General features: G+C 45.1%; 2 protein-coding genes across 2 annotated transcripts; one reads left to right on the top strand and one right to left on the bottom strand.

Moving 5' to 3' along the window:
* The first annotated feature begins 10,696 nt into the window (after window positions 1-10,696).
* KIAA0895 (KIAA0895 ortholog) lies at window positions 10,697-40,799 on the top strand. Its single transcript, XM_030497730.1, has 7 exons — window positions 10,697-10,969; window positions 17,304-17,986; window positions 28,850-28,993; window positions 31,083-31,215; window positions 32,347-32,652; window positions 33,153-33,250; window positions 37,188-40,799. The coding sequence occupies exons 1-7, from the start codon at window positions 10,945-10,947 to the stop codon at window positions 37,347-37,349; spliced, it is 1,551 nt and encodes a 516-aa protein (XP_030353590.1). The 5' UTR covers window positions 10,697-10,944; the 3' UTR covers window positions 37,350-40,799.
* A 4,782-nt stretch (window positions 40,800-45,581) lies between these two features.
* On the bottom strand, window positions 45,582-101,774 carry EEPD1 (endonuclease/exonuclease/phosphatase family domain containing 1). Its single transcript, XM_030500541.1, has 7 exons — window positions 100,636-101,774; window positions 69,138-69,189; window positions 53,171-53,281; window positions 50,638-50,772; window positions 49,266-49,392; window positions 46,134-46,328; window positions 45,582-46,033 (listed from the first exon to the last, which is right to left on the bottom strand). Exons 1-7 carry the CDS (start codon window positions 101,487-101,489, stop codon window positions 45,834-45,836), a joined length of 1,674 nt encoding a protein of 557 aa, XP_030356401.1. The 5' UTR covers window positions 101,490-101,774; the 3' UTR covers window positions 45,582-45,833.
* Between the last annotated feature and the right edge of the window lie 11,689 nt (window positions 101,775-113,463).

Genomic DNA, 113,463 nt, shown 5'->3' with positions numbered 1-113,463 from the left:
CGCGCTGGCTTCATGTACCGCACCCCCGGGTCTGATCTGAGCCCTGCATGGAGGGAGTGCATCGTGCCATGGCGGCTGTGTCGCCTTCCCTTCCTCCTCGTCACCTCAGCGGGGCACAAGCTGTGGGTTCATGGGGTCACGGAACGGGTTGGGTTGGAAGGGACCTTCGGAGGTTATCAACAGGGACATCTTCATCTAGGTCAGGTTGACCAGGACCTCATCCAGCCTGGCCTTGGGTGTCTCCAGGAATGGGGCATCCACCACTTCCCTGGGCAACCTGCGCCAGTGTTTCACCACTCTCATTGTAAAGAATTATTTCCTCACATCCAGCCTGAATCTCCCTCTTTTAGTTTAAATCTATTACCCCTCATCCTGTCACAACAGCTTTTTTTAAACAGAAAACGAGGGGCTTTTACCTCCTTTACGAGCAAGTAGAGCATCACTGCCAGGGTGACCCCGTGGTTGCTCAGTAGCGGTGACACCTGAACCTGTTTCATTTGAAGCTTGATTTTTCAGCTAGCATTGACGGGAAAACATTATTTTAATGTTACTTTGTGAGTGGAGGGGATGCTTGTCCCAGTACAGTTGTGAAAGTCACAGAACCTCATGTCTTTTGCGTTTCTCCTTGCACTCCAGCCTGTGGTCTCATTAAACCTCTCCCACCATGCTGTTCCCTTCACCATTTCACCGACAGACCTTGCCTAATGTGCAAGTGTTAGGGATGCTGAATCGGCAGAGACTCCATCGGGTGCTCAGATCCAGTCCTGGCTATCCGGGCACCAAACTCCCTATAAATGTGCTGAACACAACTGCAAATACAGCTTAAGATGGTTTTGTCTCTGCTGTTCCCTCAGGAGGCCTGACTGCCCAAATGACAACCTTGTCAGATTTCCAGTCTACCCATACATATTGGCACCTCTTATACCTTTTTGCTCAGATGCAAATAGTGTTTGTTACCTTGCATGAATGCCCTTCTTCCCTACTGCTGTGCTCCTTGCCTCTTGGATTCTTTATAGGCAGCAGTCATTCCTTCTTCCAACCGCTACTTTGCCTTGATAAACCACTGTTTTCTAATCATTCCTCATTCGAAAGTCTTTCCAATGCCTTATTTGCTAACATGGCATCAGCATGCAGCAGAGTCTAAAAATATGATACCAACTAACGCTTTTCCAAAGAAATCTTCAAGGTTGGACACCCTGGCCAACAAATGTCAATGCGTTTTTCTCAGATAAACATGGGCTGGAGCAGCCTGAGATCCAGTATCAGAACTCACTTGCACACCCGACTGAAAATTGAGACTTACCAAATGGGACTTATCACTCATTTGTAATCTAAGAACCAGCCTACACAGTGGTAAGAAAGGATAGGCTTTGTTGTCTTCAAGAGAAATTAGGTATAGCTAACACAGGGAAATGACAGAAACATTCCTTTAATGGAGCAGAGAAATGATGCAGGCAAATACCAGAAGACTGAATAGCCAAAATTGAGCTCAGTCATCCACAGGAAATGGAGAATTCCCATTAAGTCTTTTCTTTCTCCTCTCATCCCAAAGAAAAGTAATGCACAATTTGAGCCCCTTAGGTATTACAGAATTATTGCAATTGAAACATGTTTTCTGCTTTATGTGTGGATCTATGAGATTTCTGCAGTGCAGGTCCAGCCATCATTGGTGCATCTCCAAACATGGCTCCATCCATGGCTCTCATCTTTCAAATGATAAAGCATAGCATACGACTTTGGACAAGGGCCTGTAGGGACAGGCCAAGGGGAATGGCTTTAACCTGCCAGAGGGGAGATGGAGAGGAGCTCTGAGGCAGAAGCTCTTCCCTGTGAGGGTGCTGAGGCGCTGGCACAGACTTTTCCCAGAGAAGCTGTGGCTGCCTCATCCCTGGCAGTGTTCAAGGCCAGGTTGGACACAGGGGCTTGGAGCAACCTGCTCTAGTGGAAGGTGTCCCTGCCCGTGGCAGGGGGTTGGAACTGGAAGAGCTTTAAGGTCCCTTCCAACCCAAACCAGTCTGGGATTCTATGATGCTCAGCCTGGGGAGCCAGCCAAAATGGTTATCCTTATTGCCCCAAAGAAAGCCAGTCCTTTTCAGGAATGGTGCTATGAAATGACTACAAGATCCATTGTCAGCAGAATGGTGGGGGGTACAGCCTGTAGCAATGGAATATCCAGTCAGGGTTCTTTTTCTTAATGAAAGTATTTGCAACTTATGCAAAAAAAAAAATAAAGAATCAGCTAATGTTTCACAATATGAAGGCATGAGGAAAAAGAGAGGGAAAGAAAGGAATGCCATGTTGAAACCAGCAGAACAATGAGCCGGCTCTGCCTGCGGAACAGCGTTGTATTTTATGCCAGCATTCAAAAATTAGGAATTACCCCCTTCACTGTCTCCTTACCCCATGTGATGTGGTTTAAGATTTCTTCTTGCCAGGGGTAACCTAATGAAAAGTAATCCCTTCTGGAACAATAAATAACACAATACAGACTACTTGGGGAATGGGTTTTGCTTGCTTGCAGTTTTCATGGGAATTGAGAGCATGGGCACAGAAGCCAGTCATTTGTCTTTTAACACAGCAAGAAAAATGTTTTTGCTTTCCCACATTTTCCTTCAACAGTTTTTGAAGCATATTGACTGTTTTCAGGGGTGTATTTTAATTTCCAGAAGGTTGTAGAAGTTTGCATCAGCACTTTAATGAGGATGGAGCAATTTTAACTAATAAGGAGAATACTAGCCAAAAGTTTTGTAGCTCCGTCTTCATTACGATACCAATACAATCACAAATGTAAAACACTGTAGGTGAAAATGCTGATTTCAGTGTATTCCACTGTATAGATCCGTTCTGGAATCCTCAGATCATATTTCCTAAAACTAACTTTCTGCTGAGAAATTGAGTTCATGATTCTGATTCCAAAGGAAAGATGAGCAAAATGCTTCCTTTGATTCACAGAAAAAGCTCAGTAATACACTCAGAAAATACACTCTTATGCTAATCACTTGCTTTCATGATTCTGATAGTCATTTCCACACTGGTAGTATGATTGCATAGGATGCCATAGAGAGGAGAAGCAAATGTATAGTCCAGGACACAATGTTGTGCATCATTATTTCTGGTCTATAGTCTCATTAGAATTAATTCTTCCCAGTGACTTCAGCCACAGGCTTTAACCCTGGGGAAGATGCAAACAGAGCTTCTTGAGGACTGTGCCACCAGCACAGACATCCCTTTCCCATAGCCCACCACCTTCTTGCCTCCAGTGAATCCTGGAGGAGGTATGGTGAAGGTGTGACTCTCTGTGTCTTGATGCCTAAGATGAAGCTGGGCTGTAAGAAACTCCCCTCTTCACAAGCCCCACACCAGGACCCCTGTGTAAGGGAATCCTGCACTACAGAAGAGCAGTAAGAATATAATATCCATCCTTTCCTCCTTGATTCTAACATGAAGACCAAATTGTGCCCCTGGATTGTCCTGAATATCCCATCATGCTAGAGACTTGGCCTGGGAAAAGGCAATTTCACCCCCAGACAATGAATAGAAGGGCTGGTCTATCTTATGGCAAAACACAGCAGTTTGGATTAATCTGTATTTTCTATTGCAAATACTACATAATCAGAAACATTTTGATGGACAGCATTTAGGATCTCTGTGCCAAACCAAAGCTGATTATACTGCTTTTGTCTGCTCCTATGATAATCACAGAGGCAACATAGGCTGACATTATCCAGTAAAGGAATATATTTATGTCAGGAATAAGACAGGTTTCATAAGTAATCCCAAGTGTGATGTGGATTTAAACTAGCATTGCTCAGAGCACAGGTCTCTCTTCTAAGAGCCCAACTAGGAAACTGATGACCAGCTCAACCAGGCTTAAAGAATGGAGCCACTACAAGTCTGACTTTCAGCTGGGACTGTGCTTCACTGCACCAAAAGGCTTCATGTATTACTCTACCTTGGTAAGTGTAGTTGGGGGGAAAATCCTTTAAACTGGACATTTGCTAGGGGAAAGTATGCTGTATTTTCAGAATGTACAGTCTGAGTTTCAAATAGTGTGAATTTTATTTGTTCCCTTGCTTTTCATTTGTTAAATAAGAGAGGTTCTCAAGAAAATGCTGGCTCGACGAAGACACCATTTATATGAAAGGTTGGAAAAGCACACTGTCATTTATATTTTAGACTAAATTGCTGTATGATGACATGGATGCATTAGTGTGAACTGTTGTCAGAGCTGAAATGCACCATCTCATATGAGGACTGACTGAGGGAATCAGGAATCAAAGCACACAACGGCGACAAAGAATGAAAAAAAAAGAAGGGAGGATAACAAAAGACAGAAGAGAAAATATATTAAAATGGAAAAAATACTGAAACAAGGAATGAGACAAAACTCATATTTCATTAACAAAAGACAGTTGTCAACTGGACTCAGTTTCTGGGTGGTTGAACTCTGCATTTTTACAAGGCTGTGGGAGTGAAGAAACATTTGCCTGTCATGCACGCTGAAAAGATTTACTGAGTTCATAGTTTTCTTAGTGTGATATTGCATTTGTATCACTAAATCACAGAAAGTTTCTCAGGACCTCTCATTTAGGTCTCCTGACTGATTTACACAAGAGATGGGGAATGAGACTTCCTTCTTTTGTGTCTCAGTTACAAAATACCCGCTGTTCTTTCTTATCCATACAGTGCAGCTGGACCATTTGCTGACAGAAAAAGTTCTGCAACGGAGCAAAGGGCCTGAGAGAACTTCAATGCCATTATGTTCATTTAGACCATGATGTTAATTTACAGTACCTGAGACTTGCAACTCTGCAGCATAATGCGCATGGATTAATCGCATCATTGCATCAGCAATTTCACCAGCCAAATTGCAGCACATTTTATATCCTTGAAATGATTTTCTGGCTGTTGGAAAAATGAGGAGATTGTTGAAAAAACATTTTTTTCACCAAAAAAGTGTTCTATCAGCTCTAGTTCCTTTGTGAAAGGATGCATTAAGCTGTAAGCTTCAAGCGGTGCTAATTTTCTGACCTCATTCTTGCCATCGTCTTCTCATATTTTAAATGATTAAATGAAACTATAGAACACACATAAAATAAATCATAAATCATGCATAAGAATGTTACCTACGATATTACCTTAAAGTTTTTAACACTAAAGTGGGTGCTCCAAGCATATCCTGTATGCTTTGGAAAGGAAAGACCTAAGTGTATGAAATGGGTTTTACATGAATCCATGACATTTTTTTCTTTACTTTCCATGTTATTCCTCTGAAAAAAAAATCCATACAGGAACATGAAATCTTTTCTGCAACAGTAGCATGTTTACACTAGAGGGTGCTAATTAGACAGGATTTGGGGCTTCTTAGTGTTTTGCTTTGGAAATCTTTTTTCAGTTTTTGGGGAAAAAAATGCACGTCTCAAATAAGCAGCAGTTGTTTTCAGAGGGAGAAATAATACTGAAATCGGAACAAACACAATTAAAATGTGACAGGGATGATATTTTCCGTACACGTACCCATGAGGGACACTGGCAGTATATACTTCAGTAGAGACGACATACATAATTACACTGAGGCTGTGTTAAGAGATGAGTTAAATATCCCTAATATTTCAGTCTGCTTTTGCTTTAAAATCTATAATGACATGGAAAATGGATTAACTAATGGAATTGAAAATAAGATCATGGCTGGTTGTTAATGTGAGGGACAGAAACATCCAATGGAATAAAACAACAGTCTATAGAAGCAGTCCGTAGCACAAATACACCATCACTGAATGTCTGGTGTGATATGGTGGAGGGTTGTCTCACCTTGCAATAAAGCATGAAAGAACATAAAGGGAATGGAAATGGCCAAGAGGTTATTTTAAGATGGTGTGTGCCCTGCACTGCCCCCCACTCAGAGACTCTGGAGCTCCATCTCTGGGACTCTACTAACACCCTGATAAAGTGGTACCCAGGGAATCTCCAAAACCAGACATGAGATGGAGGAGAGTGAAGTCTGAAAAGAACTCTGTCCTGGCTCATGCTTCTCCCAAGCTTGATCACTATTTCCATCAGTTGGATTTGTCACTGGTACCACTTGAAAGGTACATAGAGTAAATAAAATAGCCCCAGCTGTTTTATAGTCCCATCTAACCCCACAAACTTTGCAGGAACGTGCAAGGTAAAGCTAGGTAGCAGTGCCAGGCATGTACTTGGAAACTGGGAAGAGAGAGTGGGCTTACAACTTGGGTTCTGTTCCTCATCGAGTCCAGTGCTTCTCCTTGAAAACCCCTGTCTGCTCTGCAGGTCCTGTCCTAAGTGGGAGGATGTGGATGTTCTATGAAATGAAATGCTTTGATGAAGAAGTACATCATTGCTCTCTCCTTGATGGGACTTTGCCCACTGAGGTCAACTCTAGTGGGTCTCCCTGCTCCAAGCACTGGTGTTCTACCTGGTCCTGACATACCGGTGAGGCCTCTTTCTGCAAAGCACCATGTAGTCGTACCTACTACTGCACGGCTAGCTGCTAAGAGGATGTTTTGTGTTTCTTGGATATCCCCTCTTCATTTTCTGGGTCTGTTGTACAGCCTGGACCAGCAAAAAATAGGGGATCCGGTAGGCAGTGTGGAAGAGGAAGTGATAAGGAAATGAATGGCAATAATGAAAGGAACGCTGTGCTTTTCTCAAGTTAAGAAAAATGTGAAGACCCCACCTGATCAGCCAAAAATCAGCGATACGTTATTATGAAAACATTTGCTTTTCAACCAATATTACCCCAGCACCACAAAAGAGTTGACAGACTTCAAAAAGCCCAAAGATAAAGTATGAACATTTGTAAAAATCTCATTATCTGGGGACAGATTGTCGCTAGCCCTGTGCTGCCTGACGTGGCATTGTGTTGCCACAGCAAGGTGTCTGTGACTTATCTGCGGGGGTTTGCAGTTGGGCAGGCAGCCTCCTCCGCTCGGGCATCCTGCCAGTCCTGCCTGCCCCTGCCGAAGGCAACAGCCTGCCTTGCTCAGAGGGACCCCTGTAGTGACAAGGCATTGGTTAGAGGAGGAGAGGTCAATAGGATTATATGGGTCCATCAGTCCATGAGGAGGTGCATGCTTTACCATGACTAATGTATTTATACAAGCCAGTTCTCTGCCATAGAAAAGCAGCCTCTTCTTCTTAGTAGGTATAAGTGCATTTGTCAGTGTACAATAGACATCTCTGATTTTTTTCCCCATATATCGATGGACAACAATCAGCTACATTTGTAGGTTTGTATCACGAGGCTCTTGCATTGCTTTCACTTCTCTGAACTTTACTGCAAGGCTTGCCTGTGCTTTGTTTCCCCTTGTTGGGCTGGATTTACAGTATTGAGCATAAAGCAGGAACAAATTCAGTGGATAAATCAATCTGAATACTGGAGCTGTATCAAGTTGTGCTCTTCAAGGCATTTTAAAATAGCAGTCCCATTGAGTAAGACTATGAGCAAGCAGCTCCCACAAGCATGTGCTGCCTTTGCTGTGTACTAGAAACGTAGATCAGACAGCAATGTTAGACATCTCAGGGGTTTCTAGAAAGAACACGGCTGGAAGGATGGTCAGTTGGAGTCACTTGGTCAATGAAATTGTTTGGGCAGGAGATACGCAGCCAGCTAGGAGTCATTAAGTCAGGAAGGGGAGGCTAACCTTGCCACTCTGAAGGCCCTGAAGCTCTGCCAAATTATGCAGTTAGTTAAGGACTCTCATTCTCATCTTCTTGTCAGTACAGAGAAGCGGAAGAAAGATGTCGATGTGAATATGGGAGAGGAATGAAATAAAACTGGTATTAAAACAAGCGTGTGTATATATGTATACATGTATTTAAAACCCAAACGCACATATATATTTATATATGTGTGTTTGCTTGAATTTTGCAGTGTTAGCTTGTGACAGATGTAGAGATATATCACTGCTCTTCCAGACTGTACATGTTGCAGAGCTTATTGATGCTAATATTCCTATAAAGATACTCTTCTGCACGCAAGACATTGCAGTATTTTTGACTGGGTGAGTATGAAAGGCATGACCAGGTAAATATGAAATTATCTCTGGAAGTAATACTATGTTGAAGCTGAAGTACAAGATGCATGTCACGTTTATTTCTGTCTCCTAGCAATGGAAGCATGATACAAAGATATAGATCTATTTGTATTATGGAACTGTGGTGTTTAAGCTGTATTCCACAGTGTGGCTCTCCTAAACCTTGCCATTTGTCCCCATGTCCCCTCAGCTCACTGCAATGGATCTGTGCCAGCTGCACTGGTGGCCTCCAGGAATCTTTTCATGACAGAGTAGCTCATCTTTTTCCCACTGTCTGTCCAACAGACTTGCAAGCTAAGATGCCTTTGAGGTCAAAACTGCTAGATGTACATTAAATACATGTATAGAATTCTTGTCACATTGACATACTTCGTAATGTTTTTCTTGACTAAGCTTTCCACCTTATGCTTTTAATCAACAAACGTGACAAAGCTTGCCCAGAGCCAAAGCAGAAAACAGGGCCAGGTGGCCTTTTAGCATCCCTCCTCTGTGCCTTCTGCTACTGCCTTTGGCATCCTCCTGGTAGAGCCAGGAGGTAGCATGACCTAACAAAACCTTCAAGTCATTCTGCAAAGGAAAAATGCTAGTGGGAAAAGAAGATGAAAAGTGGAGGCAGCAGATTCAGTGGTGACTGAACGGAATGCACAAGCGCTCAGTGAAAAAGGTCTCACGGACACCAGGGAGAAGTAGGCAGGATATAAGAAATATGGGAGAGAAAGCACCCACTGGAGAGAGCAAGGAAAGGGAAGAGATGTATAAAATACACATCAAAAGCTGGAGTTACCGATTTCATTGCTATGGCTTCCAAGCGTAGATAAAGTTATCATATCCAAGAGGAGAATTTAGGCTCTGTACAGCAAAACCACTGCAGAGTTGTAGAAAAATGGTACATTGGCTTTACGATTTAGCAGCTATCGTTCATTTCTTCATCTGCTGTGCTGATTATTTGCAGTGCTTGAACTATTTTGGTTTGTTGGGGGTTTTTTTTGTGTGTGTGTAATTGGCACACATCACAAGCAAACTCTATCCCAGCAGTGATAGCTTTGTCTCTCTAAATTTAAAAGTGTTTGTTCAGCTCCTGCAATTGGAGATTTGGAGACAAGCCTGCGGGTTCCAGATTCTACGCTGTTAGCAAAGTACTTTAGAGGGTATTTTAGGTTAAACTGAGACATGTTGACAGAGCATATATCTTCTGTCTTCCTCAAAGAACTCAAGTTAAAAGGGATATCAAATTTGTCAGGTAGGTGGTAGAAGCGTGTTTCAGCACTAGGTCTTCATTAGCAGACTGAGAAAAATGACACCTCAGTCTTTTCATAACACACCTCAGTCTTAAGAGTGCCTGTCTTTGACTGTCTGTGAGGCAGTCATAAATGAAGTGAAAAGATGTACTTTAAAGCCTCTTTTTTTTGTTTTAGTTATTGCCTTTGAAGAGTGGTGTGAAAGCAGACAGAGCTCTGATCAGCGTCCGCTCACTGCCTATAAGGATCATGAAGTTCAGTAAACTTTTCCAGGTAGGACACAGAAAGGAGTACTCAGAAGTATCAGTGAGCTACGATCTGTGGAATTCCCATATCTGCTACATGATAATATGGCCAGATCTTATAGCTTACAGGATGATGTTATGGAGACAACGTATGTGTACAGTCCATTGCAAGTATGAATTTTTTGTACTGGGAGGTGGCAGACATTTAAGCTATTCAACCAGAGCAGCACACAACTCCCCAGCTCTCCTCTACCTGGCAGATCACTACATTCACACAATGTATGTCGAGCACTGTTGTGCTGTGAAGTCACTTCCAGTTAAATTGCTTTCTCTGTTAAGTGGTGACCATTCAGGAAAGTAAATGCATTAACAGACTAAAATGTATTCTTGCGTAGTATGACTTCAGCAATGTCCTTATGGCTGCATGAAGAGTACAGAATCTTCCTACACCATGCCTGCATTAACTGGTTACACAACTGTAACTGCTAAGACAGAATAACTCGTTCCTGTTTGATGTTCAACAGGCATTTTAAAACGTGCAGGTTACATTTCAAGGAAGGGTTTCACAAGCAAAGCAACAGATTGCACAATGAGTAGAGCAACAGAAGGCCACAGTGTAAAGTCTATCTTCTGCTTTAAATTCTATTTACTGCTTACCAGTGTATGACAACCTTCTTCATTAATAGAATCGGTTATTGCCCCAAACTGTTGCTCTGGTGCAATTCCTGCGTTCTCCTTAGCAAGAGACAACAGGCACAAACCCTGCTAAGCGCCCTTGTCCCATGCAGCCCTTTGTCTGCCAGCCTTAGGCTCAACAGATAATTACCAATCAGACCATTATCAATTGCAATGATGACAGTTGATATTTATCAATGCATTGCAGCGCAGTCACCGACTTTGATGCCAGTTGTGCCTGCTGGACTCGAAGGATGTTATCAATGTGGACCCGTGCATGTTATCAGTGTGGACCCGTGCATGTCGCGACCTATCACGCCGAGCCGTGCCGGTGACAGCGGGGCTTTTTGGGCTGGGTTCAGCTCGGCGCCGCTGTCCCCCCGCAGACACCGCCCGTCCCCTGCACTACAACTCCCAGGATGCAGCTCGGCCCCCGCCCTGCGCACAGCCCCGCTCGGCCGGCGCAGGGGATGCCGGGACTTGTAGTCTGCGTTCCTGGGCAGGCGCTCCGCTCCGCGCCCGCTGCTCCTGCCTGCGGGGCCGGGCCGGGGTCAGCCCCGTGTTGCGGCGGGGCCGAGCCGCCTTCGGTAGGGTGCGTCTTGCGCGGCTCGCTGGCTCTTTCCGCGCCTCCCCTCAGGGCTCCCCGCTCCTCCCCGCCCAGGAGGCGGGAGCCCGCCGCGCAGGGGGAAGGCAGCGGGGCAGAGCGGCGGCGCTGCCCGGCGGAGCACCATGCTGGAGTCCATCCGTGTCACCGGTGAGTGCCGTCCCCGGGGGCCCTCAGCCGGGCGGGGCGGGCACACCGGGGCGAAGGGCTTGCGGGCGGCGGGGCCGCGGCCCCTCAGGCGGGCAGCGTGCAGGTAGCTGGTCCCTCACGGAGCAAGGCTCACCCGAGGAGGCGCCGGGGGGGTCCGGGAGCGGAGGGAAGGCGCTTCGTACCTCCCTGCCCCGAGGGCAGACAGCACGGTAAGATAAGCACGGACCTGCGGGGTGACATCCGCCCGCCTGCTGCTCCGTGGGGCGAGGGGCAGGCGATGCGAATGAGGGTGCTCACAAAGCTGTTACCGGTTGCGTCGGGTGTCTTTCACACCTCTCTTCTCCTCGCCGTGTTTTCAGACAAGTTAACACGTCTTTATAGTATGTGTATAAAAAACTTGTATTGTGAATATATAGCAGTATCATGGATAACCTGCTCTAGGTGGCCCTGCCTTCACAGCGGGGATTGGACTAAATGATCTCCAAAGGTCCCTTCCAACCCTAATGATGCTGAGGGTCTGCATACATGGTGTGTAGGAAAACCTTCAATACAGTCACTGCTGCAAAGAGAATTTTTTCGCTCTGATCTTTTGTTTAAATTTAACATCATTTCCAAGCACAACTGCAGGCTGGGGGAGACTGGATTGAGAGCAGCCCTGAGAAGGTCTTGGGGGTGTTGGCTGATGAAAATCTCAACATGACCCGGCTTCAGTGTGCGCTTGAGCCTGGAAACCACCCACATCCCAGGCTGCAGCCCCAGCAGCATGAGCAGCAGGTCAGGGGAGGGGATTGTGCCCCTCTGCTGCGCTCTGGGGAGACCCCCCCTGCAGTCCTGATCCAGCTCTGGGGCAGCAGCACAAGAGGGACGTGGAGCTGCTGGAGCCAGGCTGAGAGAGCTGGGCTGGTTCAGCCTGGAGAAGAGAAGGCTCCTTGAGGGGAGACCTTAGAGCAGCTCCAGTGCCTAAAGGGGCTCCAGGAAACCTGGAGAGGGGCTTTGGACAAGGGCCTGTAGGGACAGGCCAAGAGGGATGGCTTTAACCTGCCAGAGGGGAGACTGAGAGGAGCTCTGAGGCAGAAGTTCTTCCCTGTGAGGGTGCTGAGGCGCTGGCACAGGGTGCCCAGAGAAGCTGTGGCTGCCCCATCCCTGGCAGTGTTCAAGGCCAGGTTGGACACAGGGGCTTGGAGCAACCTGCTCTAGTGGAAGGTGTCCCTGCCCGTGGCAGGGGCTGGAACTGGAGGAGCTTTGAGGTCCCTTCCAACCCAAACCAGCCTGTGATTCTATGATATTTGGGTGGGTGGGAGTATGTCTTAGGTTAAATGTTCAAGTTCCCAACATCCTGCAGGCTCTAGTTAACTAACATGCTTTAAAATAGAAAATAGTTCAGCACCAGTCTATATACAGGGGCTTACTGACTAATTCTACAGCTAAAACATATTCAGGCATTATGGATAGATAGGTCTTCTAGTGCTGTCAAATCAAGTTGCCTGACACCATCTGTTCAAAGCTTGAGTGTTTGTAAACCTTAAAGGTGTTTATAAACCTTAAAGGTGTTTATACTGGTGAGGAAATACATTACCAGATTCTGGTCAGATTCTGTTATGCCACAAACATAAGCCTGTGGTATTCGAGAGGCAGTGGAACATTACAGATTCATATACAACAAACTCTGTTGCCTGTTCTTTTCAAGCTATTCTTTCTACAGCCTTCTGCACCCACAAACCACACAGTGTAGAGCTTGTAACCTACAGGTAGTTGTTAATCTATCCATATTAGCTGAATATTGATAACTATTTCTTTGTAAATGTAATTGCGCAGTTGTGACGTGTCAGAGAAGGGATCTGGTCACATCCATAGATTTTCTGCTCTCCGTCTCAAACTTTGCTGTTATTACTTGCAGGCAGCCCTCATACATTATTTACATTTCTATCAATCTGAACATTCAAGTCAAGCTATTGGAAGCAGTTTCTAATTTTGAACAACAAGAAATTCAAGCGTAATGGTAGTGGTGAGCTGAAAACCAAAAGCAGTAGCTCAGACCATTACATTCCTAGGATAGCAGGAACTGCTCCGAGAACATCTTTGCTAGGCGCCTTAAGAACCATACCTGCAGTTTGGTAAGGATTTGTCCTTTTTGCATATCTAACCTGAGTGACTGCTGCTTGAAAACCACAGGAGCTCTCGACTTCTTTTAGAGCAAGGTTAGCTGGACTTAGGGAGATCTGTGCCCACAAATACCTATGATTAACCTCATTCCCCCTTCGGAACAGGTATTTAAGAAGCTACCAGTAGTGTAGAGGAAGATTTTTCTACAACACTCTCAAAATCTGGAAAAATCTTACATTGTGATTTTACCACAATACTATTACCATGATAAGATTAGCTCAGTTCATCAGTTTCCAAAGGATGGAAACAAATAATACAACCTAGCTCCTAAATAGAACATAAAATCCAACATTTTTCCTAATGATTTAACCTCTGACGAGATTAAGCAGTGTCTGTGATGCTGCAAGATTCAAAGTTAGTGTGACTGGGGTTCAACTTAGGCATGGAGAGTATTTCATTAGTGCAGAATCATCATGAGATTTGTGGTTCCCACATGTCCTCTGTTAGCAGTCTTCTCCAGCACTACCGTGACACTGGAATAGCTACATGTATATAAATGAAGTTACTTGTGGGGTAGCACAATCCAAACACAGTGGATCTGAAGAGGGGCAGAGTTCTGCTCTGGCCCAAGACAGACAAAGTTTCCATTGAACAGGACGGTTTTCTGCCTTTTGGTGCCTTAATGATGCCAAAAAGGGGACAGGCAGCTCTTCTGCCCCTCTTTCTTGCTTCCTCACATCATCACCTTCCACATTTCACTTAGTAATTCACCTGTCTCTAGGAGCTATGTTCTTATTACTGTGTTGTTGCAGCAAGGAACAAAATACCAATAAATGGAAGTATACATAATGGGAAATCTTTTGGGGAGAGACTATGCCTGTTTTGTAGAGAGTTTCTTTAACTGTTGAAGAATTTTGAGTGTTTGGAAGCAAGAGCAACGAAGAGAATCTTTGTACATACATGACATGTTTTGAGGGAGCTTCTCAAAGGTAACGGGAGGCTTGGGCATAGTTCTTTGACAGGTTGCTGCTGCAAAATCTGAAATACGTAAAGTCAGGAAGTTCAGATTTGTGGGTGAGATACAAAAGATACAACCTACATGATCTGTAGCATGATCTGCAGGATAGTGTTATGCCATAGTGTGGTGATTTTCATTTTCGTCCCTTTTACATGTAATCTGTTGACGTCTGTTCTGTGGTATCCAGATTTTACAAGATGGAAATCACCGCTAGCCAATCCGTGTAATTAATGTGAGTTGATAATCCATTCTCCAACTGGCTGCTTTATAGCAGGATGATACCTCTCAGTACATTTGGAAACACTGAAGCACGTTTTCAGAACAAAGGCTGTGTGGTGAATGGGGTTTATATTCAGAATACTAGACCTCTGTTTCAATAACCAGGCACTGCTGATCATTGGAAACTCTTGGATATAGTTTAGTGAGTTGAGTTTCCTGGAAGACAGTGTGGTTTTGGTTTGCTTGATGTGTCTGTTTAAAATGATAACTATCACAGATTAAACTAACGTACTGGAGAAAGAACTTTCAAATTTGCTGGTTTGCAACGTGATTTTGACATTGTCTCAAATGTTATTTTCTAGTTTATTTGGTAAAATAACGATGTGAACAGGACCAACCAAAAAATTGAGTTCTTCTTCTTTGGAAAGTGCAGTGCTATTTAATATAATCTTTCAAATCTGGTGGATTAGCATTGAGTCTGGGTTTCCAGCACAAATATGCATCAAACTGTATCCTTCTTTAGTCAGAAGGACATTAAGGACAGCCACGCTTAGTTTGGCAGCTGAAAAAACACTTTGCTATGAGATTGCACGTATAAAGTAACTACAGAATTGGGGACAACTATTTTTGATATCAGCCACGTGCACATGAAACCTGCCAGCGCGTGTTCAGCACTTGACGACCATTGGTGACACTGACAGGAGAATTAACATCACTGACTTGTGATGTTAAATCGCAAGAAATTATCTAGATATAAATGCATTTACTACTGGCCAAATATACTTCTTAGTTCTGAAAGCTTACTACCGTGAGATTTTGGTACTGGATCAACACAAGAGCTTAGGGGATGTTAAGGTAGTTTTGAGCTGTTTCTTTGAATTCTATTTTCTGTTTATCACTTCTTAGATACAAGTGTGGTATTAATTCAAATCATTCCCTGTGTAGTAGCAATTTAATTGATTAGTAGAGAAGGTGAAGTGCTGCCACTGCTAGCGTTACATTATTATCTTGCCTGATTTAAGAAGGAGCTGTAATTTCCTGCTTCAGTTTTGTCTACAGAAGCAGTCACATGCTCAGAAATTTAACATTTCTGTGTTCAGGCATTCTGGAAACCTTGCCTTTCATTTAGCCTTCTTAAAAGTAAGGGTTCTCATACTGTAATAATTGGTAGAGGTCTGAAGTCCATCTCAAATCCTTGCCAACAAATAACATGAGAGCAGTCGTCTTTTTCTGTTACCTCATTTTAGGGTAGTTCTTTTGATATTGTGATGGGAACTGTGGTTTCTTACCACGACAGCTCATGGTAAAGGAGGATAAGCCAGGTAGGCAGGTGGTCACGTATGTGGTGAGAATGATCTGACAGAAGTTGAATGGGAATGCCAAGGAGTACGCCAAGAATGGAAAGAGAACTCACAAACTTACTGTGGAACAAAACTGACCTTGCATAAGATGCATGTGCTTTAGTGAAAGAGAATAATCTAATGCTTCTATATCTCTCTTCCCAGTGGAGGAAACACCCAGGCTGCAGATTTCCCATCGTATGTCCATGCAAACAGGACCTCTGTCTTTTTGCTTTTCAGGACAGCATCTTCATGAGAACTGAGGAACACAGATGGACACAGAACTGACAGAGGTCCAACAGCGTGAAATACGTTGTCATGGTGCTTCTGTTGGGAGCAAAACCTAATTTTACTGGGAAAATTAAGCTGAAATTGTATTTTTTTTCCCCCCCTTGGAGGCATTAAATGATCTCTTGCTAATGTTCCATTCAGAGTGTAATTACTGTATGTAAAGTAATTACAGCTCAGCTATGTATAACTGTGGGCTGCAGCTCAAATCCCTTTTGCGGGCTGTGATCAGATTCTGGCCATATCTCCTGTTCTGCTAATCCTTTCATTTTAGGAGCACAAGACAGAAGCATTTCTCTGTGGCAGGATTTGTTTGTGCCCTTGCTTTCAGCTCACCTAATGTTCTAGGATGAACCGATTGCCGAGGGAAGCGATGGTTAGAACCAGTGAAGAGAGGTCACTTCTCTCTAACAAAGCAGCACAAATGTCAAGTACAGTTTTAATCCTCAATGGCTTTTCCATGCAGCTGCCCTGCACCAGGGACCTGTCTCCCCTGAAGGCTATGCCAGGGGTCAGAGCAAGAAAGGAGGATTCATTCATTAAATGAACCTTATTCTCTTCTTGTACTCAGTTTGGTTTACAGTGTTTCTTCTCAAGTGTTTTCTTAACTCCAGCTGTTATTTTAGAACAACATCGAATAGATGAAACAACAGCATTGTCTTAAGGATTCTGAGGAGTATGTTTGTAACTAGCTGATCTCTCTTCTCCCTCCTCTTTAAATACTCCTCACTGTCTGTATTAAGAAGGTGTACATGAAACTGAAGCCTTTTAAAGTTTTACTACTACTCGTATGGTGGTGTAAATCATTCACAGTGGCTCACCCATTCCTATGTTCTCATCCTTTCTGAGAGTAAATTCTGTGAATCAGATTTTGCAGATAAGCCCACTCCAGACTGCTTATATCACAGCACAGATCCCTGTGGGACTTCTCTGTAAACACTGCTCACATACTCCTATACAGTTTCCTATTTTTAAAGCTACTCTTTATCCATACACGAAGTCTTCCTTGCGTGGTAAAGCTCAAGCAAATTTTGCTCTAAACTGAAAATTGGTTAATGTAAGAGTAAATACTCCTAAAGTCCTGCACAGAGCCTTGTTTTAAACAAGTTTGTTCTCAGTTGCAAATAGCGCACTTGTGCGTGGAGATCCAAGCATAAAATACTTGTTTAGCTGGATCTTACAAATCCAAAAGTACACGTGCAATTCCCCCGTATGTCGAGAAGTTAAGATTAACTTGATGTGATTGCACTTAAGACAAGTCTTGTGTTTCATTTATGTTGCAGTTTCCAGTCCCTAAGATTAATATCGCTGCGTGGAACAGTCAAATTTGTCCTCAGCTTTGTTTTTTTTCCCCTCTTCAATGCAGAAAAACTTCACTGGCGTAAGACAGAGCTTTCTAAGAAGTCAGTCCTGAGACCAGAAGAACATAAGCTGAACATTAATAATGAAACCAGCCTCCTGCACCCACCTTCAGGGATCCTTAAGGACATTTTCACAACGGGAACGAGTAGCTACAATGTCCTTCTGCAGAGCAAAGAGGAGAAAAAACACCACACTCAGAAGCAATCGTCTGTTCACCACAAGAAACACAGAAAGACTACAAAGTGTTCTACCGCCTCGCGAAGCAGTGAGCATCGCCAAATCAAAGTCCCGCTGCCCCTGCTCAGCCCCGGATGGTACTGCTCAAACAGGCAGCCCTCCATCATCGTCACCAGCCCCATGTCTACCAGCGTGAAGTTCACCAACAGCGTTTCGGTTGCAGGGAGCAGCATAGGGCTGCCATCTCGACCCAAAAGTAGAACTAAGAGGCATTTGAATCTAACAAAGCCAAAGCAATCCCAGTCCTCAAAAAGCCGTGGAAAAGAAGGCGATGCCTCTGGCCGAAAACTCTGTTTACTGACTGCGATCAAGCCTTCCAACGTGGAGAAAGAGAAGATGAAGTTCTTCAAGTCAGATTTTACATACAATCCTCAATTTGAATATGAAAACCCTGCTCTGCCAAACGTGTTAGCGAAGCACAGCCATGCATCCGACAGATTCCTTAAGCAGGTATAGTTACTTTTTTAGCTCCTTTTTCACTGATGATTTTTTCCTGCACCTATTAAGGTGGTATTTGGCTTTGTTTGTAGTTTCTCCTTAACATCCTCCTCTACTGTTTGAAAAATGCGTCAAAGAATACAATAGTAGAACTGAAAGAAGATATTTTTGATTAAAAAAGCAAACCCTTCCTAATATTTACAGCATTCTCTAGGGTAAAGGCACAGTTCCTTTTGAATGAGTTTACATGAAACATGGTTTAAGGCAAGAAAGCTTTTTAAGCAATGAAGCAGAGTCCAATACAGGAAAAATACAATGCCTAAATAGGCTTTAATAAACAAAGGAGAAAACAGGCAGCGTAGAAATCCTGCCATCCTCTTGGTGACACAGGGATTGGGAGGGGATAGCAATAATTTGAGGTCATGGTTATTGGATAAGCATATGTTGATGTTGCTTGTTTTAATCAACTTTGAAAGGATATTTGCATATACATGAGGCTCAGTCAAGCAGCAGACAAATTCCATTCCAGAGAGGTAAAATTTACAAAGACATCTCTCCCCTCCCAGTAATATGCAGCCACACTGGTAGCATAGCTACAGACACTCCCGTTCTGTGTTACTGCCTTGGCTTCCTACCTGCCTTTGACTTACAAAACCCCCAAAACCAAGAACAAAACCTTGCTTTCAACTTTGACCTAAGTGACAAAACCCAATGCTTACCTATGTAATGACAGAAGCAGTCCTCCTGCTTTTGCCATTTTAAAATGGTTTATAAAGATCTGACTTACATCTGACAAGCTTTTCTAAATAGAGAATCTCATGTTTCAAGTGATTACTTGGGAAGAGATCCTGCTGTTCCACGAGTTTCACTTCTTTGTGATATGAATATTTCACTTAACCCCTCCCCAAAATGCCTGGTGAAAAAGATACATGAATTAAAGTACCATGGATTCTAATAACTAGCCCTTGACTTGTGAAGAGTCTCACTTTTTCAAGTCCAAGAACACATGTAGGTGTTACTACCCCTTGTACTGAAAGCCTTGGTCTGCTTTTTCGCTCAGTAGCTGGGTTTTCTTTAAGAGAATAGCTGTTCTGTACTTAAAATCAGCTTCCATATTTCTAAACAACCCACTAATCATACTGACACCAAATAAGACTACTCCTTGACTAGAGCTTTTTGACAAGTCTGCCTTTGATTTTGATAGCAGTATTAACAACATTAACCCTAGGTAACAGCAAATCAGCAATAACTAATTTGGCAAACTGAATTTAATACAAATTATCCCTTTCAGTATGAGGTAGCAGAGCCTTAAAAATTATTTCATGCATGATGATTTTATGGAATAGGTCTATCATCACTTTGCCCTTCTTCTAGTAATCGTCCCCCCCCCAATAGTGGATATTCTATTAATGAATGATTCCTCAGTATTATTCTGTTACTCTTTTTCCCTTTACATACAAAGCATGGGAAAATAAAGGCTTTATAACAACTATAAAAAGCAGTGAAGGATTTAATATTCAAGGAAGTATGATATTTATGAGACTTACTGTGGAGGATGTAAATTGTTTCATAAGATTCAGTTTAAGTTACAGAAGTTCTCAGCAAGAAAGGCATTTACTCAAAGTTCCTCTCCTAAAAATACTGAACAAGTAGTCATATAAATGGCCAAAAAAGCAACTTTAACACAGCCGCAAGCCCAGCAGGTGGCACTCTCTTTTTTATCTCCAACTAGCTTGAGAAATTCTAATCTCCGTGCAAATTTGAATTTCATTTCATGCATATTTCCTACCTAGAAAAAGCAGCATTCATTAACATTTTAACCAGCAAATACTGTATGAGCACGTGCATTTCCTCAGTGCACTCCTTTCCAACCCCAACCATTCTATGATTCTATGATTTTTCTTTTTCCATGTGGATTTTATTTGTCAGAAGAAAAATGTTGGTATCCTATAGGTAGTGAAAAGATAACTCTGGTTGTGAAAAACGTACTCACAGTATCGTGAGTTGAGTCTGCAGTAAAAGCATAACTATGTGCAGCCATCCTTCTCCCTGCAACAAGGACAAGTTCAATTTTGGGGTTTAGTGAAACACTGTTGGCTTTCATTTGTTGCTGTACTTATTTTAGGAAGCTTTGCTTTCCATGGACAGAAACAGAATGATTCCTGTTTTATAGGAACCTATGAAGGGTGCTTACAGCAGCTTAACGCTTGCTCTTCTATGCCTAATATCTCTGTAAACCCAGCTTTTTACTCACAGAACTCACCGGTTTTACAGGGGGCTTTTAGGATACCTCAGTGAAATGAGCTCAAAAGGTGACATTTCAGAGCTTTAGAGGATATTAAATAATTTCAGTAATACCCATATTCGTATCCCCAGCTATGCATAGCCCTCTAGGACATTAAAACAGATTGTGTTTTCTTCTTGCCCTTTGTGCATGTCTGTGGAATTGGTTAATACAGAATTATTGCAACATGTCTGGAAGATGAATCACACCCTGCCCCATTTATTTGTATTATTTTTTTTTAAGGCAAAGAACACTGTGGATTTGGAAACCAGTAACTCAGCAGTGCTGCAATGGGGAGCACACAGGCTTGTAAGCACCCACCCTACTGCCAGGCTTCTAGTCAGCTCAATGGTTTTAAACCTTGGGCACAGCCCAGCACCTTTATTGACTTTTCACAAGCATAGAGTAAACATTTTTTAATTGATCCATTTGAAATCAACATTTTAAATGTCTCTCTCCTCATGCGTTGTTCTGTTTCTTTGTTTCTCTCCACTTTGTCTTGTTTTCTTCATAATAAAGCTCTTTCTTGAGTCACACAAGATGTGCCTTTAGGGAAGAGGACTTATATGCAGACTTGCAGCTTTTCACATTGACTGACGTATCTAATATTACAGAAATTAATTCTCTTACTGCTGCGTTTCAAGGTCAAAGCAGCAACTGTGTGCTCTAAGTGCTATGAATGTTTTCTTGTTAGCGCTCCTTCTGTCTCAAACTACTTCACTGTTAAGTTTTCTTAATACTTAATAGTGTTAAGAAACACTCGAAGTGTTTGTTATTTTTTCCACAGATGGGAGAGGTGGCAATGCTTAGCTAGGAGTGATTGTCCCAATGTTTGCAGAGCAGATGACTTAACAGTTGCAATTTGCTTTAACCAGAAGCAGCAGGAGAAGCTGCAACTTGAAGTAACCTGGGTGTTAACACCTCTTTCTTTGAATTCTGCATGAAGGCAAGAAATACATTTTTATATACATAGGTATTTAGAAAGGAAAAAAAGCATCATTTTGTTGATTAATCCCCCTGTGGAAGAGTTGTATATCCTTCCCCCTTGTACTCGTAAAAATATAGTAGCTTTGAGTTTATAAATAAATCAGTTGTGTCTTATTGCAAGTGTTTGTATTACACACCTTTTAACTCTCAATACAAGTAGCCTACAATTAGCAAATTTATCAGATGTTGGAAAAATAATTAGGTGGGGCTGGAAGGCTGAACAACATGACTTTCAACACTGAGTAATCCTTTGCGACATCCAGGTAATGTCACAGCTTTGGCATGTTGAAGATTCAAGAGCATGTCAGTGGCTGTGAAAAGCACTTAACTGCAAAACACCTCATTCTCCACTAGTAACAAGTTCCACCCTAAACTAAGATTTATAGCCAAGGTGTGTTAATATATAACACAAAGCATGTCAGGCCATCCAGGTGGCATAAGTTCTCAGGGTACTACACAAACATCTCTTTTCTGCAACAAGAGACTGTACATCAATTGCTTCTGGTAATACTATGGTAGGAATATAGGTTTATTTCAGAACAGTCTCACACAAAACCCAAGTAAGTATGAATATTTAATTCCTTACAAAGTATTTGAAAAGCTTTTAATTAAAAATATTTCTACTAGCTCTAAATTACTTAAACGTGCTCTTTATCACACTGAGAACAAGCACAGGAAAGAAAAGACATCTTAAACACTGAATAAAACTCAAAATACTACAGCCTGAGTAGATCGGCCTAAAAAAACCTGCTCTTACTTCTCTCCCTTATTTCCACTTGACCCAAAAGGGAGGGCAGCCACCATTTTATGGCTGTTGATTAGACAGACAAGTTCCATCTGGTACCTGTTAGTGTTACCTAAACACACACCTGGGAAGCTTTCTTCTCCAGCAAATAAGCTCTGCAGGGAGGAAAGGGATGGTGCCTGCAAGCCTTGTTTGTCTCAGATCTTAACAGAGACTGCAGCCCTTCTGTAGCAGAGCTGCTTCTGAACATAAGACGAGCTGACAATGCAGGAGCAGCTGACTTCCAAATCACTGAGTCCATTTTCTAACCTCCTTGCCTCAAGCGATTCATGAGCAGGTCTCATCAGTACGTGTATCTACAGTAACTCTCAAGTTACTAAGCTGTGTAGCTGCACATGGGTGACTTGGGATTCAGAGACCCACTTGGCTGTAAATAAGTGGTTTAAAAAAGCCAACATAACCACAGCCTAAACCTGTCAGTTAAGCAGAGCCTTGTCTTGCTCTTGTTGGTGCTTCTGTGGTGTTACTTTCTTGAGCATCAACAGAGTTTGCTGTGCAAGGGAATTTGTCTTGAGGCTGCTGCTTCTTTTGGTACTCCTCATTAGCAATAAGAGGGATTAAACCAGACCTTTTAGATAATAATGAAAAGAATAGGAATGACTGCTCCTAACCAGTAACCTGGCACAGCCACATAGTCCCTTTTATCCATTTTTTTTAACCTATTGCTGAAGACTTTACAGTTTGGCCTTATGAACTGTGGCAATATCAGTATTCTGCTCGCCAAAGGCTGGAAAATAAACTCGCAGTTGGATGTTGGAATAGGCAAGAGCTGGCATGCTGGTCTGGATTTTCCCCTTTCCCAGCGAGTACTTACAACACCCGACTTTGAGTCATCTCATCTCAGGGAAAAATGAAGGGCTTGCTGTTGTATTCAGTGCCTAGGGTCCAAAAATATCCCAAACCTTTTCCAGCATCACTGGGGATAGGGCCCATCTCTAGTGCTGGGGTGATGTGCCTCTCCCAGATATCTGTGTGCTGGTGGCCGTGTGTGTGTGTGATAGTTCTCCCTGTTGTTTCAGTGCTTTCAGAGTCACACCTGCCCACTTGGAAAGAATTATCGGGACTTCTCTTTTGCTTGAAACAGAGTCAAAGGAGAAGGCGATAGTAGTGAGCACCCTTATTAGTACTTTCCTAACCAAGACAATGTATGTTCAGCAATGAGGAGGCTTAAGCTTAATGACTTACTCAATACACCTGGGTTCAGACTTGCACCATCTATTTGGAGGTAGCTGAACTGCCAGGATGTAAGGTGGCACAGCATGGCACACAGGGTAGAGGAAGCACCCTTCGGTATCTCACCCTTCCCCTTGCAGCTGCAAACAGTGCACTGGGTTGAGGTGGGAGAGGGAGGTGTGTCTGTGCTTCTTCAGTGGAACATAACTCTGAAGAACTGCTGTTCATATTGTGCTGTTGATTCAAGTGTCCCACAGCATTTTAGGAAAGGCCTTAAACAGCTCAGGAAGAGTTCAGGAGGGTGACTGAAGGCAAGCAGGAAGAGCTGGAACTTGAGCGTCCTGACTCCAAAACTCATGCTGCCTCCCTTCACCCACATAGGTCTCAGCTCTAGGGAGTTTGCTGTTACAGACCTCCGAGCAGGGAGATTAATGCACATTTACAGTGCTTGTTTTCTCACTGTTTGTTGTGATGACAGCTTTAGACAATACCTGCATCTAAGGTAGGAGTCCTCTGAGATAACGTCACCAAATAAATCTACGCAACACTGCAGCTCATAATAGTAGTGTCTTTATAAACAGCATGAAAACAGAGAACTGGCTAATGAAGTTCACAAGCTCTTCTCAAACACCCTTATTTTTATGAGCTTTCATGTTGAGAAGAAACTGTCCTTTTGCTCTCAGATGGTTTTGTCAGTCCTCTGCTTCATCAAATCTGCTGCCATCCACCCCTACGTGACTTTGATCAGCACTCTAGATTTGTCCTACTCTTTTCAAAAAATATGTAAAATATCTTTGCTATTCTTCAAGCCTACTTCTTATCTTTTGCTAGCTTTATTGGCTTCCTTCAGCCTGTGAACCTCACCCGCCTGTTCTTCTCCATACAAAGGCTTTGCCATTGCATTGTTGGAGAAGACTTTTTCAGTGTTTGATAGGAAACTGAACTGCACTTAATGTTTGGTTTGCTGAGAGGCAGGATGGGCATCAAAATGTAATGTTTGGAACCCAACACCCACATGATCCTTTGGCTATGGCCAAGCGTTGGCTGAGAAAGAAGTACAGCTTCACCTAAGGCAACACTATGCCTGGGGGCCTACCAACCACTCAGCTCAATGGATGGGCCCCTTCCAACACTTGAGCCAGTATTCTGATCTTGTTTGATTTACTAGTAGAAAGATGTAGCCTGAGTGCTGATACTTTCTGAAAGATGCCACAGCACCCTTAAAAAGGAAAGGACCAAATCGTGGTGCCTATTGAAAACAACCTCCTTCCCTTCAGCAGTTCCTCCAGTGCATAACTTTCAGAGAATCTAAAACCAAACCTTTCTGCCCACAGGTTCTTTGTGTTTTAAAGCACATTACTGAAAACTTTTGAGGGGCATTGCCATTCTGTACAACCATACATGTGAATATGGACTTACCTCAGAAAGTGAGGGTTCGGTGACACCACGTAGTGTAGCCGCTCCAGGGATTGCAGTTCTCTGGCAAGCCCTGTTGCATCTTAACTCTTCATCTCACCGTGACTTTTATAAAATGCTATTAATCATAATGATTTCTTTTTTCCAGAATTTATTACAGAGAGCTAGAATTGACCATGGGAAGAGATGGGGAGAAAAGGAAGAGGTTCAGGAGACAAAATGCGGTGTTGCTGGGCAGCAAGGCTCTTTAGGAATGGAAGTCACTGGTGGGCATGCAAAGGAGCTTAAGTGTCCAAGAATTTAAGGGGTACTTAGTGTATTTAATCTGATTGACTTAATTGAAATTTAATATCAAAACTTGTGAAGACAAATTTCATACCAGAAGATTAATTCAGAGGCATCTGCTTTCAGAGTCAGCAAATTAAATTAGTTAATTGTTCAGAGAAACCAGATATGCCAAACTAGTGTGTCACAGAAGGATCTTAAGGATCTGGCACCTCACAAAAGGAACTGAAGAACTGTTATCATGTATTACTCAGGCATAAACTTCCTGGGACAGGGGGCAGGAATTTTGGGGTTGCTTCCTTAACCAATGATTTTGTGTAAGGCAGGAGAATGCCTCAGTATTCACAGACACTGCAAGAATTATGAAACAGCCAGTGTTTTTAGAAGGTAAGAATTCATTTGTAATAAATTCATATGTAATTAAAAGAGAATCCTTTGGCAAAATATACAAGCTATTAAACAAGAACTAGATTTTGCTCTGATTCGTTCTTTACATCTAGCCCTTGATCCTAAATTTTGCTGGAAGCAATTGTCATTAATCTCCAGAGACACTAGGACTTGCATGAGGGATTCATGTGTCCTTTCACTTCATGCTTAGACACTAACCTTGCCTCATTTATCTGAGATCATTTTTAAATAACAAGTGATGTTAAGATTTGACACAAGAAAAAATTATTTACTGGTATAGAAAGACCTCTCTAATCTCTTACTATAATCTTTTAGGCCCTGCTACACCTATACATTTGTACAAGACCTAATGGGAACCAAAATCCCATTTAGCTGTTAGGTCACCAGTACAGGTGCATAGTTGTCTTTACTCATATTTCTAAGCAATAAGTTAATGGGAGTAACAGCAAAACCAACAGCACAATATCTGTCAAACACCTACAGGGTCGGCAAAATGATGCCAGAGCTGCCCAGTTTGCAACAGATGAGGGTGTATCTTCTGCTTTTAGTACATCCATCTTAACAAATGTGACTTGTTTTCAAGTTGCAGAGGGACTTTGCAGTTTTCCCATCGCCTCTTGTCTTCAGGAGCAGGAGGATTTATTTTCTCTGCAAACAGTCGAGCCAAAGGTCTGTGAGGTGCCTGTTGATTCTCCTGGGAGTTACCTGTTTCAGTGCCAAATGGGGCTGATTAACCCACGCCATGGAGCTGTGCTGCCCTGTGTCATCATTGCAGTGTTGTCAAATCCTTTGCAGTGGCTCAGGTAGTGGCACGGCATTCCTCTTTTTATGATACCTCTCTTCAGACATCCTGGTGCCTGATCTTATAAAGAAAACTTGAAAAGATAATGTGTTCCTCGTTGGTGCCTTTCCTCATAACATCCATTTCTTATTCATGCTAGCTTCAGGTCACAGCAGTGAGACAGTAGGTAGATTGGTTGCGTCACCTCCTCAAATGATAGCCTTCTTAAAACAAACCCCCCCACAAACACACCTTAATCTGTGCTAAGGGAGTAAATTATGCTGCTTTCTTCATTCTTGAAAAAGAAATTCAGATCTGACCAGGAGGCCCTTCAAGTTTAATAACAAGTATTAGAGGCAGACAAAGAAATACTAAGCATTAGGTGTGGTATTTCACTGGCATTCAGGCAAGTGATATTTCTCTCATCAAAGAGCCACAGGACTTTAAGAATACATCTAGCTAGCGTGTACGGCTTTCAGTAGCAATTACTCAGGGTTGCTTAGTTTCAACTTGAAAAAAAACCCAGAATAGGATTGTCAGTAGCTGTGAGAGATACAAAATGAATCCTATTTTCATGGACAATAAATCTGACAATGTCAGAATTACATAGCTGGAAACAAGCAGCATGTTATCAGCTTCGTGCATGGGGTTGTGTACAACAAAAAGATTCCATCTGCCAAGTTTCCACCTTCATTGTTAGTCATATTTTCTTAGCAAGAACATTAATTTTTTAAGGTAATACCAGTAATACTTTTTTTCTCTATGAGATTCTTGGGAGCTTCTGATATCATATCTGTGGAAAAAGCCATTCCCTGTAGCTGGGCTCTTGCTGGGCAAGAAGTTATTTTATACCTCATTTTCTTTCAAGGGTCTGAAATGACATGTTGGGAAGTAGATTACTGGGCACAAGCATTTCACACCTCACCAGTAACATCTCCAACATGCAGAGTTCTGATCACATTGTAGGCACTGGTGTCTGGTGTCCACCCACAAGTGACTTTCAGCAGCAAAAGGATTGTTGATACCACACTATTTGTCTAATTAAACATGCCTACTTCATGTTGGGTGGTTATAAAGAAATACTGTGATTTAAATTAAAGGTTTAAATCATAGAATCCCAGACTGGTTTGTGTTGGAAGGCACCTTAAACTCATCCAGTCCCAACCCCTGCCACAGACAGGGACACCTTCCACTAGAGCAGGTTGCTCCAAGCCCCTGTGTCCAACCTGGCCTTGAACACTGCCAGGGATGGGGCAGCCACAGCTTCTCTGGGAAAAGTCTGTGCCAGCGCCTCAGCACCCTCACAGGGAAGAGATTCTTCCTTATATCTAACCTGAACTTCCCCTGTTTCAGTTTAAACCCATCACCCCTTGTCCTATCACTACAGTCCCTGATGAAGAGTCCCTCTCCAGCACCCTTGTAGGCCCCCTTCAGATACTGGAAGCTGCTCTGAGGTCTCCACGCAGCCTTCTCTTCTCCAGGCTGAACAGCCCCAACTCTCTCAGCCTGTCTTCATACGGGAGGTGCTCCAGCCCCTGATCATCCTCGTGGCCTCCTCTGGCCTTGCTCCAACAGTTCCATGTCCTTCTTATGCTGAGGACACCAGAACTGTACGCAGTACTCCAAGTGAGGTCTCACGAGAGCAGAGTAGAGGGGCAGGATCACCTTCTTGGACCTGCTGGTCAAGCTGCTTTTGATGTGGCCCAGGATATGGTTGGCTTTCTGGGCTGTGAGCACACACTGAAGCCGGCTCATGTTCAGTTTCTTATCAACAGGCACCCCTTCCTCCGCAGGCTTCTCTGAATCTCTTCTCTGCCCAGCCTGTAGCAGTGCCTGGGATTGCCCCAACCCAGGTGTAGGACCTTACACTTGGCTTGGTTGAACTTCATAAGGTTGACATTGGCCACCTCTCAAGCGCATCAAGGTCCCTCTGGATGGCATCCCTTCTCTCCAGCGTATCAACCGAACCACACAGCTTGGTGTCGTCGGCAAACTTGCTGAGGGCGCACTCAATCCCACTGTCCGTGTCGCTGACAAAGATGTTGAACAGGATTGGTCCCAACACCGATCCCTGAGGGACACCACTCATTACCCATCTCCACTCGAACATCAAGCTGGTGACCACAACTCTCTGTGTGCGGCCATCCAGCCAATTCTTTATCTACCAGGTGGTCCATCCATCAAATTGATGTCTCTCCAGTTTAGAGACAAGGATGTCATGTGGGAAATTTTATAGGAACATTAAAATTCTAGTTACACATCTGCTTAATCATGGCTCAGCATTCCTAAATTAAAAAATAGGAGGAAATTAAGTGTGATGACAGTAAGAGTTGATGGTTGTAAAATTCTTTGGAAAATCAGAAAAAGAAACATACTGACAACTTAAACTAACCATGTCCTTTTGATCTGTTGTGTAATTTACAAGGCAGTTGTACAACATTCCCCAAATTAAAGAGAAAAGGGGTATGATTTCACTAGGCTAATAATCACCTGTGTCATGCTGATATATGTGGCTCCAAGATGAGTTGATCAGAATCTTTTTTTAGTACTTTGGCATTAATGTGTGTCTGTAGATAGCATAAATGGATTATAGACTGTCAGCCCGTACCTAATGGCTGCAGTTTGATAGTGACTCCCAATGAGTTAAAGAAGAAAGATTAAAAAGAGAGGAAGAATACAGAGTCCTTCACGGGGGTCTTCCTGCATTCGTATTTGCTATGCTTTTGTACTTTATAGTCCATTAACATTATGGAGCGGACACTGCAGAAATATGGAAGCTATGAGAAGTTTGAACAGGCCACTGGAGGCAGCTTGCTGACCAAAAGTCGCATCTGGAATCACGTCAGGAAATACATGGTGAAAGAAGGCTGTCTTGGTGAGGTAAGTCACCCACTGCATGGGGAAAGAAACATTTATGTCGCTCTTAGAAGTCACACATGGGTGGGCCCGAGAGACCGTTTGGGAGGCCTTTCCTCCATAATTACAGGAATATTCCTTACATCCTATTTTTCTCATGGCTGTGCCCAGTCTAATTGTTGAACAATTGAAATGATGCAAATTCCTTGTGAATGCTTCAGCCATCTCTCTGAGCCTGCTTCCTCATTCATCTATGCTTGTTCTTAAGTTCACCTCTTTGGGGAGTACCCCAGAACGACACCCTTCCTTCCTTTTTTCAGCTGCTTGGAGACTAGCACATTTCCATTTATTCATCAGTTCTGCCATCCACTTTCTTGTATCAAATCATTTACACCAAAAGAAAGAATTAAGAAAAGGCCAAGAAAAATAAGCAGCAGCCCAGGAGACTGATTTATAAGCAGCAACACAAAAGGAAAGTGACATAAGTGATTATAAAGGTCTGAAAGAGGTTGGCTTGTTCGGTTGGTTTGAGTGCTGGTTTTTCCTGTCTTTAACCATCTAATTTTTAGAGCCCTATTGCAAAAACCACTTATTTCCATCATTCAGGATTTAAAAAGTCCAGTTTTACTGAGTTACACAGAATTGCTTGGAAAAGTCAGATGAAACTGAATATATAGAGAATTACTCCAAATGAAAGCACCAGCTGACACAGTCCAAGGCTTGGATGAGGTCACTGGCAGTGAGCAACAGGAGTCTGGAACAGGAGATCAAGAGGCAAAAATCAGTTTCCTAGAAACTAGGTTTCATTAGTAAACATCATATTATTAGGAGGACCTGTTAAACTCATGACACTTTTTGGGAAGACTCCAATGGGACACCGTTACCAGACTTCAGCTGTGTTTCTAAGACTGAGGTTATAAAACTACAGTTTAGAGCAAGCAGAAAAAAATCACGGTTTTGGTCTTTGCTATGCTTTTATCTCCCTTCACGTTCATTTTTGTCTTGGTTTGTCTTCATGGAAGTAGGATCCTACATCCGCATCAAACATCCCATATCCTTCTTCATGAAATGCTTTACTTTCTCTGCAAAAGCAGGGTTAATACATCATGCTTAGCATGGTCTAAAATATTAGGAAAATACTCTCTCAAGTTGAAGAGGTGTTAATAAAGCGAAGTTGTACCTGTGCTTTAAATCTAAATCATTCCTGCATCTTAAATGCAAGATTGATGGGACTGATTGTTTGCTGTTGAACTTGAAGCTGAGTGATGGGGTTTGAAAACAGGGAAGTGTCATGTTAATGCCATTGATCCCTGGGTCCTTTTTTGTTAACTTTGATGTTAAAAAATTCTCTCTCTTGTAGGTACTCTCCCCTGTACTCCTCTGGGCAGTACTGTTTCTTTAGGCATTACATGAAGAGGGAAAGATGCTTAGTCTTCAGCAAAGAGTTTTCCTTCCGCCTCCCATTCACTTGTTTAAAAAGTCTTTTTAAACTCAAAAATAACAAAATATATCAATTCGCATTCATTTCCTTCTCTGGCAGTTTTTGTTTTGATTACCAATTTTCCATTGGTAATCAGAAAGTAGGAACTTTATATATATATATGTTTACCATTTATATATATGCCAAATATATATGGTATATATATTTGTTTTCCTGGTATAAAACAAAACCAAACCAGTATTTTAATAATACTTCAAGTCTGCATTATGTAGCAGGAAATGAAGTACACAGTGCTTCCCCTCTTATTTATATGGCTTTAGAATTGCAACTAAGAAGATTTCAGACAGTTAAGTGTATAGATACCTAGTTTATTTATGTGTGCTTATCTAATATTTTTCAGTTCTCAGTAATACCAAGATAATTAGAGACAGTTCAAAAAATCAAATGTATATCTTTACCCACATTCTGAGTCCTGAGGTTTTGTCAGCAGCACAGGTGACTGAGATAGCTCAGTGGAGTCAGAAGTGTCTCTCATACGTGATTCCTGGTAGCAAAGAAGAGCTGTGAAGGGCAAGGGACCAAAGAGAAATGCCATAATGGGAGGGTCAAAGGAAAAAGCAGGACCAGGAGTGAGAAGAGAGCTCTTTGCTACCTGAACTCTCTCATCTTTAGATTGTGGTCCATCTCACGGAGGACCTGCTATCTCGAGCCTCAATGACAGTGGTGAATGGCCGCCCCACTCTCACTATCAATATCTCCACCGCGCGAGAGCACTGGCTGGAAGGGATGCTGAGACATGAAATTGGTATGAGCATGACATCAGTTCTCCATGCGAAGGGGAGTACTTGCATGTATTCTTACTTCTTTTGCAATGATGGCCAGGCACTGTACATATACAGAAGGAACATTCCTGTCTAAAAACCTATGCTGTAAGTTAAAGGGAAGGAGAAGCCTATTTGTCAGTACAGCATGCACTAAAAGGATTCCTGGGGTCCATGTACATCAGTATTTCAGCTCAGATCAGCAGTGAGCTTTTGAAGTGAGCCTAGTCCCACTTACTGCACTGAGGTTCACATGCCAAAGGCATCTTGGAGCAAGCAAAGTGTAATCCTTCCAGATGATGCTAGCTGAGAGGCTCTTCTCCAGGGCATACCTTCTGTGCTGTCATTGCTCAGGGTCATTTTGCTCATGAGATCAATTCAGAGCTAGTCTGGAGTTAAAAAAAAACCAAAGGGAAACAAAAAGATGTGACTCTTCAACCTCAGCACCAGCCATTTCACTGGATGAACCTACTTCCATTAGGCTGCATTGCTTGCAAATGTAGGCGTGCTTTAGGTGTGAACAATTTACCCAATGCCCCCTAAACTGGCGTAAGACTGCCTTGATTTTGCGTTACACAAGGTTGGCCCAGCCCTGTGCAAGGTTTCTATAAAGTTTTCAGTGACTGTTTAAGTTAAGTACATCAAAACTGGATAAACTTGGCTAGTGCCTGAATTTCAATTGGAGACTCACATGTTACATTGTAAGGGGACATAGCCTCTTCCAAGGCAATGGTAGGGCTGTTAAATCACCTTCAAGAGGCAGCATTTCTGCCCCTTTGCTTTGATTCTCCTTCCTTCTGTCCACTACAATGCCTAGCCTATGCTAGAGGCATTCAGCATGGAAGATGCTTTGGAAAATTCCTTTACATGGATTTGGGAACTCAAGTGCTGCTGACATTTGTTTTCCTGAGGTATTTATGGGAGTCCCATTTGCAGTCAGCAGGTGAATAATTGCACCATGTATCTACATTGGACAAAATTCTCTGTTGTAGACAAGTGCACGGTCCTACCAGTTCAGAGTATCTGGGCATCTCCTGCTATATTTTATATAGATATATATATGTTTTTAATCATTAGGTGCTACTGTTCTAAGTCCCATATTCCTTTCTTTTCAGGAACTCATTACTTTCGGGGTTTTAACAACAACAGCCAGCCTTGGTGCAACTGGAACGGACGTAGAAAACATGGGCTAAAACCAATCAACCCTACAGAAGAGGGGCTGGCGAGCATCCACAGCGTCCTGTTCCGCAAAGACCCTCTCCTTTGGAGAGCTGCCCTGCTGTACTACACAGTGTATCAGGCTAGCCAAATGTCCTTCAGTCAGCTTTTCCAGGACTTGGGGAAATTTGTCAAGGACCCCAATACTAGGTGGGATTACTGCGTACGAGCCAAGAGAGGGTGGACCGACACATCACAACCAGGTGGGTTCCCTCTTTGTCTTCTCTATTTTTGTACTTCAGGGAGGTTTTCCTCGTGTCACACAGTAAAACCTTTTCAAAACAGAGCCATGGCACTCTGCACTTTCTGAAATGAGGCAGCAGGATTTCTGCTATCGAAACCAAGGCTGAAAATGCACATCCGTGAGGCTTTCAGACTGAATGCAGTAATGGATGCTTTTTGTCGTTGGAAGTGGGAATGTAAATTGCAAAACCATGAAGGAGTTCATACAGTTTGACCTCCTTTCATGTTTAATGCAAGAGATGTAATGTTGCTATAGATATTCACAGGTGCCATCTTCTGTGTTTGATTTCTTTCTCTGGCTAGTGGCTCTAGCCTGCTACTTCATTTTTGGGAAGGTTTTCAAAGCCTGGGATATAAACATCTAGTTTTTAAAAGTACAATTGTTCTGCTCATAATGGCTTCTGGGAATATGCCTTGAACAAACCCTGACAGAATACAATGTCTCCTGCTTCCTTTTAAGGCTGTTTCAATAAGGATCAGGTGTACTTGGATGGCATCCTCCGAATCCTGCGATATAGGGAGTCCATTGATTTCCACCTTCTGACAGCCCTTGGAAAGGTGAGTGGACTCATTCTTACCCCAGGGTAGAGTTGTATCATTTCAGCAAAGCTGCCTGTAAAGAGCTGTGAGTCATTGTGCTCTGCTTTTCTTTGATCTAGAAATCTCTGTTCTCTACAGCACCTTGTATTACGCAGTGCAAGTTACAAATAAAGAAAATCCTACCAGCTTTTCCTCATTCCTCACTTATCAGATGAAGATTTTATGGTCATATTTTCAGACTTTCCTCCCTTTACAGGGTGCTATTTGATTTGCAGTACAATAGACTGCCTTGGGCAACTAGTGCTAAATAAGGTGGTGGTCCTAGTAGGAAGCAAAATGAACCATTTGATGCTTACGCATCCCCATCCACAACAAGGAGTTTTCCATTTAAAATTTCTCTCACTAATGACACCTGTAGTGATTTTTAAAAATCAGTTGTTTTGGGTTTTTTCCCCCCAGAATACATGTTATTTTTACATTCACAGAACATATTTTATGTCCATTCCAACTGCCTTTGCTTGTTTGCTCTCACAATCATACTGAGTAGCGCAGAAACTTTGTCACGCTTCCTGAACCAAATCCACGGATTGCTAAGTTTCCACAGTTCATAAAGCAGGGCTCATACTCACATAAACCAGGATTCAAACTGATGTTGTTATGCTTGCATTTAGAGGTGGTACACCAACATTTCTGCCTACTTGGCAATCAATGAGTGATAAAGGGAGGTGGCATATTATGTGAGAGGGTTTTGATCCATACGTTTTGCCTTTAGTGTCAGAAATATCCATATGGGTGAGCAGAACTATTTAGGTAACTGAACCAAGTTAAGAAGCTCCGAAAAAATTGCACTGTCAAATAAGTCTCTGCAACTTTCATCTCTGAAACTTCCTTTTGCTTTAAGCCTGCTTAACTCCACACAGCTTCTGCCTGCTGAACTACTGAACAGATACCGCTCCTGCACTGCCTTATGCCTTTCTCTCTTCAGGGAGTCTGCAGGATTGTCAAGCCACTTCAAAAACATACTAAGTCATTAGTCATATGATTACAGGTTCCACTATAATCCACATGGCAAGGCATTCACATTAAAGGTCTACAAGCAATTTAATTCTAGCAGTATGATAATTTGTAAGTAAGTGCGTGCTTAACTTTACAACTTCTAAAATCAAGGGATCTAAAAGACTACTCTCAATGTTTTTGCTGCACTCATCTTTTGCAGTCAAACTGGAAATTTGTGTGTAAAAGCAGTGCCTACTCCTGGCATCACAGAAGCACAGAAGTCTGCAGGGACCTCTCAAGATGATCTAGTCTGATCTCCGTGCTTAAGGAGGGTGAGCTAGGGAAGGTTGCCCAGGACCATGTCCCCTTGGGCTTTGAATATCTCCACTGATGGAGACTCTACAACCCCTCTGGGCAGCCTGCACCAGTGTTTTACCACCCTCACCATAAAAAAGAGTTTTGTGTTCAGGTGGAATTTTGTGCATTTTAACCCATTGCCTCTTGCCCTGCCAGTGGGCACTGCTGAGAAGAGCCCAAATCCCTTGTCATTCCCTCCGATCAGGTGTTCATACGCCCTGGTAGGATCCCCCTGAGCCTTCTCCAGGCTGAACAGTCCCAGCTCTCTTGCTCTCTCAGCCTTTCCTCATAGGAGAGATGCTCCAGTGCATTCATCTTAGTGACGCTTCACTGATCCTGCTTCAATATCTCCATATAATTACAAGAAAAACAAGTTCTGTGAGCATAGAGAAATATGGAACTTGCACCGAGATCTAGCCTGTGGTTATTCTGAGTTTATCACTGTTCTAAAGGGTGATTTATTTGTTTGTTTAGGGTGGAATAGGAAGATCAGGTTGTTCCAAAGGGAGTGTTAAGCATGGCTGACATGTCTTCCAGGGTAGAAGAAAAAGCAGAGGATTTAAATATAGGGAAACCCAGCATTTAGTGGGAGAATTTTCATTGCCTTTTGAAGATTCTCAGTGTTGTGTTGTAACAAGCGAGCTCATCTTTCTCAGCATGACTACCTTGGGCATATTTTCATTGCAAATACAATAAAGATATAAACATAATAGGAAACTAAAGCAGTCAACTATCGTGCTGACAACAAATAGCTTCTGTGCTTTAGTAGGTAGTTAACACAGTTGTAAAACCAAAGCACTGCTTTCTCATGTAAATGTATTTAAGACAGCATTTGCAATACATCCCATTCAAACCATACCTCGGATCAGATCCTTGTTTCTTGGTTGCAGCAGTAACAGAAACCCTGAACACAAAGGAGGAAAGTACCCGTTTTCTTTCCTTTGGAAGGAAAAGAGGTAGAATTTCAAGTTGGGACATGAAGGAAGGTCAGTATTTAGTCTCATTTGGTGCTGTGTCTCCAGACTGAGAGGAGATGGTATGTTTTCATATAGCTCTTCTGTATCTACTTCTAATCAGGTGTAGTGCCACACCATCTTCAAACAGCAGTATCTCAGTGACTTGATGAAGCCTGGGCATGGGTGTAGGTTTGGCTTTTTAATCAGGGCCCCGTATCCAGGAAAGCACAGATGTGCACTCAGATGCAAATTCACTCTCCTTGCAGACTTTGTTCCCATTATCATCAGTGAGATATGCAGCTATCTCTGACCGCCTCCATGAATCAGGTTTAGTATTCTGGATTACACCATCCTGTCTTTCCAGAGAGGCCTTCCATGCCCCTTGTACATTGGTGGATCATTCATGCTCACTTTAATCTTTTCCAAATAGAAACCATCACCTGCTGAGAGGCCAAACTGTTTCCAGGGAGCCCTGACTGCACAGTGCTCAGCTTCCTAGAAGAAACAAAGGGTGGTAAGGTTGGGAGGCTCCCTTCTAAAGCCACCTGGCACAAACCTGCTGTGAGGAAATAGGATGTGCCAGTTAGTAAGCACAGCCAGGCTTGGGGGGTTTGCCAGTACATATGCTTCCATCTGTAGGGTGCCCAGAACACACAGATTTTAGACAAAGCAGCAACCCCATGAATTTCATCACACTGGATGGCTGCCCAAGGAGCCCTGTCCTGTGCTTGCAGGGCAGCTTGTGTAGCTGCTGTACGGCTAAAGCATTCATCCTTCCTGGACCAGCATTCAAAGCACCTTGAGCTACTGTGAGCTCAAGACTTGAAGTCTTAGCTTGTAGAATTATAAGACTATGGAGAAAAATCTCAGCTTTCAGTAGAAAAAGAGTAGTAGGTCCTGTAGTAGCTGGAAAACATTTGAGAGTGTCACCTATACCCAGAAAGCTCTGGTCTCCAATGCCCAAGTAGCAAACTGAATCTCCACTCTGCTATTGAATGGAAAAAAAACCCCAAGCTGGGATGCTTAAGGGTTGCCCATACTATAGTAAGTTACTAGAGGTGCATTTTAATTTAGCTTTGCATAAGCACATTTGCTAGTGAAAATGAAAACATCAGTGTTCAGGTCAGCTGTCACCATGCCTTTCCTAAAGCTGGAGCCTCCCTGCTCCTATGACATGTCTGTCCTGCACTCCCTTTCTAGTTCCTCAATCTTTGGCAGAGTGATTCTTCCATTCTCATGTCAATCTTTCCACCTCTTTGACAAGAGACTCCAAGACTCATATGTGCTCCATTCTTTCCCTCTCAATTCCTGCAGCTGCTGTAGGTCATTCTCATCAAGGTTGCTACAAGTGTGTTCACTGATCGAATCAAAAGCAGAATGAGGAAGTGTGGCATTTGCTAAAATGATAGGGTTTTTTGCATCTTCGACTGAGGCATGTGGTTACTCATAGAATAACAGAATGGTTTGGGTTGGAAAGGACCTTAAAGCTCATCTAGTTCCAACCCCACTCATGTTTTCGAAGGAATCTCACAAACTTTTAAATCCCCTGCTCCAAAATACCTTTTCATATACAAGAGAGAATTTAGAGTCACAGCAGAGAAGTAACAGGACTGTAGTGTGAAATTAACCCATGTCCTTGCTTACAGATCTCATATGAAGATGTGGACCGCCTGAAAGGATTAGCTGTCATTGAGAACATGAGGGTACCACACTTCCTGCAAGACCATGCCCGGTATATGGAGCACTTGGAAAAGATCATGCAAGTCAATAAGCTGACTGATGAGGAGCTCCAGGATCTCATAAATTAACAGCATTAGCCCACCGTTCACATACTCTGTGAGGATGTAGAACTGGACTTCCCAGAGCTTGCAAAAATGGACTTGAGAGGTGGGGCGGGAAGGGTATCCGGAATATGTGGAATGGGGAAAAAGCCCCTTTATGTTCCTCTTGCATTGTGATTGTATCCTGATCATTTTTTAAAGGGTTTATGCATTTTTTTACATTTGGCTTAGAAATTCCTTTGCAGTGACCTGTCCAATCATCTGCTCTGTTTTATACGCTTGGTATAGTGCTTGACACTGTCTTTTGTAATATACTGCCTTTTCCCACCCAGGTTTAGAGGTGGAGGAAAGGAGAAAGAGGAGAAATTCCCCCTTAGTTCACTTGTGTTTGCCCTGTCTTTGGTCATAGTTTTCATGGTTCATAGCAACAGAACTTCTGTAGATTAATTCTTCGTCGCCATCTGCATAACTCTTTACCATTTGGTCACCATTGCAATGAAAAAAGAGAGCTTAAAAAGACAGTGCACAGAAGCAGGTCTTTGTGCCATAGGATCAAAGCTTTGTAATGCTAGAAAAGATTTGTTTGGTTGGTTTTAAATGGGAGACTTAGCATTTGAAAAGAAAAACATACTGCTATTTTAATCACAGAATGATTTGGGTTGAAGGGACCTTAAAGCTCACTCAGTTCCAACCCCCTGCCACGGGCAGGGACACCTTCCACTAGAGCAGGTTGCTCCAAGCCCCTGTGTCCAACCTGGCCTTGAGCACTGCCAGGGATGCATATGACTGTAAGCAGGTAGCAAAGTTATTCCCCTTCATCCCTTCAAAAATTTACACTGTTCCACATCTTTATCTGTATAATACATGTTTCAGGAAGCTGAATTCTGGGAAGATTCTCCCTCTTTGAGGGCAAGCGTAGCCTGACTAGGAAGTTCAACGTGGCAGTGTTTTGGAAGAAGGATCAGGCAGAACTGTGATTTCATGTCTTACATGTTTTAAATACATTCAGGAACACAGGGACAAGACTCAGCACCTCAGGCAACACCCACTCCTCTGGGTCACCTGAGCCTACAGATGGTGAAGTCAGCTTTTTGAGCAGTACCTCCATATTACAGCAAGCTTAAGCTTGTCAGGCTCGTTGAAGAAACAAGATGTGAATGGGGGAAAAGAAGACTCACAAGTGCCCTACTCCTGTGTGCCAACAGAAGTGCTGCACCACTCTGAAGCAACCTTACCTCTGTTTTAACTGCTGGTGCTATATCCAGAACCAAGAAGAGAAAGCACCTTAGTGTAAGGCACGGCCAGACCCATGATAAATAGCTTAGATGATGCAGGAGGACTTGCTACATAAACTACATTTTCTGATTCCAAAGTATTATGGTATTACCAAGGGAAATTGAGTTTTGCACCTATAAGCATTCTGGCAAAGGGCTTTGTTTTAGTAGACAGCATTTTATCAGAGCTCCTCTGAACCCCTGGGAAGCAGCTATAGAATCATAGAATCGTAAGGGTTGGAAAGGACTTTAAGATCATCTAGTTCCAACCCCCCTGCCATGGGCAGGGACACCTTGCCCTAAACCACATGGCTCAAGGCTCTGTCCAACCTGGCCTTGAACACCGCCAGGGATGGAGCATCCACAACCTCCCTGGGCAACCCATTCCAGTGCTTCACCACCCTCACTGTAAAGAACTTCTTCCTTATATCTAGTCTAAACTTCCCCTGTTTAAGTTTGAACCCATTACCCCTTGTCCTACCACTGCGGTCCCTAAGGAAGAGTCCCTCCCCAGCATCCTTGTAGACCCAAGGTAGGGTCTACCAAGCTATGGTAGGAGAGATTGGACAGGAGCTAGTGAGAGCCTTGGACAAGGTGCCATTGCTTCCCCTTCAGCCTTGGCACACTGGTAACAGGCCTGGCGTTGGATAAGGCAAGTAGATGAAGCCAAGTTTCCTCCCCACTGCATCTGCATGGACCTGAACCCTGGTATCCCTCCCTCCCCATGTATCCTGTTCTTTAATGAAACAGATGGAATAAGCCTCCCACCTTATTTTACACTCAGGTTATTACCAGCCATGACAGTAAAGCCTTGAGAACATGTTTTCTGATCCATAGGAAAACCTGAGGAAAAGCTCTCGGTTGGCTAAGAGGTCTGAAGGTTTTTGAATAACCCTATAAAAGCAGCTGCCTTTCTGGTAGCATTGCAGGTGCTGTTGCAGCAGCTGGCTGGCTGCTTCAGAAAAGAAAATGCACTCAACAAGCATAAATTTACTGAATTTGGTTATTTTCGAGGCAGGGACCAAGAACTGCTCACAGTAGCCTTAATTTTGTATCGTCAGTATTGTTCAGGAGCTGGAAGCCTTCAGCCTCCCTATGAAATAAAAGCCCTTCTTCTCTCCTTCGCCCCTCCAGGCTGTCTAGTTGGATCACTGGTGACTTCTGTTTCAGAGCTGTGCTGAGCAGACATGGTATTGCAGTGCTATAGAGCCATCTGCAGCCGTGCACCCATGGGCTCCAGGTTTTGGCTCCTTTGCCAGGAGCAGCAGGAAAGCCACACACGGCTGAGGTCGAGTCAAAGATTGCAGTCAAAAGATGTCTCTAGAGCAAATCGGGCAGAGATCGTTCGAGCTACACCATGGAAGAATCTGGCTCACTTTGCTGACCCAGGGGTATTCCAAAGGGACCATTTTGAACTGTTCTTTTTCTTACAGAAACAATCCCCATCTTCCTCCAGTGACTTCTGCATAAGCAAAGTGCTTTTCCCTCTTCCCCAGTAGTAATGTATTATAATCTAAGTGTATGTACATAATGTGTCCTTGAAACCAGGAGGCTGTGCTAGTGACCCTGCTGTGCCACAGCATACCATGCCTACAGTCCTCCCTCCACCAGCCAGCTGACTCTCTTGCCACTCTGTAGCTCTGAAGACTACTACAGGCCTTTTTGCTTTACCCAAAAACCTGCATCACATTCCTTCAAAGCCGTAGGTGCCATTAAACTTCTTTTCTTTGTTATTCTAGGATTAGATTTGCCTTGTGCAAGGTTGGAGCCTGGAATTGGTCAGTATCAAAGTGATACCGTAGCAATAGATGAAGCTGCCGGCTCGTTTTGGCATCAGATTTGTCCTTCCTCCTTTGCAGACGCATTCTGAGTTTTGAAGTGTAGCTTTTGTAAGTTTTCCTGAACTTTCTTCTTGCCCTGGGAAGAGGCTGGTTACTCAGTCATGATACTGAAGCTATGTAACAAAGCATGTGGACAGCAGCGCACATAAGCTCATGTCACTACACTGTGATGGTATCAATGATGTACTGACAGCCTCTCCTAGCAGCCCGGCTCCGTTGCTTTGCTGTGTATCCACGTTTCACTACTTCAGCGTTATTCCTGTACAGAAACCTGGTCAACATTGGAAAAGCCTCCCTGTTTCATCAGGCTAATTTTAAAATACATTTTATACAACTTATAAATAAAGATAAATGAAAGAATGGCCGAGGTGAGAGTGCTGAAGTGTTACCTTGTGTTGTGTGAGTGCGTTACTCTCTTTTGACAGCATCAGCTCTATGGCTACTTGAACGTCCCATAATAATGTTATTCCCAGCGTCCTTGCTCAGACATTTCTCTACCCTTCTTCTTAGGCCCTCCATGCTGCAGCTATGTCCTAGATGTGCATCACTTCGGGGAGCCCCAACACAGTTCCTGCCTGTCCATTGGCACACTCCTGCTATCCCCCCACACGTCTGTCGTCTCTCACACATCTCCTCCACCACCCCGTGACTCTTTGAGGCTCCTTCAAGGATCCTTGGCTGTCCCAAGAGCAAAAGAAATCTTCTTCCTTCTGTTCTGAAGTGAAGGACATGGTTAAGTGTACCCTCTGGTCACACCTTCCCAACCTACAGCCCTGCCCATTACATCGCTACCTTCCTGATGCAGATGGAAAGGAGCAACAGCGGGTCCCCAGCCTGCTGGGACAGGCTTATTTCTAAGCATAAAGCAAAGCATGGTGCTACAAACAGACAGACTAATCTCTCCATCCCAGAGGTGACAGGCAGGGAAAAGCAAGGTACGTATCAGCTGACCAGTATTACCACCCTTTGGGTCTCCACATCCCATACATCTCCCAGGCATAGGGCAGATGGCAGGGAGGAAACCTAGCACAATTGCTTCCCCTCAGCACCTTCCTGACCCAAGGGAGCACCTGGGTGCATGAGGACAGGGTGAAAAGTCCCTTTAAAGCAGCTGAGGAAACCTCACATGCAAAGGGGAAGAGTAGCACGACCACAGAATCACTAGGAAAAGGAATAGTCCTACAGTTGAAAGGTTAAGGTTCCCCCAACTGAGTGTATACAAGAGTGCTGAGGTGCCCAGCCAGGCACAGGCTGTGAGTGAGCTTCATGGGAGCAGGCTGATAACCTTGAGCAATAAGAGAAGGGGGACTTGAAATAACCACTCCTCTTGACTACCAGCATGCCAAGGGATGAAGGAGGTCTGAAGGGATGGTGGGGAGAAGGAAGAGCTTCCTCGAAGGCTGCTCCTTAAAAGCTGGTGAGAAAGTACTCCAAGAGCTCAGTGCTGGCGCTCCTTGCACCACGTGAAGTTTGAGCAATGTTGCAATTCAGGTGTGTGCACATGCCATGTTATTTTCTTCTTTAACAAGGCCTGTGCTTTCACACTGCTGATAAAGGGACGCCTTTGGACATGCCTCAGGCTGGGAACATCGCATCACACAGAGTTACGAGGTGGCCAGAAGAATAAGTCACCAACAGGTCACCCAGCCATGTATTTCCTAAGCGTGTATGTAAGCTGTGGGTACTCTGGAGTAAGTCCTTTCAGCTACTTTGATTCTAGGCAGGAGCCTTTTTTACCTCCAAACACAAAGGCAAAACTGCAACTCTGCAATCAGGTGCCTCTTACGAGAGGCCACACGTTTATAGGACAATATACAACACAAAGACACGTGCACATTCAAGCAGATCCTTTTCTCATCAGGTTGTAGCATGAGATTTTTCTTTAGCTTTTAAAGTCTTCATTTTTACCTCCATATCTGAAATAAGCTGCTGCAGGCTCCGTCTCCCATGAGAACCCTGCTTCACTGCCAACGCGACTCCTCACACAGGGGAGAACTTTGCCTTTTGCTTTGGAAAGGAATAGATGAAGAGAAGCTTCCAAAAGTTTTTCCCATCTAGAAATTCTGTATGGAAGTGTGGCATTTGGGAAGTCAAAGGCTGGGAAATGCCCGTGTGGCTTTGTCTTGCTTCCTACAGCCAAGGAAAAAGCTCATGAAGTGCTTGACCTTCCAACCTGAAGTACTCCAGGGAACAGCAGCTCCTGCCCATGGCCCACATGCTCCTTCAAGAAACCCGTTTTATAGCCAAACATTAACTTGTTCTTAAAAGAAGCCATTTATTATCTAGGAAAACCTTGGAATCCCCTGGGCTGACCCTTTGCTGTCCTTTTCTAGGAATGCCGAGCACAGATTCTCACAAGTGCTCCAGAGTGCCAAGACCAAGGCTGGTTACCATGTGTGATGAAGCTTCCCCCACTGCTACACCAAGATCCATTCAACCTGCTGCTGCCACAGCCTGGTTCTTGGAAGTTCAATCCCAGGACAGTTATTTAGCTGTGTTTGCTCCTCAGGGGTGTTTAGCATCTCTCCACATTATTCCTCCTGTATCAAAACTCCTTTAGTTTTAGCTGGCTTGCAGCACTGCTTGGTGCAGCAACACTGCAAAGCCAGGCGACCAAATGGACACTTGCCAAATAAATCCTCCTAAAAAGCCCACAGGATAAAGCAGAGGCTTTGCCCCAGAGCAAACAGGTCAGAGCAAATAGGAAAGGATGCTTTAAAAGCCTTCACTGTGGGGAGCAAAGAGGAGAAGCCAAACACCAGATGTGCCCCCCTCACCCCAGTGAGCAGGGCACTGCTTTAAGCTTTCGTTCCAGCAGGTTCCAAAAGGTCATAACTCAAGTTGAAATCCTGCAAGAATGATTCACTGTTTCCGTGCCACCTCCCTGGCACTGCCAGGGCAATACAGCTACAGAACACTGGGCTGGCCTAGCTTCTACTGTAAGCATCCTGAAGTAATTGCTATTGCTATTCAGGTTTGCTCCTGTGGCTGCAGGAGGAAGGCAGCCACCACTTGAGCTTCTGAACGACAAATGCTCTTGGGAACTCTTGAATCCACCACCCTTACGACCACCTCATCACCCTCCAAGGGTGTCGCACACAAAAGGCAAAGCAGCTTTTTAAAACCAGTGAAACTATCAAGACAAACAGTGATGCACTGCTGATTCCCAGCGTGAAGTAACCAGGTACATACCTCGTACTGATGCTCCATGCAAGGCACAGCTCCACCTGTAGGTACCAAACTCCTCTATCCTCCTCCCTCTGACCATGTAGGACCCATCTTACTCCAAGGCACTTTCCTAGTCACCAAATAATCACCTTTCCAGAGCTCCCCATTTCTCCCAGCAGTCTGGGCTATAGACCAGCCCCATTAATCCTCCCCACACCTCCCACATGGGTTATGAAAGTGGCTCTGCTCATTCCCCCCACCATCAGCCCATGCTAATTGGCAGCTCGTCAGCCAAAGACCCCTCCTGCAGCAGTGAGTACTGCTGCTTGCAGACCATCACCCTGCATTTATTTACACCTGCAGCAGATTAAATCTGATCTGCACCTTCTGAGTTTTGTTTTTCTAGAGCTGTCAAGTCATTTCAGCCTTCAAACATACATATGTAAGGGAAAAGGACAAAGCAGCAGCAAGGACCCAGAATGAAAGCTGGAGCTAAGCTCTCTCGATGGCTTCTTTAATGACCAGGGACAAATGCCTGCACCTCCCATTTTCAACAGGGAATGCTGAGCAAGTAATTTGGTCTGACAACTCTGAGTCATTCACTTAACCTCTTGAAACGTCAGTGACACCTCCCTCAGTGTCAGGGTCACACCCAGACTATTTCACCTTCATCCAGGCTTAGTTTTGTGTACAGTCTGTTTGCAATCTTCAACTGTGTGTGTTTGCATGTGAATTTATGCAGTCCGTGGTGCCTGAAATGAAACAGTAGTTTAGAAAGTCAAAAGTCAAGAAAATGCTGCAAGAATATGATACTGTTTTGCTCCAAACCCCTCAGTTACATCTCCTTTGGTGTGGCAGTGCTCCCAAGAGTACTTTTCCCTTTGTAGTCCAATGAGTTGTGCCCCAGAGCTTTCCTCTCTGCTCAGCAGCATCATGTGTAGCCATCTGCAGCCCGGAGCAGAAGGCACTGGGCTAGTGGGCAGCTCAGCATGTCTCACACTCAACCTATTTCTTTTGCAGGTGCTGAATTGCTTTTTCCACTCCTTATATTTTTCCCTTCATAGGTCACTGCTTATTGATTGCTACTATTGAAAACTCTTACGAAGGTGGCAGATGTAATGCTCCATCGCCGCTGCTGCCGTGGCAGCTTGCTGACTGCAGTCCTCCCCACCCAGGGCATGCACAGCAACAAACCTCCTTAGAAGCAGACCCCATCCCCGCCATGTGCACAGTGACCATATTCAGACTCCCCGTTGCGGTGCCTGGACTTACACAGCAATGAAGCTCAGGAGAGTGATGATCCAGAGGAAGAAATTGAACCCCCCTGAAACAATCGATGGGCAAAGGTTGGTACAACATGTGCATCAGCCTTTGCAGCGACCACGTGAATGTGAGCTTATCTATAGACCTCCCACCAACGTACCACCTATTTGTGCCCAGTGCAGAGCCCTGCTCAGAACACACTGGGCAAAGACTCAGGGTTACATCTCCTCCCTGATGCCAGTTGCAGGGCCAGAGGAGAAGGAACAGAGATGCTCTCCACTGGAGAAGTGCATTAGGTTCTGTATAGGGACAAGTCAGTGGTTTCCCAGCTCCTGAATGCTGGCTGGTGCACACCAAAGCCAAGCTCCTGGAAGCCCTTCTGGGGCAAAATGCAGCCTGCCAGGAGCGTAAGGAGAAAGGAAGGGAAGGAGGAGAGGTGCCCACATCCACATGGGGCTGTGTTGGAATGGGGCCTCTCCAGGCTGAGCCAGAGGGACCGCTCAGGCCTCATATCAGGTCACATAGGGACCAGCTCCGGCAGCTTTTGCAAGTGCTGAATGGCATTTGCAACGTGCCAAGAATTTCCACGTGTCTCTCTTCCTGGGGCTTTTTTTACTCCCTCATATTACAAGGAGGCAAAGGAAAACAACCATCATTTCCCTCCTCGCCCTCACTACAAAGCCCCGCTCGGCTGCACTTCAGCAGAGACCCCGTACAGTATTAAAAGTACACTTTATTTCCTGTACAATTCTCATCCAGATCTCCAGGCGTGGGAAATGTCCTCTGTGTCCCCACAAAACGCTGCCATGAGACACCTCACAACTGTCCAGGAGAGGCACGAAGGCCTGACCACCAAAATCAAGTGCTGATGCTCTCTAGGCACGGGGAGGAGAGCGGGAAGGAGGGAGAAGGGGAGGCAGCCTCCGACTGCTCCCCGGGGAGCAGAAGACACCCTCAAGTTCACGTCATCGTTCATGCTTAGCATGGGAGTCGTTGCGTTCCACCGTCACCCCGTTCCCGTTCCGCGTCACCTCCTTCCTGCTCCAGTCCTTTTCCAGGTAGAACTCAGCGAGCACGGGGCAGTGGTCCGAGGCCACCCCACCCCAGGACCAGTTATCAGGGATCCATGGGTTTGTGAGACCTTCGCGCACGACAGCCCAGTGGCCTGCATGGAAAAGAATCACAGAGACAAAGGTATTGCCCACGTTTGACACGTGCCACTAACTAAAGGCTACACCTAAGACCTCCCTAAGAAGCAACTCTACCTGTGAAAAGCTTTTTCAAGCTCCGGCTGATCCAGATGTTATCCAGTGACTTGGATCCTTGTGGGTTCTTTGTGCTGATGTTAGTGAAGGTGCTGGAAGGGACCAGGTGATGGAACTTCTCCTTCCTCAGTATGTCGTGGTCGCTTGTGTCTGGGGCCTGGTTAAAATCTCCCAGGATGATCACGTCTTTTTCTCCTACAAAACAGGAAAAGCAGAGGTGAATGGGAGGAATGGACATCCATTGCTTAAGTATAAGGGGGAGGGAGGATAAATGGGAGGAGGAAATATACAAATACTGAGTAGCAAAGCTGATTTTACTCTGAACTCCTGAAGGAAATGCTGTTTAAAGGCTTTTTCGCTGCCTATTTACTCATGACCATTCCCGTCATGACAATAAGAAACAGCTAGTACACATTTCATGCTTGTTTTTAAACACCATCTCTTTTATATTGGCATCCTTTGCTCGCTATCCACTGACAGTGACAAACTCAAAGATAAGCAGTTCTGGTCTTAGATGGTTTCAGAGCTCTGTGTCTTTGTAAGCTTATTTCTTTTAACTTCTTGTGACATTTCTCCAGAGTGCTGGGGGCTGATCAGAGCTGTCACAGCTCGGTACTGCACAAACGCACCTAAAATCACCCCAAAACTGACTTCAGAGAAGAGAACTATGAGAGTCTGGAAGCTTCTTCCCTCCTGGTGCTGACGTGTGGGAGATGGGGATGGGCAGGCGGATTGCTCTGCCATTCCTGGCTCTAAGGATAAACCTCCTCGCCTGGGGCTGTTGCTGTAGAAGTAGCCAGGAGAGGGAGCGCAAGTTCAACAACAAAACCTATTCCGCTCCTGCTTTGCGCTGTGTGACAGATGAATTGAAAGGCTGGAGAGCAGCGAGCTTGACAGCGCTTGACTTCCGAACCCAAGTACTTCAAAACATGCTGCTTGCTAAGATGCAATGAAAAGAGAGCGAAACTATTTGTGGCTTCTCTGCCCTTTGCAAGTCACAAATCATACTGGAAATGACATGAGGTTTAACTATTATTTTGCTGCCAAGGTCCCTCCCGCAGATTATACCGTCCCACAAGGACCCAGAGCATCCATCTAGTGGGACGTGGTGGCATGCTTCTCCAGATGTGATTGTACATTGGCTGCTAAGAGGATCCCTACCTCCTCTCAGAAGTCTTATAACCCTAGTGCCCGATGCATGAGTAACCCATTGAATTAGGGTTCAATTAGGCCAAGCTGGATGGGAGAACACCCTGGTCCCTGGCTCCAAGCACTAGCTGCACATCTGGAATAGCATCTGTGTGCTGCGCGCACTGAAGACAAACTGATGCTAGAAAGAGTTAGCTATGAGTAACCAACAGCCACCACATCTCTCCAGTACTGATGAAAGGAAAGAAATAGGTGGAAAAAGGAACTAGGACTCACTAGTCTGATGGGAGAAATATGGGGACACTAGTGTTCTACATTACAGGAGGCTGTGGACAGTAACCAGACGCCCTTAGATGCTCCCATGCCTCTTCATAAGAATGAAAGATAACAGAGTAGGCAACCGTTAGCAAATTTACTGCAGTACCCACAGATAAATCAGTTCTTATTACCCATATTTTATGGATTGACTTGGAAGAAACTGAAGGATGATGGTAATTTTAAGCACGGCATTCATTTTGGCAGGGTAATGCAGTACTTCAAAGTAACACGCGTGCACTACCGTTTGTTTAGGAAACAAGACCTGCATCCCACAGGTTTGGAGGAATCAGGATCTCATTTGTGAAAGACTAGGCCAGGAACAAGCAACGTGCCTGCCACAGGAAAGCAAAAACATGAACGAGAAAGAAGCTCTTACGCCAACAGTCTAAATTTAGATGCAGTGGAAATGCAACTCGGTTGACTTCAGAAGAGCTACACATTTATGTGTCTCAGTTCAGCCTCTGGGGATTAAACAAATGATCCCTTTGTTTACCTTCATCCTTTCCAACTTCAAGGTACGTGGACAAATACTTGAATCAGGAGCACTTAAAAATAGCTCTGGCTGACTTCTTGCAGCTCAAAAGAGGAAGAAAAATAGCACACACATAAAACTACAAACACCTCTTGTGTTCTACATGAGGGATATTAATGCTTCCAAGTGACCAACCTTGCTAAACTGGTCCAAGCTGAAAGTCGTCATGCACAGAACCTTGTAACCCTCTTGCATCTTTGTCAAGCAGCAAACGAAGGGCTAGGTTTTTCTATGCCTATAACAAGATCAGCAACATTCAGAACCTGAAACGTGCTGTTCTGCTTCAGAGGAAATTGAATTTCATTTGAAAGCTTCCAAGTAAGAAGCGAATTCTCAGAAATGAGGTAAAGAAATGCAGCTGCCTCGTATGTTGCTCATGTTCAGATCTAAACTCTAGTGCCCCTCATCTTGCTGTAAAACTGGAGCAGCTGATTATTTACTATGAACAACATTACACTGCATATTAGACCCAGTCACCAAAGCAGGATTTGGTCTCTTTTTTTCCATTAGCATTGAGTTTTCCAAAACACTTCCAGTTATCCAAAAAGTAAACATATAGGACCTATTTCTTTTGGGGGAAAAAAGCCATTAAGCTTTGTTCTGATATCAGGTGTGTCGTTTCCACAAAGCACTTAAAATAGCATCTTATCCCTGGTATCTTTTCTTCTTTTTTAGCTGAACCTGCTCTTAAACGAGCATCGAATCAGAAGGAATTGCATTTGAAAAGATGCTCTCAAAGCCAGTAGGATCCCCTGTGCTGTTTGTGTTAATGAGGAAAGACTTCAAGACAATGAGGAAAAGAAAAGCACATTTGCCACACTGTGCATCATTCAAACACATGTACCAGTAAGGACAACTCTGAGGCTGATGAGGATCATAGAATCACAGACTGGTTTGGGTTGGAAAGGACCTTAAGATCACCCAGTTCCAACCCCCTGGGTTGGAACATGGGCAGGGACAGCTCAGACTAGACCATGTCAGCCAAGGCTCTGTCCAACCTGGCCTTGAACACCGCCAGGGATGTTTGTGAAACTCACACTGAGACAGGTTTTACTTTATGTATTTAAATCCCTTTTGATGAGATAAACCATCAGCGTGCTTGCGAGAACTGGCGGGACAGAACCCTGCCCTACCTTTCAGTGTCTCCTGCAGAGTCTGTGCAAAGGCTGCCAGTTTGTGGCTGTCGTGGTTCTTCCCGGTATTCTCGCCCACCGACAAGGCCAGGTGAAGGTTAACCACTGTTAGATCATTCATCCCAACCTGGGGGAGGAAGGAAGGAGGAGAAATCAATGCCATGTGCTCAGGGCACAAAAGGTCTCAAAGCCAAACTATGCGCCTGTTCCCAGTGCTTTTGGGTGACTAGGACTCGCTTAGCTATGTGTGTGGTGCGGTTTGGTTTGTCTTGGTCTTAGGAGGATGAGGGGGAAGGCGTTTTGCAGCTTTGTCTGCACTAACCTGATACCCTCCCAGGTCCAGAGAAACTGGTTTGCATAAGCAAACAGCTTCTTTCCACCACGGCTGCAGAAAGAAGCCAGCTGCTTATGGAAATCAGTTTATGCAAAACCAGTTGTTAATAAGCTACAAATAATGTTGTGGTCATTACATGGGCTAATTACTACTCGTGATTAGCCCTGGTCTGTCCACAGAGACTAACCAAGAAACTTAATGTACCTTGAAAGGAGCTGTTGGCTCCATGCAATCTTCTGCTTACCTTCTGGGATTGACCTGGCATGAGTAATACTTACTCCTAATATTGACCTATTAACATCATTAATTAATATTAATAATTTATTTACTAATAATTAGTTTACTAATGCTCCTCTCAAAGCATTACCAGAGATGTCAAGTTCCCCAAACTGGACCCCTCCATAACAGCCTGTGTGGAGATGGTCTCTCTCTGCTTGGATATTCACTCGAGCATATAGAATCATGGAATCACAGACTGTTGGGTTGAAAGGGTCTGTAAAGCTCATCCAGTTCCAACCACGGGCAGGGACACCTTCCACTAGAGCAGGTTGCCTTGAACACTGCCAGGGATGGGGCAGCCACAGCTTCTCTGGGCACCCTGTGCCAGCGCCTCAGCACCCTCATAGCAAAGAAATTCTGCCTAATATTTAACCTAAATGTACTCTTTTTCAGCTTAAATCCAGAGCATATGTACGAGAACAATTTCCCAAATGCACAATGTTCTTTTTGATGGGCTCAGCCTAGTGAAACAGCTTTAAAATGGAAACTCTGCAGTATGCCAGCAACATAAGCCGGAGTCTCTCAGGAGCACTGTGCTTTCTGTACTTATATATCTATATCTATATATCTATATCTATCTCCTTTCTGCCTACACTTACCCCTCTCCACCTTTCTATAACCAAGCCATGAGACAGTGCTGAAATGATGAGCTAGAGCCTCACGCAGGTTTCTACCTGTTAGAAGACTGTGTCTCCTTCCACCTTTCCCCAATTTTTTAACCAATGCTAAACAAGGGTCCTTTGCCACAACAGCAGTTACCTTGAAATGTGCAAGATAAGGGTGAGGATACGAGTGCTTCCCATTGCCATTAGTCTGTGGACCCTCCTGAGATGAGGCATCTTTCAGTTCGATGCCAGCTGTAGTATCCCAGAGGAAGCCAGAATATTCAACTCCCTGGAATTACAAACAAAAAGAGAGTGACAAAAGCCAGTAGTAAGAAGGCAAAACCAAATTGTTTGTCTAACCCTGAGCTCAGTGCCTCATGGTCTCACTGGGTGTCTGCTGGGGCTTTGGAAGATGATGCTGCATGCAGTTGTTCCTTCTCCCCATGCCATATGCCATCTCACAGGCTTCTGTCACCCAAGAACTAAAAGAATCCAGGCTCCTTCAGCCCCCGGTGTGTAATCTGGTCTATTCCTCTCAGCTCTGTCAATCTGCTCTGTCTCTTTTCCAGCTTGAATGTTTCCTGCTCAGCTCTCCAGTCCTTTCAGCTCTCTTTCTACCATCCTGCATGGGGTTTTGTTTTTGGTAACTTCAGGATGTGCAATTGGCATCGCACCCTGGTTACACCAGCAGCAGTATCTAAAGCAAAGCCTGTCAGCCTCTCCTCCCATCACCCTGACACCATCTTCCTTGGTATCATTCAAACCCACTTCCCCCAGTTAATCACAGTTAAATCCAGTACAAAGAGGATTGTTTTCCATTTCAGCTGCAATAAACAAGTGTTATCTGCACTGCTGACTCCCCATGGGCCTTGAAAGAAAGTCTTAATGTGGCTGAAATCCTTTGGTAGCTACTTTAGACAACTCACCTTTAAAACACTGACAAAATTATTCCACGAGTCAGAAGTCTAAGGTCTGAAAACTGCTATAGGAAAAGATGTGGAAGAATAAATCTGCTGCCAATTGCTCTTTGCTATTTCCTGGCTCCAGATTTCACATCAACGTGGTGGTCAAAGTCAGTCCTTGGCTGAAGGCATGTGGAAGCATGAGCACCATCCACCACTTTGCATTATTAAACCCTATAAAGTGTCTTGGGATCAGCCTTGTACTCAGGGTTACACTATTACTTCACTGCATCGCATTCATGTACAGAGCGTTCCAACCTGAGGGACTCATTAACTAATCCAAGGGGTAGAAGAGACTTTCTCTTAGTGGAACAAGCCACAGCTCCAGCACAGCCAGATTTCTGTTAAAACAGCTAAAAGGAAGAGCCAGTGGATAACATTTCTATTGTTCGCTTGGCCACAGACTGCTCCCACAATTTGTTCTTACATCCCTACCAGTAAAACAAGGTAGATGATGGGTTTTATTCAGTCAGCCCATAGTCAAAACTTTCCTTGTTATCTTTGGAAATAGAGCTCAAGAAAGAACTAGCTGAAGAGTCTGGATTTCACATAGAACTGTGAGACAATTACTAACAGTTCTTGGAAAAAAGAAAAAGCAGAGGGAACAACTTTGACAACTGTGCAAAAGCTTTTAAATGCAGTGTTTTAATAACCTGGCCTACCAAGAGATCCCAAAGGAAAACTCCAGCCAGGAATACAAATGTGCTGAAGGGAATCTGCACTCTGCATCGGAATGAAGTGTGAATTGCGGTAAACCTTGGACACATTCAGACCCTCCATGCCTTCCTAGCGGTAGGTAGAGCTCAATCCTTGTGCTGCTCAGGTGGTGGGTTTTGGTTAGGGTTTTGTGTGGGGTTTTTCTCCCCTCATTTTTGGGTTTTACTCAGAAAGGCAGTGAAGGGAAGTGCACCTCCCAAAACATCAGTCCAAAACCAGTGAACAGTGGTGCAACCTGATTTGGAAAAGCCAAACTAAGGAAACGTGTATTCAAAGCAGCATGATTATGGGACACAACTGCAGCCACACATTTAATAACGCCAGTGCTCAGAACAGATGAAGACAACCCCATGTACTGCTGAGTTATGTGACAGGTCTTGGTTCCTGCTTCCACCCCACAACAACATCCACACTGCAATAACTGCATCATGAGAATGAACCCATTCAGCAGCAACAGGGGGACCTTGCTCTGAGAACTGATTAGCATCCTTAAAGAAAGAAAAAGAGATTTTTCCCTTGGGAGAGACTGCTTTTGGGCACCGTTAGTGGTGTCCAGCCCAGTGTAGCTATACCTTGAACACTGTCACGAGTAGCAGGTGTAGGTGTCACCACCTTATAAATGAGTACCTCATTGCAGTACATATATATATTCCCACAGCAGAACATGCTGCAGGGAGAAGCACAGTGCAGCCTGCCAGGGGCAAAACCAAGGACTCTTTCCTTGTCCTATTGTGTAGCCTTTCTTCTCCATTTCTGCACCATTTTTACCCACCGTACCTCCCCCCAACACACACCCCTTCCTCCTTACAAGTGTGCCACAGGTTGAGGAAAACAATTCCTCCACAAGGGCAAATTGAAAGCTCTAGGAAGAGCCGGCTTAAAACACAAGAGGCGCGAACCTCGCCAAAACAGATTTGCACAATGTTTTGCCTTAAACATCCAAAATATGTCCTTGGTTAGAGGGGAAAAAGGAGCAAAGGCAAAGTTCAGACTTGGGGATTAATGTACCTTGTGTAGCTGGCCTGAGGGCTTTTCGGAAACAACACCCTTCCAACATCCTCTAGGGCCCTTCCACTTGCGGATGTTTGGCAGCGTCGGCTGGTTCAGCTCCATACAAAACTGGAGAGAGGAAAGGGAAAAGGGAAAAAATCAAAGAGATCAGCTTTGTAGGGCTCGAAAAGAAACCTGCAAAATAAGGCATGGGTAAGACATGGACAGGCTGTGCTCCCTGCCCTCCCTGAAGGCTCGTGAAGGAGGTGGGACACATCCCAGGCTGATTCACCCCCATGGACACGATGTGGAGATAAATAAAACTGAAAATAACTCGATGCAAATGGAACGTTTCTCCCTTACACCCTTTTTTATCCCCCTCCAAAGCTCCTTGTTTGGCTGGAATGGGGTTTCCTCTGTGCCACCTCCGGAGATGCTGACTGGACCGTATCCCACCCCTCGAGGGGCTTCACGAATGGCTGCTGAACCCTCCCCAGGGCAGGAAGCCCCCATAGTGTGGCTGGCTCCACTCCAACACTAAGGCTGCCAGCACAACACAAGAGGAAGGGTGTTGGCCAAGCTCAATAGCTGGCATTTGGGAGATTTTACACCAGAAATGACATATTGAGACTCCCCGTGCGTGAAGGAATCTGCTTGTACGCAGATCCAGCAGATCCTTCTGATCTCCCCAGTGTTCATCTTCCTGGACGCTGCTGTACAGCCACAGCACTTGGACACCTTTACGTGTTCAAACACATGGTCGGAGCTATAGGAGCTGTGTCCTAATGCCCAACAGATCAGGGACAGGGATCTGTTGGGAAAAGGACACCAGGGAAAGACCCCAGGTCCTTTTGATAGAAGATTGAAGTAATATCCAGAACGTCCCTCCAAATTTAAAGGAGAAGGATTTCCAAGGCAAACAATAACCTCCCGTCCACAGTGACTCTTTGCAGTGGTAGATGCCAAACACAGTTCAAAGAGCTACATTGATGAATTACGCAGATGTGTTTCCTATGTGGGTACCAGCAAAACGGTGGGACAGCCATTCTCAACTTTATTTTATCTTTTGATTCAAAAATGAAATTAACCCCCTGTTCTCTCACTAACTGCCTTGTCTGCAAGTTCAGCATCCCAGAGGCTAAAGCTGTAAGGACTGACTTCTGAGGTACATGCAACCCAGCAACCCTTTTTTGCCTCGGAAGGCTGAGGGTCATTTTGGTCACACACCTAAAGCAAAAATGCTTGGCACACATTTTAAGAGAGTCTTCTGAAATGCAGACATTGGCTGCGGCTTCTTATTCAAGGTGCCACATTAACACAGAACCACAGAATGGTTTGGATTGAAGGGACCTTAAAGCTCATCCAGTTCCAACCCCCTGCCACGGGCAGGGACACCTTCCACTAGAGCAGGTTGCTCCAAGCCCCTGTGTCCAACCTGGCCTTGAACACTGCCAGGGATGGGGCAGCCACAGCTTCTCTGGGCACCCTGTGCCAGCGCCTCACCACCCTCACATTCTTCCTCATATCTAATCTAAATCTAACCTCTGCCAGCTTAAAGACGTTTCCTCTTGTCTTATCACCCTTGTAAAAAACATATGGCGTTATTGTCTGTTATATAGCACCAGGCAGGAAAAGTTGATATTAGAAGTTCAACTGTAACTCAAGAAAAGACTTGACTTATCCCTGGGTTGCAGCTGCCTAGAAAGTCCAACCAGCACAAAGTATACGACAGGGCTGAATAAACCCTACAGAAACCATTACCAGTTTGAACATTTTGTTTCCTCCACCTTGATTTGTTTGTTAAGGCATTGATTCAACTTTTCTCAAGCAAAAAGATGACAAAGAAAGAAGATTACGCAGTTTGCTCAGACAAAAAGCCACTGGTCTGTCCTGGGTATGGTGGCAGCAATGGAGAACGTAGCCTACAGCATCTGACTTTAATCTGTGCCCATTCCCCAGAGTTTACAGGCATGCAGATGGTGAAGCTGTGACAGAGTACTTGCTTAGGTCATGGTTTTTTGCTGACATGAGAAGGGCATTTCTCAAATCATCTGCCCACGAAACCCAATGTCAAGCAATATTCTGCTTTCCCTCATGCAGCAAAAATACACAGACAAGATCCTAGCCCACACTGGGAATGAAAAAAATACCTTTCCTCCTTTGCAAAACTAAGTTAGAGCTAAGCCAAGCCTTTTGAGGAGCAGCTCTTCTGGTGGTAAAGGAAAACCAAAATTAGAATCAGAACAACATTTTTTCCCCCAAAAAATACTCCCAAGGACAAAAGTTCAAGTTTTGGTTTTTTTCTAGAGCCTTTTTGGCTGCAAATTGTTAAAAATTCAGTCATCTGCTTCGTTAAATCCTACACATAGAGAGTCAAAACGCACACACACCATCATACCAGCAGCCCCAGGGTTTATTCACAAGCATGCCCTGTATCACACCTATGCCACCGTGGTCTCCCTGGGTGGTGGGTTGTGTTGGATAGGCAGTGCTTCCAGGGAGCAGGAACACGGCAGCACCAGGCTCCAGGCATGCCCCTAGCAAAGACCAGCCTGTGCTCTGGAGAGGTCAACCCCCTCGTACCGGGTACCTACCCATTGCCCCCATTTGGTGTGCAAGGCGCCAACAAGGGACAAGCCCTTTTGCCTTTGCTCATCAGCAACACGTCATTTTTCCTAACAAGGGAGGATCCAAAGATTCAATTGCTCTTTGTCCACCCTGATAAAGAGCCAGTGCCTGTCGCTCTGAGCCCCTCCAGAAGCAGAGGTGGGTATAGGAATGAGCTTCTGACTTACACTGGAAAGAACGGAGGGCAGTTGGAAGAAGCTGGGGAAACACACATTTGAGGAGGGACTGAAGAGAGGAAAACAAGGAGTCTTGGACTAATCTGGGAGCAGGGAGAATAACGTTTGCTGGGCTAGCATATGCTGGAGATCCTAAGGGAGTTACACACTCCTTAACACACCTACCTGCCTCCCTAAGACACTCCCAGCACCGCCAGCAAGAGCATCTGATTTGTGCATTGAGTTAAATCTGTTCCAGTGCAGTAACTTGCCCACTAGGAACCACTACAGCCAGCACCCTGCAGTAGCCCACGAGCTGATCTCACCCCCTCTTGTTCAGGATGCTGTGGTTAATCTTTGTTTTCTTTTGAGGGTGCTATTTGTGCAGCCAGCCCCAAAGCAGGCACTGCAGGGTCATCTTCTCCAGATGATGACACCACTCCGTGTGGAACATCTTTGCTCATCAAGTGTTCCTCTTTGCAACACCAGCACTGGGGACCACTCTGAGCCAGCCATCTCCCTCAAGGTAAGCATCTTTTGCTTGAAAAGAGGGTGTGCTACTCCTAAACCCTGAGGGAAACTAAATGTGACCCAGGAAAACAGTGTCTTGGGGCTTAATCAATTGCACGTTTCTAACTAGCCAGTGATTCCTCTTTGGAGGACACTGTCACTGCAGACCTGGTGTCAGAGCAGAGGCTGTAAGGAGAGTGAGAAGAGAAGGAACAGTGAGGAGGAGCTGCCAGGGTGAGCCTGTTGCTATGGCACAGTACATCTCGGTGCTGTAACCACCGCCTGAGCCTTAGAGAGGCAGAAAGGCACTCAAAGCAACTAACTGCCTGTTTTGGTTAATTACAATAGCAGCTTTCAGGCCAAAAGAAAAGGTAAACAACAACTCATTTCATCAAAGCGAAGGTGATTTTGGTTCCTCTTAACCAAGAGGAAAGAGCTAGGGAATAAATATTCCACTTCTAGGTGTCACATATACATGTCCTTTATCTTTAACAGACACTAGAGGGAGCAGCTTTAACGAGTACCAGAGATGCGGACGAAACTTCTTTCAATTCGTAATCACTTCAGCTACGTTCAAATCAGTAAAGATTTGACATCGTCATGGTGAAAGAGCCTTGGAGTTTGAGTGTGGGAGCTGGAAATAGCTGAAAAGGAGACCCTGACCAGGGTAATGTTAAACTATAAGGTCAAAATTCACCACCTTTTTTCAAATGGCAGATCCTGGATAAATCTTGAAGTAAAAATCTGTATCTGTGCATGAAAAATGTAAGTTGTCTGGTAGTGGGCTCACTGTCCTGTTACTTTTGAGGGACAGTTTATGGACTGCAGGCATCCGCAAGTCACGGGCTAGGAAATACCAAGTTAAAGACTGTTCTGAGCTACAGAGCATCTCCTAGTGATGGACTTGGTGCTTTAGGAAAAAGTAAACACAAAAGCTCTATGATATATACCATGTACATTGTGCAGTGGTGCTTGAGGAGAAGGCCCCCCAATGTAACACCCATCCTGAAACATGATTAATATATTTCTGATGAAGATACAACAAAATAGACAGTGACTTAATGAGACCATCTGGCACTGCTCCTTTTTAACCCGTCTTTTACAAACATGCCTTCTCTGCTCCATCACTGGGTATTGTATAAGGTCAAAACCACGGTCCTGGAATGCCCAGCATGCTTCTGCAGCTGACCAACACTGCATCTGCATCCCACAGGCAGGAGCAACTCAGTGAAGGGACATGGAGGAGCATCAGGCCCTGGGTTACATCTGGATTCTTCTATAACCAAATGTAACAGCAGGGAAGGAAGCATTATTATGGCTAAAGCATGAAACACAGACTCAGCGTTGGATCCTGCTTCCCACTGATGACAGTGCTGTCTCAGGCCTTCATTGCTTGTTTGCCTTTCCCCCAGGTGTACATCCCTTTCCTGTTTGCAGAAGTAGCCAAAACCACACACACAAGAAATAGATGCATCCAGTAGCGTGGGGGATGCACTCACAAACTCCATTCAGAGGAACCCTATCTATAACATAAGCGAAAATCAGGGTGGCCTTATTTAAGATATAACATTTTTCACACGCCCATTCAAGTAGTCCCTTCTAGGAAGACTTCATTAAAGATTGCGTATTTATTTCTTGTGCTGTTCAAGTACAGATATTACATAAAGGCAAATAAAACCTGGCAGGCAGATAGGGGCCAAACAGACAGATAATTTTGAGTGTTTTCAAAGGAGAACAACCCCCTTCCAGGGAATTGGTTTCAGTCTCAGCCATATCCATACATTTATGTTGGAAAAGATTTTCTACTTCTCCCTCTTGTACATAATTCTACAATGAAGTTAGAGCTGAATAAAAATACATATATAAATAGATACGATTTAGGAGAAAAATTCTAGGATTAAAAAAAAAGATAAGAAACCAATCTGGAAATCTTTTCCAATAAGGAAAGCTTCTCTGCCCCTTCTGCCATGCTAGCGTGTCCTGTTTGCAGGGGATCATCGAGACCTGGGGCAATACCTTCCCGTCCTTTATGTGCTGGTTCGTTGTTCCTGGAGCTAAACCAAAACATCCATCTTGATGTCCAAATAAATCCTTGCCCTCCTCCATGTTCTTCACAAACACAATCTAACACATCCTTCAAAGAGCTTTACAAACTCATTGTGAGGAGTGACGCCAAGGCAGAGCCCTTCAGCACAGCCAAATCCTCAATCAGTGTCTTTCTTCAGACATACTACAGAATCTTAGGTATTTTAAGACAAGAGGAAACGGCCTCAAGCTGCACCAGGGGAGGTTTAGATGGAGCTGAGGAACAATTCCTTCCCCAAAGGGTGCTCAGGCATTGGAACAGGCTGCCCAGGGCAGGGCTGGAGTCACCGTCCCTGCAAGTGTTCACACACCGTGTAGACGAGGCCCTCAGTGCCATGGGTTAGTGGTGGCCTTGGCAGTGCTGGGGAATGGTTGGACTTGATGAGCTTAAAGGTCTTTTCCAACCAAGTTGATTCTACTGGCACAGTCATCACCTCTATGTGCCTTTACATGCTATGGACATAAAAGCTCATTTGTTGGGATAACATGCATGCACACTGGGGTCCCAAGTCCTGGCCCATCTGAAGGCACCTACTGCTTTTTCATAAACTCAAGCAGGGCTCATTTTTTCCTGGAAAATGTGCTGCTTCTGCTTCTTAAAGAACATCCCAGCAATTCAGACTCACAGGGATTCCTTCCTCTGAGCATCAGATGCTTACTCAGCTCCTAAATGAGTGCTCCAGGCACCATGTTAGGGATGGGAGAGAAATATTTACCACACTGCAGCCTTGCTGCCCAGCAGCCACTTGGTGACCCAAATTCATGGCTTTGGTGCGAAGACCACTTCTAAGCTTAATGCTTTAAAAAGGAAACCTCCGGGACTGAGCTTCTCAGAGGAGATAGGATGAGGAGGGCTCATTTTTCAAGCCCAGCTATACAAAGACTGGAAACTAAGTTGTCCAAGTCCACTCTGCCTGCATCACACGGGGGTAATTCTGGGTCTGCAGAGAGGCACCACTCTGCGCATTTAAGAGCATGAAAGCAAAGCATCAGGGGACTCTGTCATTTAGGCACCCCTGGGGTTATGTAGCAGCTAAATGATGCTTGGCAGGACCGGACAGGTTTTCAAACTGAAGGTATCATTTCCCACATCGGGTATCAGCCCCTCCATGAGCTTGGCCGTGTTTTGAACCAGCCCACGGATGTGAATCCAGCTGGACACACGCCTCTCTCCTGCCGTTGCTGTGTTACTCACCCATTGTACTTCAGGAACATGCGGGAAACAATTCTGCTGATAAGCTTAACATTATCTCAATTATCAAAAGCGTGTAATGATTTGTTTCCATACACAAACCTGTTTGAATCAATTCGGGGGGGTGGGGTTTAAGCCAGGCTTTACAGAATCAGCTGGGGAGTGGTAGAAGCATAAGTTTGCACTTCCAAACTTATTTGCTTTCTTTTTTGAGTACTTATGTTGGAAAAATTTAGCAGTGAGTTCCTACACTGCCCTCCCAAATGAATTACAGCTCACCACAGACACCCAGCTGCTTAATTCAGACACCCAACTGCTTAACTCTTTGTAATATCTAAGAGGAAATTACTTTATCATTGGATATATGATTAGAAAAAAACAGATTGTAGGCCACAAAACCAGTTCTCTGCTCGCCTTTAATCACGGTGTTCCGGGGACAGCAATGCAGATCATGTTCTCCCACCTTCATCCTAAACGAAAATGATTGTTTACATAAATGTCTTTTTATAGATCTTCAAGAGGAAGACACTGAAGCCTTTGGTGCACAGCAGCAAAACAACAACTAGAAGAGGCAGTGCAATAACTCTCCTAATGGATTTTAAGTGCTGGAGCCACTACTGAGGAATTATGGAATGCTCAACTACCTCTTGTCAAAACAGGATATGTAACATCTTTCAGCCAGTTTGCCATTTAATGGGAAGCTGTCTTCACAGATGCTTGGTGGAAATCTATACTACCCTTTCCCCTATGGAAGAGATCACCTGTATTTGCCATCCTCCATGCAGGAGAAGTTTTGTGGGTTTTTAATTTCTCTTGTTTCCAGTCACAAGCTGAGCTTTTTCGTGTACTTCATGAGACAGACTAATATTGCAGAAGACATTTCCTGACTACTTCTTTTCCTACTCTTGAGGATTTTTGTAAACCTGATACAGGAATTAAGGCTCAAGAGGGTGTCAAGGATGACCACAGTCTTTGCAATTTATTCTTGAAGCCTTTTCAGGAGAATGTTTTCTTCTGCATAAGTAAGCAGTATAACCACTAACAGCAATAACGGCATGCTAAGGGACCTGGTGTGATGTAAAGAAGGGGAAAAAGAAGCCCTCATGACTATGGGACTATCTTTTTCATCCGGCTGCTTTTACAAGAAACGAGTGGTTGAGTTCAAACACTTTTGTTACATTCATAAACCAGTCTGCTCAACTGGTTAGCTGCGCTAAAATCAGAGCCACCCCATGACCGAATTATTTACTTATTACTTGGTTGTCTGTTGCAAATATTCCGGTGCTTTTCCAAGTTTCCCCCCCCTCCAACTCATTATTTCCAAAGGAAGATGACAAGTTTCATTCTGCTGCCACTTTTATAAGGGCCTGTAGGGACAGGACAAGGGGGAATGGCTTTAACCTGCCCGAGGGGAGATTGAGATTGGATATAAGGAAGAAGCTCTTCCCTGTGAGGGTGCTGAGGCGCTGGCACAGGGTGCCCAGAGAAGCTGTGGCTGCCCCATCCCTGGCAGTGTTCAAGGCCAGGTTGGACGCAGGGGCTTGGAGCAACCTGCTCTAGTAGAAGTGATTTGGAACTGGATGAGCTTTAAGGTCGCTTCCAACACAAACCAGTCTGTGATTTATGATTCTGGCAGCAGAAATACACCTCTCTGGGAACACATGTGTATGCTTCGGGAAGGTATCATTGAGATTAGTAGGACAATGCAGCAACCAGGAATCCGTTGGCTTGCTGGCAACCCCTCTTATTTTTCATTTCATTTTTGTTTATTCCCTGGGGTGATTCTTTCCTCATGAAACTCAGGAATCTATTTCTGCAGCTGGGTGTAAAACCAAACCACCGTGAGTACAACCTTTCTCACCCAGTAACTACACAAAAGGAAAATCAGTTTATCAGAACCTAGCCTTTAATATGGAAAGCAAATAGAAAATCATCCTGTGAAACATGAGACCTGAAAGTGCTAAGAAATAGTTTCTGGTGCACCGTTAAAGAATACCCCAAACAATAACAAACCAATCAACTAGTGCGCTATATTGTTTTGCGGTGATGTGAGTCTCCTTACATGCACATTGCCTTTGCTCAGAGGAAAAAGGGAAGCAAAAGAAAGTGTACTAATACAAAAGAAGAACAGAAAGGGAACAGGGAATCCACAGTTTTGAATGTTATTAATCAAGGAAAGCTGCTTAAGCACATAAGAGGGTCTCTCTCCATTCCCATGATAGAAATGCACTTATTTCCAGAGGTCTTAGCAAGTGAGTCCGGTATTTTATTTAAAAGATTGTGCCCTTCTGGCATATACCTGGTGGTAAACACTGACAGGACTGTCCTGATGTGCAGGATAAGGCAGCATAGAAGCAGTATGTTAAGAACTGGTGTGACACAAGGAAAAAGCACAGCCCTCACTACAAGGTCACAGTTTGGCCACCTTGACAGAGCCTTCCATCAAAAATAGGTATTTACTGGGCATTCTACTTCCATTCATTTCTTTCCCTCTGTTAGTATTACTGCTTTCCTCAACTGATTTCCATCTCTGCTTAGAGCAAACATTCTTTCCCATGGTAAGAACACAAAAACAAGGAAGAGAAAGACATATAATATGACTCACAACCATTGCCAGCCTCAAATATTTACTCTTCCTTCAGGCATTGATTACACCACCGTACAGAACACTGTGCCACCTTCTGCAGAGTTACTTAAATCTTTCTCACATCCCATTCCACTGTTTTTTGGGGGTGGATGCTTATTATTAGGAGAATCTCTTCAGTTTCTGGCATTAGGACATGTTATCTCACCTTTTTTGAAAACATCTCATACGCTCTTTATACTCTTTTTCACACATCTAAATTTAAATTTAAAGAGCCCAATTTGACACTGATTCCTCTCTCAAATAGCACATTCTTTATTTATAGGTTTGCATAAGTAATAGATGGTTTTCTGCCTCCACTCACTAGCACACTCTCCACAGAGCCTACGGGACTGTCCTTCAACCCTGACCAAGGTTCTGCTCTAACACATGCAATGCATTCTGGTTCTCCATAGAGAGCATATGTATCACTCAAATCCATATAAACTACCAAAAAACTATTTGGGCTGAAATTAAAACACTCTTGCTGCTATGTCAATCCACTAAAAAGGAAAAAAAAAAAAAACCAAACCACAAACCACCCTTGCCCAAAATTCCTGATTATCCAAAACTGGTCCTGTTCTATGAACTTACTTTGTCCTCTGCCATCTTAGATTCATAGACTTGTTTGGGTTGGAAAGGACCTTAAAGCTCATCTAGTTCAACCCCCTGCCATGGGCAGGGACACCTCACACTAAACCATGTCACCAAAAGCTTTGTCCAGCCTGGCCTTGAACACTGCCAGGGATGGGGCATTTACCACTTCTTTGGGCAACCCATTCCAGTGCCTCACCACCCTCATGGTAAAGAACCCTCCTTATATCTAACTTGAACTTCACCTGTTTTAAGTTTAAACCCATTTCCCCTTGTCCTGTTGCTACAGGCCCTGATGAAGAGTCCCTTCTAGAAAAAGCTGTCTAGATGAAAGAAACAAAGGAGTAAGGACCCCTATTCTACTACCCACAAACAAAACTTAAACACATGCCAGCAACATATTTTCTGTTCCTCCTTGTTCTGGAAGTACAGAGAATGATTTTACTAATGGGTAAAGCTTGGCTTCTGGTTCAGGGATAAGACTAGGTGCCTCACAAGAGAATGCCAAGCTAGTACGACAAGCAATCTCCATACCACCACCTCTCAGAGAGGCACAGCCATGCTCTGGGGCAGAAGAGGGCACCTCCTCAAGGACTGCATTTTAAGAGCACCCTGTGTTCTCTGTTGCTCCCTATGAAGTGTATAGCACAGCTTCTAGAGTTTTGTTTATTGAAGTCAATTGATCATCAGGAAATAGGTTGGCAATACAACTAAAGAGAAAATAAATCCAGCCAAGATCAAAGACACCAGAGATACTGGTAGATGAGAGCCTGTGCTTCCAATCCTGCTGACCACTTGACGATAGTTTGCAGCAGGGGGGCTTGGAAAGACAAAGCAGCCATAAGGCCCCTGCAGAGAGCAACTGAAACCACCATTGAGCTGGCCAAATGGTGATAAGCTTGACTCCACCTCTCCTCTGTGGAAACGGGGAACAGAAAAATTAAGCAGCAACAGGGCTGGAAGAGAGTGATCAAAGGTCCTGACTAAGCCATTGGCCAAGTCTACACCTCCTTTTCCAGTTCTCTAAAAGCCAGACTGCTGTTCCTTATTTGACTTTAGAGGACATCCAAAGGTACTTAAATTTCAAAGAGCTCAGCCTCTTTCTGGAAAGGATAATTTTAAGAACAGGCAGTAAATATAACTCATTTACAGCAACTAATTCATTTGTTGCCAAGTGCCTTGTAACCTTTTTTAACCAACAGCTCTGAAGCGAAGCAAGATTGCAAGTTGGGGCTTGCACTGTATTATCACATTTAAAAATATGCTCCCAAAGACTCAGTCCTAAACTAACTGCATTTCTGGGGTACACGTTTGCTGCAGTAAAAACAATTCACATCAAAGAGGAAGGACTGTCTTGGCTCCAGAAGAGTGCCTGGGACTCAGGAGACTGAGGTTCACTTCTCAACTCTATTCAGAGTCAGTTATCCTAGGTGACTCTGCCAAAACTGTGGGACTTCCTTTTAACTCCAGCACACCTCCACAAATCAGGGATAACAACCATTCTTCCCCACCTCTCTGGGACTGCTGTGTGATCGCACTCTCCAAACAACTGAACCACAGCAACAGGACATGACATTTTGGCTGTGCAGGCAACGGATACATTCCAGGTGATCCAAGCAGAGCTCAGACAACAGTGGTAGACCCTCATCCTGCACGGAGTGATGTCAAAAGCCCTTCCCCACTCTTTCTTCAGGAGACACTGATGGTAGCTCCCATGCCAGTGCCTGCTTATACACAGGGAATGATGTTTGCCTGCAAGGGCAGCATTGACTTGTGACCAGCCACTTGGTGCTTTCACCAAGGAAATGGTGATGGGCCAGACAAATGCCCTCTGGTGACCAGCTGCTCCATGTCAAGGCATGTTATAGCTCACGTCCAACTGCCCTAGCAAGTGCACACACAAACATATTTATATCCACACAAACATATTTATATCCATACAAGCAAGAAGCGACATGCCTGAAATGGAAAACACAACCTCTCTTTCAAACACCAAAAAGCTTCTAGGGATAACCTTTCACAAATAAACAACCTGCTCTGCTCCGAGAGGGATTTTAGAAAGAACAGAGATTACAATGGGCTTAATCATGATTAAACACTGATCTGGCTCAATCTACTCAAAAGCAGACCAAAGATAAATAAAAACCTCCAGCAGATGCATTTCATACTGGAAATTCTGGAACCTCAATTGACGTCATACTTTTTATGTTCAGATAATATCTGGAGGAAACAGATCAAGAAAACAAAAGCACATTTTGAGTTAAAATTCTCCGTGTGCTGTGTAGAAAGAAGGCAGCTACAGCAAGGCATGCACAGGGCAGCTCAGCATTTTACAGACCTGGTTTTGACTGTAGCTGAAATGGCACTATTAGAGCGATGCCATTAGATAGGATCAAGTATTCCCTTTTGTCCTTTATATCTCCTGGGTCTTACCCTGTAAAAGTAGGCAACATTAGTCACTGCATTTCCCCTCAGACAGAAGCTGCTTCTGATCAGTGACAGGCAGTGATTTTCTTGTACTAAAACAATGTCACCTGCTCAGTATCTACCGCAGTTGGGGTTCACTGATTCCTCAGGCATAACATGGAAGTTCTGCATGATGGGAAGGGGTTGCATCTAGCGCACATCTCTCAAATACAGACATCTGGTCTTTCCTATGGGTGAGGAAACCCAGGAAACAGATTCCACATCACAGGAGACAACTCCAGCCTGATGAGAGAGGTGGAAAAAGCAAAGCAATGAGCACAGATCACAGGGACTGCTTGCTTACAGCGCTAAGTTTTCTGTTTCATTCAACAGGATAAGGATATTGTCTTTGGAGAGAGAGAAATACCTTTTCAAATGGGGGGCCGAGGGGGAATCTATGTGGAGGAGAAAGCTGATCAGAGATCTCTCATTCTATCATTTCAACTCTTCATGTCCACACAAGCCCAGCGGATGACCACATAACCTTGGCTAACAGATGGGAGATCCCTTCCTGTACTAAGACAGCTAGAAGCTAACCACTACCTCTCCTGGTGCCTAGGGAATGTATCCCGTGCTTCACAGCTACAGGACCTCTACTTCCAAACAGCAGGTGAAAGACTTTCAACCCCTTTTTACTTGGGACCTCCAAATCTTCTCCAGTGAAGGCGACAATCCCCATACGGACAATGTAAACCTACTGATAATTACTTTGTTCTTCTCACTTGCTTTGCACTGACCTCTTGGACATAGCTTACAGTGCACAAATTTGGCATCACTGCCACAAACAGACCTTGATAGTGAAGCCTATCTTACCCTGTTTTTTCCGGCTGCAAGTTATCACCTACTTCAAGAACATCACCCTGAACAAAACCACAATTCTCATCCCAGCTCCTACCATGCTTCAGCCCACCCGTTGTATCCCTCATGCCAGTCTAGATAGATCACTTTCAACTTCCAGCAGAATAATCATGACTTTGCAGTTGAATTCCACACTTCCACTAACAGCAGATGAGAGTTACACAATTTGCACTTCCTAGATGAGAAGCCACCAAACTGCTGTCTGTGGAATCAAGTGGACAGTCCTTCCTCATCTCCCATAACAGCAGATGCACTTGCTTATTAACACACAAATAGGAAAATCATGGGTTACTGTTGCTTTTACCCCCCAAAAAACTGTCAAACCAAAAAGCTGTCAGGGGGTTACTAAATATAAGGTTGTTGCACAGATTACTTAAAATTGCTCAATAACCTACTTCTGAAGGAGAAATGAGTTCAAGAGCCCTGAAACACCTGAAAGGCAGAGGGGGAACATTTGACAGAATGCAAAGAGTAATTTTATTTTTCTTACAACATGGGTGACTCCTCCTGCACATCCTCCTGGCATCAAGCACCAACGCCAACAAACATTTTGGCATACCTGTTGCCTATGGAAAAGGACTAGGGAGTTAAACATTAGAACAGCAAACAATGTGAAATGTCCCCTGGCGAGGTGGTTCAATCTATTACTTGCACAGATTTCTTTTTAAGCTATAAAAACAACATGTTCCTTGGGAGAACTATTTTGTTCCCCTTCCCAAAATAAATACAATTAACACTTGCCAAGGAGAATTCTTCATCTGCAATTAAGGACTTCCCAAAACTAGAAATAACACCCTAGACCGAGTAAAGTATTCGAAAACACCCTGAGGCAAGAGTCTCTGGGGATCTCTCCCAGAGCTGTGCTTCTTCCCCAGGAACAATCAATCTTGCCGTTAATATTAAAATATTATTATTTAATAATATTCTGTATTCCTGCAATACAATGCAGGGAAATAACAATTTACAAATATGAAACTCAAGCGTGTGTCCTCAAAATCTGACTCCGCAAGCAGGCAGGACACGGGATTTTGTTCTAGTCTACTTCCCCCCTCCAACTCCTGTATTTAAAAACTAAAGACAGTGCATTTATTTGAACTTACATAATGCCACCCTGGTATTTTCCAGAGGGCTAATCTGGCCTTTTACGTTCTTTAAGCTTGGCATTGTATGAAAGCAGATATCAAATATTCAGAGAGCTCAATTTCGAAAGATCCTTTCTCTGAGGCTGAGCCTTTCTGAAGACCTTCCTGCAAAGCTTCAGGCAATGCCTCAACCAGCCATTCCCACTAGGCTAAGGGCACTCACCCTTGCCAAGTATTTTTTAGGAGGTGTTGGGCCAAAGGGAGGTGCAGACCTGATGGAGAGGTGCGATTTGTACAAGGTGTGAGGTGCCAGAGAAATCGACTGCTGCAAATGATGATAATTTGTGAACAGTAACCTGTTTTGCACAATGAGTGGTTGAGAACCATGTCTTTGCATGCAAAAAACTACAGCATCATCTGCCTAGTCATCATCTGTCACTGCCTTTTAACAAAATCCACCTCTTTGGGTCAAAATCAGAGTTCACAAAAGCCAATAAAGAGACGCCCCTCTTGAGTTAACAGGGTTATACATAGGGCATCTGTGAAATACCAACCCGCTGCAGCTGCATTTCATCTTACCCAGTATTTCTAGAGTACCCAGCCTTAACCCAGTGCTGCAGGACCTTCTCCTTCACACAGGCAGGATGTGCTCAAGGCAGGAGAAGGTTTCCTTCCTTCCTTGCCAGATCACTCATAGGGGCTGCTTGGGTCAGCACCAGCTCAATACCTGCCATAAAAGCAGCAGTTTTCCCAGCAGGGCTCTGAATCCAGTGGTTTTCTTTGAATCCTACCAAGTCTCTTCTATTTCCGTGCTGCCTTACAGCTGGCTCCTTGGTCTCCTAGATGAAGGTGCAGAAAGTGAAGGGAACCCACCAGTCCCAGCATAGGTACTGGGAGTGCAGTCCTACCCTCCAGGCCAGCAAAATCGTAAACCAGGACGAAATACAACACTTGGTTGTTCACGCAGAAGGAAATGATCTGGTTTGCAACACCAGGTTTCATTTACAAACCCTCCAGCCTTTTGTGGCTACTGGTTTTGCTGTATCTCTGCAGGTGGGATCTCTGGCTGCTGAGACACCTTGGTTAAGCTAATAGGAGGTCTTAGGCGCTGGACCAGGGGGATGCACCCCCTGAACAGGACCACATCGCTTGGATGCAGGAAGCCATCAGCTCCACACAGCTCCTCCTCTCTGTCTCCCCCTTCCCTGGCCATGCACAGGCTGTTTGCAAACCTCACCATCCCTGGGACAGTGATGGTTGGCACATCTCAGCTCCCTGGAGGGCCAGGCTTAAAGGCAGGCCTATCCCTGCACAAGGAGAGCTGAGGCCAACAGACATCATATACTCAGCTGGTGCTGTTAGGGCTGATGTAGAGTAGTTGGCTGCTTTGGTCTCTTTATCACTAAATTAAACCATATTCTTGCCAAGCCACCTCCTGCCATTCTTCTGAGCTGGATGTTCAAAAGGGGGTCCTCAGCCACTCATTCTACTTCAAGCATTCATCTTTGTTGGTTCAAATCACCTACTTAGCTGTTAGCAAGGAAGTGATTTCAGGAAAGCTAATACAGGCAGGTTGGAGGCATTGTTCACTCCAAGCCCATTGCAGAATCAGAAAATACCTAAAGCATGCCAACTTGGATAAAACAACATCCCTCTGACCTCATGTACGACATAGTCAGGTAGACGTCCTATTTTATGCTGCATGATTTTCCATAAAGTTAGGAAGCCCAGCTAAAACAGAGGGTTTTAAGAGCTTAAATGTATTATGACGATTAGATATGTTTTAAAATACCTTTTCCAGCGCTTCTCTATCGACCAGCTCCTGTACAGCTAAAAGCTTGATACTGTAAGAAAAAAGAGAGAAAGAATGAATCACTCCATTGCAAGCATTACAGAAACACAAGTAACAGCAGAACTGAAGGTCTCTTTTTATCCTCCCACTTCAAGAAGCAGTCTGTAGAAGCAGCAAACAAGATTTTCTGGTTTCCGACTTACAAGCATATCTGAATTCACCTTACAGAGAAAGTGCATTAATCATTACATTTTCAATACCTTGAATTAACAAGTAAGGATCTTCTGAATGATAAACACAGAGGAAGACTGCGTGTTTATCTCCTCTCTCTCAACATTTCTATTGGGTTTAGTCAGCTTTGTTCTTCAGTAGCAACAGGTTTCTCCGAGTGCCACAACAGTCATTCCCAGGGATTTACAACATCATATATTAAGTACAGTAACCACTACAACCCAGCTCAAGAAATTTGAGGGAGATATGAGGGAAATGTGCATAACTGCTTGAAAGTAGGGTAAAGAGATGATCCATAATTATTATTCTTGTAATGCCATTTGCTAATCAAAACCAAACTTCTTCACCTACTGAATCTTTTCTAAATTCATCTCTAGAGGCTAAATCCTGCACATCGAATTTCCTTCCCTTCAAAAAGATTGAGAGTTACTCAAGCAGGATTTTGCCCTGTAAGATGAGTGAAATCACAGCTAAATCGAAGTATATAAGAGAACCGTGTAAAACATCTGTACTTTCAAAATCAGTTTAATGAGCAATTAGAAATTATCCATCCTTCAACTTCAGTTACTTGTACATGTCCCCATGTAGCACAAAAGCCCCATCCTTTCCACAGTAAGGAATTTCAGGAAAATCTCTTGTTGCATCCCCACCAAGCTGCAGGGCTCACAGGACAGGTATGAACCCAAAAAGTCCTGGCAAGGCATTGCCAACAGGTCAAAGGAGGTGATCTTTCACCTCTGCACAGCACTGGTGAGGCCACATGTCACACCTCCCCATCCCTGGGCACTCACAGCAGTTACCTTAGCCAAGGAGTAGAAGGGATCAGCAACAGATCCACTTATGGAGCCAGGCATCTACTTTAAGATGGCACAGTTACCATTCAGCCCACCTAAGCTTTAGTTCTCCACAGCTTTGGTGCCTACTTCAAGCTTTAGATTGACTATATGGTTAATGAAATGAGAGAGGAACCTCACTTCCCCAGCGCAGTTCAAGCCACTTACCAATTCTGCCAAAGGATATAATTTGCCATGTACTACAAGAAGTTTTATTCATCTTTCAAAACCTCAGAGCAATGTTGCATAATTCTTGAACGTCCACTGACGTCTTATACATTAATCATGTAAATCCATCCCGTAACAGCAGCTGGCAAAGCAGAGCTTTAGTCCTGTCCTTCTACTGTGTTACAATGCTTTGCACTACAGGTATTCACAGCCTAAGCCCTAAACGCAAATGTGCGTTTGCTTTAATGTACTTCTAGTTTTCAGATGCCTTCAAAGCATCATAAAAAGCCAATGAATTATAAAATAGCCCCAGACCATACATTTCCAGCCTGTAGAGGCTATTATGACTAAGACAAGAGGGTGGAGATGGTTCAGCAAACAAGAAGATAATCAGGAAAAAGGTATTCCATTAAAGCCCAACAATTACAGTAGCAGGGGGCACACGATTTGCAGTTACAGTTTGTGCTGCACACAAACATTCAGCTGAACTGGAAGGTGCATAGTAAAATCCCGCATTTTGCCATTCCCTTCTGCAAGCTGTACAACAATGCAGGGTTTGTTATGCAAATTGCTTTTGTCTTTTTCCTTTTGAAACCAGAAACTTTTCGATCACTTAATGGTGAAAAGGTAGAATTTATCAATCAAGGCTGCTTCTACCAATTGACTGATTTATTTCTAGGACGTTAATTGTGGATTATCTGGTACTCAATACCTGCAGAAGAAAGAGAGAGACTGCCGCAAATATGAGTACTGTTCTCATTAGAGATCCATCATCTTACTGTACAAACCTACCCTCCTTCCCATTTACACTGGTAAAGCCTCACAAGAACTCCTGGTATGCTTCTATTTAAAAAAGTATACGAAGTTACACAGAAGCAAGCAATAAAACAGGGAGCAGGAATCTTCTTACTTTAACTCACTATATTTATAGGGATGCTGTTCTCTTCTTCAGAGGTGAAAAACCTATAGAAAAAGTTTACGCACTGCAGAGATACTGCATATACAAGGCCAGAAGCAAATCTGAATTCAACGTTGTTATGTTATTTGCAACAACACTGGTTTGACTCTTGGTGAAAAAAAGACTTCCCTCTACTTTTATAAATGTACAGAGATCAATGTCTGCCCAGTACTTCACTCTCTCAAGTATTTTTTCTGGGTCACAAGGAATCAGTAAATGCAGATATCAGCCTTCATACAACCTGCTTTCAGGCTGATGCTTCTTTCCTTGAAGCAGCATCACAGATGCTCTCTGCCCATTGCATTACAGCCCGGAAAACTGCTCAACAGCCAGTGATTTACTGCTACCTCTTCCAGTAATTCCAAGCAACATTAGTAGGTGCTACTTTATGCAGTGTTGGCTTAGAAATGCAGCTTCTTTCAAGTCTGCTGATTGGGGGCTTGATGCTTTGAAAAGACATCAGGCCACTTATTTAGACACTACATCAGCAATCCTACAAACTCTAAAAGCAACTCACAACTGCATATGCTGTTTGTAGCTTATGTGTTCACCAAGGATTTCAAAGCAGATAGGAATACAATCAGTATCTGAGAGGGAGGGAGGATCTCTAATAAAGCAGAAATGCAAAGACAGTTACCAAAAGCCAGTGCTGAAGCCCAAGATCTTGCTGTCTACAATACAACGCTTTAGTACTCTGTTTCTATACTGTGGTGTCATTTCTTTCTTCTTCATGTGTGGCAAGCAAACACTAACTCTAGAATGAAGTCACAGAAAAATCATATTTCCTGAAGAAACCTTTTGAATCCTGGAGCACCTGCTCTAATGTACCGGCTTTAAAGTATACTCTTGAGGAACCTGCAATGCAAGTAACTATACCAATTTGATGAAGATGGCGCTGCTTGTATCTGAAACCGTGTTAAAAATACTCCCCGACTCGATTACTTACATGATCTATTTAAACAAAGCTACTGAATTTAATATCCTGGCACCTCCGGCACACTCAAAATACTTGAAAACGTGCAGGGATCAGGATGAAGGACTCTCCTCCAGCTGTAAAAATATGCAAACATGATGTGCTGTCAAGGAAACACGCGACTCCCTCTTTTTTTGGCCATGGGTGACGCACAGCATTCTCCTCTAAGGGAATTCCTTTTGGTTTCCAGAAGATTAGTCACAGTGCTAAGCAAATGCCGACAGCTACAGCACATTTCTGTTCCTCAGGGCAGCGTTGCAATCCTTTCCTCAAGGTCTTCTTATTTAAAAATACATAGCATTGGGTTCCTCTCTCTAATCCCATGTATCCAGGAATAATCTAAGCCTTTTTAGCAACCTTTTGTAATATGCAAACTTGCCAATAGATCCCTTGCTGGTTGGTGCATTCCTATTCACCGTGAGCCACCGTTTGATTTGCATTGAGCTTCACTTCCCAGCTTGAGTTCACACAACCCATAAAACCCCATCTGCTCTTGCAATAGGGGTTATCATGGTCTTCCTAAGAACCACCTCATGTTCCTCTGACGCAGTCCAATGAAGCTATGGCTCTGCAGCAAGCCAGATGGGATAGACACAAACCACCACGCAAGGCAGATGCAAGAACTGTTCATGCAGAATGCACCTGAGGAAGAGAAGAGAAGCTGCTTCCTCCAAAACCACTTTAAAGGGTGCTTTAGTATAGGGGTAGAGAGGAATTAGGATTACAGCCAGCTTCTGGACCACCCCTGCACAGCACTAGAAATGCAACCATTAGGGACACAGGTCACTTGGCTGTCAGTATTAAAGGAGAATGACCAGACCTCAGTGACCTGCATCTGGTGAGCTGATGCCAGAGCGGAGCTGAGGCTCCCATTCACTGCAGAATGGGAATTCTGAGAAAGAGAGGAAGAGGAGTAAGTGAGGAAAACGTGAAGCATTAAGTTCAGTGCTCAGAGTCAGCGAAGCATTGAAGCATCATGATGGCATCCTGCAGAAGCTGCTAGGTGCTGGGATGCAGGGTGGCTGCAAAAGCAGAGCACAAGATCCCAGCTGGAACCTGGCACTCTCAGTGCCTGCATCTTGGCTCTCTGTGTGCTTTGTTAGCCTGCAAAGGGTTGGTGCACAGAGAGCCTCCAGGCATGCCAGAACAGCCACATTTACTGCCACTTTGCTTTTCTTTCCTGGCACATGGAAGAGCAGAGCTCTCTGGGCAGCCAGCAATGCCCATCTCCCATGGGTCGGTACAGCACTTCATCTCCGACCCAGCTTTGTCACCCAGCAGCAATGTGAACCGAGGATTAGCCTCAATTTGCTTTGCAAGCTCATGCATCTTTGCTTGGGGCCTGAGGTTTTTCCAAAAACCTCATGCTTTCTATTAGTCAGTGCATGAGCCTGACTACAGTTAACAACATCAAGAAATGCCATTTGTCCTCTCTTAGTTTTCTGGCTCCTTATTCAGCATACAGCTGTGCCGAATCATGCTTCAGCTAGGCTCACAGGCATGATCGTAAATAGCCTGTATAAAAACCACTCAACCCCCAACTGTTATTCTGAGCATCATTAAATCATTCCCCTCCTCCCTCCCTTTCAGTCCATAAACTTTTCCCTTTGTTCTGGAGATGAGATCCTGTAACTATGTTGTGGCCCACGGTGAACATTTTATGGATGACTTACATATCCAAAGAGTAGAGCGTGGATGCACGTAACAGAAGTGCTTGATGACAGACTTATGTTTGGGTTAGCTAACAAAAAGAACAGCACAAACCCCCTTGGGTCACTGAATTTGTATTCTAAAATGGTGTTTGTGTATCTGCATAAACTGACCTCACTCCTAAATCGGTTCTGCTCTAAGAGATGGGCATGAAACATGAGAGTTGGAAGAAAAAAAACCCAAAGACAAACAAAATGCAGCTGAGCTGTGCTGATGGCCCTTGGTACCTGAGAGGGAGCCCTCTCCATCAGCTGCCTGCTCTCCCCATACCTGACCTCAGTCCTCAGGTCTCCTGCCCAAATGGCATGCTCTGTTCCACCACCATTCACATCACAGCCCTATTCTTCCTTTGGTGGTTGGTGAGTTAACGATAAGGATGGGGAAGCCCGCATCACAGGGTTTGTACAGCCTTTACAGTGAAGGAGTAACCTTTAAAGATATTCATCAATGCATGCGCTGTGAAAAATCAGCTCATTTTTGCTGGCATATCCCATTAAAAAAGTTGTCGTTCCCCCCAAGACCCTGTTTACTCAAACCCCAGTAAAAACAAAAGGAGACAGAAGAAAGAATAAAAACGTGCTTAATGACTTTCAGCCTCATAAACTTCCTCCATCTACCCCTACGAAGCCTGACAGGGAAATAAAACCAGTTTCTCCTTTTCCACTAAAAGCATCTGCATCTTCTCAATCACCCCTCAAATGAAAGGGAAAAACCACGTCCGCTGCCACGTCTTAACGGCTGCTGGAAGCCATCGGAGAGCTTATGAAGTAAACTGATGGGCTTGGATGAGAATACCATGCCATCTAAAGTCCCAGCTTCGGGACTAGCTGCCAACTAATGACACCACAAAATGATCTGGGAGATTCTCAGGAAAAAAAAAAAAATATATCGACAGTAAATAGAAATTAGACTAAAACCAGGGAGTTGCATTTCCTTTAAAGAAAAACTTCTATATATTTACTTTATGTATATGTATGTTATCGTATAATGTGTATTTAAGGACATTATATATTCATATTATAAATTGAATAGCTATTATAAATTTTATATATAATTTTATTATCATAATCTTTCTATATAACAATAGAAATATGTAAATCTATTCAGAGCTAATTTTTTGCAGTTTGGATGTGTTCTTTGCTGTCTAGTCATCATTGATTTGCCTGCAGAATGGTCTGAAACCCAAAAGCAGATCAAGGCACTGCAGCTGGGAAGGGAACCAGGAGTAAATGGAAGGAGCAGAGAAGTTGAAATCCATCAAGCAAACTGGCGGACAAACACTGTTCCCCCGGTGTTTGCATCTGTGGATCCTATTACATTGTGTGAGTGATTGGAGTATTTGTCATGGGGAGAAAGGAAACTGTAATGGAACTAAAAGGGGGAAAACATGCATTATGGATGGTTACTACTGAGAGTTTAAGCGGGGGGAATAGCAGCATTACCCAGCTAACAGGCAGGAGGCAACTGAAATAGTTCACTCCTTGAGTCCAGGGATGCTCTCTCAATCCTCTCCCACACACAGCTCTCTCCTTGCTGTTCTCTTTCCTACACCTGCAGCAAAGCCATCATTTTGCAGGACCTATAAACTTTGCATTGAGGGGCTGACTTATGTCCATGTAATGTTGTGGTTTCAGCACAACTATATCATTGCAGGGAAGAAACGATCATTCATAAACACTGGACATTGTGTGTTCCCAATGCACAAGTGCAAAACTAAAAAGGGAGGTTGCAAGAACATCTTCCTAGCACTCTGGAAGGGAGTAAGACATGCTTACAAAATGACCCAACCCACAACTGGCAACAGGAAGTATGAGAGTCCCCATGTATAATGAGACCTGGAAGCCTTCCTGACCTCCTCCTTGGGAACACCCATTCCAAGTTCTTTCCAAAGGGATGAAATCCACGCTGCTGTGCATACAGACATTTCCTACATCAGTGAGCAGACCAAGTCATGAACTGTGAAATTAAGAGGGGAGCTGCTCAAAACTCCCAGGCACTCTGTGACATTAAGGAGACATCATCCTTTTCTTGTCTATCTACACAGAAAAGGTGTCTCCTGAGTGGTAAGGCACTGATGCTCAGCAGGACACTTTTGCTAGTTCTGGGTGGTTTTATCATAGAGAGGATTAAGAGCAGCAGGGAAGCATCCTATTTACCTTCTCCTCCACATATAGGATCATATCTCGAAGCCTAATTCTTTCTTTTTTCAGCTAAGGGGGAAGGAGACAGGACATCACCTGCTTGTCTCCACCTGCACAAAGTCTCCTTTCCTGAAGATTCCGCTCAAACTTTTAAATCGGAGGAAGTCACAAAAGAGGCATCCTTTTGGGTGCATGCAGTGCATGCATAAATACTCTCATTCATTATGTTCATAAAGATCTAATAACCCATCTCCATTTGGGGTGTAGAGTACTGAAAACATGAGTCCTGAGCTAGATGCACTTTTTAGAAACACTTTGCTAAGTTACAGACCACCCTATGGCCTTTTCTCTTGCTGTCCTCTTATTAGTCTTTCCTATTCTCCTCCAATGCTGCCTTTGCACACTGGTGCAATGCCAAGAGTGGCAGCAGTTAGAGAAGTAAAAGTCATGGAACATTTCCAAGGTCCTCAGAAGAAATGTTGGTTATTAAGGACTGGGATACATTGTACTTGATTGAACAGAACCAAAACTGATTCCTGAGGGGCAAAGGTTAATTAGGTAAATGGCTCAAAGGATCAATCTGTTCTAAGTCATTATTTGTTGATTTTTTTTGTTTTTAAAAGAGTTTAAAATAGACTGGGCAGTTGAAAATAACCCCCAAATTCCCAAACTCATGAGATGAAACCACAAAAGGACTGAGACTGCCAGTAACGTAACGATTACAGAGTAGTAGCTAATGAATAAAGCAGTAGCAAATCAAATACCTATATTAAATTATATTGAATGCAGCAATCTTGTCTGCATATATCTACCAACGGGGACCAGGTACAGGCAGTGGCAAAATGCAGATTAACTTCCACCATCGTTCAAAACTTGGGGTGACAATGCAGGAGGCTTCTTTGTCACTACTTCCACTTACTCCTTCACTGGTTACTCCTGCGCCAAACACTTCACTACACAATAATTCAGGCAGCAGAATGGAATACTACTGCGAGCGTGGGGGGAATAATCTGATGACAGTTATATTTACTCACAAAAACCACACAAGTTGTTTCAACTCATTCCTGACACATAGCGAACCAAAAACGGTTGCCCGTGTTAAAAGAAGAGGGGGGGGGGAGGAGAGTTGGCTTTTAGTTTAATTTATATCATGATAAAATGTATTTTCCTTCTTCCATATTGCATTTTTTACTGTATTTCTTACTTACTAATAACGTCCCCCTTCAAACCAGTTCACCGTATGTCCAGTGGTTCTGAAATGAGGGAAACTGCTCTGTATAATGTTCACAGGCTTTGGATTATTTTTGATTCATTTTTTAATTCTTCAGAGGATGCCTGTTTCCTTGTAATTCTACAGGAAGAGAGAGGCTCACAAAGAGGGTTGTGTTTGCAGCAACATTGATTTCTTCTGAGTCATTAAAACTGGACATGGGCAAGTTATTTAACTTGCACTGAATTATTCAAATCTGTCCAACAAGGGAGGAGACCAAGGTTGAAACCAAGAATTTAGAAGCTCATAAAAATCAAAAGGTGACTTACAGCTTCCAAATATAGGCATTATGTTATAGTGTGAGTGGTCTCTGGTATTTGGCTCTTTTTCCAGATTTTCTGAATCATTCCCTGCTGGGGTGAAGCTTCTTAGATCTAGAAACAGCACCTCCTCCAATCCAACCCTGCCCTACACTGCAGCAATGGAAAAACTGAGCAGTCCTTCATTAAATCAGATGGGCATGTTGGGGAAGGACCACACCACCACACTATCGTTCTGCCATGAAGAACAAAGCGACCCAAAAATTATAGGATCTTGGGAGGCAAAGCAATTCATAGGGACTCTACTTGGAGAATTTACCTCTGTGTCCCCGCAAAACAGATTTGAACTTGGAAAGCAATAAAATGCAGGTTGAAATAGTTTGGTCCCCTCTCTCTGTCCAGTATGTGAACACTATGCCATCAAGCTCTTATGTGAAACCTCCTCATGTCCCCATATTCATTCCCAGCAATTTAATGCAATGTTACCTTGTCCTACATGCACATCCTCCTCTCAGAGGAATGGGTTTGCCCACTTAAAAGCCTTACAGTGGAAGCCAGCTCATTTTGTTAAATATAGGCCCAAGAGCAACGCTACAGTTTGGTGGCAGAACCACAGGCTGGTGGCACCTGAGTGCTGGTGAGATTTAGCCTGGCAGTATGCAAAGAGTATTGAAGCTTCCTGGCTTCTGGATACAGAATTTCAAAGCCTTTTATAGTATGCTCTTAACAAAGAGATTAAACCTCAAAAGTTGGCTCTTTCGTTGAAGAGGATGGCAGAGTGCCACAGCAATTGTGTGTTTCACATGAGCACCTTCTGCAGAAGACTTCATGCCAAAGCGGAATGGTTCTAACAGTGGAAGAGGCCAAACACTTTGGATTAAAATAGGAGAACATACACAAGAGGCGCTCAGAGAGTCGCCTATGAAATCCATGAGGAGAGGCACTGTGACAAGGGGAAAGGAGCAGTACAGAAATCAAAAGCAGTGCTTTGGTCAAGTGTACATTTCTCTATGGCTCTTTCATGAGCAGCTTATGTTGCCTTACAAATAGCGGCAGGACCCACTGCCAACAACTGGGCTGTTCTCTTTATAGCATCTGCACCATATAGTGAAGGAAAGGTTGCAGTAGATGAGACTTCCTCAAAACTGTCACTTGGCTAGCCCACTTAAAGATTACAAAAGCCAGAACAATTTGGTATCCAAGCTTTGAAGGAATACGAACATAAACCCATCCTCCTAAAACTGAGCTCAACTGCACATTCCAAAATGTGACGTAAAGAAATGGAAAACTGGGAAAAGCAGTGAACCAGAGAGAGCAAAGGCTGAAAACCTGAGTTTGGCATTCCAGCGAAGATGGCACTCCTCTGTCTTGCATACACCCAACTGTCAGGAACGCCACTGAAGACAACCAGGTAAAGGTACTCACAAGTGGAGTTAATGTCAAGGCATAAAGAATTTGGTTTATGCTGATGCTACGCTCTTAGGTTACCATAAACACAAAGAATGCTGTAGTCGGAAAATAACAATCAGCCCATTGTCACATCTGCAAGAGCCCACAGAAAGCACAGATTAGATAAGAAAAACATGTGTCACGTAAGGGTAAGAAGTTAGAAGCCTCCTTTCCAAGAGCTAATTACAAAAGCATCATGGAATCTCAGCCTGCTTTGGGTTGGAAAAGACCTTAAAGCTCATACAGCTCCAACCCCCTGCCACGGGCAGGGACACCTTCCACTAGAGCAGGTTGCTCCAAGCCCCTGTGTCCAACCTGGCCTTGAACACTGCCAGGGATGGGGCAGCCACAGCTTCTCTGGGCACCCTGTGCCAGCACCTCAGCACCCTCACAGGGAAGAGCTTCTGCCTCAGAGCTCATCTCAATCTCCCCTCTGGCAGGTTAAAGCCATTCCCCTTGGCCTGTCACTATCTGCCCTTTTAAAAAGTCCCTCTCCAGATTTCTTATAGGCCCCCTTTAGGCACTGGAAGACTGGTATCCTACAAGCTTCATCTACAACATCACATGATATTGCATTAGAATAGGGAATTTAGCCTCTGGGGCATTTGGAGTGCCATTTATAGAACTTTAACCCAAACAGCAGGCCAGATGGTCTTCCTATCACTCCAGTTGTTTTTTACTTTATTAATGTCTTTGAAGTGTGACAGGGGCTATATGAAGCTTAAGCCTCTGGTTAGCCAAAAGCCACAACCTCATATAGACTTAGCTCTGAGTATCAGAGTAACAGAGAGAGGTTTTGATTTAAACCTCCAGGGATGCATCACATAGCTGCAACTCTAATCCGGGAGAGAACGTAATCCCTTACTCGGTTCTCAAAGTCAGAAAAACTGGCTGAGTTGGCACCATCCCAGCCAACTGCTGTCCTCGAACCAGCCTCTGCTCGGTGTGCTGGGAGTTCTCCAGCAGAGATATACTAAGCAGAAGGGACAGACTGATCAAAAGGAACATATGCAACAAACATAGAGCAGAGCAGACTCCGGCCTATTTCCACAGGCTGCTACCATTCACTTTTTCTAGTGCATCCCAGAATATTCTTGGAGACTCTGCATGGTAAAAGAGAAGAACCTTCCACCAACCAAATCCTGGGTGTGTCTGAGGGAATACTACAGATCCACAAACACGGAAATGTTGGTCAAAAGAGGACATCTGATGCAACAACCCCCTCAACATGGGACTATCACGAGGTTAGCTGTGGCTTCACCCAACTGAGTCTTGAAAACCTCCAAAACATAGACCCCATGGCCTCGAGATCACCTCTTCCAGTGCTGCACTAACTTCTGCGTGAGGCAGCTTCTTCTAATGCCTGTTCTGAAGATCCTGAACCAGTCAGTTAGTTACCCAAAAGCAAGGGGTTATTTCACCTGCAGTGCTAGGCTACGTGCTTCCTTTTGAACTCCATAGAGCTTCTGTTGACCTAGCCAAGTTTCTCCGGGATCTTACGGATTGAAGGGCTACCAACTGCTACTGCAGCCACTCCCTCAAATTACGCACTGTGATAAAGCATAACAACTTACTACCCATAATAAAGGGTACTTACCCTGTGTAGCGAATACATACTACCATAACAGTCTTTGTTGACATAGGAATAGGTTTATCTAACTAGACACATGGGTCAAGTAATGTTTTCTTTCTCCCACCCCAAGAATAGCTTGTGCCAGATTCTTCAGAGGACAAGGCAGCAAACAGCTTCTCTGCTTTCCTCTCCCAGCTCTCACCTCACATAACGGGGTGCCACCACTGTCCATGTAAGCGTCTCATTCGGTGGTTCCCAAGCTTTCTGGGCTGTGAGCTGCTGCCAGGATGAAAGCTGCTCTCCATAGAGGATTACTCATTGTTGTTAAACATTCCACCAAAAGATACTACAGAAGAGATCTCACCCACCATGAAACCACAGTCATGTCACTCCCACCTCTGGAATAGGGGAGGTGGAGGGTGACTAACCCTTTATTTGAGCTTCTCTGGGTTCCTAACCCAGTGTGGCATTTTCTGGCACAGGGTTATTAATGTGCTATGTTAAAAAAATCCCCCGTGGCAAGCAGCACAGCAGAAGGTTTTTCCCTTGTTCTAATATGTGCTTAGAAAATAGCACAATTGAGCTATTTTATATTAATTTATCACAGCAACCTTTTTGTTCTAGTATCTCATGACTGAGACCAGAACAAACCTCACCAGTAAGGAACTTATTAAAACTCATCTATTCCTTACATAAAAGAGGAGAAATCTGAAGATGGTGGAAGACATCAGTGAAAGTTATGAATTGTGGAAGACTTATATGTGGAATAACAAGTTTCAAATCAAGAGTGTCATATGGGTACCTACACAGAAGCTTATGTCACTAGCAAAACCAGGTACCGTTACAAAAGCAGATTAACCATCTTTCAGTCAACATCTGCAAAAATGCCTTGTACAAGAGGACGCATGGTAAACCCCTCCCTGCAGCTGACGGCTGCACACAGGATGAGGGCAGCTCACAGTTTCCCTTCAGTCTCAAGGAAGCACCAGCAGATTGCCATCCAAGTGAAGCCTCCAGGTGAATGGGCAGAACAGTGGTGAAGCCAGGACCCCATGTCATTTCATAGTACAGAATTTCTCCCTTACATCTCATCTCAATCTCCCCCCTGGCAGGTTAAAGCCATTCCCCTTGGCCTGTCCCTACGGGCCCTTGTCCAAAGCCCCTCTCCAGGTTTCCCTTTAGGCACTGGAGCTGCTCTAAGGTCTCCCCTTCAGGAGCCTTCTCTTCTCCAGGCTGCCCCAGCCCAGCTCTCTCAGCCTGGCTCCAGAGCAGAGCTGCTCCAGCCCTCGCAGCAGCTTCGTGGCCTCCTCTGGCCTCGCGCCAGCAGCTCCACGTCCCTCTTGTGCTGTTGCCCCAGAGCTGGATCAGGACTGCAGGGGGGTGTCCTCAAAGCACAGCAGAGGGGGAGATTCCCCTCCCTCAACTTGCTGCTCACGCTGCTGGTGATGCAGCCACCAGTCACGGCTTTACCACTTCCTTATGACAAATACAATCAGCATTTGTCAGAGTAATAAAGAAACCACCAACAAAACAAACAAAGTAGTGCCAGTCTCCGAGAGCTCCGATTTGGTAAGGAATATTGCACCGTGGTGGGACACCGTCAGGCAGACCAGTATCACACTGAAACACAACAGCACCATCGGCACCACAACCATGGTGGCCACATCCACCTTCCTGGGGCAGCCACGTGGCAGAGCTCCATCTCCCCCAACGGGCAGCAGCACTCAGCAGATACCAGAGGTGACCATGATGGCTACAGTCCTGGGCCACAGCCTTCTCCTCTTCATAGGATCATAGAATCAACCAGATTGAAAAAGACCTTTAAGATTATCAAGTCCAACTGTTACCTCTTAGACCACCTCACTTCTTAATGCCTCATTTAGACATTTTACAGTGCATGAAAGCATTATGCAAGTGCTAATTATATAGTGTCAAGGGCTCCTACTTCAGGTTTAAGGGAAGTATTCATGCATTATTCATTACTTCAGCATTTACTCTTTGCTATTTGGATCATGGCTCTGATTTTTGTAGCACACACCCTCTTATTTTTTCTTTTTCTGATTTGTCCAAATAGAATCATAGAAACACAGAATAGTTTGGGTTGGAAAGGACCTTCAAAGGTCAACTAGTGCAACATCCCTGCAATGAGCAGGGACATCAACTAGATCAGGCTGCCCAGAACCACATCCAGCCTGGCCTCCAATTGTTCCTATAATTTTGATTGCAGTTTGCAATCGCTGGTTTCTGCAGGATTAATTCTGATGGTAGAGGCAGGAGAATAACATCACGGATATAGCCAGTGCTAGTCCAGAAGCATGGGACAGAAACGGGAAGCATCGTGGTTTTCTTCTCAGCAGGACTCCGTCAAGCTGCAGAAGTTTTAGGCTGTCTCTTCCTCCAAGCTTGCCAAATAAATCCCCCAACACTGAAGAGCTGCAGCTTATCACTTAGTCTTAAAAGGCCATATGCTATTTAAAGTAATAATTAAAAAAAAATCAAATAAAGATTCAAACCAAAAGCAGAGCACCTGAGGAATCTCCAGGCTGGGAGGATAGGAAGGGACATTCATTTCATTACACAGCTCTCATTAAACACAGATGCCTAAAAACTGTCACAGGCACAGCCAGCACACAGGTACACCACCAGTTACTATAGAAAGTTATAGAAATGACCACTACATAAATCGCAGAGCATCTATATAGAGATTTTCTTTAACCAGCCTGCTAGTATCTAATAAGCTGTAAAGCAAAGTTTAAGGTCTAAAGCAAGGAGAGCTTGTCACATCTGCTTCACCAGATGTCTAACAGGGGACAACAAACACAATTCTGCTGCATCAGCTGGCACCAGATGTTTTCCTTTAGAGAGGACACAGGTAAACTTAAAAGTAAAACCCCAAATACTTCTAATTTGAAGAGGCTCTGAGCCTGGTGGGGATTAAAGAGAAACCCCTAAAAATATCTTTTTAAAGCCTTTCAATGAGCCACGAAAAGGAGATTTTGTTCAACATGTGATTCTCGCCATCTTCTTTGTGCTACACAGCGTGAGCAGGGCAAAGATTTAAGGTGCTTTGCTTGTGAGTGGATGCAGCATGAACTCCCTGAACGGAAGTAACCCTGCAGGCAGGGATCCAGCCAGACGTCTTCGGGGTTACTAGGATTCATGTTTGAAGAGGAGGAACATGGACTCTCTCTCTCGCCAATAAAGATAAAAATTGCCAAAGGCAGATGTCTCCGTGTGTTTAAACTCAGCTCAATGTGGTTGGGATTGCACTGCCACAGGAGTTAATAAGAGGAAGTTGCCTTATCTCCCTTGGCTAGGCAAAAGCAGAATGTCTGTCTTGGTTTATAGAGAAAAAGGGAAATCAGCACCCACCACACAGCCTCCGTACTCGTGTAAGAGGGGAAAAAAAGTTGCTGACATTATGCAAATGCTACCAGTGTAGGAAAGGTTAATATAGTTTATTGGACTTCCAATAGGGCATAAATGTAGCATATCTTCCCAGCCTGCATGCATCAAAAAGGTGATTTCATATGTTTTCTTGCTTATTCCTCCATGACTAAACTCCTGTGCCTCCAAGCCCATTCTCCTTCCTGAGACAATGACCAATTCCCCTTGCCATTCACCTTGGCCAAGCAGAGCTCCACGGAACACGTAAGGGTACTGAAGCTTCCAGACACAGCACCACATTAATTTCTATAATGGGACTGATTTTGGTTTGCAGTCCAGGTGGCCAGGATATCCAGCCAGAAGGAAAGCCTCCACACCTTCTCCTGATGAAGTCCATGGAGCAGCATCTTAGAAGGTGCCCGTCCTTCCATCAGGCTGGCTGCTCTCCCAGTGGCTTTCAGAACACAGCACCAGCCTTGACCTACAACAGACCTGCCTATAGCCCTTTGGGTGCTCAACAATCTGTCACTAGTTTAAGCAATCAAATACTATTTGAATGGCAACTCTACTATGGCATATGCATATAAGATAATAAAGAAAATCATGTTCCCTCTTCCCCCCAATACCTCAAACCCCAACACTCGGGAAGAGATAAGCCATGTCACAGATGAGGAAAATAAAGCAGGTACAACAGCATTCACCAGCATTTCCCTGAAGAAAAAAAGCTGAGCTCAAGATTACAATTTGGCATCTTGCTCTCAATAAGGTCACCATGAAGCAGCACCATCCTCAGAGGTAGGAGCTCACGGAAGGAAAAGCGAGTCCTAATGGAGCGGAAGGGTATGGTAGGTCTCTGGGCAGACACCGCAGGGTACAGCCAACCCATTACCGAGTCCATAGGATACTCAGCAAGGCAATGAGGGCAAGCTGGGGTGGTCCCACTTGGGACAGTGCCACATGTGCACATGACAGTGTAGTGACACAGGAGGATGAGGAAAGCAGTACACTTGTGGAGGAAAGGCTGCAAACAAGAGGCAGCAGTCATGCCTTCCTCTTTTTAGGAGAGCACAGGAAGCATACGTAACATGTTACAGCATACGTAACACCTCATGACACAACCACACAATAAAATGCTAAGGACAGCTTTCTCTGAAAAAGCAGGGTAGAAGAAAGGAGCAGAAAGGAGAATTTCAAAGTTTCCTTCTCCTCTTCAGAGGAAAGCACAAATAGTTCAGGCAAAAACTCTACTGTCAGGGCTGAAGCACAATTCAATAGTCAGGATGGACATTAAAACAAGGCTGAGCAATCACTGGAGCAGCTCCTCAGCAGGGATGCTCCTCCCTTCGCTGCAAAGGGAGGGTCCTGGGCTGGATGGCAGGGTCCTCTCTTCCCATACCACATACAGGCAGTTAGCAGTAAATGGCATCATTTCTGCCTATGCAAAGAAAGCCGGTTTTCAGATACCACTTGCTACCTTATGAAAGACAAAAGACAACTCAGCTGTTTTCCAGCCCTCTCAGAAGCCGTTATCCGTGTGCATGCACAGTAATAACGGTGGCATTTCTGCTCAGTCAGAAAATATCCAAACAAACGCACGTTGCACTGACACATAGGAAGAAGCCAGCAACAGGGAGACAACCTCTTCTGGTGAGTAAGCAGGGGTGATGCATGTGTGCACAGACACAAAGTGTGCAAAGGGAGTTTGGTAACACCACGACGTGAGCCAATACTTTGCTGGGATTAACTCCCCCCAGTAGAGGTATTAGGATTTAGTCAACATTGCCACAAACCATCTCATCCCCCCCCAGCTCCATGCTGAAGAAAGCTCTCACGTGGCAGGCAAACCATCTGATTTCCTAACCCAACAGGGCCAGGGTGTTGAGCTTTTGCTTTCCTCTGCCCCCCACCCCCATCCCAAAACACAATAATGCTCTAAAACGCTCTTTGAAGAAGGGAAACACCCACTCTGTCTACAGGATGTGAGAGGTGAAAGGGATGTGGGTTAGCTGGAGGAGGTGCAGCAACGCTCCTCCGACTGCTGTGCCCTTCAAGTCCGACCAGGACGTGCCCCAAAGCTCCCAGCAGACAGCAGCAGGCCATGCGTATCAACCTGCAACCTGGCTCTGAAGCATCCTACCCACCTCCCATCTTAGCTTTCCTTTCCCCGGGCCACGCAGCCTTTTCTACAGGGCACAGCTCTGTGGGATGAATGCAAAAGGTGTGAGGTTATGGATCACAACAGCCTGCAAATGTGTGATAGTGTAGCTCTGAACTAATCCTGGTATTTTTTAGAGACTGTTTTCACCATTTTTGAACGTTCAGAACAGGCAATACTTGAACATTAGGGCCTGAACCTGCAAAGGGGTCTCCTACATCTATATACACCATTGATTTAGGGATCAATGGCTGGTGCCATCTGTGTGCCACTGATCAGATCCTGGCTGGTGCTCATGGGTAAAGATATTTACAGGCTCTCGTAATTAGAAGGAGCCACCCTGAAGAAAACCCAAGCCATCAAACTGTGCATGAGCTCCTCCAGCACACCTCTGCACACCTCAGACCACAGCTTTAATTCCACCCCAGCTTCCTCTCCTCAAATCAACTCCTTCAGCACACCTAACACTCACAGCTAGTAACACCAGCAGAGCTAACAGCAGCACAGCCAGGTATGTCAGGAGAAGATCTCAATTCACCCAGGCTCCTAACCTGCTAGAGGCAGGAAAAGGTGAAACAGCTTAGCTGGAATAAATTGTCTTTTCTTCCTTTATCTGCTCTTTCTCCTCAGGCCTGCGAGTGCCTTGAGAGCTGTGCAAAGCCTTCTGGAGCAGCACCTTCACGTACCAGGTGGGTTGACCTCAAGGCTATCACCTTATAAATGATGCAATCCAAACGTCCAAGGTCAAATCCCTGCACTGTCCTCGTAAAGACATTTGAATATATCTATATATTCATTACCTTGTTCTCTCTCTCTCCTTGTGCCTGGGTTTGGGAAGAAAAAAGGCTGGTTGAGTAGAAAGCACCCTCCTCCCTGTCCCATTAACCTGCTTTTATTTCCCCTGGCTACCTGCGCACAAAAAGAAACAGCAAACCAGTACCAAATCACCCCCTGAGGGACTGCAAGCAGTCGAGAGGGAGGCATCATTTCTTCCTGCTGCAACCCCAGAGCCCCACCATGCTGAATATCCATGCTTCTTGATGGCAGGCCAGCAAGAAGATAAATGAAGCCCCACCATGAGCCAACCCAGCTAGTCATAGTAGCCATAGAGCTAGCCACAGAGCCAAGCACTCGTACCACCATCACCCCATACAGCCACCCTCCGCCTTGGCTCATCGCTAATTCGGGGTTACCTTATTCCCATGAACCGCCGCTTGTGTTCCCGCGTGGAAAGCCAACAAAGGAACATGCTAGCCTCCCGAAAAACCATGCTCTGCAAGGAGGAGGGGGCTAGGAGGGAACAATGTCGGAGTGTCTTCAGTGAGCTGGAAGCAATCCCAGCTTCCAACGGCACAATGACATGCAGGAAGGAGTTTTGAAAGCTTCCCAGTCACAGAGTACCCCTGTGTGCCAGGCTCGGAGACGTCTGGACCTAAGAATGGCCTTTAAAGCATAAGGATGCAAGAGGACTGCAGAGCCCTGCACACAGACTGGCCCTGGCAAAGCTGGGAATGGTGGCTCGAGCTTAGCTTTTATGTTTTTTCCTTTTTGCTGGCATTGGATGCTAATTGTGTAGTCCAGCTCCTTAACCTTATTTAGGTCAGAGGCTTCAAAACAAAACAGTCTTAGAAACGCCAGTCTTCTGTGGGAATGAGAAGCCTGCTTGTCCAGACCCAGAGCCCTCCAAATGTTAGAGCTGAAGTGCAATCATATGTTAGAAAGGGATGACAGGAGGAGATGGCGTTGGATTGGCTGCACCCAGTGGTGCAAACTTATGCCTCGTACAGCTTTCGACATGATTCGCGTGTCTGTAACAAGCTCCAAGGCAGATAAAGCAGCTCCTAATGAAGTACGTGCAGGGCATGAAACAGGATTGTGCGGATGCTCACAAAGACATTCCCCATTGCTTCACCTTGATGCCCTGCCAGCCACTGCGCTGCCATGCCTTCCTCCAGTCTGCCACAGATCTTCTCCAGCTTGAAGGGGTAACAACCCCACAAAACCAGTGTCAACATGGGCACCCCGAGGCAGCAAGAGCAAAAGCATTGCATACTGAGCCCCAGTGACTATTCTATTTGGTTCAATATTGGACATAAACCACAAAGAGGGCTCCAGTGATTCTTCTCAACAGTGCTCATGCGCTTACAGGCCTACAAAGTCCAAGGAGCAGAAATTATAACCCTTTCACAACATCGATTGCATACCATTACTTGATTATTCCAAGGATTAAGTAATCATTGCTCCATAGAAAGCATTTCAGATTATTTGAAGAGGTGTGTCTCACACAGGTTTTGGTAGCTTGACTTGCTTCTAAAGTTGTGCCACAGGTAAGATCTATAAAAACAACCAAACCAATGATTTAATACTTATAGGTAGTCCTACAGTACTAAAACATCAAGCTTGCGATTCACTGCACCCATAAACCAAAATGTCAGTATGGAAAATAGGATGCAAAACCAGGAAAACATGTACAAGTGTATGACTGGATGCAGCACCCAGGAGGATGGAAACTAGGAAAAGCAAACTGTCCAAAATTTAACCACCAACTCAATGGCAACAAACTTCTCGATTTGGCAGCATTTCCAGGAGCATCCCGGTTAGAGGAGCACACCTGGGAGGTGAAATTTGAATCAAGCACTAGGAATAATAAAAATGGAAGCAACAATCTCTGTGCTTTGAATGGTAGATTTAAGCTGTTGTATGACCCTTCCTCCCCAATAATGTGAAATTGCCCTGCAGCAGATAAACACATGGTTTATGGATGGTTTGGGTTGGAAGGGAATTTAAGATTATCCAGTTCCAACCCCCTGCCACGGGCTGGGACACCTTCCGCTAGTCCAGGTTGCTCAAGGCCTCATCCAACCTGGCCTTGAACACTGCCAGGGATGGAGACAGGAGTGACAGTACGATCACCTGGCAAATCTCTGCTCCAGCAGAACTGGAGTTTTCACATGATCATACTTACATTGCTAGCAGAAAATACCCTTATGTACTAAGAGAGGACCCACACTTAGTGCTGATCTGGCTGTAGACTCCAAACGATCCCCCAAAATGTACCACTAAGTACTTTAAAAGCTGGGGCACAGCAAGTCTTGCATGGACAATTCAGTTGTTCTCCTACAAATACCAGGGTTTAGCCAAATCAAGCTGTTCCTAGACCCTAAAGACAAACACCATCGCCGTAACAAGGCTGCTATTCCTCGAGTACTTTCTATTTTTGAGAGAAATTCTGAACGACACACTGTGTTGAAGAGCTGCTAGACCGAAAGATTCTTCTCATATAAATTCATCAGTCTCTCCCCACAGAGCTGACGTCTCTAGACACTATCTTTAGGAAGACAAGATGCATATGGAAGAGGAATCGTAAACTATCGGTGCAGCATCCACCCGTACAGCATAATCAGATAGGCTCAACTGAAGATAGCAACAAGAATGTTGAGCACTTGTGCTGCCAAGCTCCTAACATACATACAAACTCCTTTCAAACAACTGCTCTAGCAAGTTAAAAATAATCCCATGTCCAGCACATCAGGAGGTTAACAAGGTATTTTTCTGCAGAGCTTTAAGTACCTCTGAGGAACAGAAATCTAAACCCGAAATACTTTTTTCCCTTCAAGCAATGGTACAGAAGCCTCCTCTCTTTACAAGGATTTGTAACTGCCCTGAAATAAAAGGCAAGGCTGCAGTTTTCAAGCAGGTTTTGCCTGAAACTTGAGCTATCTTAAGAGGCACTGATTTTCAAACTGCCTGGCAAGAGGCTTCAGTGGAGGAGAAAGAAATACCGCAGCACATCTTGGAAGAAGAAGAGAGTGTTAGAATGATTTTGGGGAAAATATCATGGATGATCCAAGGGAACTGAAGTCCTCAGCCTTGTAGGTAGGAGATGATACCGTTCAACCCTCACAGTGTGAAAGCAAAGGATTGATCAAGAAGCACTTGCAATAACCGAAGGTGTGGAAGACAGTTTAAAAGCCAAGGGACGCCAGTGGAAAGGCTTTAGTTTCAGTAGGAATGGAAAGAGGACATGTTCAGGTTACAAGAGCAAGCTTCAAAGGGCAGGTCAACGACAGAGGCAGGTTTATGAGGCAGTTTCCTCTCAACCTGTGGACAATGAATGAACAAGAATCTGCCCAACTCCTTGCTTTCACTTTCTTTCTGCCAAATCCGAGTGCACAGCTGGGCAATATAGAGGGTCACCATCATCGCTGCACCCAGCTCCTCAAAAACACTGCTGTACTCTACACACACACACACACAGAGAAGAAGTCAAAAAAGGATGGAGAAGCAAGTCAAACCACAGACAAGTCCAAGTGGTCCCAATTTAAAACTGAAATGGGAAACACCACATGCTTAGAGGTGGCTTTTGCTTGCACAGCACAACCTCCAGCTACCGGCAACACATCCATGAATTTCACTGCCAACAGCTCTGCGTGGAAATTGTCCAAATACCTATTAAACCCAGGAGCTGCTGACGGAGGACTGTTCAATCCCTGACCCTTTATCTTGTCCTCTAAGCCGTGGTTTCCTTTTTGCACCAGAGAACTCAGACACAATTAGGACAAGAAATCACGGTGGGTTTTTTGGTAACCAAAGGGTAATATTTACCAAGAGATCCCTCTGAGGCATGCTGGAAACCAACCCCTTCACCCTCACCCAGGCCACATGCTGTTCATTGCTCAATGCCATGTGTCCGGGCGGGCGGCCAGCGCAGAGGACAGTGGGCAGCAGTGCCGGTAGTGCTGTCTCCATTGATTAGGAAAGGAGAGTGTAAACACAGCTAGAGATAAGGGAAGGAGCTGTACAAAGGACTAGCAGGAAGATATAGACAGACAGATAACCAAAAATTGCAGTGACAAAATCATGGGTACACTTGGGCTGGTCAGTGTAAAGGTTGCAAACAGCAGTCAGGTACCACTGCAGCAGTTTCCTGCCAGTAGCATTTATTTTAACACTTACTTCGGCAGTGGCTCTGATGTTTCATACATGTTGGGGATCTCCTGCAGACACAGTGTACTTCCTCTCCCATGTATTGTGATGCTGGTATGCGTCTCATCACCACGAGCTCTGCACACCACGAGGGGGGAACAAGTCCATGACCTCCCTAAGGTGGTCTGCATGTGGGACCCCATCATCTGCCTATGACAGCTTAAGGAAAACTGCTGCCTTGTTTAAAATGCAAACTGCTTTAAATCAAGTAATAGGGGTCCTTCCCAACTAAGACTGTGAATCCCCTCACAGAGGATATTTTTCCATGCTTCCATCTGCTTAGGAGGAGAAAAGGAGAGGAACAAGGTAGTCATTTTAAATGCTACAAGCAGGCTTGACAGCAAACCTAAGGAACTGACGTTGCATGCATAAAAGCAACAAATCTGCCTATTCTATAGTTCATTTTTCAATACCAAACTAGAGTTGCATCTGCCACAACACCCTGCAATGCAGGGGCACTGAGCTGGAGCCGCCCTTAGCCCTACTTGCTTAAATAAAGAAACCAGACACGAGGTTTCTAAGTTAACACCCAGTGCATACCCAACAGCACGCTGCTTCCAGTTTGGGAGAGAGCTGGCTAACCTTCACACCAGCCGAGCCTGGGTGATGGAGGGAGGGAGGGCACTGGCTGGAAATGACCCTGAGCAAGGCTGGCGCAAGCCTCCAGCTTGCTGAAGTCAGAAGGATAAGTCTGAAAGCAATAGCCTCTTTATGCTGTAGCCGAGAGAGTTTTGTGCTTTCCATCCCCCTTGTTAAGCAAAGGGCAGGGTGTTTTTGCAGGACTGGCAGCGAGGACGAGGGATTTAGGGCAGGAAGGCTGCCACCAAAACGCACGGGAAAAGCCTTGTTGATCAGTTCAGTAACCCATTAAATCCCCGTTCAGCTGTGAACGGCTCAGACAGCTGTTGTAGCTAAATTTACAGAGGAGCTTGAGCACGTTACCTGAAACGCCTATAAAAACAGGGCAGAAAATAGCCACGCAGAAGGAAAAGGACATTTTCTAGTTCCTCCTCTGTATCTGTAAACCTACAGCATGAGCTGCTCCCAGGAATAACTTTGCCTTGTGGGATGTTCCCCACAAAGAGCAGGATGGCATTACTCTGTGCTCCCTCCTTGCTCTGTGACAGACACAGAGACAGGACAGACAGGCTGCATAGCCATGTGGCTCCCTTCCAGATAGCAGAGGGACTCCAACCCGCTCTGCACAAGCTGGCTGCATCCATTCCACTGCACACACAGTATTCCTAGCCATCTTTAGCATAAACGACAATATAATCCCAAATGCATTTTTTCCATAAGGATTATTTTAATTCTATTTCTACGCACAGTTCAGCTCCTGGAGCATGCACATGCGTTGTGCATGAGCAGGGTAAGTGCATCTCCTACTCAGTGGCCTCTAATAATTTTACCACAGGCACTGAAAATAACAGCTCAGCACTGATGCGAGGCTCCTGCATGCACACCCCCCCCAGAAGCAGCGATGAAAAAGGAGGTCAGCAGCACTGATTCTCCCCTGAGCAGTTTAAAATACACCATTTTGAAAATGCCAAATGTCTTGATCAAGACATGGCAATGGTGCATGCTCTGAGGGTGAGATGAAAGGGTTTCTCAATAGAAAACACCCTTTTTACCACAGCTACTTATTCCCTTCACTATTTATCTGCTGTTGATATGATGCCCACCCTATTCTCAGCACCTTATAGGGCACTTCAGAACCTGTCGTGTACCGGAGACAAGGGAGGGGACCAGACCGAAGCCTTGTGGAGAGCACATCCACACCTCTAACATAGGAGAGGACATCATTAATAGGTCTCACTCTCCACTTAGCAAAGCCTTTGCACTTTTATTCCAATGGATCAGCTATTATTCAAACAAAGTTCCTAATAGAATAAAACAATAAATACAAAAATCTGGAAATGAAGCAGCTCCTGGGTTCCTATTTTTAAAGCACTGTTATTAATAATGTGCCACGGTTCTTGTCTCCATTGCCGCGCCATATAATAGTGTTGAGAAATTACTGCAGCCTATTGTAATTATTTCAGTAAGGACACCGTGCCTCTATCTGTCAGCTTACACCTGCATCACCATGCAGAACAATGCCACTTCAGAATAAGTTACACGCACACTGTAATTTGTGTCCTATCAACTTTTCTCTGCTCATGTAGCCAAGCCTTGAAATCATTATTTGGGCAAGACTCCCAGAGAAATGCTAATTACAGCCTGAAGCAGCAGGGCCCTCCTAACAATGCAGCTGTAGGAAACATGCTGAAGCTCAACTCCATCAAGAAGGGCCCAGCCAAATCTGTAAAAGCAGATTCTCTTAAATGTCCCTGTTTAACATGGCTGGAGACCCGTGTTCACAGTGAGCCAGACCAGCGCTTGGCTGCAGAGACAGTGTTTTCCTCTAGTTAAGAAGGACTGACCAAGTCACTGCATGCACCTTCTCAAAAACTTGGGAGTATTTAATTCCTCTGTTTATAGTCCCTTGGTCTTTTTTCGTGGTAAGAACAGCAGCAGCATCTTCTGCCTTTAAAAACAGTCTTATTGCTCTTTTTAACGCCAAAGCTAGAAAAACAGCCTTCCTGCAGCTGTACCATGAGCCTTCAAAGTGAGGAATCACTGATTAAAGATTTCTGTGTATAAATACTAGTCCGTCTTCTACAGTCATGGGGTATAGGCTTTCTGAAAAGTCTAGCAGGATGAGGTTATAGACTTGTGGCCCCTGCTCCTGATTTGGGAGCAGGCAGTAAAGCATCACTCACTAACTCTCCAACTTATTACCATAAATCACAGCCTGGTTTGTGTTGGAAGGGACCTTAAAGCTCATCCAGCTCCAACCCCCTGCCACAGGCAGGGACACCTTCCACTAGAGCAGGTTGCTCCAAGCCCCTGTGTCCAACCTGGCCTTGAACACTGCCAGGGATGGGGCAGCCACAGCTTCTCTGGGCACCCTGTGCCAGCGCCTCAGCAACCTCACAGGGAAGAACTTCTGCCCAAGAGCTCATCTCAGTCTCCCCTCTGGCAGGTTAAAGCCATTCCCCTTGGCCTGTCCCTACAGGCCCTTGTCCAAAGCCCCTCTCCAGGTTTCCTGGAGCCCCTTTAGGCACTGGAGCTGCTCTAAGGTCTCCCCAAGGCCTTCTCTTCTCCCACCAATGAACCCATTCAATCTTTGCCACATGGAATACAGCAAACCCTGCAGGATCAAGTATACTAGCAGCCCTGGTTTACCAAAATACCTGTGATCTGCAACATGAATCCAGTGACATGAAATAAACGTGCAGAATAACACAGCAGGCATGGACTGAAACTATGCAGCCATTAAGTGCTGCCAGATGTATCAAGTACACGTTAGGAGAAAAAAAGAATTGTACACAAACAAATACTTTCCCCACTGATCTGTTCCATTTCAGTCAGGCTTTATGGCACGAGTAACAGTGGCAGGGTACGATTATAGTTTTCAAATAAGGTTTATTATATATGGATAAACTGGCCTCTAACTACACCATTTTTCCAGCCACACTCTCAACTTTAAAGCAGATAGAAATGGCTTGTTGGATACAGCCTCTCAGATGCTCAAGGAGTACACTGAGGCAGCTGTTTAAAGTCAACAAGATGCCTAGGTCTCCTTCTAAAAGGGAAAAGCCTGTCCTACATTCCTGTGTCACGCCCAAGGCAGGAAAGCTGTGGGAGCTGCAGCAAACCTACCAGAGCCACAGCGATCAACAGAGACCAAGCAGGAACAGGCAGCTCAGTGCACCCATCTCTATGAGCTCCTGCGCAATGCATGGCTCCAGATGCCTTCTCCAAGAGTTTGGACACAGGGATGGTGTACAGCCTTCACGATCTTGCTGCAAGTCCATCCACTGCTTTTGATCTCTTCTGCAAAAGACCTGAGCAAGTGACCCACCTCTTTCCTACCAGAGGAGCAGGCAGTGCCCATATAGAAGGTCTCAGTACTACATCCATACGAAGCGGAGGTTTGGAAATGGAATTTAATCCATTGAATTTAAATCATTGACATTCCCCCAGCAGCAGTCCTAAAAGGGGCTGGGATCCCTACCCAAGGTGGGAGCAGCGCTGCAGAGGAGTCCTAACCGCCCAGGAGATGGTCATGCTTTTTAGCTCCGCAGCCTTCATGTGATTCAACAGAGACAAAGGAACGTGCCAAATCCTGAACAGGACTAAATCAGGAGAGTTTCATTTCACTGGAAAACGATGCAACTCGGGTCAACCCGAGAATATCTTGCTGCTTTCCCCTGCCAGATTGCATGCAGAAGACAACTTCAGTTTCCCAGTAGCCTCCAGCAAGGAAAATATTGTTGTCCTCATATAGGTGTAGCCAAAAAAAAAAAACAAAGCCCACAAAAAACCGATAACAAAAGCCAACACCAAAACCCCCAAATACAACAGCTCTTCCATCACCCCTTTATTTTTGCCGTTAGAGGTATTAGAAAGTACAAATTAATGATGCCTTTTCATACATCTGTATTTCTATTGCTCATAAAAATCCCTTTGTGGAGTGCACATAGAAGATATCATCTAACAATTCTTTTTTTCCCAAGTTTTCCCTGAAGTTGCAGGATTTCCTCCCTATTACATAAGGAGAAGAGGGTGTATTTGTTCTTTTGCCGTTTAAGACTTATTAGCACGGTCAGGTTACTCCAGCCAGGCCCTCTTTCCTGATCTTTTCTTGCAAGGGAATTATTCTTGGCAAGGCTCCAGCTTAGTATTAACCCAATGGAGAAAAACCAAGCGGCTGTCTAAAGAAAGAGACATAAACCAGACACACCTCGGGGCTTTGCCAGGCCACCGAGAGCTCCAGTGACAGAGCTGAAATAACAAGTACAAGCTGGTGCTGAGCCTCTGAAGGATACAAGTACAACAATCACTACTACTACTACTAGGATATACTACTACGATGTCTGTTTTGAGGGAGGAAATGCAGCTACAAGCCAGCATGCAGGGTACCACACTGCACACCTTCCCAAACAAAGCATCAAGCCCCACTATGACCCCACCTCTCAGCCCTGACTGAGAGACTGAAAACAACCCCACCAAGCCATTATTTAATGTAAGGGAGCAAGGGGAAAGTGGTTCTGCTCCCTCCGGCGTCTACTGCAGGGACCGGGATGAGATGGCTTTTTCCTCATGTCTTAATAGAAAAAGGGTGGTTCAGGAGCTTGCCTTGGGTTTAGGTGATGAGAGGATGTGCTTAGGGTGACCGCTCCCCTGGGACACCTACCTGGGGTACATAGGACAAGGAGAAAGAGCTTCCAACCATGGTGGCACAGTGAGGGTTACCCAGGGACTGCCTGTCCACCCACTGCATCCCAGGAAGCTATTTTGGGCTGAGGTTTACATTCCCTTCCCCAGCAATAACACCAGTTTGGGTCTCCGAGTTAACTGAGGTTAACGTGTTACCTCTAAGCTCCTACGTAACCAAAGTGAAAGCAGCTAACCAGTTACAAAGCTAGAGGAGGAAGAGGGGCTGGCATGTTCCTAAAGGGTAGGCTTGCTGTCCAAGCAAGAAACTAAGCCAAGAAGAGAAAAACCAAAACAAAAACCCAGTCAGTCACTGGAACAACCTTCCCAGGGTTGTAGAAAAGCCCCCACCACTGGAAGTTTGCAAGACACAACTGGACAGGCTGCTAGATCATTTCATCTAGGCTCCCTTCCCTACAAAAGGTGTTGAGAGAATACAAGTTCTGGCTTTCAGACCCTCGATCAATGTCATTTACTCAACTGCAAGCCTGCTTACAAGAAAAAGGTTATTATTACTAAGAGGTCTTCACAAAGTTACTGCTCAGTATTATAAAGCATAGCAAAAACCAGTTGGAAAACCCCCACTGCAAACCATGCTGGGAAAGGTGCACAAGTAATCACTGCCCTTGGATGCTAGCAAGCAATTAAACTAGAGGATGCACCTTTAACATGCTTTCCACTGGTCCTTGGCCAGAGGCAACATCTCCGCTGAGGCTACTTATCCTCCCCATGAAAACACTTGGACGTGAACTTGCTCTCCCCTTCAATCACACTATGCTAACCCTCGTTTTGGTGAGAAGCTGTTGGTTTCTCCACCCACCAAGAATGGGGAGGACATGAAGGTCAGCAGAGGGGATGACCTGCATACCCAGATCAGCTCTGATCCCCTGTCAGCAAATCCCAGATTTGTCAAGCCACCGCCTGCAAGAAACACTGCAGGTTTGGGCAAATTCACCCCACATTTGATACTTCAATTACACATCACACTCGCCTCCACATTCATCATGTTAATCTCTGCTAAAATTACCCTCTGGTCCTCTGAATGAAAACACCTCGTTCCTCCACTCCAAACACTGTGATAAACATAGAAGCTTGTAATATGAGAAAGAGGGTGAGGACCTTGCTGTGATTTATTATTTTTGTACTGCAGCGATGAGTTTCAGAATAGCTCAGCAGTAGTAGCCATGCTGCTGATTTGGTACACATCCCCTTTGCTGCTCTTCAGAAATCTAGCACTCCTGGGCTCAAGTGTGAACATCTTGGGTTGAATTTTTCCTTTCCCACTTCAGCAGATTACATGATGACATCTTCTTGCTTTTTGTTTGTTTTGAATGAAGGCACGGCCCTCTTTCCTTCCTGCATAACTAGTCCCTCAGTGCAGAGGCTGTGCAGGGCTGGAAGACAGGACGACCTTCATCTTCTAACCTCACCTGGGAATAAGCACTAATCTTTCCCCTTGTCAATGCCTGAAAGAACAAGCTCAAGGGGTCTCAAAGCTATTTGCTGTGAACTGGTCATGAGAAAAAAAAAACACCAAACAACAAAGCAAACACCAAACCAGCCTTTCAACCAGCATGAAAGTCCCCGAGATCTCCAATTAAGATTCTTTTCTGCTCTTTACACAGTTTCAATACAGCCTTCTTGACTTGCTGTGCTTTATTCCCAGACTTCAAAAGCTAAGTGAGTAAAGTCCTCCAATAAGAGTACTGCAACAAGGCACTAGTCCAGCTCCTGTGACCACCCCAGACTATAAGGGACCTGCATGCAGGAGCACGCTTGCGTACATGAAGGCATCTGTGCACCAAGTGCATCAGCAAGCAGTTGCCCACCAACATAGCTCATGAGAGCATCTGCCTTCTGTTGGACCAAATACCCTTTAGATCCACCTGGGAACAGCTTGGGTCCTAGCTGGAGACTTCAGCAACTCATGTGGGACTTCTGCTGACCACACAACGTGCCTTCAAAACACAGCACATGAGATCGACGAGGCAGAAGCGCTGGTGAGCCCCATGCAGCAGTGTGTTCTGGCTTGCAGAAACAAATCATTAATCTCTCCCGATGATTATCAACTGAAGTTCATTTACCTGGCCAAAGATTAGTTTGCAAGGCATTTTATCAGTTCCCATGGGACACGGCCAGAGCTGGGAGGGAGACCATGGATTTCACACACAGAAAGAAGGCAGGTTCTGGCCTCTGTTGAGGTTGTTTTATGGCTGTAAAGCTCCACTGACCTCCCCAAGCAAGAGGAAATTCCCCCCTAAGGTGCTGAGTATGACTTTTCCCAACTTATACTTTTTTCCTGCATTGTGTTCATTTTTTTCTGTTCCCACATCTATTTTCTCAGCAGAAAGTACTGCAGCCTCGCCTGTGGATGCACATTACTCGTGTTCTTTCTTTCCAGCGTCTCACATTATCACAAACAGGATCAAGTACAGACAACAATTGCATCACAATCTCCCTGGGTGATCGATGGCACATCTGCGTGTAATAGAACAAAACCACGTGCTCGTATCAGGCTCCTTTTAAACTTCAAGGTATCAGAGAGATCTTTCACACCACCCCCCATGCAAGCAAGTACCTGTTTACTAAGCTGGATGGAAACAAAATACCATGCAGTTTAAGAGCAAAAATAAGACAAACTGCTGTGGCCACACTCTGCACACGCAGTGGCCAGCTTGGGCTAACACAGGCTGGTTTTGTAAGTTGCTTTCTCTGCCTACCTTTTTTAACAGGTGGACTGTTTTGGAAGGGGTTTTTCCCCCCAAAACGCTGAAGATGCCGAAGTGACAGACGGTTAGTACTTTACTGGATGAGGTCCTTAAAACCCCCACATTTTATATATATATTTACATACTGTCACTGTCTTTCTCGCATGCCTGACCTCTGCGACCACACCAACAAGAGCCATTATTCAGCATGTTACTAGAAAGAGACAGAGCTCTCAGCACTACCAGCGCTCATCAGCACTTCCCCTCCCCACAATATCCCTTTTGCAGAAGTCCAAGACTCCCCTGCCACCATTCATTTCCAGCTGGAAGCTTGAACGGCAGCCAGAGAGAAAAGTTAAGTTTCCCAATACTGTCAACTAAACGCTGGGTCAGCTGGGACAGATTTCACACGTGGAAAGGAAAGGGCGGGAGTTGTTTCAAAACCCTCATTGCATCCTTACATTTGTGTTTCAAGCAGAAAGTTTAGCAAGAGAGACACCCCCAGCGCTGCTGCCTGATTACCTTACCAAAGCAAATAAATAAATAGATCAATTACAGCTCTCAGCTTCTCAGCCACTAATGCCAGAAGCACCATCCCACTTGACCACACCACAAATAGACCTTGCCCCGTGCCCACTAGCTCAATTAAATCAGGCACAGGGACAGCGCAACCCCATGTCTCGCATCCCCAAGGATGAGTGGTCCTTGCAGCTCAGCAGATGCCCCATGACCACACATTAATAAGCTGTGTCACCCTTGCGGGATGGGCCATGGCATTCCATGCTTGTTACACAGCCCAAACCATCCTGACTGTGCTCCAAAGCTCTTTTTGATTTGAGGAGCTGATGCGAGGGAGAGCGGGCTACAGCCCTAATGCTGACGTTAAGGAGGTCACCACCCAAACAAGACATCCTGGAGAAAAGGCACTGGCAGGTCTCAGCTTGGCAGCTCTGGCAGAGGCGGATGTAGCGCTGCATCCTGTCTCCCACAGCAGCAGTAAGATGCTCTGGGAAACACCATACGAAACAGGGTACACGCAGAGCAGCCCTTCCTCTGCTATTCCTCCCCAGCTTCTGGCAGGAAAGACAGTCCTCTACGACTTGTTCAGATGGCTCTTGACAGAGAAACAATCCCATTAACATGCCCTATGTGGCTGACCATAACAGCTCAGTCTTCCCCCACACAGATATGTGTACACACAGACCTCCTCAGGACGCACACCACCACCTTTCAAGGACTGTAGAGGCTTTATCAGGGGTCACTCCAGTCATTCCAGCATTAGACTCAACCAGGGTTCCATGCAAGAAACAAGGAACACTTGGTAATCCTGGGAAGGGGCAGTCCCACTAGGATGACAACAGGACTCTAAAGTACCCAGACCCCAAAGGCATTAACCTCTAATCCTGCACCTACAGGTCGGGTGCTGCCTCTTACCTGTTCTCCAGCAGTGTCATGCACACCACCTCCCGCACTCCTGGGTTGTTGGCTTTCTCGATGGAGCAGCTTTGCAGGTTCCAGGTAGCCACCCTCAGGACAGGTCTGCCGTCCCTCACCCCCCCAAACATCTCCACAGAGGGGCGAGTGGATATGATCTGGGTCGGACCCCCGGGAGGGAAGTCCAAGTCCTCGCTCTGGAGGCTCAGAGAGGTGGGGCTGGGGTGAGGCTTGGCGGTGAAGTTGAGGCCACCATTGGTGTTCGTCGAAGGGGGCCGGGAACGCTCCGCAAAAATCTGATGCCTGATTTTGTCCAGAAAGGAGGAATTGATGCAGTCCATCCTCACCAGGTCCTCGATGCTTTTGAAGGGGCCGTGCTCTTTACGGTAGTCCACGATGCTGTTGGCGATCTTCTCGGTGATGCCGCGGATGCTCATCAGCTGCGCCGGGGTGGCCGTGTTAATGTTGATCTTGGTGGCGGAGAGGTGATGCTCAGCGGGCAGGTCCTTGCGCAGGGAGCTGGGCGAGTGCTGCGCAGAGCTGCCCTTGCTGCTCACGCAGATCTCAAACTTCACCTGCTCCAGCTTGGCAGCCCCGACCCCGCTCACCAGCGCCAGGTCCTCCACTTTCTTGAAGCCGCCGATGTACTCCCGATACTCCACGATGTTCTGGGCCACCACGCGGGTGACGCCGGGCAGGGTCATGAGCTCCTCCTCGGTGGCCGTGTTGATGTTGAGCCGCTCCTGGTTCACTAGGATGTTGCTGAAGTTGCACGCCGCGCTGAACTTGCGGCTGTGGCACAGGTCGGCCGGGTCGCGGGGGATGGAGCGGTGGCAGCCCAGGCTCCCCCCCATCTCACCGACCAGCGGGCGAGGGGCGCTGCCCGCCCGGCACTCATGGACCCCCGCGGGAGGCCGGCGACGGGCGGACGTGCGGCGGCTGCGGGCAGGCACGAATCGACACGATCGGTCAGGCGGACCCCGCGCCCTTCCTCTTCCTTCCCCCTCTTCCTCCTCTTCCTCCTCCTCCTCCTCCTCCTCCTCCTGCGGGCGGGTGCCGCCGCTCCAGCCCCCAGCGCACAACAGCCGCGCCGCTGCCCCGCGGTAGTAAGTAGTAGCTCGGCGGGAGCTCCCGCCCCTCGGCCCGGCGAGGCGGGGCCGGGCGCCGCCGCCACCAACCCCCGCCCCGGGGCGTCACCGCGGCCGCCCCGCCCGGCCCCGGCGCTGGCTCCGTCCCGGCGGGGACCACGGGCCGGATGCGGAGGGGGCGCCGCCGCCGTCCATCCCCGCACGGTACAGCACCCCCGAAAGGGCCAAGGGGACCCGCCGTGGCCGCGCTGTGCCGTTCGGGGCAGGCGCTCCTCCGTCCTCCCTGAGCTTGGGTCTCAGGTGCTCAGATGCTCTCTGCGGCATTCCCATCACTGAAGTTCCTTGGGATCGCCTCTCCGCAGCTGGCACGGCACCAGTGCGTTTTCAAACCACATGAAAGCCTCATCGGTCACCTTTAGTGGCTCTTTTTTTTTACTGTGGCAGGCACTGTGCTCTCATACACCCGGGTACAGTCTGCTTTGGTTTTCTCCTTTTTCTTTTTTCCCCCTTCTCAAGCAATCACGCAAGTGCTCTGCAAAGTGAAATGCCCTGCAGAATGATCACAGAATCCCAGACTGGTTTGGGTTGGAAGGGACCTTAAAGTTCATCCAGTTCCAGCCCCCTGCCACGGGCAGGGACACCTTCCACTAGAGCAGATTGCTCCAAGCCCCTGTGTCCAACCTGGCCTTGAACACTGCCAGGGATGGGGCAGCCACAGCTTCTCTGGGCACCCTGTGCCAGCGCCTCAGCACCCTCACAGGCGAGAGCTTCTGCCTCAGAGCTCATCTCAATCTCCCCTCTGGCAGGTTAAAGCCATTCCCCTTGGCCTGTCCCTACAGGCCCTTGTCCAAAGCCCCACTCCAGGTTTCCTGGAGCCCCTTTAGGCACTGGAGCTGCTCTAAGGTCTCCCCTTCAGGAGCCTTCTCTTCTCCAGGCTGCCCCAGCCCAGCTCTCTCAGCCTGGCTCCAGAGCAGAGCTGCTCCAGCCCTCGCAGCAGCTCCGGGGCCTCCTCTGGCCTCGCTCCAGCAGCTCCACGTCCCTCTTGTGCTGTTGCCCCAGAGCTGGATCAGGACTGCGGGGGGGGGGGGGGGGGGGTCTCTCCAGAGCGCAGCAGAGGGGCAGAATCCCCTCCCTGACCTGCTGCTCACACTCTGGGGATGCAGCCCAGCACACAGGGGGGTTCTGGGCTCAAGCACACACCGACAGGTCTTGGGGAGCTTCTCGTCAACCAACACCCCCAAGTCCATCTCTTCAGGGATGCTTTTGGATGTATTAGATCTGCACGCTAGGTCTGTCCTAGCCCATGTCCCTGGTGTACTGCATGCCTCCCTTTCCCTGAGACAGAGCATCCTCCACTGAAATCCTGGTTGAGCATCACCTCTGTGCCTGAGCTGGCTTGATCATAGTTCATTCATGCCCTGAGAGCTGCAGCTGCCCACCACAGCCTCTGTAGGTAAAGCCACTGAAGTATTTACCCAGCTTCTACTGCATTGAGCCCCGTGCTGCGCTGTCTGCAGTGCTATCTGTAGCCAAATTAGCTCATTTGAAACGAGCTTGACTGTGCCCACACAGGAGTGACTGCAATGTCAATGAATCCAAAGTATAATCGGTGTGTGTAATTGAAAGGATGGGGGAGGAAAACCGAAAGAAACCAAAAGAAAGAGCAGCATATGCCTGCAGTGCCAGCTACCCACCCCGATGCTGCCCGATAGTGGTGCTCTACATAGATTTCTTTAGGCTGGACAGAGTATGCTGCATGTATACTTTCAACATCAAGACTATTGGTTGGCTCTCTAATGAAAATTAAACAGGTTGTGATAGCAATTTATGCATGGCAAGTTAATGGAAAATATTTGGGTTCACCTAAAACAAAAGGTTGAACTTGCGCAGGTTCTTGGGGAAGAAGGATGAGACATGCATAAGGGAGTGCAGGGAGCTTTCAGGCTGCCCAAGGCACTGCTGCTTTAACATTTGCACTGGCTATTCTGCTGCGGATCACACATTTCTCTCCTGTTTGCCTGAGCAATAGAGTTCGCAAATTACCATTACGGGAATGGGCACTGGCTGCATTAGGACATTGGCTCTCTGCTGACTGTTGGAGTGGAGAAAGTGCTCGCTTAGGTGATTAAAAGCTTCCACATCTACTGGAAAGTGCTTGTGCACTGCGATAACAGCAGCCAATGCAGCAAAAGTCCTGCTGGGCCTAATCCTGCTAGGATGAAACCAGCACAGAGCTGCAAACAATTAACCATTGAAACAATTATTCTTTGCAAGGCAATATTATGGTGGTAATAGCTCCACAAGCTGTTATCTCAATGGAGAACACACTCTTCTGCTTTCTACAGCAGGTTCTTTCCAATTGATCCAGGCTCATTAAAGCAGTTGTGAAGCTGAAAAGCACCAAAAGCCATCTGAGGCATCATCTATGTTGGAGGCAGCACTGGGTTCTCTGAGTTTCAGAGAGAAGGCAGGAGCATCTCCAGAAAGAAAATAACAGATGTCCCTCTCATCCAGCACTTCCTGTTGTCAGCAATTACTCTCTATTTTTCAATCTGCAAAACCAAGATAACTGGTGTAGCTGAGGAAGTGGAGCTTGGAGGGGTGCAATGAATATCCCATCATCTAATCCAGAGCATGACCTGTGCTAATGTGAGGTGCAGGAGGGAGCACAGGGGTTATCACTCCATTAGCCCCTTACCCTTATTTTTTTGTCAACACTACATACGTGACAGTTACAGGGAGCTTACTGAGGTCTGAGTCAACTTTTGACACATCTTGGTGTTTTGACAGAATCCCAAAAGATGTAAAAAGGTGCAGGATTGGTTTCTATTTAAAACAAAATAGTCAACTGCCTTGACATCAGTGTTAGGCAATGCATTAACATGAGGAAGCTAAAAATGGGGTGCAGTCAGTAAATGATTAAGAAAACAATGGTGAAATTATTGACAGCCAGCGTAGGCCGCAGAGAATACATCTTGCGAAACCCAGGTAGGGACTAGATTTTATCTTCAATCCAATCCCAAACTCAGTGTATTTAAATGTAGTCAAGAAGTGATTGATGGTGGTCTGCTGGTGCTCACTGGCTGGCAGGTAGCCTCCCCGGGGCAAGCGGCCAGAAATCTGGCTGAACACCTCGCACCCTGTCCCCCCAAACAGGTAGTGAAACAGGTTCCTGGACAGCAGAGTGGTACCAGGACTAGCGGGTGGCCACGTGAGAAGTGCATGGTTAGGATAGTGTCATCTGTTCTGGAGGTCTCAGGGTTCTCTTCCGTGCAGAGGAAAGAGTGAAACTAAACTGTTTTCCATTGGAAGGAGGTTCTGCAGCATGTAAAGACTTTAAATGTGATGTTTAAGGAGGGAAGAAGTTCTTCCTTGTGAGGGGGCTGAGGCACTGGCACAGGGTGCCCAGAGAAGCTGTGGCTGCCCCATCCCTGGCAGTGTTCAAGGCCAGGTTGGACACAGGGGCTTGGAGCAACCTGCTCTAGTGGAAGGTGTCCCTGCCCGTGGCAGGGGGTTGGAACTGGATGAGCTTAAGTTCCTTTCCAGCCCAAACTTTTCTAGGATTCTATGATATGGAATTGCTTGAACCCATGACGATGGAGTGGGTGCAGATACTGCTGAGCAATGCCTCTTGGCTTCATTTGTGCAAAGAATCAGCCTACAAGCAACTACATCTTAAAGGCTTAACTTCTCGGCATTTCAAGATGGTTGTAAAAAAATCTATTAATCTATTTTCACTTTTTTTCCAAAATACACCGTCTAAATTGCAGACGCTGAACAAATAAACTCTGTTTCATGATGAGGGCTAGGAGGAGCCAGGAGATGTTGCTCAACAGAATAGCACAGAGTTTGCCTTCAGTCTTCAGGCAGCAGTTGCAATCCCTACCAACCCTCCATGTGACAGCAGTGCCTTTTCCAGCTCTCACTTACATGGCCTTAGGGAGCAGGGGGCTTGGCACCGAGGAGCAGTCATGCTCCCTGGGACTATGTTTTCAGACCTGCTGCACTGGGCCCTTAACAGGCAAGGGTTCAGAAAGGCAGCTGATTAACTGGAGTGCCTGTATCTTTATTTAAAGGAGCTATTAAAATGATTGTTTTCCTTCTAAGAGGACATCTTCAGTAACACTTGTAACAGATTCCAGAGACAGAAGACAGGCAGTGTTTTTATGAAGACAAGTAATAACAAGTAGGAGTTAGCAGTTTCATGAACAGTGGGACTTAAGTCTGATTTCTGATGGTTCTTTCCTCTGTTGATTTGCTGATGTATGGTAATAACCCTGAGTATCCATTAGCCTCTCAGTGGGGTCACTAATTTGGATGTCTCTGTTCTACGTGAGCATCAGTTTGTGTGGCACTCATAGGAACTCTGTACTTTTGAGACATTTAACCTCAAATGTGCTTGAAATTAGCCCACACGCTAATAAAATTCCTGCGGAGGGGATGACGAGCAGAGGAGCAGAGCACACAGTCACATGAGCTTTTTCTTAGGAAGCCAGTGTCTACGCTGTGAGCTCTCGTTCCTGTAAGGCATTTTACATGGCTGCCAAATTTGTTGCAAGAAGATTAAGTGATGTCACCAGTGCCGGGTTGCCAAGTTACAAGTGTCACATCCTACAGAGAAATACAGTCAGAAGGGTGAGCACAAGTGACTCATCCTTACACCTGGATCAGGGCTTCATTTGGGTTGGTGTTAGGTCTGAAACCCAGAGCTCTCCCTCCCACAGGAGATCCCAACCACTGGTGCACCATTCTGCCTTGTCAGCACGTGGTGGGACAGCTCATCCTAGAGGGAAATGAGAGGAACCCTTGCTATAGAAGATGTTCTCCAGCAGAACTTGGGATGTGGTTTCCAGTTTCCTTAGGCCGCAGGGGGTTTGATTCCCATCCTCCATATCTGAGATGACACTTATTTACTCAGATATCCCTTGAGGCACAGGGATGGAAAGGAAGTAAGAAATCTAGTCCTTCCTTCACTCCAGGCAGAGTCACAATGGTGACATCTCCTAAACTTCCCAGATGGGAAGCTTGGGATAGACTGGACCTGTGTCACAACTAATGCTTTCTTTGAGGCCTAGTCTGGCAAGCCTCTAGTAAAAACGTCCACAAATCACTACCTTGTGAATTTGGCAGAGGGGAGAGTCAGAATCTGTGACTTGTGAGCTAGGTGTCTAAGCTCTCACCCTGGGCAAGCTTCCTGTGGTTCCATCCAGAAGCAAGCATCAAGTTGATTTTAGGCATCAAAAGATTTTAGGCACGTCAAGAACCAAGCAAGAGGAGAGGGAAGATCAGCCAGTGTGCCAGAAAGGGACGTTCAGTATAGCATCCAGCACTTCACACAGCACTTTGGTTATCACCAGTTGGACAGCCAGCCTCTCAAACATCGCCTCTCATGTAGACCTCTTACCCTTCAAGTGTCATTAGGTGATGCCTCTTGGTAGCAGATAGGGATTTAAGACGCCAGTAAGTCAGCTTGCTAATTTGTAGTGAACTATGGGCTTCACAGGGAGGGTCTTTCATTACTCCTTTCTAAACATGTGCATTTCAAAAGCAACATCACTTGTTGATGTTTAGTGCCAGAAATAATGATAAATAATGAGGCCTATCTCCTCATCATCAGTTAACTTATGCATAGAGCTTTTTAACTCAAAGTGGTTCTGCAATTACTGTAGCAGCCAATGCAATTCTGCCCAGACTTATGTATTACTTAGAACGTCTGCTATTTGGGGGTTTTGCTTTTGGGTATTTATTTGGTATAAAAGAATTAGGAGCTCAGCCTCTACTTCTCATTCACATAAATAGTCTTGCTTCAGAACCTGAAATTATTCAAGGATACAAAACCTGAACTCTTAGTTCTTCTCATTTTCCCGGATGTAAGGAGAGGTCAGTCAGGTCTCTGAGTTGTTTACTTGTGCTAAGAGTCATTTGTTTCCTATCTTTGCATCTTCACATATAAACTTCTGTTTGTTAGGAGGGAAATAAACTGCAAAGTAGAGTCAAATTTTCCCTGAGCCCCAAATTCTCAAAGGAGATCTGCAGAGAACAGAGCCGCAGTATAAAGCCAGAGCTCTGCTGAGGATCAGGTCATTGGTTTATGAAACAGTAAAGGCTTTGTTTCAGACTTTTCACACAAAACACAGCATCTTGCGTAAACGAGCATCTCTGCACTGGTCTCTTGAGAAAGTCTGTCTCTCACATTTCCAGCCCTGCACCAACAATTAGAATGGTTTCATGACCTCAACCGCTCCCTCCAGACTTAGAACTTCCCTGAGGAACCTGCCTGACAAGCGACACCTAGCTGCCTAGTTATTGCGGCATCTTCTGGGAAGCTTTGATTCAATTCCCCAAAAGATGGGCTGCCCAGAATGATTCCAAAGGGTGCCCTTCCCATTTACAGAAGCAGACGGACCTGTGCTGTCGATGGAATTGGTTCATGTGGTTCTCCATCTAAAAGCCAGGTGTTTTCAAATGAAAGCACAAAGGAGGTAGGAAAGCAAGACAGAACACAGGTCTTCCTCTAGAATCAGGTCCTGGAGGATGGCTGCTGGGAGGAGACAGGCGAGCTCAGGTCAGCAGTGTCTGGGCGAATGGGCAGCAGAGCATCTGAGCAATACTGGACCAGTGGAAGGCAAGCAAACCCCTAAGCATCTGGAGATGGACAGCACTGAGCTATTTGAACCCCAAAATGAAGGACCCATTAAGCTTAGCTTTGGTCCCTGCAAAGACCCTGGCACAAGTAAGGATTTCAAGTTTTTGGATGAAAACTAGGTGTTCAACAAACCCACCAGCATGGCTTTACCAAACTCATTTTTGTCTTTGATGAGGCAACTGGCTTGAGGGATAGGACAGAAGCAGCCCAGTAATGACAGAGAGGGTGGAAGAGAGTATACTTACAAAGCTGTGAGTGGCACTGAGCTTGCAAGGACTTGGGCAGGTGGGATCAAAATTCAGAACAGTCTTCACAGATCAGAGGGACGTTCCAAAACTGACAAGATGAGTTTTTGTAGAGACCTAGGGAGGAGAAATCCACGGCATCCACACAAACTGAGGATTAACTGAGCTACAGATGGAGTGGGAAAGGCTCCATGACATAAAGCGGAATCAGCAGGATGGCCCATTAGGTAGAGACCAAAGGCTGTTTGTAGCTGATCTCATGAACGCTACCATGATTAGGAAGATAGCTATGCAGTGACACAATTACAGTCAAGAACATGATGCTTAGAGCCACCATACCAAAGTACTGATGAATTACTACCAGATGTTGTACAAGTCGCACAAACCAAACAGTTCCCCCAAACCAAAACCCACAGCCCTGAAGCTCTTACTGTTTTAAGCCTACATCCCAGTCCTATATGCCAAGTAATATATATGTTGATAAACATCCTAACTGGAGCCACAGGGCCTAGAAAGTACTGTTAGGAAGGAATAAAGCTTGCATAGCCTGGGGTGAGGAATTTGCTGCCTAAACAAGGGCTTAAATTACATGAGATGTCAGTGTTCTTTTTGCTGTATGTATGGCTGAGGTCACGTCCACAGCTCTAAACCTTGTTCCAGCCAAGTGTCACCTGCTTTGGAGATGCTTTTCAAAAGCTCGAAGAATTGCTGTCACCGTCCTACACGAGCTTTTGTGTTATGTCAGCAACACGAGGTCCCCACGCTCTGCAGGACGTTCATTCCTGGTTCACCTGATGTATTTGTTAGTGTGACTCAAGATGAAAACACCACAGCAATTGGTTGGCTGCAATTTCAATGCCGGCATTGCTCTGAATGTTGTGGGACTTCTCTTCTTCCTGTGATGGATTCTCAGACTTCGTTGCAGTTTCAGGAGAGGCTCGAGCACCTCCTGCTTCAAAACCAGCCTCACTACCTATCCCGAAATCAGGTTTTAATCCTTCTCCCAAGAGTCTCAAAGCATGCAGTTGATTAACTGTGATTCTACACCACAGATTACCATGTCACACACGTACACACCCCCCCTTGCCAGCCAGTACACGAGCCACATTCTTCCCATGTTAGTCATGGAGAATGTCTGCCTTTAACCTACTCAGTGGCAGACGATTATGGGACACACACACAGAGTGCTCCTCCCATGACTGAGGAGACATTCTTGGCTGCTGACACTACAAGGTGCGGGGCATCCGTATCCTGCCACCTACCAAGTGACATCAGGGGATGCTGGTATCTCACCAGCATGAACCCTAAGATGGGACAGAAGGAACACAAGACACTCCTCATGGACAATAAGCTCAGAGAAATGGTTGGATGAATGACTCATTTAAGCTGACTAAGGCCCCATCCCAAAGGTGCCAGTTGCTGAATCTGACTGTTCCTCATGTGCACACGTAGAAGCTGTGGCAGTCACACACCTTCAGGAAGACAAACACTGCACCTTCAACATACAGAACATACTGCCATCCTAAACTGGACATGAACTCACTCCACACTTAATATAGGGCTGACTGCATTGTAACCTTCGTGCCTTGGGCTTCAGGGTGCCAGGTACCTCTTTTGGATATGCTGATTCCCTTGGCCTGCTTAACATGCAGCACTCCTGGGTAAGGTTGTCGAGCTGCCCATAGTTCACCTCTCAGACCATTAGATTTGCCAGGTATCAATTACCCAAACTAAGCAAGCAGCTGCTACCAGGTGCACTATCACCTTCATGATGCACAGGGGTGGGAAAGCTGAAGATCAGGTTGGACAAGGCTTTGAGCAACCTGCTCTAGTGGAAGGTGTCCTTGCCCATGGCAGGGGGTTGGAACTGGATGAGCTTTAAGGTCCCTTCCAACCCAAACCAGTCTGTGGTTCTGTGATTTTCAACAACCAAGGTATTGTTCATGCTATTTATTTTTTCCCCTGAAACCTTTTCCATTGAACTTCACTGCTTGCAGACATTACTTCTAACAGCATAGGACAGTAAGGTTTTAGAAAGGCAGGTTAAAAGAGAACCCAGAATGGTCTCCATTTATTTTAGAGAACTTCAATATAGTCATTACCTATCATATCAATAGGGGTTTGCAGGTTTCTAATGGCTGCTGGCCCAGTTCTGCCAGGTCTTTGGACCTGAGCCTGCCGCTGCCTGCTGTGCATGAGGATCTGCCATCTGCACTGCCCTCTTTGAATCCAACTTTCTCCAGCATGATTATGACTAACTGGAGAGTAGGGGATTGCTGAACATGAGGAAGGGGATCAGCATGTGGCCTTCACAGGGTGTGTTTGAGATAGGCAGCAATCATGCCAACAGTTGGCGGGGACACTGAATTGCCTTCACATCAATCCATCTTGATACCATCTGGTTCTGAAAGGGCTAATTCTACCCAAGACAAACACTCAAGGGTTCTCACCATCTTTGAGGTAGGTCGCAAAGAAATGGGGAAGGAGTTTTGTTCCATCTGTATTCTTTTGGCCTCACTGCTTTTAGATAAGGCAATGCAAATTTCCAGATTCCCCTTGGCTTTAAGCACAATGATGACTCTGTGTCACAAGAACAGATCACAAAAGCAACACTGTGAGAGAAGAAACCCCTCAAATCAGGGAGCGCACTGTATTTTCTCCTTCATTAAGCTCTGAATTTCCTTTGGTTTTGCTGGGCAGAGGCTCAGGCAGGTGTGATGAGGGATGCACTGGCCAGCAAAAGCATCCCACCAGTTTACTGCAGGATCATAAGCCCAAGTCAATACTCAAGGGCAAGTTCTCTGAGGTGTTTGCAAGTTCCTCAGCAGCTGCAGGGGCGTGCTTCCCCTTCGGCTTCAGGAAGGGTTAGAGATTCCCAGGAGATCAGGCCAGGCACAGAACATGGAAACAAAAAAGGCAAGACAAGAATTGGTGTTACCTTAAATCAAGTGGGGAAAAAAAACAATCAACCAACCAACAATAAAAATCAACACCTGGTTATATAAAGGCTAAAAGAAGCCTCTTTGCCATGCTCCAGGAAATTCTCAGTGCATTCTCTTAACTCACATTTTTAAATCAAAACATTCAAAAAGAACATATTAAGTAGCTTCACTTTCCAGAACTGGAACATTCAATAGAAGGTCAACTATAATCTTGATTTTAAATGTTGAATTAAGCTTTAGAAAGAAAATCTTAGAGAAAAAAAGGAATTTTTAAGGATTTGTTTTCCAAACAGGCTTGAAAAATGTGTAATATTTGATTGATCTACACTGTTAAAGGAACCAGCTGTAAAGGGGTTCACCTCAATACACTGCTGTCACTTTATAGGGTCAGAGATTTAATGCTCATGTACTTTAATCTTTGGACAGAGAGCAGGGGCAGCCCACAGATAAGATATCCAGCACTCTCCATGCTGTCTTCTAAATTGCCTACAGCTTCACTTAACAGCTTCCTGGCTCATGTGAGACCACTGAGAAGCATTTAAGATCCAGGAGCAAATTATCCAGGAGAAGCTATTTTCTTTTCTTCCCGCTTTCCGTACCACCCACTTGTCTTTCTCTTGGCATCCACTCCTGCTCTTTAAAGCTGTTTATGACTTGCAGCTAGCAGTGGCAGAGGAGAAAATCTGTCACTCCTAACCATGGCCTAGTTATTATTAAGACTAATGAAACTAATTTTAATAATATTAAACTCTTGAAATGCATTCGATTTCAGCAGAAAACTCTGAGCAACCTTTCCCGCCCCAAATATCCCCATGAGAGTGATGCAGCCCTGGGGCAGGAGTCCAGGGAAGCTGAGGAATCACCATCCCTGGAGATACTTAAAACTCCGCTGTACATGGTCCTGAGCAGCTTTGACCAGGAAGTCACAGTCTAGGTGATCTCTCCTCCAACCTGAAGTATTCTGCAGCTTGGTAGAAGGGGTTGGTCTTGGACTTGTTGCCTTGGTAAATAGGAGCTGGGGGAGGATTTGGTGAGCTGCAAACAGCACGGCTATGAGAGGGAGAGGAAGAGAATAGAGGATGGGTAGTATGGGACTGGTAGTTATCCATGCTTGGAAGATCCATGGGGATAACCATCCCATTTTGAACTGTTGAAGTAGCTTACAGTTGTGTATTATTTTTGATAGTTAAAGGGGACACATGAACTAAACTGGATTAGAAAAACAAGCAAAAAATCCTCATCCATCTGCTCCCAAATAACTAAGATTTTTTCTCATTCTGCAAGAACGGAGATGGTGGTTTGTTAATACAGTACAAGTAAATCCACGAGATATGAGCCAAAGCTCTGCTGAAACGGTCCAACAGAGACACTTCCTTATCAAGTAGAGGTGCCTTCTCTGGGTAAGGAGGATCAAGGCAACCTTCAAGCCGCAACATCACAGAGCTTCTATTCTGCTGTCACTCTGCATGATACATGGGGTTAATTTTAAGAGGAAAAAAAAAGGGCAGGCTTTTCTTTCTGCCTTTTTTTGCCAAAGAGGGAAAAGTTCGATCATTTCAGAACAATGGAAGCAATGAGAACTCCAGGGAATTATTCATCGCGTAAATGGAATTTGATTTTCTAATGCAAAGAGCAGGCTTTAATTACAGCAAATTAAAACAATAGAACATTTCCTTACTAAAAACTTGGAGAGTATTTGCTGCTATGATTACTGTGTGAAGGGGATGTGTGCGCTTAGGAGTCCTAGCATTGATAGTAGGGTTTAACTTCAGCCAACTGCTCTATTAAAGTGACCATTATTGACAATAGGAATGTTTTCCATTAACTTCTGTTAAGGACCAGGATGTGTGCATAGTCACTGTGTGACATGCTACATTGGCACAGAAAGGGACAATTCCCTCTGCTTC

The sequence above is a fragment of the Strigops habroptila genome, chromosome 1 (assembly GCF_004027225.2).
Source record: "Strigops habroptila isolate Jane chromosome 1, bStrHab1.2.pri, whole genome shotgun sequence".
Classification (NCBI taxonomy): domain Eukaryota; kingdom Metazoa; phylum Chordata; class Aves; order Psittaciformes; family Psittacidae; genus Strigops; species Strigops habroptila.
Note: the sequence above shows the minus strand (reverse complement) of the source record. Positions and strands in the feature narration are given on the sequence as shown.

Bases quoted from the DNA above. Each gene is read 5' to 3' on its own strand.
- KIAA0895 (XM_030497730.1), top strand. From the start codon at position 10,945: ATGCTGGAGTCCATCCGTGTCACCG. The intron at 10,970-17,303 runs GTGAGTGCCGTC...TCTTCAATGCAG, and splicing joins GGAGTCCATCCGTGTCACCG to AAAAACTTCACTGGCGTAAG. The intron at 28,994-31,082 runs GTAAGTCACCCA...TCTCATCTTTAG, and splicing joins AAGAAGGCTGTCTTGGTGAG to ATTGTGGTCCATCTCACGGA.
- EEPD1 (XM_030500541.1), bottom strand. From the start codon at position 101,489: ATGGGGGGGAGCCTGGGCTGCCACCGCTCCATCCCCCGCGACCCGGCC. The intron at 53,282-69,137 runs GTATTTTAAAAC...TCCTCTCTCCAG, and splicing joins ATAGAGAAGCGCTGGAAAAG to TTTTGTATGGAGCTGAACCA. The intron at 46,034-46,133 runs GTAGAGTTGCTT...TTTTCCATGCAG, and splicing joins CTTGAAAAAGCTTTTCACAG to GCCACTGGGCTGTCGTGCGC.